General features: G+C 40.1%; 7 protein-coding genes and 1 long non-coding RNA gene across 17 annotated transcripts; 3 read left to right on the top strand and 5 right to left on the bottom strand.

Moving 5' to 3' along the window:
- Nucleotides 1-6,202: 6,202 nt before the first annotated feature.
- Nucleotides 6,203-8,417, bottom strand: avpr2b.1 (arginine vasopressin receptor 2b, tandem duplicate, 1). The gene is made up of 2 exons (XM_058631527.1): nt 7,241-8,417; nt 6,203-6,526 (listed from the first exon to the last, which is right to left on the bottom strand). The coding sequence occupies exons 1-2, from the start codon at nt 8,103-8,105 to the stop codon at nt 6,318-6,320; spliced, it is 1,074 nt and encodes a 357-aa protein (XP_058487510.1). The 5' UTR covers nt 8,106-8,417; the 3' UTR covers nt 6,203-6,317.
- A 205-nt stretch (nt 8,418-8,622) lies between these two features.
- Nucleotides 8,623-15,122, bottom strand: trnt1 (tRNA nucleotidyl transferase, CCA-adding, 1). Of its 2 annotated transcripts, none has more exons than XM_058631526.1 (7): nt 14,738-15,122; nt 13,548-13,741; nt 13,198-13,336; nt 12,934-13,060; nt 12,085-12,278; nt 11,171-11,424; nt 8,623-9,162 (listed from the first exon to the last, which is right to left on the bottom strand). In XM_058631526.1, the coding sequence occupies exons 1-7, from the start codon at nt 14,865-14,867 to the stop codon at nt 8,917-8,919; spliced, it is 1,284 nt and encodes a 427-aa protein (XP_058487509.1). In that variant the 5' UTR covers nt 14,868-15,122; the 3' UTR covers nt 8,623-8,916. The 2 variants fall into 2 exon arrangements, with proteins under 2 accessions (XP_058487509.1, XP_058487507.1); XM_058631524.1 differs by having other exon boundaries at nt 8,623-9,165.
- A 146-nt stretch (nt 15,123-15,268) lies between these two features.
- Nucleotides 15,269-19,033, top strand: arl6ip5a (ADP-ribosylation factor-like 6 interacting protein 5a). The gene is made up of 3 exons (XM_058631528.1): nt 15,269-15,487; nt 17,486-17,703; nt 18,748-19,033. The coding sequence occupies exons 1-3, from the start codon at nt 15,300-15,302 to the stop codon at nt 18,921-18,923; spliced, it is 582 nt and encodes a 193-aa protein (XP_058487511.1). The 5' UTR covers nt 15,269-15,299; the 3' UTR covers nt 18,924-19,033.
- Nucleotides 19,034-24,642: 5,609 nt separating this feature from the next.
- On the bottom strand, nt 24,643-101,683 carry frmd4ba (FERM domain containing 4Ba). 6 transcript variants are annotated; one of them, XM_058631041.1, is made up of 25 exons: nt 101,542-101,683; nt 80,336-80,715; nt 55,479-55,544; nt 54,455-54,549; nt 54,193-54,285; nt 53,830-53,914; nt 52,698-52,754; nt 52,333-52,355; nt 44,910-44,993; nt 43,056-43,121; nt 42,491-42,548; nt 40,984-41,070; nt 35,397-35,473; nt 34,720-34,858; nt 33,171-33,312; nt 32,934-33,067; nt 32,735-32,851; nt 32,206-32,434; nt 32,061-32,117; nt 31,814-31,949; nt 31,100-31,264; nt 30,238-31,007; nt 29,423-29,555; nt 28,877-29,103; nt 24,643-25,723 (listed from the first exon to the last, which is right to left on the bottom strand). In XM_058631041.1, exons 3-25 carry the CDS (start codon nt 55,542-55,544, stop codon nt 25,713-25,715), a joined length of 3,051 nt encoding a protein of 1,016 aa, XP_058487024.1. In that variant the 5' UTR covers nt 80,336-80,715; nt 101,542-101,683; the 3' UTR covers nt 24,643-25,712. The 6 variants fall into 6 exon arrangements, with proteins under 6 accessions (XP_058487024.1, XP_058487023.1, XP_058487019.1 ...); XM_058631040.1 differs by having other exon boundaries at nt 101,496-101,598; XM_058631036.1 differs by lacking the exons at nt 80,336-80,715; nt 101,542-101,683 and adding an exon at nt 59,089-59,371.
- On the top strand, nt 91,919-105,597 carry mitfa (melanocyte inducing transcription factor a). Of its 4 annotated transcripts, none has more exons than XM_058631045.1 (9): nt 91,920-92,083; nt 101,530-101,742; nt 101,839-101,934; nt 102,047-102,152; nt 102,489-102,572; nt 102,848-102,904; nt 103,195-103,270; nt 103,468-103,615; nt 104,472-105,597. In XM_058631045.1, exons 1-9 carry the CDS (start codon nt 92,069-92,071, stop codon nt 104,844-104,846), a joined length of 1,170 nt encoding a protein of 389 aa, XP_058487028.1. In that variant the 5' UTR covers nt 91,920-92,068; the 3' UTR covers nt 104,847-105,597. The 4 variants fall into 4 exon arrangements, with proteins under 4 accessions (XP_058487029.1, XP_058487028.1, XP_058487027.1 ...); XM_058631043.1 differs by lacking the exon at nt 91,920-92,083 and adding an exon at nt 100,571-100,794; XM_058631046.1 differs by lacking the exon at nt 102,489-102,572 and having other exon boundaries at nt 91,919-92,083.
- A 390-nt stretch (nt 105,598-105,987) lies between these two features.
- On the bottom strand, nt 105,988-107,888 carry LOC131461103 (uncharacterized). The gene is made up of 3 exons (XR_009240443.1): nt 107,768-107,888; nt 106,813-106,971; nt 105,988-106,050 (listed from the first exon to the last, which is right to left on the bottom strand). It is a non-coding gene; the product is annotated as an uncharacterized LOC131461103 (long non-coding RNA).
- Nucleotides 107,889-109,242: 1,354 nt separating this feature from the next.
- Nucleotides 109,243-119,141, bottom strand: eevs (2-epi-5-epi-valiolone synthase). The gene is made up of 6 exons (XM_058632102.1): nt 119,002-119,141; nt 117,897-118,221; nt 115,935-116,568; nt 112,702-112,929; nt 112,051-112,303; nt 109,243-110,669 (listed from the first exon to the last, which is right to left on the bottom strand). The coding sequence occupies exons 2-6, from the start codon at nt 118,037-118,039 to the stop codon at nt 110,536-110,538; spliced, it is 1,392 nt and encodes a 463-aa protein (XP_058488085.1). The 5' UTR covers nt 118,040-118,221; nt 119,002-119,141; the 3' UTR covers nt 109,243-110,535.
- Nucleotides 118,948-132,727, top strand: zgc:113054 (uncharacterized protein LOC541322 homolog). Its single transcript, XM_058632101.1, has 11 exons — nt 118,948-119,291; nt 122,235-122,424; nt 122,500-122,591; nt 122,682-122,914; nt 123,056-123,292; nt 123,384-123,458; nt 123,973-124,189; nt 124,826-125,034; nt 126,238-126,310; nt 129,319-129,436; nt 132,157-132,727. The coding sequence occupies exons 1-11, from the start codon at nt 119,276-119,278 to the stop codon at nt 132,350-132,352; spliced, it is 1,656 nt and encodes a 551-aa protein (XP_058488084.1). The 5' UTR covers nt 118,948-119,275; the 3' UTR covers nt 132,353-132,727.
- Nucleotides 132,728-144,179: the final 11,452 nt, after the last annotated feature.

The raw sequence follows: 144,179 nt of genomic DNA on the forward strand, positions 1-144,179 counted from the left end.
AGGCTTCTGCAGAGCGAGGGTTGGGAAACACTGAACTGTTGGGCTTCTTTTTTTTCCCCTTGCCTTACCAGGCAAGACGCCTTATAATATTAGATTAGGCTTGATGTTTGTCACATACATTTGTTAAGAAAAATGCTTTACAAATAAAGTAAATTGTTATTATTATTATTATTATTATTATTATTATTATTATTATTTCTCGGGAGGAAATTTTGTTATGCTTGCATAATAACAATAAAGAATCTTGAATCTTGAATCTATTATCATCATGTTCCACCTTTTTTGGTTGATTTGCGTTTGTATGTTTTATATAATGCCAGCGTGTTTATATTTGTTTTTATGCTGTTTTAATACTCTGTCAGAAGTTTCTATTTTGTACTTTTAAATCTAAATCTTAAATAATTTCTCTGCATTTGACCCATCCTAGAATTAGGAGCAGTGGGCTGCCACATTGAGTATCACCCGGGGAGCAATGGAGGTTGGGTACCTTGCTCAGAGGTACCCCAGCCCTTTTGACCTGATGGGGACTTAAACTGGCAACCCTCCGGTTCCAAGCCAAGTTCCCTTTCCACTTGGCCACGGGCTATCCCTTAACCATGTTGTACATTGTTTTGTTAGGTGCTCTCTATCATTAAAGATCTTTCTTAATATTATTATATTTCTTATGCAACTGTGCCACAGAATTATATTACCCTTCATAACAATATATGGGATTGTGTCACACTGATTAAATCAAAGGTTCTCGATGGGGTTCTGCGAAAAATCTCCAGATTCATCTATTAAATAATACTGCAAAGATTTGTTTTAATAAAAAGCCTCAGATACAGTACAAAGTAAAAAATAAATGTACTTCTACTTTTAAACTCAGATAAAACTGAGGTCATTATACACAGCCTTAAAGACCTTAGAGCCGTGGTTCTCAAATGCAAGCTTCCTCTGGTGGTACTTAAAGGAAAATCAGAAATACTGTTCTCATGTATATACCAGGGTATGAATCTAATTTCTAATTAATTTGCAAATTATGTTATAATATTAATCAGCCTTCTGTGAAAAGTCAGTATAATGGTGGTACTTCAACAGCTTGATATCTTTTCAGGGGGTTACTTAGTATAAAGAGTATGCCTAAGAGAAAAAGGTCTGACTGCATCACTATGGCTTCTAGAGTTACCATGGCTTCCAGTTATTTTTCATCTGGATGTGACATTTGACTCGCTTCATCCACCCGACTCATTTTGTCCTTGTTAGTTGGAGCATTAGTTCCATCTAGATTGGATTGCTGCAACTCACTACTATCAGGATGTTCCAACATCAACAACATCCAACAGAACCCTTTGAATTCTGACAGGAGAGACCATACCTCTCCAGTGTTAGATTCTCCACACTGGCTCCCTGTGATGACCAAACTAGAGGGTAGCTGTAACTCTTAAAAATGGTGTAAGTAGACCCATCATTTTTCAGTATTAATGTTTCTAGCTGAGTATGTGGAAAAAACTTGATATGTTGCATTAACTGCTGATTGTTGCCTCCTGTTGATCATCGCTCTTGATGATTTGATTTCCTGGTTTGAGTTCAGTAATTGTGCCGCATGGCAGTGACGCTCAGTGCTTCTGACTGAACGTCCATTAACAACAACGTCATTGAACACTTCTTCTGGTTCATGGCAGAGCATGAATGTACATGGCACTAAATCAGACGGATGGGTGACATGCTGCTTGTGTTTCCTCAGAGGCTGGAGACAAGGGAAGTAGGCAAAAAAAAAAAACTGTTTCTGAAACAGTTCATTACATTCTGCCAGCTATCAATGAACTACATTGTGGGGAAGAAAAAGTAGGAGTCTGGAAAAGTGTGCTATTGCATTTTACGCAGGAATAAATACAGGCGATACAGTCCACTACCCACATCAGGCATAAACAAATGATATTACTAAATTAGATGATCTACATCATCAGTGTTACAGATTTCTCTTCATCAATTGGTGCCTGCTTTTTTGATTTGTGCATAGAAAACCCTGAATGTAAACATACAGAATTTTGAATGAAATTGCATTTCTTTCTTAAAAAAAAAACACTTATAGATTAGGTCTTGTTCTCTTGCACCTAAAATTGGGCACATTGCATTCAATCTTATTTCCACTGTCAATTGCAGACCCGAAGCATATCTCACTTTTTCATGTTCACATTTAAATATTCATTTTAAGAATACAGGCTCACTTGTTGCATTGTTTAGATTAGAAATTATGTCATGACCCGCCAGGTGCGCTGCACCTCACCCCACCTCCTCCTCCTCCTCCTCCTCCTCTCTGACTGACTGACAGCTGGACATGCTGCTGGTCATTCTATTAGCGTTAAAGGTCAGAGTTGAGTCCCAGAAAGCTGCTCGTCTGTCACTAATGAGGGTCAAGGCACATGAGTGATTGTTAGAAGACTTCTGGTGGATTTGTGAGTACAGCTGAAATCCTCAAGCTGCTTAGCCTCTTTTAGTGATGCATTTCCAGGAGATTTCACAGAAACGTGATATGCATATGCCATGTTTCTCATATATCTCACCTCGAATACTCGTCTAATTATATGCTGCAGCTAATGAGACATCTGTAAATTGCAACGCTGAGACACTGCAATTATATTTGAAAAATGCTCTGTCTGCCTGTTTGTGATGTCATGTCATAGCTTATTCACATTCGACACTCTACTAGAAGAAACTCAAATCAGAGACGTGCATTAAAACAACGTTTGCCAATTTAAGTAAAGTCAGAGAAAGCTACTTTGCAGTTTTAAAACAGAGGCATCCTTGGACAAACATCTCCCACAAAGGGCATGCCAAATATTAAAAAACAACCTTTTTTTATCTAAAAGGGCTGAGGGGAAAAGGTGCTCCAGTCTACATAATAAACAGAACCACTGGAGCAATACCAGAATAAATGAATATGGAAAGAATGACTTTGAACAAATTGAGCAATGGTTCCTTGAACAAACTACTTTGATCTCCATTTCTGGACTATAAAGCTCCGTCCAGATGGACGAAATTCAACTTCACTGTATCATCATTTAAAATTGAGTTTGATTTGTCTTGAATACAGGAACATGGTGTGACCTGAGGCTCCCAAACCATGGCACCAGGCAAAAAGTTAACATCAATTCAATAAAAGCACAATAACACAAGGTTGTTGTTGTTTTTTAAACAACTGCCTCCTGAAGCAGAACAGCAGCTGGACTCTGTGTGGCCTTTTCCAAGAATACAAAGAAACATTTGAACTTGAATAAATTCTCTTTGTTGAAACAATTTCAATCAATAATTGAGGCTTTCACACATATCATCATCATCATCACCACAGGTTTTGTTGTTTTGAGTTTTGTTGTCTGTTAAATTTGACGGTAGACTGTATTCTCAATGAAGCTTGGATTTCACAGTTTTGTCATTCATTAATTGTCTCAAACTTTGAGTTACCGTGTTTGCTGTGGTCCAATTCTTCTTCCTGGTTTGGCCAACAAACATGCCTGTGGGTGGAGCCAGTGGTCCCATTCAATGGACCAAACCAAAAGCTGCATTAGGGGTTTAAGGTTCGGTCCAAATGAAGGTGGGTTATTTTGGAAACATAACTTATGTTTTTGGCTTGTAACATCAACATGTTTGTTTACAAGTAGTGATAGCATTGCTATCTGAACTTTTAACATGATTACACACGTAATATGTGTTAACATAAAAACAATTTATAAATATATAATATAATTTTAGTTTTTGATGTTTGTCTTCCTGTCTTCTGACAAGGCTCTACAGTTTTGGTTATATCGCCCCCTGTTGACTTGGCATGCTTTTAATAGAAGTCGACAGCAGTTTGTTTGTGTTTTCTTGTGGACAATGATGTCTTTGAGAACTTTGTGTATGTCGATAGAATTATTTTTAAAAAACCAGAGGAGAAAAACCTCAAAATCTTATCGTTTACTCTCATTATTGTTTGCCAACCACCATTAAACACCAAAAAGAAGAAGAGGAAGAAGGAGAAGGAAGACTACTATATACTTGAATATAAAATTATAATTTAGTTTGATGTCTGTGGAGAGCAGCATTAAATGTGTCATCATACTGCCGGGCAGAAAAGGAACTTAGCAAGATCAGTTTGTTGAGGTAATGTTATGGATTGTTGTAGAGTTGACCTTGATATGGGCGGAGATTTCTTCTGAAGTTGCTAGATTATGATTCATTTGTAATGTTTTTTTCATTTTTGGGGAAAGAAATTCCAATTTCAAACATCATGCTGTGCTTCTTTGTCCCCTTGACTGCGTGGTCCACTTCTCTTCACACACATTTTTGGAAAGACCAAAAAAACAGTCACAATTAAAGTCACAACCGTTTATTTGGCGAACACATTATCAGAGACCGAGAAATTAATATTTGAAAAATGTATGTAAAAAATGATTGCGACATGTGTGGAGATACATAATAGACAGAGACCCATCGGTTCTGTCTCATAATGGAACATACCAATCCACAAAATCTGTCACTGTCATACATACAGATAAGAAGCATGGCATATCAAAGAATCACATTCAAAAGACATCTGACACATATAAATAATTGCACACACACACAGACCCACACATTATACACTAATACATATATATCAGAGGATGACGACATTTACATTTGTCACTTCAAGATTATTCATTCACATCTGCGTCACATGCAGTGGCAGTAAGAGTAGCATTTTTAAAACAAATGTGTCCCTGGTATGATTGTTCTGAACAATAAGCAGAACTGACTGAGTCTTTGTCATGTTATGCTCAGTATTTGTGCAATATACATATAATGCTTTTTGCTTAAAGTCAAAATGTACAGTAGTAAAATGCAGATTTTTAGGTGTCCCATGTTCACCATCTTAGTGCTAACAATTAATAATGACCACAGTTAAACCTCTTGTGTTTTGGGATGGTGGTTCTCTGTCCTGAGTTCCTTCCATCAGACAGATGCATTTGCCTCACACACGACAGATGATCCATCGATGAAACTTTTTGTTGATGTCCACTCTTATTGTATTATTGTTTATTTTAAGGTTTCTTTGCACGGTAGAAAGTTGTTGGCATTATAGTCCAACCTGAGGGGAGGTAGATGCAGGTGTAGTGGAAGAGTCAGTAACAGCACCTGCTCTTTCTTGCTCTCTCTCTGATTGGTCAGTTTCCTGTTGCTCCCTGACCAGCCTTGCAATCTGTTTGGTCAAAGCCTCCCGTGTGTAAGGCTGCACATTTTGTTGTGAGGCTGTAAACAGAGTCCAGAGGAGGTGCAGAATTGTCCTTCAGATCCCTCCATTTACATTATGCTGAAATGTTATTATGGATTAATAGATTAATTAATCAATAACCCACACAACAACAACAACAACCAATCAAACAAACAAATATAATCCTCTCAGTCGATATGTCAGAGCCCAAAGAAATAACAGGTGGTTCTATATATTTAAATTAATACCAGTCAATACCACAAATGTCAAAGTGATAGTGGGGGATAGAGGAAAAGTCACAGGGTCAACATAGTCCTGGCCCACGGTGATGTACCAGTGGAGCAAAAAAGCATCTGCTAAGCTGCACCACCACTGGAAATAAGGTGAGAACATTGCTTGTATTATTATTGTTGTTATTATTATTATTATTATTATTATTATTATTATTATATGAACCTGGTTTTCATTGAAAGGTATTGCAATTTTTCACTGAATGTTCAAAGCGGTGATTGAAGAAAATGCACATTTGTGTGTGTAAGTGTGTTTCCATATTGGCAGTTTGTTCCCCAAAATAAGCAGAAGTGTGGGTCAAAATGAAAGGATAAGGAGGTGCAGCTTGAGGTAAATAAAGAGTGTCAGTAGCTGCTGGTACTGGCGCACGTTTTGTTGCAGCTTCCCATCGCTTATTGTAGTATTTGCTTCTTGTACCAAGTCGAGGAACTCTGTGGTTTCCCCATCAGTCCACACGTTCCTCCCCTTGTCCGCTGTTTCCTACTGTTTTCCAGCACAGCGAAACGTGGAAGCCAGACTGATGTTGCTGGAGCCCGTTTAAATTGCAACTTTCCATTTAATTATTTTTTTTAAATAGAAAGCACACGGCTGATGGGCTGATGGAAACCCACCCACAGTTACTTCAATAATGATTTCTGTGGCTGGCACTCAACATTGTCTTTCTACATTGACTGGTCTCGTCTTTGAATGAATGTTCTCTCAACTATAAACTGCAGCCACATGCATATGTGGGACCACTCAGATGTTTGTCCTCACACTGATGTCAATAAGACTTTGTCTCACCTACATGCATGTGGAGGCATTGGTGCTTTTTTTATCTGCTGACTGAGAGGCTTTTGAGGCTGATGTAGAGGGAGCTGACCATGGTGGTCTCCTCCTGAATGGAATCCTTCAGCTCAGGCTCACTCATGCACATTAGGGCCACCAGTCTCTTGGGCAGCTTCCCACTGAACAGCAGGTAAATACAGGGGTTGGCACAGCTGTTCAGGCTGGCCAACAGCATCAGGATGGTGAAGGTTGCAGCTGGAAACACAGAGGAGGGAAATTGAGAAATTCATGTGTGCTGTTCTTATTTTTTATTTGCTATCTCTGAAAGGATGTGACATGTTTATATTCATAGGGCTGACATGATGTTTATGAATGTGGTCTTTATAAATCAGGGCAGCCAATGACTCATATATGAAAGCAATTTTTCTTGTTCATTCTTCCTCTATCTGATAAAATGTAATGATTACAACACACACAAGTAATTGTTGATCATTTCCTGATTGTATGCTTTCTTGTTTTTCCATTACCTCATTGTGAGCCCTTTATATTTATTTCAGGATCAGCTCCATAGAGGCTGCCACTGTCAACCACCATGTTTTACAGTAGTCACTAACCATCTTTTGATTTTGGAGTCTAACTGAAAGCTACACAGGCTCTCCATTATACAAACCTGAATATGAAATACATGAAATAGATCATCAAAAGAGATAGATGGATATCATTTGGATGACAAAATGAAGTCTTTTTTTTGCATTTATAAAGTTTTTGGGAACAAAAACTGCCAAAAAAAAATCAGCCAACCTTTGTTCTTGTTTCTGTTAACTATTTTGTCTCGTTACAAATCAAAATACTGAATAACTAAATACTGTTTTAATTGGTAGATATGGAGCTATACATAAAATTACAACTATTAGTACATTTTTAACGTTGTTATTTAATTTGTTTTAAGAAATGTTTCCAGGATCTTACTCTGAGTTGGCGCCTCGAGGTCCCAGACAGACCAGAGCTGCACAGTGAAGAAAGGCGCCCAGCAGATGATGTACGCGAGGACAATGACCACGGTCATCTTCACGGTTTTCGCTCTGGCCTTGGACACTCCTGCCACGCTGCTGGCCCGCGTAGATAGCGGCTTGCTGTGCGCCTCGCCGCCGTTGTGCGTCTTCGTGTGGAAGTTTAGGTGAACGGTGCGGCAGATGCGCACCTGGCACGCGACCACCGTGAGAACGGGCAGCACAAATATCACCAGTGTCGTCCAGGTCACGTAGGCTCTCAGTCCCCACGGCTTGATGAACTGCGCCCAGCAGTCGTACACACCCGGAGCCACCTCGACCCGAGAGAAGATGAAAATCTGTGGGAGGCTGCCGATGAGAGAGACGCACCAGGCGGCGCACACCGGACCGTTCCAGCGCGCCCTGCGCTTTTGGAAAGTCACCATCGGTTTGCAGATGGCTTGGTAGCGATCTATAGTCATCACCACGATCATGTAAGTGGACGCAAACATCCCGACCACCTGCAGGTACTTCACTGCGCGACATAACACATCTGGACCGACGAATCTGTCCGTGATGTCCCATATGAGCTGCGGACAAATCTGGAAGAATGTGACCACCAGGTCTGCGACGCACAGGTGGAAAACGAAGACGCGCATCCTGGAGAGCTGCTTCCTCCGCTTCCACAGCACCGACAAGAGTCCGAAGTTCAGGATCGCCGCAGTGATGAAGATGATGGACAGGAGAACTATTTCCACCTGAGCCAAGTGCTCATCCCGAGGCTCATCCTCGGACAGTGTACCGTCCGCACTGATGTTGCTGATGTTTATGAGTAACAAAGCCATACTTTCACAAAGCAACACAGGTTTTATATCACCATTATTTGTTTCTTATATTTTTTTAAAGAAGCTGCCTGGAACTGGGATGAATCACAACAATCAAGTTGAGAGTCTCCTGGCAGAAGGTGGTGTTGTAATAAGACAGAGTAGAAGGCTTTATGGCGCATCTCTCCAGGAGGGAGGAGCAAACCTCCTCCAGCACTACACTAAACATGTATTTCTCTCAAACACACACACACACACCCCAATAGAGCAATGTGTTTCACATAAAAAAGACACAACACTTTCTTTTTTTCAATTAAAGCATAAATAATACATTTTATCCATAATGTGGTAACTGCAGTTGAACTTAAAAGAAAATCAGCTATCACAACCAAACATTATTTTACCATGAAAATAAATACTTGTTTTAACAGTAACTGAAGAGAGATTTTTTTTTTCCACCTGGTCAAGTCATCACACTCTTATCCTCATTAATCACACCAGTCCAACCTGTGAATAAGTGATGCTGCTACAGTTGGAATTCGCTGAGCATTGTTATGATTTCAGCTCTTTATATGGAGGGACTCACACAGACAGCAGGACTCTGTAATAACACATGGAATGCACTGCTGTTTTTGTCAAAATATGGCAGCTGTGGTGGTGATTGCCTTGTGTGTGTGTGAGCTCATCAAAATGACATGGTGATGTAAGATGTAACACAAGCAACCCTTGAGTGATTTACAATTAAACTGCATTCCCGTCTCACAATATGTGCTAGTGAGCTTAATCAATATCCATGAGCGGTGACAATAACCCAACGCTGCCTGCGTGTTTATCAAGGCTTTACATAACTGAGGAGTTCATCTTTGTCCATCTGGTAGCAACTTTTCTTCCAGATGTCACGGAGATTCTGCAAAGTGACACCTATTTCTTTGCCGGATGTGATGCCCAGCCTCCTCAGGTCATGGCCACTGACAGGGAATCGAGGGATTGACCATGCACGGAGTGCTGCCAGCAGCTTCCCCTCGCCTTGATACTTAAGCAGCTCGCACATTTTACTTTGAGTGTCCAGCTCCCGGGCCTTCTGAAGGGAAGAATATGTTAGAATTAAACCCCCTGAAAACTGGGTTTTAGACTTGAACTGTATTTTATAATAAATATGCATCATGTAATCAACAAAAAAAAATAAATAATCTGGACTTTGTAGGTGTGATTTGACCAGATGTAACTAATGACACATACCCATAGCTGTCATCAGGTTCTGAATCAAAGGCTCCTGCTTTTTGATTGGTCCACAGACATTTCTGACAATCCCCAGTCCATTTTAGACCAGTGAGAAAGGCACATCATATAATAACAACAACAATGTGGAATAGCTCCCAGCTCCAGTAATAAGTGCCTTTGAAACTGCCCTTATTCTTTTTTTGCATGATAATCTCATTTAGTTTTTTTCTAGTTTCTTGACTTGGTGATCAGTATGATCACGACTGTAGGACATTTACATTTAAAGGGATAGTTCAAAAACATAATGTGTTGCATTTCTGTATTAATAAATATCAAAAAATATTTTTTGAGTAGTGTGCTTACAATACCATAAGTGTTTTCCACCACTTGGTAAATCCACAGGAATCTCCATTTCTATTAAAGGTTTCATTTGCCAGGTGTCACCGTCGGTGCATGCAACGTTAAAAAAGGTGTAATACAAAGCAATTTAGAGAAAAACATTGAGGAACGGTCACCTAATCAGATATTGAATTGAGATAAGCTTATGATCCCATGCTGCTCCCACCCTGACGCCATCAAATCATGTCTTTTGTTGTTTTGATTGAGAGAGAATGAGCCCCAGCGACAGAAATTACATACTGTGCATTTAAATTTAAAGCAATGCATGTCCTCACTGAAAACATGGCCACCTGCAAGGAACACAAGGGAAACAGAGTGCAGCTATTTCCCATCACAGCACAGAGGAGATGTTGAGGAGATGTTTAGCTAATGCTGTCTCATTCAGCAAGTTTAAATTTGTTTTTTGTGATGCTGAAATCCATCATTCGGATTTATCCAAGTGATACAAACTTACCAAATGAGATAGCAGCAGACCAGCACATCTATGCAAGCTAAAAAGCATTTATTTCCTTTGTCCTTCAATGCAGTAGAGTGTGAGTAGCTTACAATCTTCACTTTCCATTGAGAAAGGCTGTCTGTTGCTGACATTAAAGGTCAAATGCATGCTTCAGACATCATTGACTCAAGTTGACATTGAAGTAAGTCATCATTGCTATACATCAATGCCTCATACAACCACACTTCAATATACCTGAACTATCCCCTTAATTAGATTCAAATGTAGTATTTCATGAACATATCCTTTTCAAAACGTCCTGTCTTATTTACTTTTACCCAAAAAACTAGTAAACAAGTGAAACAAATTTAAACTTTCAGAACACAATCCCTGTTTAGGGATTCTAAACATTTCCAAGACTGCTTATTACCAACCTGCATTAGTATGGGTGATAATTGCATTCCAATGTGGACAATGAATGCAGGTGGAGCATACAGCTCAACAGAAGCAAGGGGCCAACATAAAGTTGTACCTGGGGGCATTTTCATGGTCTACTAATCTGTTGATTATTTTCTTGATTAATCAGTTAATTGATCTCCAGAGAAATTATGACTGCACTTTCCTAGAAACAAAGGTGAAGCAAACAAGTTCAAAAGTTAAAAAACCCGGATGTAAAGACATTTATCTTAATGAAGAAGCTAGAACCAGTGGTGCCTTTTTTTCCACTTCATCATTTTGCTAAAAATAACAAATCTTATGCTTGAACCTCATCCACCAGCCACTGCATTCGGCTTTAAAATCAGCTAATCACTTCATCATAGGTGATCTCAGCTGACATCCACCCACTGGCTTGTAACACAAAATAATCATAATCAATATCTGCCCGGAACATGACATTTTCATTGCAGATACATTGAATACTGCAAGCCAAAGTGAGTCATAGGCGTCACACAAGGAATCTCTTAGGCCATTTTTCATTAAAAACCACCATGAACACACTGAAATCTGATTGTTTATGGATGACACTTACATCAATGATGAAATCAGTGAAGGGTTTGATGCTGTCAGGCTCATCTTTACTTTTGCAGAGCTCACGTCTGTATTTGACCAGGAACAGAGCCAGACTCTTCTCCTCCTTGGACACCTTCAGCCGGATGTCCATCTCCTCCACCTCCTCTGGGCAGTGGAAGAGCGCAGCCAGAATGGTCATAGGTTTGGGAGAGAGTTCTTTGGCTTTTTGCCACACATGCTTCATCTCCTCAACATTGCCATCTGGTGGCAAACCTGTGAACGTGCAGGGACAAGGAGAGCTAAGCGTTGCAAAAAAAGCAGGACCAAGAAAATATCGATTTACCTGGAATAATGGTCAATAACATGTCTAATGTCTTGCTATCTTGTTCAAACACTATACTCCTATAAAATGAACATTTAAAAGTCATTGGATCATCGGTCTAGTGCCAACTAATACGAGAGATCACAGAGCCACAGGAGTCAAGAGGCATCATCCACTTCATCTCAGGAGAGGCAATTGAATCATCCGAGGGGGATGATTCAATAGCTTCTTAGAAAACTGAACAAAAGTTTTCAGTCATTGACATTTACTGACACTATAGATCAAAATCACTTAGACCTGCACGCACATAATGGCAGTCATTATTTACTACAGTCAATTTTGAAGAGGGGTGGACCCTTGATAAAAGAAGAAACAAGTGAGGTTTCACACGAAACTGGCAAATGAACAGACTTGGACAAATCATTTTTTCACTCAATTAAGAGTTAAAGTCAGGATATCTTGGCCAATGCTAATTTAAATGTATTTTACACTATTTCAAAGTTACTGGTTGAAACAATATTGTCATTGTCCCATAACCCACACTGCTTAACACACAGTGTGATTGTTGCAGATGGTTGTGTTGTGTTGATTCATATTGTTGCTTATCTCACCCATGTACTGTGCCAGTTCCAGCTGGTACATCAGCTCCAGCAGATGAGCGGCGTGATTACCAACCACCATCTTTTTGAGTTCCATCCAAATCCTTTCTCCCGATATCCCTGCCAGCCCACAGCGATTTTCCCTGATGGCAGTAAGTGTCTCTGGTTCATGGTCATCTGGATCCAAAGCCACCCTGCCATAGAACCTGATATGAAATTACAGACCTGAGATTAATCATTGCTAAGGAAGTTGATTTCAGTTTTTATCTTTTAAAGCTTCTATGTTTTGGTCTGCATTAGGGCTGCACAAAAAATCGTTTAAAAAAAACCCCATCTCAGTTCAAAACTATTTGTGATCTAATTTCTAAATGACAACGATTCTTCTGCATTTTATTTCATGAGATATTTTCCTCTCTGAGTTTCCCACCCTAAAGGCTGCCTTCTCTCTCATGAAGCGCTTTTACATCACGTGATTCAGTGGAGGCGGAAGTCTGTCTGCAGATGAGAGTTTACAAAATGGATGTTGATGAAAACCCAGGTGGTAGTGACACGTTTTTTTTTTTACACATTTCCTTGCTAAATGTTGGAGATTAACCCACATTTTCAAGTTTGTTAAGTCTTTTTAACTGATCTACAGTTTGTCGTCAGTGCACGTCAGTCTGTCGACATCACACATTTTCCCTGGTTATGACGTCACAAGTTAAGCTAGTGGAAACACGCCATATGGCACTTAAGCAACTACAACAATAATAATAATAATAATAACAATAAGCCCATTATGCAGGGAAATGTTCAGTGCACTTGGTGGAGATTTACATTCCGAGTGCTTCCTCTGGTTTGAAACAAAATTAAATTGCTCACCTGAAATACCGCAGTATTCTAAGGTAGTCCTCTTGGATTCTTTGCTCTGGGCTGCCAACAAACCGAACTTTATGGTTTTGTAGGTCTTCATATCCTTTGAAATAGTCGTATAATGTGCCATCAAGACCTGTGAGAGCAGAACAGTCATTGACATGGGCGTATTAAACTGTGACAAGTCTACTGAGGATACATCAACATTAATACACATATCACGAGACCACTTATGTACACACTTAATTCATGATTCAGTAAACACACTCTTACCTAAAAACATGGAGTTGATGGTGAGGTCCCTCCGCTCTGCATCTTTCAGCCAATCAGTAGTGAATTCCACCTCCGCATGACGTCCATCTGTCTGAACATCCACTCGCAATGTGGTCACCTCAAAGTTCTCATCGTGTAACTGTTAGGGTAGTATGTGCATGATAAATATCTTCTTCCAGACAGAATCCACTGTGACATTACATTCACCTTACTTGCAAGTTCTAGGGAAAAACACACAATATAGGAACACAACTTGCTGTTTCCATGCGCCAATCTCTACACAATACTCTGGCAACAAGATCTACTTAAATGATCAAACCGATCGATTGTATTTGGTATAAATGTCTGACCCTTGCTGTGATGGTCCCGTGCTTCTCTCCTTTATTATTGATCATCCTTATGCCAGCAGCTTTGAACATGTGCTTCATCTCCTCCGGAGTTGCTGTTGTGGCAAAGTCCACATCTTCCGGACGCTTCCCAGAGAGCAGGTCCCGCACAGCACCTCCAGCAATTCTCAGCTCATGCTTGTGCTTCCCAAACACCTCTACAAAGACATGAGTTAAGTTTAGTAATGTTTCACAGGCAGTGTGACAGAAAGAAGAACAAGAAATTTTACCCCCCTCCAACTTTCAATGGTATAATATATATGACAATACATTGAACACAACAGTCACTTTTTAAAATATTTGTTTTCAGTATTGATTGACACATACAGACACTATCTGACTGTAGATGGAAGCACACCCCAAACACTTCTTCCTCTTGTTAGCTTTGATGGTGTACAGTAATGTTGCTGTACTGCCACCTTCTGGAATTAAACATCCATTACAGTAGGGTATCAAACTCAAATGACCTGGGGGTCACTGAGTATATAGTTTGGTCAGCAGAGACCAATCAACTGGAAATAGAAATCCTATCTTTTTGAAAATGCAACTGTAGGTAGGTAGGGGTGGGCGATATGAGCCTAAAATGATATCATGATATGCCATCTATTTATGATGCAAAAATAATCTGGTATTCAAAAATAACTTGATATTAAGTGGAAGGCCATATGAAATTGAGTGAAGGACCGCAAGTTTGAGACATCTGCATTACAGTCTTCTTCATTAGTACCTCCAAACAAGAAGATACAATCACATTGATAGAATTCATTAAATGTCACTGCAGAGTGGTGTTTGTGTACACATAATTCACAAAATGTGCCGTTTCAAAAAGTCAGTCGGCACCAAGATTCTTACAGTTGTATGAGAAATGAAGAGATGTTGCTGTATGTGCACAACTGAACAAGACAAAATAGGGGGTGAGGAAGAGTTTTTTTTCCTAGCTTCACCTGGAATTTCAACAATTCATATTCACACATACACACATATATATACACACATATATATATACACATATATATACATACATACATATATATATTTTTTTACTTATTACATCATGAGCATTGGTGCTCAATTTCCACTCAAACTCGAAGGAAACTGTGTGACCTTGTATTAAAACACAGGTGGAGGGTTCATGTCTGCACATGTAGTCTCACCTACGAGTCCATTAAGTCCGTCAGTGAAGAGACACTGGAACTCACTGGTCTTCAGCTGCATCGTGTAGAGACTCCTCCAACACAAACGTGTCCCTCTAATCACACGAGGACTCAAAATTCTGCTCCACATCTAAACAAACACTAACTTGATCATAAACCTTCGTTAGCTGGGAGCTAATTAAGGCTGTATGTCCACGTGCACCTGTCACGACGATTAAACATTACCGGCACGTACGCTGCACGTACGTATACGTACCAAATATATACGAGAGAAGTTAATACAACTTTAACATGAGAGTTTCTCAACATAAAAAGCAGTTTATCGCTTCAGAATATCACGTCTGTCGTTGTGCTGCGCTCCAGGAAGAACTTTGACAACATGGGACTGCTGACCAATAGAGTGAGGCCACGTCAGAGTCCCGGGGAGGGCTTTAAAGGCGCATGTAGACGGTATCTTCTCGCGAGAACCTCGCGTAGCTCCTCCTGTGAGATTTCCTGTGCTGTGTTGTGTGTGTGTGTGTGTGCATTATTATTGTTGCTGCTGCTGCTGTCAGATCAACAAATGTGTCAAATGGCTAAAGTGGAGCTGACGCCACTCAGACCGTGGGACGACTTCTTCCCCTGCGCAGAGAGATTCGCGAAACCAGACGTGAAAGACTTAGCGAAATGGAACAACAGAGTCGTCAGCAACCTGTTGTATTATCAGACAAACTATCTGGCTTTAGCCATCGTCGTCTTCCTCATTGTCGGGTAAGTCACATATGGAAAGTTAGGTTTTTTTATTTACACAGCAGCCGTGACGTGTTCATTTGACTGTCCCTGTTTAACTGTAACCTTTTATTTAACCGTCACTTATCCCTGTTAGTGTAACTAGGATGAAGCCAACTTCGGAGGGATTTCTAATTAGACAGGTGAAGACTAGGATGTACCCGTTGATGAGGCAAATGTGAAGAAAGTATGTCCATTCATATGAAATGGTGGAAAAAATATAGGCGATACCGACCAGAAAATGATATTAGAATGTTATAATTATGACTCAGAGTCCCCAAGTGATATGTCAGAACTAATAAAACATTTTTTGCTCCAGCTTCGTCTGCATCATTTATATTTTTGTCAGTGAGGACTGAAGTCAAAAAAACTTGGATGATGATTTGTGAGTTAAAACACACATTGACACGAGTCTTCCAGGATGTGTTTGATGGAAACTGTAGTATCTTGGATCCACGAAGTAAGAGACACTCTCCAGTATCTGGCACCATTTATTCAAGCAAGTTACTCCAGCAGTTACATGATCACTCTAGCCTCTTCAAGCATAAGTCTGTCTAACATATATACGATCACATAAGATACATCACCAGTGGTGGTTTATTGTGGTCATAAGCTAAGCTACTGTTTGTGTGACCTCTCATGTCTTACAAAATGTAGAGAAAGCGAAAAAAGTGCAAACCTCAGCCAATGCAGTTTCCCACACTGCCAATTCACTCCCATCAACATGGGGCAGCGGTAAACAAATCCCTGTATGTCCTTCAGACCTCCCTTAATATCCTTCATACCCAGAAAAGTTCATCAAAATGACTCACAAACAGAACAGAAACTGCTCACACATGTGTTACCGAGCAGCACAGGCCAAACCACAACTTCCTTTCTGCAAAGCAGTAATCGCAGTAGCGGGACATAACAGCATGTCTTTACTATAACACAAATATTCCTTACACCTATGCCAGCTGCTGGAAGGACCAGTTTATTATGTGATAACTCGTAGAGTCTCTACTCTATGAAATAGCTCGGGTTTGGTTGGTTTTGGTTCTTCCTCTGTTGCTATAAATAGTGATGCCCTCTGTCATGGTCTGCTGATCTATGTGATGACATATTGTTGCAATGCTTTGTCCTACTCAGCTGTTGGATTGCAGATAGCAGAGTTATGAGCGCATCAGCTTAATCAGTTGGACCCTGTTTGCTTTGATTAGGTTAAAAAAAAAAAACAAGTGTTAGTTGTTTTGGGGTCAGGATGAGGAAATAACCAAGCAGACCTGTGACTCTTTCAGACACGTGTCTCTTAAAATCATACTGTCTGGGTTTTTTTGTTTTTTTTTATCCAGTTTGGAAACCGCTCACACATGGACATGGATCATTTGCAATGCCAAATATTTAATTCCCAACAAACTGTAACCACCACATAAGTACTGACTCCAGTAAATACTGTAACATGATGTCACAGGGCAGAAATGCCAAATACACTGTTGCCTCTATGTAAGTTGTCCACCAGAGGGCATTGACAAGTACTTTTCTAATGGTTACACTTTTATGGTCCATGTCCAAATATAGTTATTTCCTTGTTTTTAATGTTTTGATGTTTTCTCTACCATTATATTCTTGTGAAGCAATTTGTAGATTTCATTTCTGTGAATTTGTATAACTGTTGTTGCTGTTTTAAGGGAATTTGGACAGTTTGGGGTGTCTTCATAAATATAGAATTTCCTCATTGTTATCTTTAGCTCTGTGATACATCGTTATCCAGGATTGCCACTGTTAGTGAAACCATATACTGTACATTGTGCTTTCAGAACACAGAGGAGAAAACGCTCCACAATCCACCCCACTTCACTTCTCACCTCTGAAGCCTTGTTGTTGCACCGACAGCATCTAAACACTTGGTGGAGCCAGTGACCACACATATGACTGTGCTGGACTTCGTGAACTGACCCGTGTGTGCTCTGTGGTGTGTTCTGTTGCGTTTCCACCCTGCAGGTTCCTGAACCCAGTGGGAATGTTCACCGCCATGGCCGTGGTGTCGTGCGTCTTCTTGGGCTCAGTGTGGGCTGGAGAGAACAGAGCTGTGATCAACAACTTTAAGAGACAGAATCCCACTGCGTTCGTGATCGCCGTCATGGTCGCCAGCTACATGTTAATTTCATTGCTGGGCAGCGTCATGGTGTTCATGACGGCCATCACTTTACCTCTGGCTTGTAAGTTGAAGATAATAATGTTGGCTTTGGGTGTTTGACATTTTTGGTTTCTAAACATGAATGACACAACATTTATATTCACTATACTGTATGGACAAAAGTATTTGGCAAGTATTATATTCAGTATTATATTCAGGTGTTTCAATCAGGCTTTGCACTAGGCCCCTTATCTCCAATGAAGAACAATCTTAACTTCAGCATACCAAGACATTCTGGACAATGCTATGCTTCCAACTTTGTGGCAACAGTTTGAGGAAGAGCCTTTTCTACAGTATTCCAACATGACTGTGCCCCAGTGCACAAAGCAATGACTATAAAGACATGGTTTGACGAGCAGAACAGAGGTTGTGAGCCAGACCTTCTCGTCCAACAGCAGCGCCTGACCTCTTCAATGCTCTACAGAATGAATGCACTCAAATTCCCCAAAGAAACACTTGAAATCTTGAGGAAAGTCTGCAAAGTTGCAAAAGAAGGACCAACTGTATATGTGTTGAATACGTCATTACAGGCCCTGTTGGTGTAATTGGTCCGGTGTCTGAAAACTTTTGTCCATATAGTCTATGCACAGTACATGATGATTAAGATTTAAGGATTACATTTAATGGCTGAAATCATTTAGGCCACCGTTAGATACATATAGATAGAGACAGAAATAAAAGAACTTGGTAAATGAAACCTGGTAAAATGAACCAAAAAATTAAGAAATCTTCAAGTAAGAAAGTAGAACACAATTAACACTGACGTTTGACATTTTGTTAATGAATTGTCGTAGTTATTTTTTATTTTAGCGTACATAATGTATGTACTCTACTTTCCGGTCGTATCCTAACAAAGAGACTGAAAATAAATATGGTGGCCGACGACTTTTGCACAGTGCTGTGCATAAATACATTTCTGAAGTGCCGTCTAGTCATAGTCTTAGTTCTTTTTAAAGTCAGTCAAATATGTTCTTTCATATACTGTGTCTGATTATATCATAGTTTATGGGTTTGTTTTTGCCAAGCGTTTCAAACGTTACCAGTCGCTCTCCCATCTGCCTTTCAGTGATATGTGCACACGCTTCATTTCGCCTCCGCAACATGAAGAATAAACTGGAGAACAAGATAGAGGGCGCAGGACTGAAGAGGTCACCTATGGGCATTTTGCTGGAGGCTCTAGGTCAGCAAGAAGAGAACCTGCATAAGATCCAGAGTTTCCTGGAGGGAAAACTCAAGGAGTAGTCGGACATACACTTACACATGTCCTTCTTTTTGGCCAGAGATCTAGACTTTTTCTTAGAGTGAACACATTTCTGTACCTCTGTCTAAACCTGTTAAAACTTTCTTTCATACACAGTGTGTTTTACTTGTGTGTGCTTTGAAAAGACTGTTATCTTTCCCTCTGGGTTATCAGTCACTCCACCCCAGAACTTGTCAGGGCGCTTTTCTCAAACGTGTCTCGGTGCTGCCTCATGTTTCTGCTATGCATCATGTCAGTGTTTAACACAGCTGCAGACTCCTTCCTTGGTGCAAGAATCTGCCTTCAATCAACCGCAGAAACAACCGGCAGTCTCGAGAGTTTACTCGCAACGTAAAACTGTGAGAGCTATGCTTGTGTAAGGAATTTTCACACTGTGAATGCTGGAGGAACAGTTCACTCCTGATCACACATTTGAATAGAAACCAACCAACCTCATAGATGAAGAAAACTGAGACAAACACGGAGTCAGATCAGTGCCGATAATTAAAATGAAGACTTCAAAGGAGCGTGAGGTCTTAACCCGTGGACATCAGTATTCCTGCTGCACCTCTTGACTGTTTAATCTTGACAATGCCCTCTGGGTGATGGATTGGCTAACTTTGCCTTCCTCTCCACTTTACCCCGCGCTAATCAATGGGCTGCAGTAGATTATAGTGTGGAGAGCTGAGAGCGCTGCACAGTGACAAAGTGGATTCATCTGCAGTCATTCACCTCCAAATCCCAGTTACTCGCTGCGTCAGCTACTTGGGCTGTTTCATATTGGATTTCATTTGAAATTGGCTGCAGATAGTGAGAATCCATCTGGAACATAGTGCTCTGTTATTTGGTTTAAAGGGGCAGCGTGTATGGTGATGTGGACATGTGAAGATAAGAGTGATGGGTATTAAAAAGAGTAATCAATTCAAGTGCTGGAGTTCATATTTAAGGGTTGTGTGGTTGTGTAAAGTAGCGACACATAAGCGCTGACTTTGCTTGGCCTTTAACACCTGAGACACACGCGCATGCCCTTATCAAATACTACACTGTATATAGAAATGGACGCAGCCTTCTGGTTGCAAAACAAACTCCCATTTTGAAGCTTTGAAATTTCACAGATGTCACCTGCCACCACGCCCTTATTGGCTGATACCAGCTGTCAGTCACACTGGTGTTCTTCTCTTATGTGCAGTGCTGTATCGTCTATTTTCCTCTAAATGGGATCATCATTTACAGAACTGGCATCATATTCAGTTAAATAAGACCTGAGACTAGTGTCGATCATCGTCACCTTTTGGGAAAATGTTTACTGGTGTTATAAATAAAGTGACATGTAGGTGCCTTTTCCCCATAGACTTCCTTTGAAACTTAAGCTAAAAATGCTGATTTTCTCAATTGACTTTCGTGTGGGAGAGTGAGTGATGTACAAACTATTTTTGTAAACATTTTTCTCTGTTAAAATGGTGAGAAAATAAAATCATAGACTAAAGCAGGCATAGATTTCTCTAAGCAAATGTCCCAGTGTGTCTCACACTGGTTCAAACTGACTATGACACAACACACACATAAATAAATAATTGAACTTTCCCCCCTTTTGCTTTCAGAATGACTAAAATCCTGTCTTAAGCATTTGACGGAGTGTATTTCCTCTTTCAGGAATGCGTGACATTTTTCGAAACTACCACACTCGTGACCTCTGCACACACAAGTGTAACCGTATTCCGGTGGCTCTCCAGTTTACCTTCGAGTCGAGCTGCAAGGCTTTACCACCCTTGTGCTACAGTAGTGATTTATGTTCACGACTGAGGTGCCTCATCTTCATCCATATTGTGCAACTTGGTGAGTGAACACAAGCACCGGTGGCTACGAACTCAAGTAAAATCATGTCTCCGAGGACACAGAGGAGGCCCTTGTTCTTGCTACTGCAGCTGCTGTAAGGAAACTACACACACACACACGTGTGCTGCCGGCCGCACGCTCAACAGGTGTGTGTCCTCTGTGCTTCCTCCCTCCAGGTGCTGCAGAGACTAAATGTATCCTTCCATGGTGTTAATCCATGAATCAGCGACACTTGCTCTCTCTCTGTATTAAAGTAGTCTTCAGTGAGGCAACATACGTTGCGACATAAACAAATCTGTGTACTGTTTGAGCCCGAGCTGCTAAATAACAACACTGGTCTCCTTGTGCACGCTTTGCAACACGTCCCTACTGTTTAGTTTCCACAAAACAAAGGCGTGGGATGCAGAAAATGTTTGCATCATATAAACTGTTATTTATATGTTACAAATAAATTGTTAATTTCCCCGAGGGAACCTCCCAAAGGGATTTATAAAGTCGTCTGTCTGTCTGTCTAAATTTAAAGCAGTAGTGCGTCAGTTTTTAAGTATAAACAAAGGTCAGTTCCACCCAAACCGTTGAGCTCACACAATGCCGGGTAGGCTAATAAGTTCCACACGACTCTCGATTTCTCAGTATAGCAATGTTTAGGTCTCATGACACTCAATGACATTTCCTAAGCTGCACACAGGAAGTGATTTGTATTACCTTAAAAAAAAAAGAAGAAAAGATGGAGGCAACAGCAATATTGTGCTAGTAAAGCAACACGGCCACAAACGATAAGACTAAAAACACAAAGAAATGAACTCTGGTCGCTCAGCAGTTTGACGGCATAAACACTTCCTGTCCCTGCCCTCCCTCGTGCTTCTGCTGTATTCACACAAATCTTTTTCAGATGAAATACAGAGCAATGTTACATTGTCTCTGTTCACAAAGACCAACAACAGGCTGATTAATAACATCAACTACAACAAAGACGACCAAAAGTTAAGCCCACTGCAGCTTTAAAGCTGTTGTTGGGGCACATCTTGAGAGCTTGTTGCCTTCAGGTTGACCCTTCCAATCTCCACCCATCCTCCTCTGCTTCAAAGGCTTTAGCTTTTGGCTGGCTAAGCTGGTTAGCTCGCCTCATAACTCAGACAGACTGTCACTCAACAGATCCGTCTCCCTGGACCCACGCTGCAGTTGATCATGTGACACGTTAATGATGACCCGCCGCGACCTTTGCAGTCTGCTTCAGTGTCATGTGAGCTTCGACCTCTCCAACTCTCCTCTCTGCCTTCCTCTATGGGAGGTCATCCATATTAGCCGATGAACAAGTGCATGTGACCACTCAGCTAATCCAACTACTCACCCTTCATAACTTGTCAGATCATAATCATTAATTCATAATCCCCGCTCGGCTGAGCTGGGTTCAGTTGTTTACATGTGACACCTTTTGTACCTGCTCAGAGGTTGGGTTTCGTCGGATACTGCAGACTTGATATCTTAAGTCTCGCTTTTCCCTCCGACACTCGACACTTTCGATAATTGTCACTCGGCAAAATGTTTTAAATTCATGCTCCCTCACATCTCCAGCCAGCCAGTGAAAGAAGTGAGAGTGCTCTGTGCATCTGTTGAAACAATCAAGAAAGCAACAAGAGAAGATGTCTTCCAACAGTTTAAGATCAAAATGGAGATGTTGACCAACAATCACATTGTGCGACAAACAATGACAGTGTCTGCGACTCAAGAACATTCTATGGGTACGTGACAAGAGATAAATACAGTATGTTGAGGGCCGCTAGTGTAATGTAAAGACATTTAAGCTTCACACTGGGGGCACAAACACCACAAGTAATTCAGGATGCGGTGTGTTGCCCAAGGACATGCAGGCTATAGAAGCCTGGAATCAAACATTCCAGTTAGAGGACAACATAAACTACACTCACCCCTGACATGGGTCAAATAAAACAATTATTTATATGACTTAGGCTTTAGGCTTTCTTGTTCTACAGTTAGTGCAATGTCCATTAAGGGGATTAAGTGCAAAGAGAAAACAGCTGCACATCGTCAGCCACATCATTAAAGTTGCAGCTGTATTATCCAGAAAAACAACATGATAATCTCTTAAATTCATTGCAATGAGTGACACTTGTCACACTCCTGACATTTATACCCTTTCATATTATACGGGCAAACACTGATTGGTGAAACAATCTGATAAAATCATTATCTGAAAAAAAAACTCCTCTAACAATTAATTTAATGCCAGGTTTCAATCAGCCCTTCCAGACATTGATCAGTGCCAGAACTATGAAGTTTGAAACCCAACACCTCCACATTAGGAGTGTGTTAAACCAGAGGAAAACACATAGGAGCTCATTGTTTATGTAGTGGAGTGTCGGCTGGAACAGCCTCTTCCTGACGTGTGGCTGCAGCTGGTGTGAGGCAGCAGAGGAAACAGAGACAGAGGGCGACAGCTGGATGCAAAAACACTCCAGCCCCCTCTTACTGCCTCTGTTAAAAAACAAGGAGCTGGGAGTATCCGAGACCTCCCTCGAGCTCTCTCAAGGAGCGCAACACAAGAGAGGCACTGCAAGAAAAGAGAGGCTGCTCAACTGTGGCCCTTCTGAAGAGGTGACGAATGGCCAGGATACATGAGCAGAGGCAGAAAATGTGTGGAAGGAAGGGGAGGGAAACGAGACCAAGGGTTCTCGTGTTATCTATAGGAGGGTGGAGGCTCACTACATGTCTACAGCAGACTTGTGTTGCGTGGATGCCTCGAGGGAGGGTTCGGTGCCATAAACACTGGCTTGTCATTCCCAGGGAAGACAGAAAAGGTGGTTTTAGCTCACAGAGGGTGTGACAGCTTTTAAAGACTGGTTTGGTCGGTTTATGGCTTAAAGAGACACACAGAAAAAAAACAAAAAAAAAACAGCCTCGCTGCACAGCAAGCTGTTGAGAAAATAAGAGTGACGGATCTCTGCAGCAGGAGAGCAATTTTGAATAATAGGTCGTTTATTCATAATTAGTTATTGTGACTGATCGCAGCTCTGCATTCAATCTTACGGGCTCAAAATAAGGCGAGCTGGGACGCGGTTATCTCTCCATGCTACAGCCGAGCAGATTCTAAACCATTTATATGAGAATGCAGTTATCCAGGACCACCGTCCTTTTCTTCAGAGTATGAACATGACTGAACTATATGTTGCCGTTTCCGAGTGGGGTTACTGCAAATCCTATTTCATGGATGGAAGAGACATTCACATTTTGAGTTAAATTGTGCATTTTCCTGCACTGAGACGGATGACATTGTTTTCTTCTGACTGAATCCTGAGAGACAATGTGATGTTCTCCTTAATTTTAATAGGTATGCCGTATTAACGCAAACATACGCGTGGTTGTTGCTGCCAGACGTACATGTCTACGGATTTCAGAAACCGCTGATAAACATAAATTAGATTCTCATCCAGGGGTTTCCAGAGCATAGATGGGAATGACCAGATTATTTTGAAATGGTATTTTTGATTACAACACGTTGCGGCAGATGGACTATGGAAGCAGAAGACCACACCCACTCCGTTACTGGGCCTCTGTTTTGTCAGCTGGTCTTCCTGTTGCATTTGAGCCCCCGTTGGAACTGCTGTATACAAATGTGCTGCGTTCCAAGATTTCTGAAGTTTCCAAGTACGAAAAGTCCCGTACAAGACGTCTCATCGGTAATTAAGATTTCTGCTTGAACACAGCCAAAGTAAAGTTCCAAATAGAGGTCTTCTTCTCCCGGACTCCTTCATCTATGTTCATGGTCTGTTTTACGCAGATAACCGCGCCATGTTCTCGTCCGACATGCTGGTGCTCAGTTTTTCGTTTGGCACCTTTAATAAAACACTTTTACCACGCAAAGTGTTCAAATGCTGATTTTTCTTTTTAATTCAAACAAATTCAATTATACAAATGACTAAGAACCAGCTTAACAACAGTTGTTTACTATATATTACATGCTTTTCAAATACATAAAAAAAATGCTCTAAAAAAGGGTGGTGGGTGGGGGGAGAACCAGTGTATTTACAATACCGACATTTACACACAGCTTCATTCTCTTGAGAGAAATTGGGAGCACCAGTCCATGATTTCCAGCATGGATCCAAAATAAAAATAAACAAAACTAAACTTGACTTTCGACTGATCAGACGTGGCAGTATAATTCTTGTCAGTCACTTCGAGTAATACTCAAATGGCGTGACAGTGTAGAATTATTTGGCTCTGTTGTATGTTCCGACAGTGAGGTGGACGAAATACTGCGTCAGTTTGAAGCAATGCTGTTTGATAAAAGTGGATCTGGTGACTGGACAGTGTTTCAGGAAGTAGCCATCTCTCTTTTTTGACTCATTTTTAATGAGCTCAATCCTTCATTTTGACAATGTCTTTTTTTTTTTTTTTTTTATCCTCGTCTGATCCTTCATGGTAACAGTGTTCGTACATGTGTGTAAGTATCAGAAGGGCGAGTCATTCTCCTTGTTCATAACGGCTCAGGATCCTCTAACAGAGACGGTCGTGGTCCTTGGTTAGTGAAGCTGGCATCTCTACAGGGTTTAGTCCAAAGTCCCTTTGGTTATACCAAACAGCCCACAGCAGGTTCTGGTATAGTTTCAGTGCACAAGCACCTTCACCACAAACACTCGAAATCCACCGACGTAGACGTTTTGTTATGAGTCAAACACGTGGATGTGGGTAAGTTTGGCAGCTGCATTTATGATGATAAGCCACGTTAAGTTCCTTCATTCTTTGGATGGATCCCGTTCACAGAGAAAAGGGTAAGTGCAGTCTAAGGCACGATGACAACATGTCAAGGTGAAAGATTCGTACAGCACAATGACACAAGAAAGGCAACTAGACTATAGTCCCTGGTTTTGAGTCTTCGTGCCAGTAAATCTGTTCTTCTGGGTCCATGGGTGTGTGCATTTGGCTGCTGACGTCTATGTAGGATCTGTAAAAAACACAAGATTGAAGGACATTAGACAGTTGACACACTGAATGTAGCTTATGACTGATGAACCATTGGTTTAGAATGAATTCACCCTGGGTTGTAATTTTCCAATCCTGTACTAAGATCAGGAATGTAAAAAAACACATAAATCCAAGTTAGTTGGAGTAAGTGATTCTAATTCTATAACACCTTATATCCCATTCAGTGAACATCTAATGGTATAATAGCTGTCAGTTCTGTGTGTGTGTGTGGGGAAAAAAAAAGGTTTAAAGTTACCCTGGACCGAGTCATATAGAGCACTATTCCAGCCAATCACCAACAGGCAGTGTTTGTGCCTCTGCACAGGACAACAGCAAGAAGAGGAGAGGAGGGAGCAAGAGACGGTAAATCTGGCACATACTAATGGATACTGCCAAAGCGAAGGAGTGATCTCCACTTCAGTCACCACCAGACCGTGTGATGTTTTGAATGGTATTGATTAGCGCCTTCACACCAGAGACCCGCAGTAATGTTAAGGCGAGTGTTGCAGAACAGTGGTGTATATCCTCCACAACATAATTACATTGTCAGGATGGAGAGAAAAGCGGAAAACTAAAACGTTCTTTGACCAGGACAGGGAAGTGTGAACACCAGTGAATCTCTCCCACAGACTGAACAGTGAGGCTGAGATAGAAATCCATCTCTGGACTTCTCTGCTAACCACTGTGCTGTGGTGCAAGAAGGTTTTTGCGAAACGTAACCTGCCTCTCGTCCAGTGTCTGCTGGGACTGGCTCCCGCTCAGTATGTTAACCCTGTTTAGTCAGCCTGGGTCGACTGAAGGTAAAACAAAGGCACTCTGCACTGGTTTTCCTGTTTACGACAGTGCATTGAATGCAACACAAGGTGGATGCTATCCTTCTCAGACCATGATGGTTGAATTATCAGCAGTTACAGTTCAACAAGAGATAATAAAATGCTGACTCGTGAGTCTGAAATTTTATTATACTCATGAGTGCTGGTGATAACTCATAAGGTGTGACTCGTGTGCATCTGTGTGTGTGTGTGTTCATGGGGCTAGTAGTTGCTTCCTTCTGGATGTAACTATAACTCTTATTGCTTGCTGTAATAATGTATAAAGACTGACAACCACCTGTGTGGTACACAAAAGAATAAGACAAACAGCATGCTGAAATCCAGGTAGTAACATTTGTTGGACGGACGATTTAGATCTATTTTATGCTCTGTCAGTTTAAAGAATTGAAGGCAGGAAGGACTGAAAGTAAGAATCAGAATGGTGCTCGCCATGCTAACAACTAGCCATGGGCTAAACCGGAAACAAGCACTTGTATACTGGGAACAGGACAGTCGTCACACTGAATGGCGTACGCCAAACGTGGCTCGTCTTAACTGTGCATGGAAGTGTGAAATAATAAATGATGGACTTATCCACTCAGACCAGTCCACACCATGATTGACAGGCACACAGAGGGAGCCAGTAAAAAGAGTGATGGAGCTGTGAAAACACTTGTTAGTTACCAAGCAGGTGCAGTTGTCTTATTGTGTGTGTGTGTCCAGCACTGTTGAATGACTCGCCCAAGGGCATGCGGCTTACGTTCTAGTTTGTTGAATTCTGCCAATAGTGTGCTGTCAGCTGTAGTAGCAGACTTGTTGGGAGTTGCACAGTCTGCAGCTGGTGTAGCGGCTTTAGATCATCGCAAACGCTCACAACATCCTTTTTAGACGTTAGCTTTGGAGCTGCAATTATAAGAATTTGGCCTTGCTGTATGTCCTGCTGTCTCAACAACGTGGCAAGTTTTTTAATCACATAAACCTAAAAGCACTTGTTTGCTTGTTGGGACTATATCTTGGTGTTCCTTCACCCCTTGCCTTGCTTTTTAGTAATAATTGTAGATAATGATCATTTGTTTATAAAGACAGTTTTTTTTGCTGCCACGCCAGTCACTGTGGACAGGTTGCATCACTTGTGTTAGCTGACGGCACTGAGAATGTGTACTTGTACAATCAGCTGCAGCAGCAAAGATTTTTCTGTCTATTTTCACACTTTAAAAGCAGATGAGTCTCATGGAATATGATGCTTTCCACGTTCATTCTTTCTCTCCCCCTACACTGTAGCTAAGGTGCGGGCAAAAACAGCTGATGGACAACTAGTTTATTTTTTAAATGATATTCTGCTTGTGTTTTAATCTGTCACATTGGATGGGTTTTATTATGTATTAATAATTTAAACTGCACATCCCTGCAATTAGGGAACGCAAGCAGTGAGGGTATGTATTCCGTGAATTTATTTAGGGGTGCAGAACATCTGAAAGGATGTGTTTTGCTTTGCTTTCGTCAAGAATCACTTACTCCACATTTTATGTTCCAAATTCAGTTTCAAACCCAGTGTCAAACATTCTCAGCCAACAAAACAGCGAATGCACACAGAAATTATAAACACACACAGCCTTCCAATATTGCAAAAATGTTCAGGGGTCACATTGTCCCTCTGCCACACAAGTGCTCTCCCGTCACCAAAACACCCAAGACCCCAAAAAATGCAGCAGGAAAAATAAAAAAAAAGGTTCAAATTAGATGGTTTCTGTCAGTCCCTGCAATATTTATGAAAAGACACACCACAACCATCACCGCCATGATAACCATGTGGGGTAGTTTTACATTCTCTTCTCTCACCCATATTTCTCTGCTTTGACTCTGATTATTGGGGAAAGGGTTAATGTTCCTGGTCAGTAGCACAGGCGGCAGCACCACACCTCTCTAAAGGCCTCACAGGGCAGGCCATCCTATTACAGCTCCGCCACTCAAACTCTGGGGAACATCTGCACATGAGAGGGGGCAAAGGTCAGGAGTGAATGGCAGCTCATGGGCAGGGAGCCTCTGTATGCCAAACATCAGAGGAGGAAAAAGAGAGAGAGAGAAACGTGACCACTGGATGGCAATATGTTTGCCGGAAGAGAGAGCAGGGCAGGCATGTTTTTAAAGAAGCCATGCAGTTACTATATCATACAGGACAATGGACAATCAGTAAAACGTTTCAAAAATGCAAAAAAATCACTTCAAAACATTGACAAGCAGATTCTGAGTCACACTGCGGACGAACTGACGGAAGCAAACGCTCAGGCTCTAGCTGTCGCCGTTTACTTACTATGAGCTACCTTTAGCAAAGGACACCTTACTGAGCCTTTGCCCTCTGGAGGATTGTGGCTGTGCAGGGCTGGAGGACACCTGTCTGACCCGACAGGCGGGGGAGGAAGAGGAGGAGGAGGGAAAGGAGGAGGTGGAGGAGGAAACTGAGGAGGAAGAACTAGCAGGAAAAAAGGCACAGCGCCTCCGACCATCAGGGCTGGGCCAGGAAGCCTTTAAAAGCTGTGAGCCGCCATATCTATAAGAAAGCAGGGCCCAGTGTAGAGTTAAGGAGGAGAAGAGAACCATTCTTAAGATCTGAGGAGGAAGTGACTGTTGGCTGCATAGATTAAATACTACTACCGCTTAACCAGGCTGTAACATTAAATAGATACATAACATAGAGGAGACGTTAAAGAAAGGGTAGCACTGGTTAAACATTAGTCCACAGAAGTGTTGTGTCTGCAGGATAACCAATTCAGGTAATTAAAAACTAGTGCTTAGCTCTGGGGATAAGGAGGATCAGGGAGTGGCTTATTGGATAAGACGCTGAGTTGAGGCCAACTTTTTTTTCTCACCTGCTGTGGGTGGGGTGGCTGTATGGGGCTGTACTGTAAGAGTATGTCGGCGGTGCATGCATAGGCATGTCATATTCCATCATACCACCAGTTGTGTGGCCGTGCCAATTGCCAGTGGAGGACACTGAGGATACTAGAAAGAAAAAAATGGTACAATGGTAAAATGGTTAGTAATGGACCAAGCTTAAGGTGAAACTCATATTAATTGGGTTTCCATGAGTGTGCTTACTGTACTTTTTCAATTTGCAGGAGAAAGAACCCCAACAAAAAATTATGTAAACGAAACATGTTAAAACAATCTTGAAATACAGCCTTTTTTTTACATTTTTACACTCAAGAAAGTTAGAAAAGTCTGTGCATTGATAAAAAGTAAATAATGCAATAGAAACCAATTCAGCGAATTAAGAATGCCGGGTAAAAATCATGTGACAGTAATGACACTCCCACTTCCCCATTTCACTGCACTGGAAAAATAGCGGAAACGGCAGTCGAGAGGAGATTGTATGTGGACTGATAAGGAAACCACATGTTCCTCGACTTGTAAAGTGTAAAAAGCATATATTACAACAATAATGAATAGATAAGAAGATGCTTTTTGATCACTTAGTTTTGCATCTTGCTCTGCACTTATTATTTAGGTAACAAAATGTGTTGCCATATTTGCCAACACCAATTGTTTATCCCTGTGTACTAACTCCCAATATTTGCTGAACAGTGGATGTAAAAAAAACTTGTTGTTTAAGTTTCCCTGTTTAAGTTAGGGATACATTTTGATGGAAACCAGGCTAGTGTTATGGAAGGTGCAGGGGTCTGACCTGATGAGTAGATGTTTCTGTTGTTATGGCTGTAGGGTGCAGGCATGGTCTGATATCCCAGGCTCTGCTGGGAGCCTCTGTCGTAGTCGTAGTTGTACGCAGCTTGTTTGTGTGCAGCATTGCGATGGTACCAGCCTTTCAAATGTTCAGCCACCATTGCCTTTTGGATGTTCTTGGTGACATGCTCGCTGCTGCAGGGCACCTGACGGTTCCTGGGTGGCCGCATTGTGGCGTAAGGGTTATGCAACATACCATCTATCTCGTCGTTACCGTAGTGACTGTGCGTGTCTTGGCTGTGGTAATCTGTAGGGGCGGGGGGATAGGAAGGATTGACGTTATAGTGTCCCTCAAGCTCGTTATCATACATGTAGTGTCCATTGGAGTAAGGCTCTGGGTCTGCGTATCTGGGAAAGCCTGTGACATAGTAGGCCGTTGTGGTGGGTCGGGCGCGGGGCTGGTAGGCGTAGGAGCGGGTGTCAGGCTGAGCCAGGTTGGGCATGCTGCCCGTGTTGGCATACAGGTCTTTTCTGTGGCGACCTCGAGCTCTGCGTCTGTGGGTGTGGTTACCAGGAACACTGTATTCCACACTGGACTGGCTTGTGTAGGAGGAGCCGTCGTCGAGGACCTCAGTGCTGTTGCTGCGCCGGGCGGTGGTGAAGGTAAACGTTGGCATGGGAGGTCCGGTCTCTGGCACAAACTGAGACTGAGGCTGAGACTGGGACTCCAGACTCCCACTACGCTGGCGGAAATGTTGTGGAGCATCGTCCGATCTACAAGCAGAAAAACAAGTGGGTTTTCACGCACGCGCTGTCACAATAAAGAAAATACAGATGAAGTACACAGTCCGTCTCTGAGGCCTCACCTGAGGTGGTTGCTGCTGTAGGCATTGCGGGTGAGGAGGGGGGTGGGGGGCATGCTGCGGGCATCACGTGGCTGCCTGGAAGCAGGTTTAAAAGGACTACTGTGGCTTGATAAGGCATCACGGTGGCTGTAGTGGAGAGATTCCTGGACTGGTCCATAATTGTATCTAGAGCACAGATAAGAACTATATTTTCAGGTAATCAAAAACTGATGAGGAAAAAAACAAAACACGTTGCATGTGCTAGAGAGCTGCATTCTAGTAATCACACACATTTGAATGACTGTAATTTCATACTTCATCGGTATTTCTTTTCATGCAACAGTAATCACAGAGACAATTTACGTCCCTACAGCTGAGGGCACCACATTGCTAGTATCGTTTTGTAAACAGTTGTGAAATGGCTGCCATTTCCATGTTTCCAGAGCCACTTTTCCGGTTTCCCCTTTCTTTCCTCTCAACTTGGAGTTGTTGTTGCTCCTTCACAGGCAGCGACACGTTCTTCTACATCTATTTTTAAAGCCAGTGTGTTTGGGCTGATAAGAGGGAGTTAGTTGGAGACGCAGAAGAAAGAGGGAGGAGGTTACTGGCAGGAATGTAGCTCAGGGTCTGATCTACAGGTCTGTACTAGCTCCACACTTAGGGGGCTCTCGTCAGGCACACACTGAAAATCAAAAGAATTAATATGCAATGGTGTTGCCAGTGCCAGCTATATACCTGCTGTCTGAATGTTGGTCATTGGCAGAAGTGCGTCGGTCTTTGTTGTAGTGGATGTCCAGAGTTTCTGCATGGTGCGGTCTTGGAGAATACTGCACTGATGTGGACCGCTGCCTTTGGGAACTAAACTCATCATCTAGGAAATAAAAGCAATAACTTGAGTAAAATGAATCTGTAATACAGAATAACAATATAGATTTGAACTGGAGGGTGTAAACACTGGGCATTATTATGCTTTCACACTGACCATCATCCAGGGTGAGGCTGTCAGATAGAGAGCTGAGGTCTGAAGGGTTGTTATCATCTGAGAACAGGAAACAGGAACAGTTCTTAGCATTTTTAAACTGGTGCTTTGTGATGAATTTGTAGCCATTTGTGATTGTTGTAAGTACCTGCTAAGATCACTGAAGCTCTCTGTGTGGGCTTCTTTCCTTTCTTTATCCTGTAGGCGTTAATCTCCCTCTCAATTTCCTCCAGCTTCCTCTTTGCATCCAGAAAGTTGTTTCTCCTCTTCTTCCTCACTGTCTTGCAGAGGTCATCCTCGCTGGCCAACTTGGTGGCTGCTTCCACAATCTTGTGCTGCAAGGCAAACATGCTCTCCAGATTCCTCAGATGTGGGTCCTATAGACAGACACACGCACATTCCCCATTATATAACACATGCTGTCAGTGGAGATCAAACATATCCATGTTCCAAGTCAGTATTTATTAAAACATCTAAAAACTCACACATTCTCATTCATATCCTCATTCTTAGTCATTACACAACCAGCTACAATTCAGAACAATGGTTTAATTCAAAACATGCACAACAGCCTCATCTGAATGATCTCCAGCTAAACGTCCTTTATAGTAAATCACAAGAGGTAGAAATTTGTCACAATAAAAATTTTTTATTGATTCAACCACAGCTGCACTCACCTCATCATAGGGGAAAAGGTCATCCAGCTTGAAGGCAGTACCAACACGACGGCGAACTTGGGGAGCCTTCTCTCCTGAGTTCAGAGGATACTCTTTAGGTAACCGGCCTGTAAGCTCCTGCAAATGACGACAACAACCGAGTCAGCTGAGAGTTTGGACACATCACATACAAAAATATCAGACTGATTGAGACACTCACTGCTTCTCTCATGCAGATCTTTTTCAGTTCCTTAAGTTTCAGTGTCAGTATGTCCTGAAGGTCTTTTTCTTTCTTTTTTAATTCGGCAATCTTTTCTTTCTTCTGCTCCTCGTTGACTTCTGATTCAGCAGAACCTGAAACAAACACTCAACTGATTAATTGCAAATTATAGCCATAAATCATCATATATCAAGCTGAAGCAAAACAGAAGCCGTTAGCCATTAACTCGCTGCTTACCAGCTGAGATGAGGCTTCCACTGCTGGCCATGATAAGAGGGTCTTTGCTCTCGATGCTGGAGAGTTTACTGATCCGTGGGGCGCAGATCACTGTGAGGTCCATGGCGATGTCTCCTGAACTTCTGGTTGTGGTCATCGTTGACTGCAGGGAATAAAAAAGAATGGTCAGGAGAAGAGAACGGTGAAGAGTGTTGCAGGGAGGATTCATTTCAAGTATTTAATTTTAATGGTAGCGCATTGCGATAATGGCAGACCATTAGCATACTCAGTTCTCCAAGTGCACAGTTCTGTCATCAATCAGCAGGGCTCTATTCCTAGATGAACAATGACACACCATCTGCCTTTGAGGAAGACAGAGGCTGAATAACCTAATTCGACTACAGCCATACATGCTCATCTATCGCCACTGCAAGATCCACAGCACACCCCACTTATACTATGTAATAGCTCTGATGCTCAGCAAATATGCATCATATAACACAAACACATCCAGCACAAGTGTCTTCAGGGCACAGGGACACAATTTAATACTTGCACAAGCACCTGGGCTGTGAATACATAAGCTTTTCTTTTTTATTCTCAATGGCACGGCCATAAACACATGCATGCCTTCTTTTCCATTAAGTCCCACACCAGGAATATTAATAATAACAGATAGTGCTATGGCTATATCATTTTGACTACCATATCATAAAAGAAAGTGGAAACCTTCCCTCAAGGCATTTATAAGCTCTTTGCACTTTCAGTTTTTAACTACCCAATAGGGCTGCACAATGTTAGGAAAACATGCAAGATGTTGGTGTGGGTTATGACAAATAAACAAATCCTTAACTATACAGTGTTATTGTATTTCTGTTTTGGGTGCACTAATATCATAAACTCAGAGAGTAGCCTATGCAGACACATTATTTGAACATCAAATAATGAAACCAAAGAAATTAAACATCTTAATGTGCAGTCCTTTAACCCAATTCCTTCTACCTGTTCCAGTAGGTTACAACAATACTTTTGGCTCTGATATTAAACCCGTGGGCCATATCCATTTGTATTTACACAAGCATTTGGGACATGAATGAGGTAATGTATCACATGAGTAAGAGTCACTATTGCATTAGACTGTGGCACTTGGACAGTATTCTTTCAAACCACATTTCTGTCTATGTTCAAACAATTCATACTCTGCATGTTTTAATTTTCGTCTGCAGGCTACTTATTTTACTGCAACACCGGTTAATGTTTCAGAATAAAATATGTACGCAAAGTTCAACAGTAAACTGCCCTGCTCTTCAGTAAACTGGCAAACTGACAAACTGGAGAACACAATACACGCAGCATGTATCAGCATCTGTCATTTGCTCATCCAGCTTGGCCCTTTTTCCTGTTTCTATTACACACACACACACACACACACTTTAAGTAGGTCACTCAACACAAGGCAAGCTCTTTACACTGTCAAAGGTCACGCATCAGTGTCAGAGGAGCATGAGACAGTTACTCACTCGCTTTTATTTGGCAGGAAGTGTGATCAATGCAGAAAACAGAGACTTACTTTACTTTGCTTTCTGTCCAGGTAGAACTGGTGCTGACTGATGGCCATCACCCAGATGGTTTTAATCAGCGAGTGGCTGGCATACCATGTGTGAATAACCAGCCCAGTCTGTCCAAAAGTTCGCTTAGTCACTGTTCTTCTGTGAAAGATAACGAGATAGACATTCAGCACTTCCATTGATCCTTGCAGCAAATCTTTTTAATGGCCAGGCAGAAAAAAAAACGTTGATGGTACATAAACCAGGTTTTCATTAAGATTAAAAATGCATTCAGCAAAGACTGGAAAATAATTCAAATTAAATCTTTATTCAATTAAGGGTGTGTACAGTGAATGTAATGAAGAGAAGAGATGCAGTGACATCAAGCTTTGAAACAGACTATGTGATTCAATGGCAGCTGTGGAGGCTGGAAGTGCCACATTAAAGCTGTGAGAAGAGCAGAGGTCTGACAACAACCTTAGAATAATAAAGTGGTCCTTGACCAGGAGGAAGCACCCATTTAACAAACAGGTTAGAGCCATTAACATGTTATTCTATATTGACCACAAGTCACAGATACCCTTCACAGCATGTCAGTTGTAGGTTAAAGGCATCAATAGCAAGAGAGAGGGAGTTAAAAAGGGAACACTTCAACAACAGATAAAGATAAGATACATGAAGAGGTTTTGCTTTCTCTGACCTGTGCGGATCGTTCACTTCCACTGCAAATTTCTTTTCACGGAAATACAAATTCTCCAACTGCTTCCACTGAAACAACTGCAGAGATAAACAGACAGTTTGGGAGAAAAAGGGAGGGGTGAGTAAAGACAAATTACACGCCGCTGAGAATGCAAGTCGACACATGACTTAACTGAAATGTTGATTTAGAGTATGTAAGCAGAGAAATCATTTGATATAAAAAGGCTGTAAAATACACATCTGTAGCACTTTATTCACAAGAGCTTAAAGCTTCCCATATGAGAGGGACCAGTCTCATCAAAGACAACACAACAGACCAGCAGGTAGTAAAACAAAAACCACAGAAACCTGTCTTTTAGCAGTTTTTTTCCCCCGTCGACATTAGCAGAAACAGTATAACAGCTGAAGTCATGAATGGGACTCAGCAGGCCAGCCAGTCAGGTGTAAGTTCAGGCGAACACAGAAGCAATTATAATAGTGCTGCAACTGCAGGGAGAGAGATCGTGCCAGGCAGCAGACCAGCTTCTCATTTCTAGTAAAACAGACGCACGGCTTCTCTGTCAGGATGAAACATCTGCTCCACAGATAGTACTCTCATTTAACAGATCTGGAGCCACTTGCTCAAAAACAACCCTGCTCTGCTCTCATTCTGGGAAAAATATACACTGCCAATAGAAAGTTATTATATTTTTTAGCTGATATTAACACAAATTACAGAGAAATTGTACCCTGTGAAAGATATTAAAAGTACATGTCTCCACTTCCTTGTAATACACATGATTTATTCCCAGCAAACAAACTATAGCGCATGAAGTATCTTCCTCTCCAACAGTGTGAGTCACAGACAGATGCCTGTATCTCTATTACAGAAAGCAGGTATGACAATAGACTGGAAAATAAAACATAAAACCTACTGAGGAGAACATAAAATAGGTGGACAGAATAAAAGTTCTTACCCTAAAGGTTTTTTCCACAAATCAAATCCCTGTTGGATTCTCTGGGTTTGTATTGAATCCTTTGACAAAGTTTCCCACAGGACTGAAGCCTACTCGAACAATACACTTTCTTGTCTGTTCTCAGGGAGTCAGATAGGTGTTGCAAGAGTTTCAGCTGAGCTGGCCACGCCTCTATAACCTCCCCCCTTCTGTGACATCACTGACTCATCTCACCGCCTTCAAGGCTTTGACCTGCTGCGACACACTCTCCCTCTTTCTCACACAGCTCCCTTCCTTTTTAGCCAGACCAGATGAGCAGGTTGTACAGAACTATTTGCTCTGCCACCAGTCACTCACAGATGAGCCATTAGATCTATACACACTTGGAATTTTTCACGTAAATCTAGGAAGTCCTCTGCTATTCATGTTTAACAACACAAAACACTGTTGTGTGGGTAAATCTACCAGAAACCCCCCCTGAAGGCAAACATGTCAGGAATCTGTTGCTATGGTCTAATCATTAATAGCAGGGGCCCCTTACCAGGTAGTAAACACTCAATGGACTATTTGTCTGATGTTAGCCACCAAGCGTGATACCACATGGAATTCATTGGAAAATCCTATTTTGCATCAATTTATATGTTGACTGAACACTCCTATGACATACTAAGAAAGTCTAAGTTTTCTAAAATAAAAACAGTCTTTATGGTTGTGGGCATCATGGTGGAGCAGTTTATACTGTATGTTGTTCTAGCAAATACTGTACTTCTTAACAATAACACAGTGCATCTGCAAATGGAACAAAGAGTAAGATTACTCAATGAACAATGGGAACCATCCAAAACCTCAGCCCATTGTGGAGGGAATCCCGCACCATTTCACATCCCCCCGCCGTCATCACTTGGCATCATTTACATTGGGACAAAAGATAACAAGAGCCTAAGCAATAAATGCACTTTCACTGGTACATGCCTCCATTCCTATTAGAGAAACTCCACACCTGTGTAGCAGAATCCAGATGAAACTATGAGATGGAGCTACTGCCAAAATATGTCAAGGATGTGACACACCTCAAACTCTACAATCACAAGACTGCAAGGAGTTCTCTGAAATGGTCCAACCAGTTGTGAGAAAGATACTCTGCACACCTAAAAGCCAGCTGACACCAATACTAAAAGAAAACAGAAGTCCTAATTGTCTTAAAACAGTGCTTTCATGATTTGCGTGAATACATTTATGCTTTCATCCTTAAAGAACAACTCCCTTGTTTTTGCCAAATGTTTCGTTACAAGCACATGGAAGTGTGCCAAATCGGCCTGTGGTTTCAGATGGGATCAGAGCGTTCAGCTCCAGATCGCACCGACAACTCAAGGTCCCCCCAGAGCCAAGTGTTCGCAAGCACTTACAGTACATGGACGAAAATGTGTCAAAGGGTCTGACTCACACGCTCGTACAGAAAAAGATCAGCCACACCCTTCACATTACATGTCACATACCGACAATGACTGACTGGCGATGCTGTGCGTATCCACAACATGACACAGAGATTAAAGTTGTGAAAACCTGACAACAGGAACAAAACAGAAGGAAATCGACACTATTCTGATTCATGATGGGGCAAATTACATTCAAATAGAAGGGACCAGAAAGAGGACACATTCAGTCTTCATTTAATCTTCCTTTGGTTTTTGTTCCAAAAGAAACTTACAAATCCCTACGTCGTTATTCCTACAAGCCTGACATTCCCAATTAACTTGAGATTTATTTTGGTTCCGCTTGCTCATCATAAATGTGGACCAGTATGTGGTCTTACAGTGTCCTGTTACCCACTGGGAAAGAGCCCATGTGACAGAGAAAGAAGAGGAGGGACAGAAAAGTCTTCCAATTTAATTCAGATAAGTGGTGACTTTCCATCTGCTTCAGTCGCACTGTTTGTCCTGGAAACACAGCTTAATGTGCCATGTCCTGATATTAAAGTTTTTCTAATGAACCATTTCTCTTTTCTGAACAGGTTTTGGCTTTTAGCGTGTTTTCTTTTTTTTACCATTATCCTCTTTTGATCTTACATGATCTGTTCCTTCCATCTACAGATCACTTATGTACAGTGTCTATGTACTGTATTATAGCGATGACAGATTATTCATATTACTATACCTGGCACTTAACTCTATCCTGAGAGTGTGTTTTTCAATTTCAGCATATTCAAAATAAAAAAGGACACTGGCTTGCTAACAAAATAATGCTGTAATAGCAATAACTAATCAACAAACTTAAAAAGAAATGATAAATCTTTTTTAAAATAAAACCCAGCCGCTGATGTCACCACTGGTTCGTAACTATTTTGTATTATTTAATTACTTTAATGTAAACCAAAAAAATACAACTTGCCCAACCTTGAAACATGTCTTCACCTTACATTTTTAATGAATTGCGTTGAAAGATTTAGGGCTGCAACATGAGTAATACCTAGACCACACACACCCACACAGAATGAATGAATGCAGCATGCTGAGAGGGGCTGAAGTGAGGGACAGGAGGGATGGGCTGGGTTGAATACAAGAACTGTGACTTAAGACAGGAAACACTGTTGAATATTCACAGGATATAAGTGAGGACTTGATTCAAGACAAAAGAAAAGCAGCCACACACTTCCAATTATAAGCACAAGCAACAAAAAAAGGTCATCTGGAAAGGAAAAGTTTTTTTTCTTCTTTTTACCCACAACAGCAAACTCTTGTGAGATGATGGTCCCTTAAGAGAAGTGAGGTTTTAGTAAACCCTAACACCTTCACTATCTCCTAACTCCAAACATACACCCACCCACCCGGCTGGCTGAGTGCCAGCCTCAGTCCCTGAGGCCCACAACTTCCCACAGTGCACCATAATTATACCTTCCACTGAGAGGGCTGGGCAGAAAAACTGTGGCTGTGCCCATTAATGCATCAGCATCCAGTAAAACAGCACACCCTGCTATGTCAACAGGTTCCTGCTGCACAGTACCAGCTATGATAGGTTCTAATGGGGTAGAAATCCTTAGTTTGGGCCACTGATAGCAGCACTTCGCATAAAGGGCATGATAATCAAGCACACAAGAAATGCAGCACATTTTTGTGAACAGTATTAAATGGAACAGTGTCACGGGTCAATATTAAATGAGGCCATGTTTTCAAATTATGAGGTAAACATAATATGTACAAGTCTCTGTGAGACACATGTTCGGGGATCAGTCTGCCCTGAACGCCGGGTTTAATTGTTTCTGAACCCACTCAAGGCACATTCACAAGGTAATCATTCTCCCAAAACAGTCTACTACAGGGCTATTTTAGGCACTTAATGTACTCCATACAGCATACAAACAATCAGTGGTGCAAAGTTACTACACAGTCAAATGTCCTGACAGCACATGATTTCCACTTCAGTCAGCATTTTGGCACAACGCCCACAACCGTAATTATTAACAGGGGCATAGTGGAAACATTAACACAGATCATAACTGAAACACATCCATCATTGCGTCACAATTTCACATGATGGGCGGAGAATTTACTAAACAAAGATACTGCGCTGTAATATTTGTTGTTGCAGAAGTTCATGTTGTCTACTGTTATACTCCAGAGTCGGGTTCTAATTTGAATGGGTGCATTTTCTGAAATTTTAACATATATATTTTTATTAGTTAAATCCCTTACTTAGTTTAACAGTTTGTTTGCAGGACGAACATGGTGGTAACAAGATGACGTGGTGCACACAGGCTCCCAGAAGCCGGCCAATCAGAGTAAATTTGGCTTCTGCTTATTTCAGACAGAAAGTCAGGTCAGTGGCTGCTAACAGCCAGTTCGAGATAAGTTGGGACTTTTTTTGTCAAGTATACAAAGCTAATCTATAAGTCCCAGAATCACAAACAAACTGCATCACGGGAGAGTGTATTCCAATATTTGGCCTGATGAGAACTATTAAAAAGAATAAGGGTCAGTGTTTTCCCTATTTTTCTCTGTCTGAATAGTTATTTGTGTATTTATGAGCAAGTGATTCCACTGTTGGTCCTGAATGTATTTGCTGATAAATCTTCAGCCTTGACTTCACACAGCTGTTCTCACTGTACTGATACTCCAAAAATATTTTTCCCATCTGTGTTCCTTTTTCCTCCCATGAGAAACAGAGTCTTTACTACTTACTATTTACCATTTGGATGGATCATTAACCAGCTAATACAAAGCACCACGAACCATCTAACAAGAGGCTTGGGGCTGGAAACTGAGATTTGAACTGGTGATTTATAACACAGGGCATCAGACTGAAATGGTGACAAACATGTAATTAGTAAGCTTAGCATTTGCCCTTCTAAAGACACAGTTAGACCATAAATAACATACTTAATTTATGGAAGTATTGTCTAATGAATTACAATGCTTTTTTCAAAACCCACCCACACATTTTGCATTCCTCAATAATAAACACAACTTGAATAATCAAGTAAAAAACTAAGTAATAATAATGACTTTTACTTTTGGTGACCTTAAATCTGTGTCACCAATGAGAAGGGATGCCATGAAAATCAAATAAAAAAAGACAGCAATAGGAAAATAATAACATTCCAATTGGAAATTAAAACAGCTGACCAAATACAAGAGATTTAAAAAGAGCTTAATCTACCTTTCTTGGTTTCAGCTTATCCTGCAAATCGTATTGGCCGATGCCTTTGTAGCTGACTCCAAGCCACCACGGTATTCCTTGTTTGTCCTGCATGAAGGCAAGCACACGCACACACACCATCGTTCATTAGGATTCATTAGGGGAAAATCAGCAAGAAAAAAACAAAGGCCTGAAGGCCTGTTACTGAAGCAATTACCACATCAGACTCACAGCAAAGAAGGGATCAGATGCATTAAATGCCTTAAAACCTCTGCAAGCCTGACTGAGTTATTTTAACATTAACGTTTGATCTTTTCAGACACCTTGAGTTAATAGGCTTGTAGGGAAAGTTAGCAGATGCAAGTAAAAGTAAAGGAAGCTGGAGGAGTTGCTTAGATCATGCAAAACCAAACATAATGTATTCTGCAATGACTGAAAGGGAGTCCTGTCTTAATCGTTTATCCCACCCAGGCAGAAAAGATTGGTGTTAATTTTTAGCTGCTTTAGCTAAAGGAAAAAGAAAAGAAATGAGGACAGCATATTGACAGAGGGTTGTTCTGAGGGCAACATCCACATAACTCCCCTTTCTTTTATAAAAGGATAAATTCTGCTCCAGATACACTGGACATCTACACTACCCTGGCATTTTCAAGCCTCCAAAAGGGAGAAGCTTGTTTAAAAAGGGCTGTATTTCAGTCTGGACTGGCAGAAACAGAGATATTTCAAAAAATCAATGATGCAGTTTCCCACTTTGGCTTCCTGATAAGTTTTTATCAGTTGCTCCATTACCTAGGGCTGGGCATCACTACTGATTTCCATGTTATTTTTGCTTGGTTATGAAAAACAAATCCTTTCTAACCTACATCATTACATGTTATGTTAAAATGTACCATAAAGTAGTTACATTTTATTTAATATAATGACACAGAACAACTGTACAGTGCAGTCATGAGTGATAACTCAAACACTGCCATCAAGTTCAAAATACCCAGCCTAGAAGCACAACAGTGCAATGCCAATGCCATAAGTGATGTCATCTTGTTTTGCTATAACAATAGGGAAAACAAACTTATTTGTGCTCCTTAGGTGTGTGCAAGTATTTCAAGATCTTACAAGATTTGTGCATTTGTGTACAGAAACTCATATATATATATATATATATATATATCTATATATATATATATATATATATATATATATATATATATATATATATATATATGTATATATCATTTCAACCCTACCATTAAAACTTCCTCACAGATGTTTTTTTTTTTTTTTTATAAAGCAAACAAACTGCAAACAAGACAATCAGCTTCTTGTTGACATTCACAAGCCAACTGTATGTGAATGATCCCGTGATATACAGTATGCTTAGTATGGATGCAAATGTCTGGTCAAACCGAGCTGAATTCTCATCTAAACACAGACAGTTTTTGGTTTAAAATGCCCCTTTTTAAATGAAAATGTAGTACCATGGATGCAGTAGAAGCTTAAGCTACTGTTTTACTCAGGGCATCACTGTTACCTTCACTGGGTAATAATGGACTCCATATGTTGGCAAAGACTCCACCAGGGCCAGATACCTTCAAAAGAAGAGGAACAGATTAAAAGAAAGTCAACCTTACTTACATTTTATCACTGTCAACCGGTGGCTGTTGTATGACAGACAAAATGGCTTTTAAGCTACCACCAATGAGAAGCCACAATCATTTGCAGTGACAAGTTCATCGATTTGTTTCAGGGCCGTGACAGAGGGAGGGAAAGTCCATTGATCAGTACAAGGGCACAAATCATAGCAGTGTGAATGACCCTGGGTTGCACTGAGTTACACTCCCAGGAAAAATACAGTGGAGGACCGAGATCCTCCCAAGGCTGGCCGGCTGCCTCCACTAAGCACACCTCCTCTAATTAATAACACATTCTGGCACAGTGACAGCAGTCACCTCTTGTGACAGCAGCCTCCACAGTGCATGCACATGAGGTTTAAGACAGAGGCATAATGTAGAAAACTAACTGTAGAATCCAAGATTGGAAAAAATAAAACATGATGAAAAATATAAGAATACTGTAATAATGTTTCCAGAACTTACTGCACAATGGCTTGTCCTCTGGTCAGCCCCTTCAATTTCTTGTAGTGTTCAATCACTTTGTCCTCACTGCAAATAGAAAGATAGAGCATTTAATGAAGAATCCACCAAGTATTACACATTCCAGCCACAGAGGGATCGTTGTGAGAGGGCCCATTCTTTTATACTCATTGTGTGTGCTCATGCAGAAAATGCAGCCTGCCCCACTGGCCTGTTGATGGCTCTCATCCTCATCCCATGCAAATACAGTACATCCCATCTACCTACCACTGTGACCATCCATTCTCATTACTTTGCTAAAACTGCAGACTTACTGAGACCAAACGGACAGAAAGACGGACATGCACATGTAGTCTTGCATGAAACATAGGGCTATCGTTTTTGATGTGGATATTAAACTCTATGCAGTCACCTCAGAGGCTGCAGCAATTTCAGATTATGATTAGAGTAATAAAGAAGGGGCAAGCAGAGGAGCGATAACCAGCAGTGTGGAGCAGCAGGATTAGGGCTGCAAAGATGAATCTATTATGACTATTTTGATAATCGATTGATTATTTTGAGGGTTTTTTTTAATAATTAAAACAAGTTCTCAAAGACATCCTTAACACTGAATAATTAGACATTAGACATTTGAGAAACAAATTTGTCAAACCAAACAATTTATAAAAAAAAATCGATAACCATCAGTTGAAGCCCTACTTAGGATGATATGAAACTTTCATGAGACAATTGTCCCAACCAGAATAATTATGCTTGACAATATTATTGTTAATAATAAAACAATACAATATATACATTTATTGTTTCAGAAATGGGTCTGCACTGCCTTGATTTCATTCATCAAGGTATCTGTGATGACTTTTAAAGGCTGATGTGTTGATAATCATATTTACTTCATACTATAAATAAATAAAACATATATACATATATTTGATTAAGACATACATGTGATCAACTAAATCACTCACACTTTCAGATATACACATAAATATCCCAAAAACAGAGATATTAATTATTAACCATTTTGTCAAGCCTCATCATAGCCTTAAGATTTTAGAGGACATTGCTTAGGCAACAAAGAAATGTTGCAAAAAACGTATAATGAACATAACAAAAGCACAAAACAACTTCCAGTGCTTTGGAGAACAGCTTTGATGGTTACATTTTGTCAAAGTGTAGCTGCTTCTGCTCATAGGCATGAGACAATATGAATTTCACAAATCCTGATCAAAATGATCTTGATTCAATATATACAGTAATTGTGATAAATGAAAAATTTAAATGAATATCTTTAAATGCCAGACAACACAATGACATCTCTTTGGACTCTTAAAGATTTATTTATTGTAGTAAGTCATGACCAGTTAGACAGCATTTTACAAGTCAATCCGGGAAATATAAAAGACCCCCGCCCCCCCACTTACAATTATACCAATAATGGAAATTCACCGATTATCAACGTATTGTGAGTGCCTTTTATTGCAATGTGAGTGCTTTTTATCCTAGTGTGGAGTTAGGGGAGACAGACAGCAGTCCTTCATTCAGTCATAGTCTGGCAGCACCTCCCTCTGCTCTTTAAGGCCTAATGGGCAAACGTAATTAACACAACCCAGGAATTAATTAGTGACCTCTTTAGAGGCAAACCCAGTCTGCTAAGTACCAGGCAAGTCTAAATGCACCAAAGACTCCCAAACACCTTTTATCGAGTAGAAACACTGTCTTCCACTAGGTGTTACTAACCATTGAGGTAATGTGACAGCTGAATTGTAAGCAAATTTATGGAGAAACCCCACCAGCATTAACTGAAAAGTATTTGTGAGACTGTTTACTTTCCCCACAGAACTTCAGATATCTTACCAGTAATTGAGAGATGGGTGCTCCCTTAAAACTCTGGTTGGTAGAACTGGCAGCTCCTTCAGGTCAGACCTGGCAGTCTCCGCACTACACAAAAGCAAACACAAAACAAATAAAACGATACATTAACCATTCACATCCATTACAAGAGACATTTTGATTTGGTTGCTTTACACATTACACTAAAAGAGCTGTACGTTATGTGTGAACGCCACTGATACAAGTCTCCCACCACCACACATAATAAAAATTGTCTAATGCTAGATTTCCAACATGGTATAGTTTAGTGGGTGGGGTGTGGGCTGTGCCTGATGGCCGTGTAGCACAACGTCATACCAATGTAACAAAAACAAACTGTGCCATAGAACATGACACAACGGACAACAATGGAGGACAGGGTCTCTTTTTTCATCAAGCTTCGTATGTGAATTGACTGCGGGCGTATGACTTCATATTTGATATTTACACCAATCGCAAGGGAGTGACGTGTTCCTGTTGCCCAATCAGCTGGCTGTCATGGGTGGAGCCGCTCTAACCGTACTGTAACCTTTCACTCTGGTATCCCAAGGAAAGAGTACCAAAAAAAATACATTATCTACTGTACTGAACCGTTCCACTTGGTGGAAACATGTTTTTTTTTTTCTCTCTCTTTCTCTATCACATTGACTAATCTGTCATAGTGTGACTGGCTATCAGCCAGAAATCAAGCCATGTTCCCATGAATCTCTAAACTTTTGATGACACCAGTGGGCATTAAATCAGTAGTTTCTGTTTTCACAGCGCGGATTCCCGTGATAGGCAAGTCATTATCAGAAAGGCAGGCTGCCCAAAAACTACCCTCTCTATACCCGTCATTGAGATGGACAAGGAAGTGCAGTTTCTCATGCTGAGAAACTGAATGTCCAAAGAAAATGAAACTGCTCATTTAACAGACTTTTATCCTGCCAGCTTCCTAATTTAATGTCTGTTGAAAGTCTGATTGAGCCCAGTCTGTAAATAAAGCCAGTGACTTTACAGCGAGTAGGTCCATTGAGGACGTTTCTATCGATTCACCTGCAAAAGCCTCGAAGGCACGACACTTCAAGTAAACTAAACAGAGTATTTCCAGTGGTTGAGATGCGAACACGTCTCAAATGGATTCTCTCAAATGGGTTTCTTTCAACACATTATTAGGCCACACTTTAAACAACACACCAATCAAATGGAAGTGCAAGGTCATGGTTGCCTGGTTTGTTGAGGGGAGAAAAAGGAAAACTGGTTTTAGCCACTGAACAAAAGGCTCAATTAATAAAATCCAAAGTTTGTAAATCATTCACTCTCCCTCACTGAAGTCTGCAAAGACAATTTGCATATTTAGCTTGCAAGGACACAGGAGCTGTAGGTCTATTGCTGCCTTGTTTTGTAGATTGTGTCACTTAGGTCAATTAGAAAGAATTTAAACACTGAAGTCATAAAATAACACATTTGAAGTTACTGATGGAGGCCACAATGGATCAGCAACTCCTGTGTGATGTGATTTTGTTTTTGGACTTTGGTGCAGGGTGTGAGCACGTTAAGTGACACAAACACCAGTTTCCAGACTGAAATGTTATTTAGCAGCAAGATAAAACTGCAAACACATTCTCAAGAAATGGGTGTAGATTTTATTTGGCAAGCCTTTTGTTAAAATCTTTGTGTGGCAGCCAATAAGAGAGTGAGTGAAAGCTGTCTTTGGTTCCTGGGGTGCGCATCAGCGACACCCTTGTGGTAGTCAGCCCCTCATAAAACCAAACTTTAAAAAACCTGAACAGTTGTTTATCTAGACATCCTATGTCCACCAAACAACATTGAATAAACTATTTTTTTAACTACTTGTTTCGGGGGAGACACTTTAATAAAAATGGCCTGCATGATTAACACCAAAGGAATCCTAACCAAGTGAAACTGAATCCTATGATAGTAATAGTGGTTAAGACTCCCATGTATTCAATACCAGCAAGTGTATCAAAAGAAAAGTCAAGGTAAATGTTTACTCAAGAAAATCTAGTCTAAAAATATGTAGCGAACGGCTCTCCATGTGTTTTAGTTTTCACAGTGTGGTTTGAATTTTTATCTGAAGTCATGGTAGCAATGAATAATATTTGCAAACCTTTAGAAAAGGTTTCTTATCTACAGATTTAAGAGTAGTACTGTTTGCCAAGACCAAACTTGAACTTTATTTATGTCTTGCCAAAATTCATTTATAAAAGCAGATGCAATGCCTTTGAGTAAAAGGTCTTGGCAAAAATCTTGTTAAAAATATCAAATTCATTTCATGCAGGTTCTCAACAGCATTGTAGATATCAGTTTTCCCTTTGTTCTGTAGGCAAACTAAAGTTTGGCGATTCAGCTTCATAGCACAGCCAGTGATCACACCCTGACAGATGCCGAACATACAGTTCTATTAAGCACAGGCTTCAAAAGTTAAAATAAAGCAACAGAGCAACTGACCACGTTATCTGAACGGACAAATTGTGGTGTTTGTCACTGTCAAGGTCCCTGATAGTGAACTATGAGTCAGTGCGGCATCGTGTAGGAGGGAGCTCTGAGTCTACACATTGTGCTGGACAAAAAGGGCTCAGGGTTGGCGGGTCGGTCCACTGGAGACTTGAACAAAAGCTATTCACAAACACTTGGCAGCCCCTGCCTGTGTTGAAAAGTACTGTACAAGCCTCTGGGATATTGAAAACAATCAGTGGCCTCTCAGACAAACCTAAGATGTGTAGGTCAGAAATCATTTGTTTTAGAACATCCTCAACTAGAGTACTACCTAAGTCTTTTGCAATATAAACTATAACAACACCTTCAACTATTGTACCAGCTAAGTAACTATATATGTGAGCTATTAGAGCAACTTTGACTCATGTACCAGCAAAGTACTCATCGTTACAGATATATAACATTTTAGCAAGACTAATGCCACACACACTGTCACATGTCACAAAAGGGGTTCCTAAAAAAGAACTTTTTTATGCTTTTTTTTTTTTTTTTTAAATCTCTGACCTACTCAATTTGGCACCAGTGACCTACTCTTTGTACAACTACTACTGTAACCCACCATTTGAGAAAAATACTGTAACTATTAGAACACCTTCAACTAGTGCACCATCAAGAGACATTTGACCTTATGTTTTTTTTTTTTTTCTTTTATGAACCTCAATCGAAATCTAACGGAATTTAACTCCTGCTACCATGGTAGGACAAATCCATAATGATCCAGTTAAGTGAAACAGCTTACTAAACAAAAACAAAGGTGAGCCACTGCAAGGGCACAGGCACTTGAATCGCTCTCCCCCATAGCTCCCTCTCTGAGCTTGACTGGGTTTTGCTGCCACGGCACCTCGCTGTGTGTTTGATGGCATACATTTTATGAGGAGCTGGGGCCCAGTGCAGTCGGGGTGATCTACACTGCAGCCGTGCTGCCCTGTCAGCAATCTGGAATTCATTACTGTGTCTGTTATCTCCCAGCAGCCTGCAGCATGGGGCAAATCCTACACCCAGTACAACCCAGCCCACTGCAGCCTACTCAGTGTGGGAGAGATAATACTCATGTGTCAGCTATTCCACAGGGCTGAGACGTGGTGACTGCGGAGGGAGCAAAATGAAAGAGCCTGTTGCTGTGAATGAACCACTAACTAGAGGCTACACCTGCAAATAGAACCAAGGTCTAAAACTGTTTGGGTGTAATATTGGTTTCATGTGGATACAATTAGAACACAAATGACATTGTGTTGATCAAACTTAATTTAAAATTACTAGCTGTTAAAACATGGTAGCCCAGACAAAAGTCTAAAACTCACTGGTGATAAGTGAACAGGAATAAAATCTCACCGTAGCTACAGTTAAAATTGTATTTTAAAACAGGGATTTCCTATTTTATTTGGCAATAAAGAGTGCATCAGTATGGTAGGAAAAAGATGAAACGATTATCAAGCAAAGGAATTCAGTGACAGTACAAGAACAATGTAAAATCTGATGGTGCATTATTTCCATAAACAGTAGGGGGTTGGCTCACACACCACAACATCATGACTGCAGTGACGCCAAGTTGTCTACCATTGGACAGTGGGTCTGGCTCATCCCTCTTAAGGAGGACGAGGTCTCTCAAACTCCTCAACAGCTAATCTCACTGCTGCAGGGCCCTTTGCTGATTAAGTGTAGAGGAGACACACTTGTATTACATGCTATAGGGGATTTACCAGGCTGGTTCCATCAAAGGAGCAGAAAAAAGCACATCATTCATGAAAATAAATACTAGTGAGGATGAAATGGGGGAAGCACCAGTTCAACAATAGTGTTTGATACTAGACCCAGTCGTGCAATGAACCTTACGTTTGAGGACAGAATTTTTTGACCATTTTCTACACATTCAAAGAGAAAACATGTAATGTAATGAAACGTAATGTAATACAAATATGCTTTAAAATGTTGTCAACAGACATGAAAGGAATGGCCCAAGAGTATCACAACTTAATGAAAACCATTAATGAAGTGAGAGGAGAAAAACTGCATCTGTGCAAGTAAGAAAAATATTTAAACACACTCCCATTCTTCTTGATTACACCAGATTTTTTGGCAGGTTGTCTTTTATTGTGCTTTCAGAGTCAAAACAAAGCAGGCCCATCCCCACACCCACATAAACCTAAAGTTCAAACTGCACACCATACTTCATGATTAAGTAGCTCACAGTCTAAACACTAAGCTACATAAGTCTATACTAAAGCTGAAATACATAATTAACATTCATCATGTCAATCACAGTCCTTAATAGCAGGACAGTTAATAAGCACAATGTAGCTCAAACCTATCTTTATTTTGCAAGAGAACAAAGGTAGAGGCTGACAAGAAGTCACAGAGCATTTTCAGCATTGCATATATCCCCATTCAAATGACACACACACACACACACACACAATTCCTTACAAAGCACAAAGCTTTGTGTTCACATAAAAGCTAGAGGGGGCTGTCAGAGGCAAAGCTTAGGGACAACACACAGGTTGTTCTGCTTCGACCTGCTCAGCCACTCATTCAAAGTGTAATATTTACCAATGGCAACCAATGACCTTCACTCCTGAGTTGGGCCAAAAAAAAAACATACCTTATCAGCAGCTCAAGCCTCTGAAAGCAAAGCCCACTATGAAAACACAGTCTTCTCTACTCTACTGAACAGATTATGGAGGCTTGGTTTGGTACAGAATCTGCAACAAGTGTCATGGAGCAGAACGTACGGTGTGTGCTGGCTGTTTTTGTCAAGCAATGTGACATTTATGAAAACCTGATGCAATCCCAACACATTTTCAAGTGTGGTTGTACGAGATACTGATAAATAACATGGAAGCACAATATCATCTGTCAGCACTGGTCAGTATTGACATTAAAATGTATTATCAGACATTGGCATACACAGTGGGCTGGATAGGCTGTTGCCTTCTTGACTTCTATGCTTGCCCCCACTCTAACTTTTTTTCATTTCAGTCACTTTGCATCTACCTGCAGGTCTACATCATTGTGAGACAAAAGAACAAGTGTTCTGATTTTAAACTGCAACCTTTGGACCAAGCGTATGGCAGCAATGTCACGAGAGATTCATAAAGGAAATTATTAACCAAGGGAAGTACAAGGTGAAATAAAATTCATGAGTTTAGTATTAACTGACTGTACACAACTATTATTTACACACTGTGCACTGACCCAAGAGCTTCACAAATCACGTTTGCTTCTTTGGCAGAGACAGCAAATTTATCGGGTGTGCATTCACTGCAAATTGTAGTTAATTAGGGATGCCAAGATCCCCCAATATGAATAATGACTAAAACAATAGGCTGCTACTTCCTTGACTTATTATTTTGAAAAATGAAAAAACGGTATATCTACATATGTTGCAAAATGAACATGCAGCAGTACATCCCTATAGTTCATTGTAAACGCTAATTCATTTTTATGTCCACTGCTAAAATACCAATAACAACTAGTGCAAACGTTGCCAACCACAGGGGGCCTCAAAGTTCCAAAGGGGATAAAAAAAAAAAATAATACTTATTACATAAAAAATACAGATGACTTAGCATTTCATTCATTAATTAAGGAAAACAACTAAATGTATTGATTGCATTAAAAGGTCCAGTGTGTAACAATTATACCCCATTCCCCCCGGTCAAAAAAAAACATGGTTTTCATCAGTTGGAATGTGGTCATAAGTCCGGCATACTTCCATCTATTCTCATTCTCGTATTGATTTTTCCTTGATAACACAGAATGTGTAGCCCGCTCCATTATCACCGGCCACCTACTTAGACATCACCACCATAGCAGTGGTAGAGAGGGACATTAAACTGACGATGCTCCATGATGCAGAAATTGTAAGCAATTCATCTTTTACTGACCTACTCGTCGGCCCAGTAACTGAAGTGCCAGTGCTGATCACATGACTTTGTTTACAACTTATAGTTTATTTGAGATTTGCCTTTGTAATGGGAACAGAACCAGCTGAAAAATTAAACAATGTTGTTGCCTTGCAGGAATAAGCCCTGGGTTCACAACCTGGATGGAACAAGAGCTTTTCTGAATTGTATGGGTTTTCTCCTAATACTCCTGAACAGTCCTGTACAAAATAAATTGTCCTTCATTGCCCAAAGGTGTGAATGTAAAGGTTAGTAGTGGTTCATCTCTGTGTGACCTGGCAACCTGTAGTGTGTACCCCGCCTTTCCCTCTGTGTCAACTGGGATTGGTTCAAGTGACTCACAATATGTCTCATGTGGCAGAAATGAATAAATTGACAAACATGCATTAAGGACAGTTTCTGCCAATAAAGCCTCCTAAATGGTGGTGTAGTTTGGCACTTTTGCCTTTGCAAGGGCCTTTCTGCATTGAGTTGGGGGGGTTTTCTCGGGGTTCTCAACTTTCCTTCCACAGTCCAAAAACATGCAGTCTTGGGGATAAGCCAAATTGGACACTCTAAATTGACCATAGGTGTGAATGTGAGAGTGGATAGGTGTTTGTCTGTGTATGTGGCCCTGTGATGGACTGCTGACCTGTCCAGGGTGTACCCCACCTTTTGCCCTATGTCAGCTGAGATTGGCAGGAAAATAAAGTGATAGACTCTTAAATGTTACACACTAGACCTTAAAAAGCTTTTTAATCTAAAATAATATATACAGCTCAGACTTCCTGCAGATACTATGGGTTTCAGTGCACACAGATTCTTTTTTTTATGCCAAAAAAAATATTTAAAACACATGTATATTGTATAGCAATTGTATTAGGCTATTTCCCTCTTGTTTTTTAATATGAAGTGGGAATGTGGTTGTCAAAATATCCACACAAATATATGAAAGGGGTTGGATCATGTGATAACCTTGATGTGACATAGACATCTCTTTTCACGTTAAAATACTGATCATTTCTTACCTGCTGTAGCTTCCTTTGGCCTCCTAGAAAACAGAGAGCAAGGCAGTTAGTCAGAGCATTATTCAAAAATGAATTGACAAGCCTGCTAATATGTTAGCTGCCAGCTTAATTGCACTTAGCGCCACACATTCAAACGTCACCACATGTTAAATGTCTTCACGTTAACCTTTGCATGGAAGCACAGGTTCACAGCAGAAAGCAGCGTGGCTGTAAAGGAGTGAGTTTATTTCACAATAGCTCAGTCCACAGCGCCCTGACGACACAACTGTTTTCAAATGATGCGTGTTCCCGGACTGCCTTTACTCTCATTGGAAATGAGTGACAAAATTATCGCCCGCAAAGCCTGCGACAAAACTCTTTCTTACCTGCAATGCGAATGCGGCTAACTTGAAAACATTTTCGCTCTCGACTTCGATGGTCTCCTGTGGCAAAAAAGAGTCAAATTAGCCGTTTTTGTAGAGGAAAACACTCACACACAAAGTGCAGTCTGTCCGAAACACTTGACTTGAGAGCAAATCTTCCCGTCCCGTACCTCGATCCCACCGTTACCGACTGAACCAACGCGGCGGAGACAACATTGTGTTAAAACGGTCTGTTAAGTAAACCGAACAAAGTTTATCAGAACCCGAGTTATCACTGCGTTTTCGACAAACGAAAAACTACAAGCGGCAGCACATAAAGTTCCCGATTTAAATCACAGCCCCTGTCGCTAAAGTGGTACGGTCTGAAAGCAGGTTCAACAGCCTCCGTCTCCCATGGTGACCAGTGTACTCTCCCCGCGAAAGAAAAAAAAGCACTGCAACGTTTGATCACTTGCTGCATTCACGTGCGACTCGGACACTTCCATGTTCACGTTTACTAACTTAATTTTCTACTAGTTTTACCACATCATTTAAAAAACAACGTAGATGTATGTTCATTGATATATAAGAGATATACGGTAGTCTATAAGCATTTTAAATGCTTATAGACAGCAGCAAGTTATTCCTAACACTTTTTGAAAATACAACACATAACAATGTTCAGTTATAATTAACTAAATCATAAACCCTAGATCGGTGAGTGCATTTCTTGCTTTAAGTGACTGCAGTGATTGTTGAGTCGGGTCTCTGCTTTGTGTAAATCACACGTTTGAATGAGACGCACAAAGTTGAGAAGTTAAAGTGCAGAATTCCTAACAGCACTTGAAAGTAGCAAATAATAACAGTTTGAACGTGTACCATGTGGTCTCAAGGAGTTTTTAAAGACAGTATTAATATTGTGGGTAGCAGCCTATAAGTACATAAATGATGTGTATGCAGTATTACTTGATGTAAAGAAGGCAGGAATTTATGATATATGCTAAAATACAAATCTGTTTCTCAGATGTTAGCTGATTAATAGTCAGATTAGGCATAATCACCTGATAAGGCAATCATTGATTTAGGATGTGCCGGATTTGGTTATTAGATGCAACAAAAATAAATATCTAGGAAATACATATCCAAAAACACTTACATTAAACACCAGTGACTTTGCATTCAGGAAGAAGAGCTCCACTGTTGTATTCTCTTTCAGGTAGGTGATCTTCTCGATATAAAACCTGTGAAGAGCATCAGCACAGTCCACAATGACAGGGCATTTTGCCTGTGTTTCTGCAAATATCTGCAGACTTCATCATGTGTGCAATTTTACTGTACACTGTCAGTCACACAGGAGGACTTAAACTGTGTTCCATCACCGCCACCTGCTGGCCATTACAAGCCATTGAGCTCACAAAACCACATTAATATGTCTCAGTCTTACATGAAAAACACTGAGAAAGAACACACACACATTAATATTACATGTTGGGAAAGCTTATTTAATGAGAGCACTCACCTCACGAGAAATTTGATCTCCAAAGGCACAGAGGTCTTGGAGAAGTCATGATCAAGGACTTTACGATCCAGCTGGAGCCACTTATTCTGGCCACTGGCAAGGAATAAACAAATAAATCATCAGCGGTGAATACAGCTTTGTCACTTTTTTTCCTCTTCTCTCATCTTCTAAGGCCTCTATTACCTTCTGTAAATGAATGAATCACAAGAAACATTTTTAAATTGTGTGTGTCAACGTTAAAAATATCAGCAAACCCACTTACGTGTCATCTATGAAGCACAATCCAAAATACTCTTTCTCCTTCAGGTTAAAATGTGAGGCCACCAAGTCTAACAGCTCACGAGACAACAACTTGGGCTGGAGAGTCGAGAGCAAAGGAGACAAGTTTAGTAAGAATTAGTAACATCTGATAGTGAGACTGTAAATTGCGACAAACGGAGGACTCCTCCGCTCACTCCTGACTTTCTCGACAACTTCAGGGAACTATGGAGACCTTAGCATACCAGAAATTATGTTATTCTTCCTCGTTTGTGTAGTAAGACACAAACGAGGACGTTGGACTTAATGCTGATATATCGGGAGTGTTCAGGCTTTTTCTCTGCGCCCAACTGCAAAGGTCATTTAGTCTCTTCTGTAGTCAGAGTAACATAATATTTTTCCTATTCATGTCGCAGCAGACGTAGATATACAGTACATTTTCTTCATTGAGCAAAATAAATAAACATAAAAAAAAACAATAGTTGAGGTAGCAGCCTATTTAGTCTACTGTTGTAGTCGTGTTGTGGTTATATCCGCAGATATTGGTGTGGTTGTCGATTTCTGATAATACATTTCAAAGCCAATAGATGCCGATATCGATATCATGCCGACAATATTGTGAAACCAAATCGTTTTGATTTTCAAGGGACAATACACTTACGCAAATATCAATATTGGTAGTATTATCAATTTCTGCCAATAAAAGTCCACATTGAACCATTGAATGATAAAGATTTATAAATAATAAAATGCTGCCGTGAAACATTCCATGAACCGTAAGGATCTGGAAAAACGTTGTTACATTACATTACATGTCATTAAGCAGACGCGTTTATCCAAAGCAACTTACAAAAGTACCCAAATTTAAACATTTGGGTACAAACAAGAGCTAGAAGTAACATAAACCCTCCTGACGCACTGGACCTTTAAAACACAATGGAAAATTAAAGCAGGAAATCAAGGTAACTCTAATATACTGTGTCTGCTTCACAGAGTAAAGAACAAATGAATGAAAACGGACAAACTACCTGCACCAGCAACTCCAGATCCCTGCCGTCGAGAAGGCGAACCTGGCAAAGACGGCCTTCAGTCATCTAAAGGGGGTAAAAAAAAAAAAAAAAAGACCACATGAGACACGACAGGCTCAGTCTCCACCTCTACCTGTGCCTCTCCACACACAGATGTCCTTTCAGTGTTGTAGCCCCGGGGATAAAATGGCTGCCTCTTTTTTGTGAGTGCAATGGTGACTCACCTCAATGTCATATTTGTCTTTGTGCTAAATGAAAAACAAGGTATGAACTGCCACCAGGCATGTGTCCACCTCAGGGATCAAAGTCATTACAAGAACATCATCCTTAATTTCAAGATAGTTCGGCCATAAATCACATTTTTATGAGTGCAACATTGCACTGCTTGACTTTCACCCACGTCTTTCCTCTGCATCAACACGACTCTGATCAAAATCCCTGCAATGTTATCATCCCACGTTTTCCTCTCCCGCACACTCGCCACACTAAAGGACAATGATGTGCTGCTGCATACTGTAATTGAATTTCCATCCCTTTGTTTCAGCTGAATAGTTTGAAGAATCAGCCTGTTGCAGTCAGCAGAACAGCCTTCCATACACAGAAACACTATTGTGTGGTGATGAACAATATTGGCGTCATGTTGCAGTGTGTTGAGCTGTCGCTGACATCCAGACCTATATTATGATCATTTAAACATGTGTAAGAAGTGGTACAAATTCAAATGACACTACTCTGTTCATTAAAGACACTGTGTGAATTTTATATTCTTGATTGTGCTGCCCACTAGTGGTAGAAATAAGACATTGTGGCAGACAGTAGCCAGACAGACAGACAGACAGACAGACAGACAGACGACTTTATTAATCCCTTTGGGAGGTTCCCTCGGGGAAATTAACATCTCCAGCATCCACACACAGCACTGTTAAAAATAGAGAGTAGAATAAAATAAGATAAGAATAAAAATAAAAATAAAAATAAAAATAAAAATGAAAGTGACCCATGCTATATATATGTATGTATACCTACATACACACAACACCTATATATATATACATACATACATACATACACATCTACATGTATACACATACATACATACATATACACATACACACATATATACATATATGTATATACATACATATACACACATAGGTACACACACACACCTACAGTTTTATTGCACATGTCTATGGTTTTATTGCACAGTGGTTCCAAACATTTGCAAAAATTAACAAACTTAAATTGACCTTGAATAAAAGTATTTCCCTAGCTGTTTTTAAATCTCTGCCTTTAGTAGATGTTTTATATCTTTCCCTGTATGCTTTCAAACAAGACTGTAAAGCACGATACTCTTATTTATACGTTTTTGACAGTATCTTATCTTTTAAAATATTGTTTGTATGTTGTATTGTTTGTATATGTATGTATGTATAAAAGGGGCCATACAAATAGTTGTATTTTTGTTTTTAAACTATTATTATCTGCAGGGAATCTGGGTAAAATGAAGTGGAATTTTTGAAAACAACTTAGAACAGAATATAGTCTGTGGTTATCATAAGGATTAAGATGGTTTTCCCCTTATATTTTAGGAAAATCTGTCTCTATATTATTATTATTTACTTTCATTTAACCATGATACACATGGATAGGATAGGATATACTTTGTTTTGGCTTTTTATTTAGAGATTTGAGTCTGCAAGAGCCCTTTTTCTCATGAAAATTAAAAAAAAAAAAAAAAAAAAAAAAACATTTATATACTTGTTTTTTTTTATGTAACCCATAAGTTTATTTTTGCCTCACAAAAACAAATTAAATGAATACTCTGTTTTACATTTCTACGTCTTAAAATCAAACTGGGGCTGACAGTGCTGTTTTAGTTTTCTGAAAACAATAACTTCCTGTGTTTTGTCAGAAAAACCTGACAAATGCTGAAACCAATGTTTGTTTGTTTTTTAATGTAATGAAAGTCTGCCTGTAAGTGACCAGGAGACAAATAAATCAGTTTCCTTATTCCACCGTTCATTTTTCATTACAGAAACAACAATACAGCATTATGTGATTCCTGTGTGATTACAGAAACACAAGGCAGAGCCTCACTGTCAAGTGTTTGTGTTTGTTGATTCTGCTTTGCTGCCCAGGAATTTGTCCCAGGCACCTTTTATTTTCTTCTTCTTTTTACTTCAATGAAAAACATGTGGCATCCAAATGCCTGGCCACTGTGCTGGAAAGTGGCGGCCACGTTTGACGTCCAGCTTTGACCACAGGAGGGGAAAGACGCTCTCCGCCGTGGTGTAAAACTAGAGTCTACGAGGACATATTGTCCTCGGCAAACCACAACAGAGCTGTCATTTCACTTTTACGCTGTAAAAGCTACTTTTACATGTTGCTGTTCTTCAACGCCCTGAACCTCAGTGAGATTTATAGTTCCGTGGGCAGAGCTTACTACCAAAAAAGGGTTTCATTTGCAGTCATGCAGACTTGGTAATGTGTTAATTTTTTTGCTCTAAAACTCTGGATTTCAACACTGCACAACGCTCCTTCTACTGTATGTCCATGTACAATGTGAGCTGCAGAAGAGGAGGAGCTTTTTAAATCTCTCCACATCTCCAGATTCTTCTGATCAAGAAGAAGCAAAAGGTTTCACTGGCCGGAATAGAAATTCAAAAGAGCCACCCTCAATCAATGAAAACAACACCTCCACGTAAATTGCTTCAATAGGAGTTGCCTGAATTGATATGCAGTAATTCCCATGGATTATTCAGAGATTATTAACCACACTAACCATTTCAGCAAAACTGCTTTAGGAGCCTTTCAACACTTTCAACGCTGCATTGTTGTGAACCAATGACGTCGACACATAAAGAAACAAACCTTTAGTCAACAGTGGGATTTCAAGCTATTAAGGTTTTATATTCACCTTCAGAATCTTTGCATGTGACATCCCTCATCTCCCTCCTCTTTTCTCCTTACGTCAAACCATGTCCAAATATATAGATAGATAGATAACATATAGAATTGTGCTGTGAAACATAAAGGCTACCCAGAAAAACAAAACTCTAAGACTGATGGAGACCTTCAAAAAGTGGTTCTGAGACCAAGACGGTGATTCTGAGAGACTATCTTTTTTCTCTGGTACTTAAGAATAAGCACATGCATAACAAATGTCACATGCCACAAAAAAAAGAAATCTCAGAGAGCATGTACGGAGGATGTGTTAACCACACAAACAGTGCTCAGGTGTCCAGGTGTTCCAGCAACGATGCATTTCAAAGGCGACTTTGAACATTCTCCTGAGATCAAACAGTTGGTCACGCTGCTTTCTAATGACTGCCATATGTGCAGGGAGACAGAGAACCTTGTTAAAAAACACAGGCTCTGTGACTCACCAAGAGGCAGCATGTGCCTCCTCACAGTCCCACAAATAAACACAAGCAAACACTAATGAGCCAAATCACACAAATGACTGACCCGCTTCAATTGGCGGAAAGTTCAAGCGAGATCATAAGTAGTGTAAGTGATGTAAAACCAACCAAAGAAATACATCTGGCAATCAGTAATTAATCACATTCAGTCGTTTATGTCCCCACCGCTGGACAACGTGCCATACCTGGTAGCATTTCCCAATCTTGAACCAGGCTTCCAGGAAGCGTCTACCGGGCATCAGCCCTCCGTTGTACCACCTCCTCAGGGTCTGATGCGCCAGGCCCCAGACAAGCTGGCTGCCCGACGCCATCAGGTCCTCCATTCCTCGCATGATGCTCACAGCCATGAGTGCCTTTTCTACTTGTACCGTTTCAGGACCAGGACAAGAGATGGAGATGATCTGCAGAACACTTTGTTTTGCCTCAGAACTAGAAGCTGAAAGGAGCATCTGCACTCCAACACACTCACACACAAACACACACACAAACACACACAAGGTCTACTATGTCCTCCCAGCTGATGTAATGTCAGTGAGAGTCGGCGCTCTGGAGAGGCTGGAGCAGAGTAGCGTGCCTCAGGCTGAGTCCTGGGCCCAGGTCCAAAACACTGCCTCAGAGTGTAGGGGAGGGCGGAACAGAACAGAACCACGAGGACGCTGCTGCACAGGCTTAAGCTCTCCTCCACATATAAACACACTTGTAAACACAGTCCACAGAAATAAACTCTGACTGGCCTCTCAACCTCTAAAGTCATAGATACTTGGCTCTGTAACTCTTAAGATTTGCATCGACTGATTATTATTTAATGAATCGGCCCAATACCACTTTTTCTTGTCCAATACTGATGTCACACCCTAAATCGATACCGATATCAGTCCAATACAATGGTTTTTAAAACCTTTAAACCAGCCATTCCCAAACTAAAGAGTGCCGGGGGACAACTTTGAAATCTGGGAATTCTCTTGAGGTCCACAGCCGTACCTTAAATCACAACCCTGATCAACACACAAGACTAGAATCAATAATTTAGTTTTATTTAATGACCCTTCACAGCCCACGTACAGTACCACCACAACCCACTAGGGGTGTACTTTGAGAATGACTGCTTTAAACTATGAAGCTGATAACAACACATTTATGATGATGCATTCACCACCAAACCAACAGCTTGTTTTATAGTTTGTAAAAAAAATTAATGTGAAACTAAGGGTTTGAGATTCATTCATTCATTCATTCATTCATTCATTCATTCATTATCTACTGCTTTATCCTACACATGAGGGTTGCAGGGGCCCCCAGAACAAATTTAGTTTCATATAGTAAATATTTAGTCAATACATCATTATTATACACATAAGTACAATGTAAGATACATAAAGCAGATTGGAGGGACCGTAAGTGTTGTTTGATGAATGTTTATGGTAGAGCAATTTTGTAAATCAATTGTTGTGTACTGTACTATTTTATAAAGGTAAAACTATATGGGCATCATATATCTGACTGTCCTGAGAGAGAGTCCCAGACTGGTCGATCGCTAAGTGAAATGTTGTTTTCCATCATTTCATTTTGTGCCACTACTGCAAATGACTTCATGTTTTATTAGAATTACTGTCAAATGTCAACATGTATTTCAGTTTCTTTGTCTGTGAAAGGGTGTGGGAATGTTCTGACACTTTTGTCTGGGATGTGGGAGCAATTTCCTGAGGAGACCAGACATCTCCACCCATTCTGTTCTGCAGGAACTCAGAATCGGCGAGGATTGTGCAACTGACGGGGTAAAAGTAAAAGGAAAAACTGCAAGGGAAACCCTTTTTGGAAAGGCTTTGGTGCAAAAATGTGGACATAAACGCAACTAAGACCTTTGTGCAGCTGCATTTAATAAGCACACACACACACAGACAGACAGACAGACATACAGAGCGCACACCTGACACAGATAAACAGGAATAAACAGAAGCAGAGCAGGAGAACACATGAGATGACACAGATGTCAACAGCTCCGTCCTCCCATTCAGCTGGAAACTATATCTGACTCCTTGTTTATGTGACTCCAGTTTCCAAGAATGCTTAAGTGTTCTCAGTCAACACTTAGCACTGTTTCATTGAACATGATCAGCTTGATTATCTCAGAGGAGGAGTGCTGTGACACAAGTCTGCAGTGATAACCCAGAGGAAAGATCTGGGATAAAGGTATGAGAAGCAGTTACAGTGAGTAGTTAGTAGTTCCCAAAAACAAACAAACAAGAGCAGGTTCACACAATGAGTGCTGGTGCTGTTCTGTGACTCATCTGCTGAGTAGGAGAGCGTGGCAAACAGTGATCACTGATCCCAGTTCTCAGTCACCCTTTATTACACACACACACACACATATCATAATCCAAAATCATCCAGCGCATCAGTCATCCATGTAATTGCACACATGCAAAGTGCAAATCTGCTCCAAGACACACACATGTTGGAAATAAACAAAACAATTACTGCAGTGAATTGGCAACACTGAGTGAGCACTGGCAGAGGCAGGCAGGCGTGACAAAGGGCTTTTATAGTAAATTAGATTATGGGCAATTCTCAGCGACTCACTGCGTGTTCATTTGTATCTTCATTCTGGCACAAACAGATTCATCAACCGTACTTTTAAAGCTCAACATTCTGTGGGCGAGTAATACGTTCAGCAACAGCCTGGTTCAGTGTTTTATAAGTTAATAAAGCAAGTACTGAATAAAACTTAAAGAAATTCTAATCTTCTTCTTAAATATATTGTACTGTATATGTTCTGTAATGATGAACATAATTTCAGGGCGACCGTTTCCATTGATCTCATATAGGGCTGAACGATTTAGAATAAATATCTAATTGTGATTATTTTGACGGGAATTGCAATTGCGATATGATTCAAGATATACTTTTTATATCATTATTCTCAATGTCATTTCAAAAAACATATTTACAAGGATGACTGTGTGATATTTGTGCAGATCTGTGAGGAACAAAGATGTTCTCTTCAGTTTGTAGAATAAGATGTGTGTAGATCAAGACAATAAATAATCTATAATGATATGTTGACACACATTCTGTCTGTTCTGTCAACAAATATTGCGCCTCCTAAGATTTGTAAATTGTAGTAGGTTGTAATGCGATTTCGATAACATTTTGATGAATTGTTCAGCCATAGGGCCACACGGTTGTGTAGTGGTTAGCAACCCGGTTGGAACAAGGAGCTTGGAGTTTGCATGTTCTCCCTGTGTGTTTGTGGGTTTTCTCCAGCTTCCTCCCAAAGTCCAAAAACATGCAATATGAGGATTAGGTAAATTGGACACTTGTGACTCGTGACCATAGATGTGTGAGTATGTATGTGGCCCTGTGATGGACTGACCATGGTGTATCCCGCCTTTCGCCCTATGTCACCTGACCCTCATGTGAAGGATAAAGCGGTAGAAGATGGATGGATGTTTATCCATAATCCCGTCCATTTAAAGGTTCAGAGCCTTTCCCAAAGTGCATCAAGGAACAAACGTGTTGTTCACAAATCACAAAAATGTCATCATCAACAAGCACAAGGTTCCAATCATTACAGACATTTATATAGTATTATTTATTTAGTTTGTAAAACGTGAGGTCGTAGCCATGTCAGAAAGTGAGTCATGTTTGTTTGCGTAGCAATGTTGCTTGTGATGCTGTCATGCAAGGATGTACATACAGTATGTGTGTGGAGGTTGACCGTAACCAGCTAACCATGATAAAATGTGTACGGGCGTATCAGGTCACAGCTGCCTGGAATGTCAGCGGGCAAGTCAGCCAAACATATGGTGGACACAAGCTGCCGCTGCTGCTGCTGCTGCTGCTGCTGATCACATCCATGAACGCCACATGTGGAAAGAGCAGTGTTCCCGTCGACATACTGCAGTGTTTATATGCTTTCACATATTTCTGAGGTTCACAAATGCCAACTTTTCACTAACTTCAGAGGACAAGTGGCAGAAGAGTAGACCTTTACAGTGCAAACAATATAGATACAAAATAGATTATAAAGAATTAAAGCCATGAGATAAATTGAAGGACTTCATATAGTCAATGCATTCATTTCTACTCAGTGGTCATAGTAGAAGAAGTTGTAGTTAATTTTCAGTGTAAGAGCATGCAGCCACAGACATGAAAACACACGTATGTGAAATGCCTGCAGGCATCCATAATCCCAGCTGATTTGCACGCTCTACACTGAGGTTACGGTGGGGGTGAAGATGTTGGAAGAGGTGACAGTCTACATTCATCCCAGGGGAAAGTGTCAACTGTCTACACTCATTTGGAGATGACGAGCGGCACATCTGTGTCAGTTGTTTAACTTGAGTTCACTGACGATTCTCAATGATATTACACATTATAACGTACAGTATGTATAGCATTAAGCCTGTAGAGCATAACGTTTAAACACAAACAAAAGTCTGTTGCATTCAAACCATCTTCAAAATGAGTTCACACAGGCTCCACACGACTCTCTCTCTCTGTTTCTCAGTATTGTAGTTGTGTTTATATCTTGGTCGTTCCTGCGCTGCACACAGGAAGTTATTTTGTTTTGTTTCAAGACAGACATGTGTCTGCACTGCACTTATATATTTATAATATAATTATTTAAGTTACCGTCATACTCCAAAACCTGTTCACAGCCTTAATCATCGCAAGTTTGAATGTAACAAACATTTGCTTATATTTCAAGGTTACACAGTACAGTTATCAATTAAATATAGTTTATTAATGAATATATAATATACTAATATGATTACATAATTATATAAAAGAGACAGGTGTTGTTCAGTTAAAGTTTACATACATTTTATTTAAAAGAAAATGTATGTCATTTATGATTATTGAACTATTTTATTTTATCAGAAAGGAAAAAAGAAAACCAGTACAAAACATTGCTGAAAAATCTGCATCATAAATGGGTTGTCAGCCACACTGATGTCTCAAGATCAGCATTAGCCACAGGAAACACCTATATACCTTCAATAATCAACCCATTGATTTCTCTCTAGTATTAATCAAAATAACAACTTTAAACCTCATGTTCTCAACTGCTTGAGCCACACAAGTTGGGTTTTCCTTTTCAGAGTATGAAATATTGTGTTTTTGGGTGAAAGTGCTCCCCTGAAATAACATATTTTCAGCTAACAATGTCAACACAACTCCCAACTCTCCTCCATCTCCAGCCTGGCACCATGGCGACAAACACCATGACCTCATACCTCACGCTCCGTCACCCTCTCTGATGTCACTCCGTTATTCTACATGAGTCATGTGCTGCACACAAGAGGGACAATATAAAACAACAGCTTGAAAAGAGGCTCACTCTTTTCAAGCTGTTGTTTTACATTGTCCCTCAGGCTAAGGACAATCAGTTACTGTGTGGACATGCAGCAGAGGATTTCATTTTCACGGTGCAGTGCCTCTTTGATGCCAGCAGAGGGGGAAATCAAGCAGCACCAAAAACCTCTGGGATCAAAAAGGAAATGCATTCATTGCTGGAAATTGTCTGGTAAATGATGGTGTCTGGAGGGTTTTCCTACTACTTTTATGCAAGCATTATGCCCTTTCCTTCTAATAAAAGGACCTCATTCCGTATGTGATGCAATGACTGGAAGTTTAATAAGAGTACAGACAGGTAGGCTATTACAATTTAGCCCCCTGGTCTGTTCAGCCCCAGAAGTTCAGTGCTAATAGGCCTGGATCTGTTGAGAATACAAGGCAAGGTGTGACAGGGGCAGCAGTGCAGTCCAGATCATCACAGTTCCCCGTCCCTGGGCTCATTTCAACACGAGATGGCAATTACTGTGTACAGTCGGTGGCAGATTAATTGTCTAAAAGGGGGAAGGAAGGCCCGCTGAGTGAACGTGACAGAGCCCGAGCGGAGCAGGCAAACAGCTGTCCACCACACGGGCCTACAGATGACGAGCTCTGCCACATACTGAGTCTGCAGCTGACACACTGAATAGAAGATATTCAGTGCAGTGTGCCAGACACACAGCATAACACACGCAGCCAAGAGGGATGGTTAAGTGCCCGATCGTCATCTGTGCTTAGAAACGGGGCAGGTGGACACATGTGTCAGACACTGTGACACTTGATAAGAGGAAGATTTGTAGTCATACATCATACATGACTAGATCAAGTTCATAAAACATGAAAGAGGGCCATCTCTAGTCATGCATAGTTTATGCCCCGCCTTATTAATGGGCATTTGAGTCCAAGAATCCACATGCAATACAAGTACTGTGTGTTTATATGCTGGGCAACAATTCAATAACAACATAAATTGTGATATCATATTTCTCCAGTAACATTTGTCCACTGTTTATCATATATCAATATGTTTATGTATTGTACAAATACATTTTGAGGCATAAGACATTTAAAAAGTCTTGTGAAATATTTCTGTTGAACAAGTGTTTGTTGTTTTCAATCCATGACAAAGTTCGGAACTACAACTACATGCTGACTTCATTCACAAGCAATAATTAGTCTTTAATTAGCTGAATTGTTGATGTCAACTGATTTGATAAATGCTTATAATAACCTTCTAAAGTGATAACTGTATGTCCTGAAAATTAAACGTAGGCCTACATAGAATTTGAATCCAATTTACATCCACATGAATTAACAAGGTAGGTTTATAAAAATAAATCACACTATCAGACACTACGGTCAAGGATGAAGGATTGTGTTCAGAGCAACCTGAAGCAGAAATACACTAACACTGATCAAGTTTAATATTTGTTTATTTATCATATCAGTCATATCAGACCTGCAGCAATGTTATCCCATATTACATGTGTTACTAATATCACACATGTATCGTCTGTTGTCTGCGTGTTGTTTACTTGACATAAAACCCACTTGTCTTTCATTCCCAGCTGTAACAACAAAGGGAACGGCGATTTCAAAAATACAGTCTGACTCTGCCCTCAGGGCGTCACATCTGAGTAAGTGAGAGGCTGCCATAATCCATTGTGACTGAAATTGTCACGGCATCTGTTTAAGAAACCACAAGACATGTTAATTACAGCCAATTAACACCATGTGATAAGGCTCCATTTGGCAAATGAATGGAGAGACAGAAAAGCTTTTTTTGTGTGTGTTTAGGTGGAACAGTCAAGCGGCTTTGTGTTGCCTGGCAGGGGGTAAAGAAAGACAAGAAGGCAGGGAAAGAGGCGACGGCCTGGGGCTTCATGCTGCCACATCGGCTTGTCGCTTGTGTCTGGGGATTTAGGGCCAGCTTCTCTTGCTGTATGGGGCAGCGCTAGGGGCCATGCTTGAGGTCACAGGGCATGACGAACCACGTGTGTGTGTATAACCCAGATGCTACGAAGAGGAGGTCAGACTGGGGTAAGCGTGTGGGAGGCAGAGGCCGCAGTGTCAGCCAGCAGCCTCACACTGTCTGTTGCTATAAAACATCGCCCTGGGGGACTGCGGGTGTCCAGATTTACTCTTTACTAGTTTTCTTAGTATTTAGTGCCTGTGATGTGGGTTTTCCATATCATAGTCAAGCTATAAGAAACATGAATGGTTTCTGTCTCTTCAGGCCTACAAATGAAACAAAGACGAGGCAGAGAAGAGGGGGAGGGGAGGTGACACCACAAGTCAGGGGCTGTAATAAGCTTTAAGGCAAAAGGAGGGGGAGCAATTATTTAGAAAAATATAGAGAATCATCTTATATGGTTTGTTTCAGACATGTATGAAACTGTGCATCATTCATAAACCTATGTAATTATTTGTAGAATGTATGATACATGTGGTAACACTTCACATTATGATATAGTAACATCAAGGCAATAGTATGGGAGTAATTTTGTCATAAGTAGCTGATATTATGCTTATACCAGATTATTTCTAATGCAATTTTGAATTTGGGAATAATTACAATACTATTTGTGTGCTAATAAGGAGATCTTATTATAGTGACGGCATGTTATTTCCAAAATAAAATCCAAGTCAACGCATGGTAATGACAATTAGTTCAGGCTTCCATCACATTAATATGAAAACCATATTATAAAGTAGAACTACATCATATCTTGTGTCCAACCCTCATTAAAATAACATTAATTTTAAATAATAAACTTATCTAATAAAAAATGACTACCATACTATTACTATGTAAAGTGTGACTGCATTGTGATTTTTAAAATGATTTGTATAAATTACCTTTGATGCAACACTGCACATATACTGGAGACGAGACCGTCTTTGCACCATAGAATTACAAGCCAAGAAGGAAAAGTATAACTGAGTAGAGCTATAGAACTATATGTGTTCATTTTGTATCTATAATTGGAAATAATGTTCAGTGTGGAGATCAAGGAAAGACCACAGTTCATATTAAACGCCTTAATATCAAAGTTTAAAGGTCCAGTGTGTACCATTTTGAGGTGTATAATTGCTTTAAAGTGAAATGTAGTAGTTTTCACAGTTTAAGAGGAAGCTCATTATATGTACACTTGGCAAACGACTCGCTATATGTTGACTTCCAGACAAACATTTTGTGTTTTGAAGCAGAAGCGTATTACCTGATATACCATCAAAGAAGAAGGGAATGGCAGAGAGGAGAGACGTGTGAAAGAGTGTTTACATCCTGGTACACATTCCTGATGTGCTTTGGAAAGGGAAGAGGTAAGAGGTGAACAGAGGAATTCTCTTTTTGTTGCAATCTGCCTTTAAGAGTGACGCATGAAAAAATACAACCTCAACGTTTAGATAAACAAAACTAATCCTTGTTAAACTACCATCATGACTTCCTATTCCCTGATTGGCTTAAAAACCATAACGTTGGAACATAATTTAAGTGGTTCTCCACTTTTCTTTTTATTTCTGACTATGTTACCAGTTTGCTCTTGGTATCTGAAATCTGGCATTTAACATATTGGCCTGGGATAATCTGATACCATAATTTAACACGTGAAGCTTGCAAAGGTCATCTGTCCCCTCAGTTACACATTTATAAATCCAATAAACACACACACAAACTGCTTATACATGGTTTCCAGCAGCTGAGATCCGCATTAAGATGATGGTTTGTCGCAAACAATCCACTTTACTAACTGCATAATCAGATCAGTAACATGGTCAGATAAGGGCAGACACCACGTGGGGAATATCAGCTGATCCAGATGTACTCAATGCTGAAAACTGCTACTCTTAGCTCACGTGCAGCACACAGACGCTCACACAGCCAAAACAACGCGAGTGGTCTTGGAGGAACATTTCAACAGTCTATCAAAGCACAGAATATATCTAATACCGTCTGATCTCCAAGTGATTTCAAGAGATGCTGTGGTTTGAAAAGAGTGAGGTCACCCATAAGAATCTGAAGTCCCATTTTGAAGGCTTGAGATTTGACCAGCACCTTGTTGAAGTTTCACAACTGGAAGATCACAGACATCACTTGCAACAAGGATCCTATTTAAAGGTACCCTCTGTCATCTGTCTACACATGTGTTATGGTTTATCATCTATTTTACTTCAAATAGAAAGATCCATCCATCCTCTACTGCTTTATCCACCACATGACATAGGGTGAAAGGTGGGGTACACCCTGGACAGGTCGCCAATCCATCACAGGGACACATAGAGACAAAGAAACATCCACTCTCCAACCATCAAGTGTCCAATTTGCCTAATTCCTAAAACTGCATGCAAATTCAATACAGAAAGGCATAGAGTTTGTTCCACCCTGGTTGTGAACCCAGGTCTTCAGTGCTGATCACTAAACCAACCATGTGGCCCACTTCAGGAAAGTGTTTACTGAAATTATAAATGAAGATGACTTCCATTCAAATGGACTTCCTTTTGCAACCAACTGAACTACTTTGTCCACATTTAATACAAGATTTATGGTGTTTACTGAGACTCAAAAGGAGATTTATATGAAGGCAGAGCTTGTAGAACAAAGAGCTTCAAAGCTGAGCATCAGTGCCTGGCTGACTGCAGCAATGTCTAATTCAACACTTTTAATACACATCGAATATTCACAAACAGCTGCTATACTGCAGATGTCTCACTGCTTTTCAATATTTTATTGGTCTGAAAGGACACGGCATGTTTTTAACTGGGCTAATTTTCTAAGAAAGTGCCTCAGAGACAGAAAAAAAAAAATCTCAAAGGATAATGCAGGAAAAGATGAGGCGGCAAGAGAGAGAAATACAACTTGAGAAATATTGAAACATAAAGCTGCACAGTCAGTGTTTTCACATCAAGAATGAAGGTAGAAAGTTAAGGCTTGTAAAAGTGGACAAAAAAGTACGGGACAAGAAAAAATATTGTCACGCATTGCAATAAAAGCTCTCACAATGAGTTGATTGTGGTTAATATTCTATCTGGATAATCCTGAAAGAATATCTGAAAGCTGTGGAGTCAGCCAAACATACAGGCCTCACGATTTATTTGAAGTGCCACGAGGGGGCGCCTGCAGCTTTCCAGTCAGTTCAGGAACCCAGAAAGTTTTTCTAATATTACAACATTTTGGGGAAATAGAAGAGAGTTTACACATTTTCTTGATCTTATAGATATGAACGAATTAAAAAGTATGAAGTCCTTTAGAGATGTTTCACAATTATATTTATAATTAGGATAATTGAGACAGGAAATTTCCATATGGTTCCATGACTGCCCAAAAGACAATCATCATGTAATCCTGCAGTTCCCATCAGTGCTGTATTTTACCTCATTGCTTTTGTTTTAAGGCTGACAACTTCAATGTTCACCACATGGCCAGGCCCACAAAGGCAGAGAGCCATTGTTTTAAAACAAAATTAGAGACTTTGAAAGGGGACAATAAAGTTTCCAGAAAAAATTACCATTCAAATGTATTTAAGGTTGATGGAGAACAAAAAGAAATGAAAGGAAAGTGGATACTAGACTTGGAGACATGACTCTAAATGTCTCCTGAATTTACGGGCGACAGTTTGCTTGCTTTTTCACCACATCTGTAATAACACATCACAGACTGACATATTACAGTATGTCATTGTAATGTTCACACTTTGTTCTACTGTTCCCAAATGGTAAATATCTGCTTTGTGAATACCATTTCCCCTGATATCAGCAGTTCACATTTTATGAATGTACAGAGAAAACAACAGCTACGGTTATTTACCGAAAGGGAAATTGTTCAATTAATTTTCTGCCAAACGTGGTCTAATTACAGCCTCTGATAACAGTGGCAGTAATCAGAGACGTCTGTCGGGAACACTTTACCACATGTACTGTAAAAGCCATATCTGGGTGGAATGAGTATTACCAGGGGAGGCTTGTAATTTCATTTCCAGCCAGCCACACAGACCATTAGTCATTTGGACACTTATACGTTACAAGGGTTCCACGACAATCAACAGATGTGCCACATTATGTCAAGCACGGTGAAAAAGGCTGAGCCTCCTCAGCGGATTTCATGTCTGTCTGACGTCAATGCAAATTTATACAGCAACCAAAATAAACAGTTCCAATTTCTGTGTTTGACAATTCCTGTCAACTGTAATTATAATGTGACTTCATAATGATAATCGACTGCAGGTTATTTTCAATATGAATTAATACTTTTTGATTGATTGACCAGTTGCCCAATTCCGTGATTACAAAATCCCATGACTCTGGGTAAAGTCTTAAAATTATTAGTTTTGTCTGTGCAGCCGATTAAATTCTCAATTAAGTCTTTAATTAACTAACTAATCCTGCCCTGTAGGGATGAACAATTTGGAGAAAATCCAATTGTGATTTTTCTCTAATTGTGACATATTTCAGTTCTGATTTGATCTGCAATAGCATTTTTTTTTAACCCAAGCTTCAGTTCAATATTGCTATTTAATGTTATCAACAGGAAATGTTATCAAGAGAGTTGAAAGATATGAATTGTTTCCTATTCCTAAAAGACACATTTCAGCCCGAGTAAGATAAACGCAGCCTGGTCTGAAAGATACTGTACATAAATATATTTGTACACATGATACTGCCAACAGCTACTGCCTTCCCCTGAGGATACAGTATTAGATTTCCTCCCAGTGTGCTTGACACCTGTTACATCTGTGGCCTGCAAACTATCTTCATATCAGCTTTCCACGAGGCTTCAGTGTCACCATGCACTGTCCTGACATCATTCACTTATAACCAGGGACGGAGCAAATGTTGCTAATGGACAACATGACACACTGTTGCCTTCCACAGAGCAGGCTCTTGGTAAATATGACAGAATTGGCGATATGAGCTGGGTGTGCTGCGGCAGTAGTGTACAGTAAAATAAAGGAGAGGACATACAACCGCTCATTAGAGACAAGGCATGTCATAGAATCGGAAGTAGCGACACAATGGGGCAGCGAAAGGTCATCTATACTTCAAACAGTGGGTAACTTGATCACCACAAAATGATATTACAAGAAAATCAGCAAGAGACACATCCACAACAACTATTTCTGTTGACAAACAAGTGTATAACAGTTCATCTATGACTGCAGGCAGCATCTGTTATCACACAGGAGCAGTCATGTGTGAGTTCATGCGTGTAAGTGACAAGAGTTACGGGATTCCTTGAAAGTATCTTGTAGCTGTTGCTCTAAGCTCATTCCTGGAAAGTAAACCCACCCAGTTTGTGTACTCGATAAACCTTCACAGCTTTTTTTTTTTTTTGGCCTCCACTAAAACATGTTTGCCATTGTATCTCGACATGAGACAGTCATTTCCAAAATTGTCACTCAAACCAGGGTCCATAAACAAAATATGGAATACGTTTTATTGTATTATTTTGTGACTTATGCTTTTGAAATCTTTCATTCAGATTTTTCAAAGTGACACAGAGTTACTAAACAAGGCAGCAGTAGCTCTTGGTTTGGCTGGTTTGGCTGTCAGCATGTGTGCAGAAAGGCACATTTTCTATATTATATATTTTTTAATATACTCCAAGACAAAGTGTCTCGAGTACCACGCAGTGGCAACAGCAATGTTCAAATTTCTACAATATTTAGAAAAGCTTCCACTGGGCCTGTTCAACTGTTCACTTCTGTATAATGTCATTATATCAGTAAATGGAATTTCTTTCAATCACACAACACTTTATACCCATGTTTCTCAAACTGGGGTACATGAGCTCCCTCTGGTTGTGCTTGGTGGGAAAATCAGAAATACTGTTCTACTATATATACCAGGGTATGTGATCGGAGTGAAGCTGAGGAATTTTGAAAAGAATGCGTAGAAAATTAAACCAATAACAAAATAAAAATAATAATAATAAATGAAATAATAATAATTAAAATTACCTTATCTGTCGCTCCATCTTGATCTAATTTAGCTATAACATAAGCCTGTCGTTGACTTTGCTCGGCCTTTTACACCACTGTATTTTAACATTGGGAATAATGGTGAGAGCTCAGTGTTTTCTCAGGTGGTGCTTTATACCCTTATGACCACACCCTGGTTCTTTGTCAGCCGCTAACACACAGTCTCATCCACTGCCCTCTCTCCCTGTCACAGAGCTTAGCCTGGCCTGTCTGAGTGGACCAGCAGGGTGCCCTGTTTCGGTCCACGGGGCAGGTGATAATGACCTCCCTCACCTCGTCCCTCCTCCTCCTCCTCATTTCAAGCTGGCAGTGGTGAAGGTGACTGCAGCTGGATGATTTCTTTCTTTTTAAAGTGCAGGGGATACATGTTGGAGGGTGTGTGTGTGTCAGTATCGGTCTAGGCGGGGGTGTTGGTTACAAGTGTTAACCCAGTAATAGTTGAGGCTGACATAACACCCCTATTAATGATGAATGCTGAGCTGTGAGCACCTATACATCCCCCGTCTCCATTGTCTTCCACATTGCACTGCGACAGCTCCATAAGTAGAAATCCACACACAATAGAAGCCAAACAAAATCGGGAGTCTCGGTTTGAAAAAAGACAAACCTCGCACAGCAACAGGAAATTACTTTGAGGGGGAGGTAGAGAAATTCAGAGCATCACATATGCACGGTAGTCTCTAGTGTCTCTTTTTACCAAGCATCCACCCCCTCCAGCACTAAACAGGCCAAACACTCACATGGGGGTTTTAAGCATTGAGCTGTATTGATCACTGAAGATTCAAGGCTGTAGGGTACATCTGCTCTAGAAGCACAGTTGTTGTTGTTTTTTTCCAACTTAACATCATGTAACTCTCTGTTTGCGCCTGAGAGGGTAATAATAGCAGCACAGGCCCCGTTTCCATCCACCTCCCCCTTCTTTACACTACATACACTCTAAGTGAGTCTCATTGTGGTCATTACCTTTTAGGCTTTCAAACATCACCACCTCGCCACCTCACAGCTGGGCACTTCTGTGTGTGTGTGTGTGTGTACTAGGCTGTGAGGAAAAAAAAATGATTCAAACGTATCTTTGTGAGAACACTGTGGCTTGTCCTTAGGGTAAGGGGCTATAGAGACTGCATTATGTGTATGAGTGTCCTCACTAAGAATGCTGTACAAGAATAAATATGTGTGCGATAGAGAGTGACAGGCAGAGAGAGTTCATGTGAACTGGGGGCATGCATATTTAGGAAAAATGGAGAGTGATCACAAGAGATGGATGGATGGATGGATGGATGCACACAAGTAGCATGATTATAAGGAGGAGTCCACCCCCCCGCCCTCACTCTCTCCAAAACCTCCCAGGAAAGCCAACAGCAGCAGCACAGACAGACAGAAAGGTGATGGGAGGCTTTGCTTTATTGTTATTTTCGGTTTTGTTCAGCCTGACAGCAATTACATGCCAGACACATGTGTAGGAGGAGGAGGAGGAGGAGGAGGAGGCAAAAACAAACAGGAAAGGGATATTCTGCTCTGGAGTATAACACTACATAGGGTTCAATGACCCCTCTACTGTGGCAGGAAGAAGGAAGCCCTAGTTACATCTCACCTCCCCACATATGTAGTATGTGAGCTGGATGAACTGAGAAAACTAGATCAGTGCTTCTCAAATAATGCTCTGTGCTACACTGAAGGTTCCAGATTCATCCAACCGTTTCATTTTCTAATCTGAAACTCCTCAGAAGGGGGACACCAGACTATTTTTATCTTGTAGGGCTAAGAAAAACAATTATAACCTGGGTTATCAGTAGGATAGACATTCACAAGTATTTCAAGGTAACTGAGGCCCTGACAGTGACACAATTTTACTCTGAGGCAACTAAAAACTGATGTTTAATACACCAAATCAATGCATTGCTTGGTGTATACAAATATCAGAACGATTCCTTAAGCTGAGAGTGATCTTAAGATGTTTTGCTTCATCTAAACCAGCTGTTAAAAAATACAAAGGGATTCCATTTAATTTTAAGTTAGTCACTGACACAAAACTCACATTTCTGCTGTTGCTAAAAACAGCTGCATCGTCTGTCCAGCGTCCCTTGCTCTGACACCCAGAGAAGACTCAGACTCAAATCACTGTTTAAGAACTTCTAATTTATGTGCTAAATAATCACAGACGGAACATCAGTCAAGCAGCAGCCACAGACAGGAAGATGACTCAGAAAAAAAAACAGATTAACACTTCTTCAGGACAGTGAAAAAGAACAATTCTCCACCACAGCTCCAGGTGTCTTCCCCAACAAAATAAATAAAAGTATGAAGTACCAATAAGTATTGCCATCAATAAGCAGCAAGCAGGCTCGTGATAACTTGTGCTTCTGTACATACACGCAGTCATTCTGTGAAGGTGTCTTCAACACATTACTGTTTTGCTGACCATGTTCTCTCCATTTCAGCATCATGCATGTCATAAACTACCGAAGCAAAACACAACTGGTACATAATAACATCTCAAAAGATACTGGAGAGTGAAGCAATGTGCAAATTATAACAGTGGTTACATTTACTTTCTCATTAAAACAGTTGTCTCCATAATGGGAAGATAATGATGTATCGCCCATCGACCGTTTTACCTCATTTATATAACTACTTTAAATAATTCATAAGGGGTTGAGCTTGAATGCTGCATTTTGAGGGGGATTAGTCCACAGACTGGCATGTGTCTGTCCTTACACAAAAGGGGACTCTGTTTAAATCAGAGGTCTTCAACAGGGGGTCAATGGATGTATACTGCGGGCAGGGGTCGCAACGGTTTTTACATATTAGATATTAGTTTAATATAAAAACAATGTTATACAAGCATACAATATAAATAGTGCCATATATGGGGTGGGCGGGGAATTACAGAGTTGAGAGCAACTCTCCAGGCCTGATGTTTGTGTTTACTGTTTTACTCTAAGGGGAAATAAACATGGAATATTACACATAACCACATGAAGGAGCCAAATGCCTCTGAAATCAAAGAAAATCTTTGCGCTTGCTATTTCTTGTGAGCAAGAACCATCATTTTTGAATACACAGAAAATAAAATTGGATGTTTCACAATGTCTATGTGGTCTTAATTGCGAAATTGAGGTCTAGACTCTTTGTTTTAGGTTTTTCCTTTTTTTGTCAGGATGTCCTGTCTGAAAAGCAGACATGAAACAAGGAAAAGAAGCTGTCTGTTCACGAGTCTGTTCACTGCTGAGCTGGTCTGCTGCCAACCAGGAACAGATTCCTGTTGACACAACTTTCAGTGTGAAGCGTGTTTTCTGTAATTATGTTCCAGAAGTCACTAGATGCAGGACATTTGTGATGAAAAGTTTATTTTATTTTTATATAGGCCTCATCTTTTTTGCTTTAAATAGCCCACAGGCTCTTTACGCTGTCCACTCTACCTAAGGGACCTAAATTGATTTCTGCTGTAAAGCCTATAGATTACTGCTGACCCACAAACACATTAATGAGAAAACACTTTAGTGTCTGTCTCTCAATTAGGCCTCCAGCTGAAAAGCCTGTTTACACATGAACATCCATGCTTCTTCTTATTTTTGTTTACAGTTGTTAACAACAGTTAAGCACTTGCTATTCAATATCATCTGTCCACCAAACAGTTATATGACAGCTTGGTTGCTAATAGGCTTCTACAATATGCAGCTTTTGCAGGACGTGTGGTTACTGTGCAGAAAATCAGACACTTCTACGAATAAAATATATGCTTAAGTCTACAATATCCATCCATTCAGCCATTATCTACCACTCTATCCTCCACCAGAGGGTGCTGTGCCAATCCCAACTGACATGTCACACACTGGACAGTTCACCAGTCCATCACAGGGCGACATATTGGGACAAACAACCATTCACTCTCACCTATGGTCAATTTAGAGTGACCAAATTACCTAATGCCCACGCATGCAGACTCGCATGCAGAAAGGCCCTTGTTCCAACCCCGGTCTTCTTGCTGCAAAGGCAAGAGTGCTAACCACTACACCAACCGTGTTTTTTCTGACCGGAAACTGAAGTTTATTTCACTTTGGAAACAAACTTCCACACCTACAGTAAGTCCATCAAGAACATGTGTGGCGCATAGCAGCTGTTGATACACTACAGCCTCCATCAGGCCCCCTTTACACCCAGCATTAGAATGCATAGTCTGTGATCAGATAGCACTTCTTCACATGCGTTTACACATGCTTCTACAGCATCATGTCCTGTGTATCGCCATATCAACAAAAACAACGTTGCCGCCACAACCTTGAGGTAGCCAAAATCACATCACTCCAATACTTTATTCTCTCCGCTGGCTACCTGTACGTTTCAGAGAGTTTGTTTTTAAAGCCCTTAATGGCGTCGCCCCGACCTATTTAAAAAATGTAAGTGTTCGCAAGCACAGCAGAGATTTGCGGTCGTCCAACTAGCTTTTGTGTGACGTGCCCAAGTCTAGATATAAACAGTGACCGCCCCCAGATTCTGGAACAAGCTCCACCCCCCTGAGATTTGCGTTATCACTGACCTGGGCCTGACCTTAAAACGTATATAATCAGAATGTCTTTTAATACCCAGTAGTGTGGAAACAGTTTTTATTCTTTTTTTATTCTTTGAGTACACTTTTTAGTCTTGTGTGTTTTTAATTGGTATTTTCATGCTTCAATTTATGTTTCATAAATGTGTTTTTAATGCTGTGTGTCTGTAATGCTTTTATTTTGCAAAGCACTTTGGTCACCTGTGGGCTGTAAAAATAAAGTACATGACGTGACGTTGTGCTACTGTGTGGACTCCTTTTTGCTTTTTGAAGAAGGGGAAGAAGTTGACTTCAACAAGCGGAAAACCGACAACTGGAAACTGCGTATTCACTCACACTGCTTTCACATTAGCCGTGCTCGGAGCCACCGACGTATTTCCGCTCACACAGTTGTGGGTGGGGCGGAGACACTTCTGTTCAATCTGGTCACAATGCATCGCTGACCGTCTATTTACAAGTGGTCAGGCTCTATCCGATTTTTATCCGAATGCAGAAAACACATTTTAATGCCAGGTGTAAAGGGGGCCTTCAGAAAGATCTGCTTTTTTCAATTGCATTTGATGCAGGGGAGTGAGTAATGTGCAAACTTCAGATTTACATTACATTTTTATTTATATTAAATGATTATCATTATAATTAGTGGATAAAATTAGTTTTTCCTTGTTTCTCTGTGTTTATCTTATCATTTCTTCCGACTCTACCTCGACTAAGACGATAACGACGACGGAAAAAAAAAAACAACTATATATCGCACTTATGACTAGCACTTCATAGTTTGATTTACTTGAAGCTCTTACTTACTTCTAGCTCTTATTTGTACCCAAAGGTTTAAATGCACTTATTGTAAGTCGCTTTGGATAAAAGCGTCTGCTAAATGACATGTAATGTAATGTAATGTTATCTCATGCAACCTGCACTATCACTTTAACTGTGCAGCTATAGGTTTAATTTTTTTTTTATAAAATATATATGTTACCTCATGCTGTTGCCAAAAAAACAAATTCATTTCACTTTCAAATATTCCCATTTACATTCCCAGACACCACATGTCAGACTTTAACCAAGAGATTGATCATTCTGCACAGAGGTAATCTGTTGTCAGAACCAGTCTGGCAGGAACTTGCTTTCTGGCAGAAGTGTTGAATTATATGAACCTGCATGACAACAGTATCACATAGCCCAACTGACAAATGCTCTCATTCAAACGCACACACTGAACATTATAATGAAGGCGTGTGGGAAAAAGAGGAAAAATGCTGAGGAGCAACTTTCGACAACAACACAGGGCTTTGGGTGAGCAATGGCGGTGGGAACGCTTCATCGGATGAGGTCACACTCACCAAGCGGACTGGATGTGGTGATGCATCACACATGGATACGATTGGTAATGGCCACTGACTTGTGAAGAACAGGGGTGTTGGAAAAATTCTGTGACGGTTAACTGACGGCTTTACTGAATCAGAAGTGCTGACCCCATTAAAATCACCTGAACGCCCGAGACTACAGTCAACACAAAGCAGTCGTGCCTTCGCATTTTGCGTGTGTGTGAAAAAGAGGAACACAGCACATGTTTCTCTCATGAGGCACTCAATCAGGAGAGTTGCTCATCCACACTAACACTGTGCCGCCTTTGTTTTGTGTCACTCATTGTTACGTCACTGGTTTCCACCATGAACAATCCTGGAAAAAGCACTTTACATATTTATTTACGGTGTATTTTGGAGCTCTGAACTCATTCTCCCTCTTTATGTCATGTGTGTGACATGAGATCCACACAGGATATCACATGCCTGCTTCCCCATTGTTTGTTTAGTCCAGGAAACAGGATATTCACACAGAGGGCAGCCGACCACAGCGTCACAGAGAAAGACAAGTGTTTTTCTCTTTAACTTTTAATATGACAGAACAGAAGCTGCAGCTATTGTTATTCACCCATTTTAGTTGAAGGTGCATTTATTTAAAGGTAGATTATTATCACTGAACTGGTCACTATTTCAATATATTTTTTATTTTATATTGATATTTTCAGGCAGACTGTCTGCACTGATAATTGCCAGTGATCAAACCAACAGAGCTACAGACATATGCTTAAACAGCTTACACACTTACAAGCTTCTGAGAAATGAATGGTACCAGTTTCACGCTGTGAGAGTTCACACTGCACTTGAAAGTTTTTCACAAGTATGGAAACAGCCGGAGCAGACATTATTTCCGACATGTAGCATCACCACATCTTCAACTTTCTGATATGCTTTCCCTCATTCTACTCTGTAGAATACTCACATGTCACAATATAAGCATGGAAAATAAACAAGATATTTAACACTGGAGTCTATAACCATGCTGAAATTATGTATCCAGATTCACCGGTCAGGAAACGTAAGGGAAACTTAACTTGCAATGATCTAACCCCTAACTTTGTCAAATAGAGGCAGATTTTTTCCCACTAAGATAATTTGCTTTCTCCTCTTCCTCACATATACTTCACACACTGGTATAGTGAAATTAGATTAAGATGGAGTGAGAGATGAGTTTCTTTTGTTATTTGTTTAATTTTCTATGCGTGCCGGTCAAAATTGCTTAGCTCCACGATCACATACCCTGGTCTATACAGTAGAACAGTGTTTCTGATTTTCCTCCAAGTATCACCAGAGGAAGCTCACGTACCACTTGTCTTAAAATACAGTAAGGCTTTAAATTTGAGTCCAATGAGCGTTACACCAGTAACACGTATCTTCCACACTCACTTTAAAACTCTGCTGTATCTCAGGTAAAATGTTCCCGACTGTGTCGGCATCCTAGCGCACAACAACTATCCACCACTGTTGCACTGTTGGATTGCATGACATCAGCTGCCAGGACTCTATTGATTTGCATGGGCTGTTTTGGAAATGACCCATGTTTGTGTCACTGCTTTCAAACAGGGAAAATGGAAGTGCATTAAATCAGTCTCCTAACAATCAGCCTGTCAAGTCACTGCAGTAAAACACTGGTGATGTGAGTCACATCAATGGAACATATTGGATACTTCAGTCTGATAATCTAGTCCCAACAAAGATGTGGTTTGAATGGGATTTTGATGTTGTATTTGTGATACAGTTATACAAACTAATCAGGCCAAACATCGTATTTCTTTCTGTCAGTCTGAACAGGGGTCGAGCTGACACTACCAACAACTCCAGTACACCACTGTGACCAGCAGGACACCCTGTTGACATGTCAACAGCCAGCTGACATGCCAGTCAGCAGAAGTCAGGTACAAACACAGGCGAATTATTCATTTACACTGAAACAAATGAACACAAAATAAGCGCAGGAGACGCTGTTTGTTTCTGTGCGACGCTCGTGCGTAAACGTGCGCATTCAAAGCTCACGCAGTGGATCAAATACGGGTCTAAAAGTGCCAAGTGGGCGAGTTACTGAAAATATTATGAGACAACAAACCGAACCATGTGGCTGCCACAAAGGCTGAATAACAGGTGATCACATAAGCTGTTATTGCTCCACCGTTTAAATATGATGAGGAAACGCGCTAATGAGCTCATCTCAGGAAACCAAACAAACGATTCTCACCTTGTCTCCTTTTGTTTCCGCGGGGCTGCCGGCCGGCTCTCAGCCGTCACTCACATAGATAAATCCTGCTGTTCGCTCCACACTGGACACGCGAGTCTCTCTGTGTGAGTGGGAGCTTTTTTGTTTGGGATGAATGGGGAGTTACTTGTGCGTCGTTGTCCAGCGCGTTTTGAAAAGTCAAAGCAAAGGAGGGAAGCTGCCGCCGGTGGCTGCCTGCTCGGCTTTGGTGACCAATTGTCTCCCACACTGCACGCAGCAGCCAGTCCCGTCTCGTCCCACTCACTCCCCGCCTCCTCTCTGCCCACCTTCCTCTCACACATTTGGGATGAGACGCGGGGATGTCCCTCTGCTGCTGTTGGCCACTGTAGTAGCGCTCCCTGCTGCACAGAGACCAAATAAAAACAAAATGAAACAGTGTGTGGGATGGGATGGATGAAGCACATGCACGTTTTCACTCTTTGTGTCACAGATCACAAGTTGTGTATCATATGTTAAAGGTCCAGTGTGTAACATTCAGGAGGATTTATGGACATAAAATCTAATATATTAACCCCATGTTGCTTAACAGTAAAACGTGCTTGATCCTAGAAAGAACCTTTTTTTTTTACATGCGTTAACATTTGGTGAGGGCCTTTCTTTAAGGAGGCTGCCATCTTGCCTTGTGTATCTGTCCATACATGTTCTGCCGCTTTTTCCTCCACATCTCAGTTGACATAAGGTGATAAGCGAGGTACACCCTGGACAGGTCGCCAGTCCATCACAGGGCCACGTATAGAGACAAACAACCATCCACACACACACACGGTCAATTTAGAGTGCCCAATTTACCTAATCCCCATCCGCATGTTTTTGGACACACACACACACACACACACACACACACGGGGAGAACATGCAAACTCAATGCAGAAAGGCACCTTTTCACATTATTGCATATGATCTAAGGCAAGAGTGCTAACCACTACACCACCCATGTGGCCCCTTGAGTATCTATTGATGACAATATCATGTATACAGATTTTTTTTTAATTTACCAAACTCTTAACACATTCCAAAATCAATGTTCCAACCGTTATAACAGCATTGAAGCATTTATATGTCATTTAGGGGTTTTGAATCGTATCAGACAGACAACAAACATTTTATCATTATATATACATGAGTGGTAGATGCAATAAGCCTTTGCATGTATGTGCTACATGTATCGTATTGGCAGCAAAAAGGGATAACATCAGTTTAAAAAGGAGGTTTTATGGCACGAGTGAACCATACAACCTTATTGTGCATCACTCAAAGCTTCATTAGGTTCATTTTTCTTTTTACAATATACTGTAAATTAACAAGGAATCGCATGAGTGAAAGCCAAACTCTCAGAAATGTATTAATTAAACATTTTCCATGCAGCAGCTTTAAAAAACTTAGTTAAAAAAAAAACCCAGATACATTTTCTCTGTGGTTTTGGGAGCAGGGAAATAAGCAATTTACAAACTTTACTCTCACTTTCGTGAGATGGAAAGTGGCTCACATGTCATGGCGTTTAGTGGGTGTAGATTTTATTAGGTGAGCCTTTTGTTAAGTGGCTATAAATCAGTTTTCTCCTTGTGTCCACACTGGCAGCCTGCATGTTTTCACAATCATTTGTGAGAGTGAGCATTTGTGCCCCAAGCTGGTTCACAGCACGGGAAGCAAGTCACACTAATTGCTCCGATCAGTGATATAAAGCCAGCTATTTAACTGAAACACAGCAACACAAAGTCTAAATATTGGACTGAATTCACAGATCGACCTTACAAACAGGACCGAAAAATGAAAGCTTACGATGCTCTGTGTCTACTGAATGTACAGTGTAGATGTACAGTATATAAAGGTGTTTGGTAACGTACTGTCTTATATCAAATTATTTAGATGATGTGTGTTTACAATTCTCCAGTAATTGCTTTGTTTTTCATTAATTAATCTGCTTTAATCTTTAATGATGCTAAGCCCTCTTTATCCCCATTTCCTTCTTCTTTCTGTGTTTCTTTCTGCACAAACATCAAAGAAAATCTCTTGTATCTAACAACCTACTTGGTCATTACAACAATAAGAATAAGAATAAGAATAAGAATAAATTATAATAATGACAGATTGCATTTGTAAAGGTAAAAAGATTCTTAATCGTCCAGGTCATCGTAATCTTCAGGAGTTAGTTGTAGGCACTAGCTTTACAGGTGAAACATCTTTAACTTTACAAGTAAGACCAGTTGCCAATAAATAACTAACTAACTAACAAACTTGAAAGAAAACTGTTGGGTTTGGGGTTATTGAGAGAAAGCTCAACAGATCCAGATTGTTCTTTAAATCTATTATATACCAACTTGACAAAGTCTGACAGACCTCCTGTGGGTATATGGTCATATTCTCTCATCAGTGTCCACACAGTGTCCTGGAAATATCGCTGTAAATCCATCAGTCTGAGTCTGATTAAATCAGAAACTAAAGAAGTCAGACTTTTGGAGATGGCGAGGTGAACAGGGTGAGGAGAACATAACATGTTTTAGATTTTCCTGTGACTACAGTGTGAAGGGGAAGGAAAGGAGTGCCATGCTGTTGTGGCTCCGTGACAGGCTGAACAATAGAAAAATGGCCCACTAATCCAGAATTACGGCAGGGGTGAGGAAATGGGAGGGACAAAACTGTCCAGTTTATTGTAAACCGCTACCTCGTTGTGTCAGGGCAGCTACGAGGGGATGCTCCCTTGGCTGCATCCACACACACACGAGAGGGAATGGAAAAAAAAAGACACAAAAGATGAGTCCTAATGTCTACTCCAGGCACAGGCCGGCTGTGTTACGGGGGCATAAATGCTTCCCTTCAAAGACTAAATGAGTCACTTCAGGGAGAGAACACCCCCACCATCCCCCTCCCCATTTGTGAGGATTTCTGCGAGCCCGTGATTAGGCTCACCCCAGTGCCATGTGTGCACCAAATACCCCCCCTTCCTTACCACGCCACACCACCTCCTCCTCCTCCTCCTCTTCCAAATCTCTGCTTGGCCTCAGCTCCCAACTAGCTATTGTTCTCATGACACTTCATATAGGCTTTACTGTCATTAGAACAAAAACAAAACCAAAAAAACAGCACTGCATTTCATGGTTAGATTTAGGCTTAAAACATGACCAGTAACCTCTGGGCTTTGGTTTATATCATGCAAACAGACAAAGAAAAACAGGACATTAAAATAAGCCAAATTAAAATCACTGATAACATCAAAGTGAAATGCTCATTTAATCAAATTTAAGTTTTTTTTAATCTAAGTTAAACAAGGAGAAGGGAACAGAGGGTGGACACATTGTGAGTTTGGGCCCCTTTGTTTGTGCAAAGGGAGGAAACTATGAATTTTAAGGACAAGGGGATTATGTTGCTCTTGTGGAACAGATGTTAACACGGAGAGGTCTGTCCTCCTGAGAGCAGCCCCTCACTGACACACTGTCCCTCCGTTGTCAATGTGCATCCTCTCATGTGAGTCTTTATAGTTGCATATTGCCTCCACTCCCCCCCCATGACTAAGAGACTAAGACCAAGATTAACTGAGCCCCATGCCATCAGCCTTGACCTTGATGGACTGCTAATGTCATCCACTTTTGTGTTTTGACAGACATTAGCTTTCGCCAGTGTCCATGCTTCCTTTTAAAGTGACCTCTGTGAATTCATGATTAGCCGAGACAAACAAAGCAGGGACGTCAATAAGGAATATTCACAATAAGTGAGCACCAACCCCCCTGCGTCCCATCTCATCCTCTCATTGCAGCCCAAAGCAGGTCAGCTGTTGTGTGACCAGCCTCCATTCTTCTCCATAGTTTGGTCATTTCAGTGTGTCTTTTGAATTTTTCCAGGTCAGAATGAATGGATTCAGACGTTCAGTCCGCTGTGTCTTCCCCTTCCTCGCCATCACCCTGAAAAACTGCTATAACACACACAAGTCATGTGCAGTGTACATGATGATAATTAACTATAAGGGTGGGTAATATGACCACAAAAGTTATATTAATACATATTTTAAATCGGTCAAAGTTGATGACTATTGTGATGTATTTGAGATACTTGAAGATTGAGTCTTGTTCCTCAGCGAACACAGAAGGAACCAGGTAAATGTGCTTTTAAACCTTCTTTTTTAAAAACTTTATGAACTGAAAATGAATGCACCGGAGCTCACTACCTGCACCAAGAACCAAAAGACTCACTCAATCTGTCTGATTAGGCATGTATAAACATGGCTTTCCAGCATGAACGCACGCAAAACCAGATTTTAGACCCTTGACCATAAATACATTTGACACTTGATCTCACCATTAGACAGGCTTTCATGACTGGAAACTGACATTTGCATTTTACAAAGCAACAAAAGCTGTAGTTTCCAGTCAGAAAAGGATTCCCTAAAGCAAAATAAAGATGTGAACATAGTCTTAAGATATAATCCTCCATGTCTCACTTGTTTTTATATCTTAGTGAGGACACATCATTGACAAAATGCATCTCCTTAACCTTAACCATCACAACTAAGTGCAAAACCTTAACTCCTTACCCTAACCCTAACCTAAACCCAATTTTAACCCTAACCATAAAACCAAAGCCCTTTAAAGTTGTGGGGCCCTGACAAAATGTCCCCACAAGGTCAAATGTCCTAACAAATATTGGAAATTGCTGAATTTCTAGTTCATGCTTGTTACATAGAGTCAATAAAATAAAAGTGTGGTTCATTCTATGATGACATACTGATTAATGTCAAGAATCATGAAAACTTAAAACCAAATGAAAGCTCTTCTCAAGTTGTGACGCTCTGTTCATTCGAGTGATTTGGCTTTTTCTACCTCTTTGGCTCCCTCTAGTGGAGATGTTTAGTTACAGCAATACCCATGTGGAGAAAAAAAGGAAAACAATAGGGAACTAGTAGTAGAAGAAATCATGGTGTTGAAGCACTAAAAGTTAAATTTTTGTAGATTTTGACATATTTCGTAAAAAAAATCTTTGAAATAATTACTTATTTCACATATTTCACATTTGGGCTGCAAATACTAACATTGCAAAGTCCGATCAACCTCATCACACTAAACATGTTGCTTCTTGCTGATGGTAGTAGTGGCCGACCCAATCCAGTATGATTTTGAGTGAGGTGATGGAGCCTTTGTGCACAAGGAACAAAACTACAAGTCTAAAGATGTGAGGTGTGTCTACAAAATCACAACAATTAAATCTGAGCAAATATACATTTCATAATGTCCACAGTAATCGGACGATGTCTTAATGTTTTTGTGACTTCACACGCTCACATTACACTGGCACCAATACATTTCTGCATGTTTGGCAACTGTTGTACAGTCTACAATAATTGAGGCATACACAGCATGTCACTAGTGGAATCATGTGACTAGCCTGTAAAAAACGACAGGAACATGCACTAACATCTATTGTATTGTTTCATGCACATTCTCAAGAACTGCAGAACATTTTAAAACAATAGATTACTATGATTAAAATATACAATTGTCGTATAAATTGTACAAATTGTCGTATAAATTGCCCACAAAATGAAGTTTATCCTAAATACTTGTGCACATAGAAAAAAAAAGGAAATGAAAGTTACTTCACATACCAAGACACTATAGTTTCTATAGGGAGCAAGGCAGTTTGCTGTTAACCCTTAGTGCTCACACGCACCCATGGTAATTTGCAGTGGGAATCATACACAACTCCTTACATGGACATCCTTGAGGGGTGTGTTTATAGGTCACATATTCAGGTATTTTTTCATCTTCTTATGTGTTTTTTATATCGCATTTTTAGTAGTGTTATAAGGTAGCAATAATTGTGCAGAAATAGATTGACAAAATAGATTGTTTTTCTTTCTTTCTTTTTGTTCATAAAAACGAGCCAAGTGAACTTTGAACTGTGACGTGTTTCCAAATTTCACAAATTCAATCTGATTTTAAACATTTTGAGTAATTTTTTTTCAGGTGTGTTTATATAATTGGGGAAAATGATTTTTTGCCTATAGGTTGTGCGGAAAAAGGATATAAGACACCCTATATTGCACATCCCTATAGCCTCTGTATACACTGTATGTTTAAACATAGTAATAGAAAAAAGCAGCCGAATACTCTGTGTTCTAAGGGTTAATTATGAATTATGAAGACGATGCACAGCTGAAATAGTGTGCAGGCCGTTCATCTGGAGACACAGGTTTTTCACCACATTTACTCAGAAAATGATTCAATGAAAAAGCAACATCATTCTTTTTCATGTGAACTTTCACTCCTCAGCTTTTACAGCAGTTGAACTAATGCTGCTCAAAAATGTCATCTGTCAGTGTCAGTCCCCTGTGTGCAATACATAAATTACAACAAATCTATCTTTAGGTGTGAGCAGGTACCATTACGTTTCTAGACCACACACTGAGGTGAAGGGATTATTATCCGCAGTTTTCTGCAATAAATCCTGTAAAGAACTCATTATCCATGGGGAAAGAACACAAGATGTTGCTGTGAATTGCCCTTTTGTGTGTAGACGTAACAAGTCACATCCTCGCACGTCAACCAGAAAATTAAGTTTTTCTGCCTCAGCCTGTCTTGCAGAGGAGAGACACGGGGGGAGTGTCCTCCACTGAATCCTACAAGTACTAAAACATATCTGACATGCCACATTTCCTCACTCCACACAGTCTGTGGCGGGCGTTATTGCTCTTTGGTGGTGATTTTTGCTGGTAATTAAAAATCAGGAAGACTGTCTCGTAACATTTACTAATCAGAACTATAAGAATGAAAATCTCATTCAGGAGGTTTCACAGCCTCAGAAAACTATAGACCATGCTGACCCACTGTCAAAAATAGGTCAAAGTTTCATCTCACGCAACTGGAGGAAGATGATGAAATGGACTAGAAAAGAAAACCGACAATTTTAGAGCAAGGTTTCAGCATGGAAATGGCTGAATCACAACTCCTGCTTCCTGTTTTAGTGGCAGAAAAAAAAAAACCTTCAGCAGAAAAAAACCGAATCCAATGCTGCATCACATTATATTAAAAGTTATATTTCATATTAATCTGTCTACATCCACACTCGCCCTTGCAACGGATTTATCTTTGCTTTGTAAGGAAAATACAGAAAATATATACAGAAAACATACAAATACAAATATAGATATATATACTGTATATATATATATATATATATATATATATATATATATATATATATATATATATCAGAAGGCCCTTTAAAATAGAAGATACAAAGATCTTGGGGAGAAAACAAACTCCCCATGAAGACTTTTTTTAAAATTTAACATTCATACGAACAAGGACCAGCTCTCGACGTGAGACGGGACAAAGCCGTCCTTTGAAAATGAGGTGAACAAGGATATTGACCCCCTGGGATAAATGTCACAGTTTGTTCTAGGCTTCAAAACCACTGTGACAAAAAGCTGTGTGTATACACATGGCAGACACAAAAGCACCATCCATTCATTACACTGTATTCGATTGTGCTTTAGTTCACTTCTGTTGTTTTGATGTTTTTTTTTTACCCATCTTTGTTTGTCTGTACGTGAACTCAAAAGGACAAATGTGAATGGAATTATCTGGGGGATGTAGATTGTGCAGCCCAATAAAGAAATTATGAGTTGTGTTTTAAATCACTTGTGGGCAAATTGGGCTCTGACTATTTTGCTTGCTAACACTTTTCCTTTAGTAGTGGATATTGTATAACTTTGAAAAAGACACATCCATTACACTCACCAGCTGCAATGGAGACCATGCTTTAAATAACTGTCCACCCTCCTTCCTTAAAACATTATATCCAATTTAGCCACAAATGTCATGACATCTGGAATTTGTCACTGTGAGACACACTTGTGTCACACCAGGAAGTTCTGACATCATAGAGCACTTTTAAAAGGACCTAATTCCTCAAAGTGCGGCAATAGTTCATGAATCCTTGAACCACTGACAAGCATGAAAATAAAGAGGTGAGAACTATTTTATCCTCGAAAAAATGTTATATTTTAGGTGTTTATACTTATTTAGGTCACTATAAAAGGTCAAATATGTTGTTTCCTGCTTTCTCATGTGCCTGTTTTTCATGCTTGAATGGTGAGTGCTTCATGCATTAGTTGAATATTTCCACATCCTAACGATTGGCAACACATCAGCCGTGTGTCTGAGCTGTGCGTACACATTAATCCTCTTCATTTTCAAATGCAAGCTGTGGAAAATGGCTCTCTGTGGATTTCACAGGCTCCACATCTGATTATTTTACAAACAGAAACAAAGAATTTAGTCAGTCCTATTCCAAAAGGCATCGACAAAATTACTATTATGGTGTCACTGCTGTTTGGTCAGGAAATGTGGTCCACATGTGTCATGTGTAAATTCAGCATCAGTTCAGCTTATTTGGATGATATGTTGTATATTTTAAAATTGACAATGAAATACATATTTTCCAGAGGTGGAAAGTAATGAATTACATTTACTCGCATTACTTTAATTGAGTAGGTTTTTTTTTCAAATTTGTAATTTTACTTATGTGTGCTTTTTTTTTTTTGGAAGTACTGTACTTCACTACATTTTAAATCACATCTGTTACTGAGTACACAAATGTTGGCCTGAATATAAAAATTTTTTTAAAAAAAGGAGAAATTCACACACCGGAGACTTTGGCGGTGAATGATGAGGACAGGTGAATTGGCATTAAGAGACCCTTCGACCGATACATTATATGTTTACATATTGTCTTTTGTCAGCACTTAATCAGTTAAGTAATTTGTAAAGGTTTGCCTTTAATTAAAAACAATTCATGTGAGATTTGTGTTCCCTTTTTTTGCACGACACCCCTAAAGTTGTTAAAAAAGTAACTTTTACTCTGAGTAAATTTTAAACAAGCAACTTTTCTAATTTACTTTTACTTGTACTTAAGTAAATATGATCAAAATAGTTGCACTTTTACTTGAGTAGAATATTTCAGTACACTTTCCACCTCTGATATTTTCTAATGCTGATTTAGGGAACAACCTAATCAGAGTATATACAGTACACGACCACATATAATACTATATGATACTTCTTGTCCATGAGTCATCAAAGATGAAAGATGAATCAATGAAATAAGTTTTGACATATTGCACAATTTCCACATTACACAGATATTTGTTTTTATTGATATTCATATTTTTCTTGCACTTCCAGTCTTTATTTTCGTATTTTCTTATTTGTTGTTGCTCTTGTCTTTTGTTGTACTTTAAATCAAGTACCTGGGATCATCAATCCCTTTTCCATTAATCATCTCACAACACCTCAAACATTAATCTTGTTCCATCTACAACGTTAATACGCGGCTTATATACAGTACTGTTGCTGTTTTCCTTCTCCTCTCGTTCAATTCCACAGCTGGTGGCAGTAATGGAGAAAAAAAGTGGCAAACATATACATAAAACAAAGCAGGGTTTTGTAAAAAATTCTTTAAAAATTGCAAATATTTAATGTGACAGGCCACAATAGCAATAAGAGTTTTTATTTATTCTGAAATAAAGTTAAGTGTCGTCGACTCCACAGCTCATTCATACATTCCTAGTTCTGTGACAACTGTTTCTTGACTACAAGCTGCTGTTGGCGTTACAGATCAGTAGCAGTGCAATAAAAAATTGTTCAAGATTAAATGTAGAAGAATAAACATGAAAATGTCACGGATTATTGTTAAAAAAGTTCTTCAACCAGTGTTTGTGGGTTATTAAAGAAAAACCAAAAAAAAAAAAAAAACACTACTAAGTGTGATGCAATAGCTCATATTATATATTTTTAAATGCATTTTGCACAACTATTGCAAATCAATTGTATTTTTAATCTGTAACAAAAATGAAAAATGCAAAACGAAAGTGCTTTTTCTCTCCTCTTTTTCCTGTAGGTGGTGCTAGCAGTTATTTTTACACAGCACAAATTATGAGAGGAAATCAGGCTAATATTGACCAAATGCAATAGTTAATAAATAAATGGAACACAAAATTATATTGTGCTTATTTCCATGACCAAGAAGGTTAAAGTTTTTGTTGGTGCTATAACCCAAAAAGTTAAGGACAGATTTTGATGATTTCATGGGGATTTAGTTTATGGCTTACAGAAGAAACTATTAGAATTTGGTGGTGAAACTAAGCAGCATTGGAGGAAGTTTGAGTTCTCTGAATGCTTTCTTTAGTTCCTTTTTGTATCTAAAAGAAACATCACGGAAATGTTATCTCTTTAGAAAAAGAAAAGTACAAAACTTTTGCGTACTTTGCCTTGGATTTTCATTGGTTAATTGTCACCAGTCAGATGAGCCGCCATGACAATATTTTAAATGTTAAGTAACAAAGGGCAGATTTATGTGAACAGTCCTAGTATTCTTATAATTAAAACAAACCCCAAATGATCTTCGAGTTTCTCTGGACCTGAAGCACTGCAGCTGGTGATATTACTGTGGTCTGAGGCTGGATTTGACATGCCGGCCTAATTAGTGCGATTATCACACAGCTGCACAAGATGAGAGGATTTCAAGTGGTTTCTTTATCAAAAGATTCATTTTCCAGAGGAATGTCTCATCCCGACAGCGAGTGCATGGCCAGAGCCATTTTGGTTTGGGATGTGCAGACACTGTCCACTCCAATGTGCTGCAGCTTTGAAAAGTTGAAATCAAATCGGACAGACAGCCGCTCCCGACCTGCAGAAACTCTGCATGCAGTGGCATGCTAGTGGAAACGCGACTTAACCGTGCGAAGGCAAGGTGAGGCGAGTAGAGCCTGTGGAAACATGCCATTAGCCTTTTCAGTCATGCTCCTGATATTTGCATCCATCTTGCTTTACTAGCACTATGTAGTTGTTGTGAACTGTGTGAAGCTGATGAGCTTAATCAGCACTGTGTGAACTCCTCTTGCAATGGCTTGAATGTGACAGACATTTTGATTTAAAAGTTATGCCAGGATCAAACTACACGATATATTTGTCTTTCATGATGGTCACCATGTCAGATTATCAATCATGGTGGCACAGATTATTTCATTGTCTTGTTCAGGGGGCTGGCAACACTACAAGTACGACCTAGGTATTAAAAAAAATATAACAGGCTGGGCTTCTCGTGGAGGTGTCACGGAGCGTCCCAGATGCCAAATCTCTGTTCTTTGGTTCATTGTTCCTGATGTTCATAATCGGAAATGTGTCAGTCACGACCAAATTGTTTGAAAATCGGCCGAAATTTGCAGCATAAGTTATGCACTACATCTTGAAGCACCCCTCTTTTACATTGCATAATCTCCCTCACACATATATGTACCCTCATTCAAAGAACAATAACATATTCTCAGTAAAAGAATCCCTGGCTTCTCTCTGTCTCAATCATCATATTGTATTCCAAGTCTGGATGGTGAGAAATGCCACTGTGCGTGTTATTTAGCCTCCTCTTCCTTCTCTTTGCCCTCTTTGGTGGGCTGGGGTCTTCAGTGATCCTGTGGGTCTGCCCGGCCTCCAAAACAAGCACTCCAAGAGTTACCCCCCTCTGCTGGTCGTGACGTCACAAGTCCAGCTCAGAGAGCCGCTGGTGTTTGCCCATCGGCAGGGTCGAGAGCGCAAGGAAGACCGAGAAGGGAGAACCAGGGACTTTATACAACCCAGCACCCAACACTCCTACACCATCCATGTAACACCTTCCTTCATCTGGCCTACTGAGAGCCAGTCGCCCATGGAAGTTCTCAAGGTAAGTCTACCAAGAGTCTGATGCTTTTCACATCACAACAGGTGGACCAGTGTTCCAGTGTCTTTGATTCTATGTACTGGAAAGTGGAAATCTATGTAAATTTATAACAATTTCTGTGTAACATTATGGACTTTGGCAATTGTTACAACTGTGTCAGCTCCTAAGAGAAAGACACTTTTCTTAGTGTTAGTTTTCTGGGTTAAATCCATAGAGGGGATTATCTCTGGACAGAATTCCTGTTGCCAGACATTGGGCATTCAGCTCATTTAATCCTATTTGCTCCACTACACTGACATATTTTCATTCATTTGATTCGCAGTGTGACCAAATATATCTAAGGAAATGCAAAGATGAGAAATAATTTGTCACTGAGTGGATAATTATATTGTGTCTTGAGGCTCTTTAAGAAACAGGTGTTGGGGGATGAGGAATTTCAAATGGCAGTAAAAGTAAATTCTGCGGTGTTGATTCCCTGTCCCTATCTAAATGTCTGCCTAGATATCACAGAAATGCATCTGATATCATTAACTCGAATACGTTCTGCAAGATGACTGTAACGTTTGATGATGCAGACAAACTTTGAAGGTCATGAATGACATCACTTGTTGACTTGTGAGAAATGTATTTTTGCCTTTGACGCAGCTGTGAAATTATAGCAGAGTAGCATAATCCTTTAGCACGATCTGACACGACAACTGTATTCCGCTACAGTGTGGCTTGGCACGTGGCTTTCTGCTGTCTCATTTATTTTTAATTTTTTTTGCAAAAACAGAACTTGTATTGTTTCGTCTTTAAACCTTATTGTTAAAAATGCCATGAGAAAGTTATGGGGAATGTGAAAATAATGCAATTTTTCTCTCTGTACGTTAAAGCATGCTTACACTAATAATGAACCAGGGAACCTACATGGAGGAACCTATTAGAGACCACCCAGAACTGTGTATGGTTCAGATGATGTTTTCTAAAAAGGAGAAGGGAACGAGTGATTAGCCAAGTAACCCTTGACCTCTGTCAGAATCACATGATCAGAGATCAAGGCAAACAAAGGCAAAGCTCAGTTCATTAGCAGCTCATAATTTTAATCAAACGTGAGCTCATTTAAGTTAAAAAACAGAATCCAAACACCTTGAGACAGTCTAAATATTTAAGTCTGAGATTGTGAGCCCTCCCTCTCTCTCTCTGGCAGCTCTCCAAAACTTACTTGCTCTGGGGGGGAGGGAAACTGAGAGGAAAGTAAAAATTGTCGGAGTCAGTTTGCTGTAGGCTACAACCTAAATGCCATTTTAGGCCAAATGTAAATTTGACCAAGTTTGCAACAAATGCACATGCTATATGATGATCCACAATTCAATTTAACCATACATCTGAACACAAGAGGGTGTCCCAAAGAAGAGAATACATAAAAATAAACTGACTCTATCAGAGAGAGGAACAGAGTCAGGACTCATCTGACATAGACAAATCCATTTCTCATTTGCTCCCCCTGTGGGGATGTTTAGTCCTGCTGATTGGAGGTCGGAACACCCTGTACTTTTCCCCCCCCTTTTTTCTAACACTGCAGACTAACAATGAATAATGTTTATATTGTGTCCAGCACTGTTTTTCCGTTAAGTTAAGCGTTACTACGTGTCCCGCATTTCCACTAAAAATGTGAAGGAAACGACAATAAAGATCATATGAAACACGTGCCCTTAAAGAGATAGGACAGGCTTTTTTTGAAGGTTTTATAAGGTACTGAGATGTAGTCTTCTCACAGTAAACACGGCTGCCAGCAATGACACAAGATCGTACTACCCCTGCTTAAGACTAACACTTTTTGTAAACTGCTCTATCATGCATGTACCGCTCAGGCGTTGCTGATTCACTTCTGCCTCAACCAGTAAGTTCAAATGTTCAAAATCAACATCCTCCCCATTATTATACGTATCTCAGTCTCTGCCAGTATAAATGAATAATCAATTCAGGAAATGGGATAAATGGATTTCCTGTTTCATCTGGCAGGGAAAGAAACCAGCAATCTGCTTCAACATCTTACTATAAGGAAAAGTCTTGTGCTGCCTTCTTCTGCTTAATGGGAATAACAACAAATTATAGCTCCCTCATTGTGATTGCACGTTTGTCAATCTTCAAGAAGCTCTTGAAAACCCAACTCTTCCAAGAGCATCTCCGGATCCACCTCGGCACTCTCACCCTCTATCAGTCCACTGTACCTATCTAGTGGAGTTCTTTCCAAGACTACCTCTATGTAGCGTATTCCTCTCTTGTAAGTCGCTTTGGATGAAAATGTCTGCTAAATGCTTAAATGTAAATGTAGTTGATGCTTTCAGAATGTTTGTCCAACAGATGTGGAAGGAAACTGCATGAAAGGTGTGCTCACATGTGGGTAAAAGAGAGAGTATAGTTGTGTTTGTGTGTACATGTTTTAAGGATGATGAAGTGACCAGTAGAGTGTCCTTTACCACACAAACTGGACGCATAAAAAAGAAAAACTGGAAAAGGACTATGAAAAAATCAATTCTGTATATGGATTTTTATTTGTATGAAAATGCCTTTTCCAAAAAGAATATTCTTAACATAATTGTAGAGTTAAGTAGGTGTAGATGTTAGTTAAGTAAGGCTAAGTAAGCCTCTTGTAAAGTGGCTGAGCTCTGTTTCTCCTTGTGTGAGAGTGAGTATGAACAAGTTTTCCCAGCACAGAGCGAGCCGGGAACAACACCAACATCATACATCAGGGACGCGTCAGGAAAAGAGAGATATAGAGAGATAGAGATGAAAAAAAAACAACTGCACTCAAAGTGAAATATCAATGGAAATGAATAGGAAAACATGCCCATTGATTCATTCACAAAATAAGAGATTGCGTGAGAACGAGTGACAAAGTTCACAAAAGAGACGTCACAAAGAGGCACTACTATACTTAAAACAAAGTTGTTGTCTGACCCGGTGAACTTAATAGTTCAAGGGAAAAAAAATCCCCAAGCAGCGAGTATCCTGCCCCCAAACCCAAATGTGTCAAATGACTTGTTTCTGGTGTCCCACTTATTCCTCCGGTGGAGTAGTATGAGAGCTGTTCCATTGTTCTTAATTTTGTTATCACTTTAAAGCAGCCATCCTTGATGTTTTTTGAAGATTCTTGTACTTGAACTGGTATTTCTCCTATTAAAACGAATGAATGGTTCACTTTGAGGTCTAATTGTAAGATATCATTAATTTCAGGATGCTTACGGCACAGAACACGACCAGCAGATATAAATATAACCAGCAAGCTTCTCTGACTGACGGTTAAAATTTGGCTTGTTGTGTAGATGTTAAAAAATATTTCATCTAAAAGTGGAAGGATGTTGTTGTTTTACGACTGAAGTTTTCTGCTCTGTGACTTGTTTGGACGTGTTTGTTTATTAGAATTTGTCAGGTTTGTTATGGAACGACAACTGTCATAAAGTGTGACGAGAGCTTGGCACTGGATGGGAAAAACAAAACATTTGTGTCTGGTGTGTCCATACATTTCTTGTTTGGGTAACACAGGTTTAATTTAACATGGGTTTAAACAATCCTGGTTATAACTGCTTTATTTTACTGCGAGAGACACTTAAAAAAAAGACACTGGTCCTGCACTGGTCCAGCCACCACTGTAATTCTAAAGCCTGATTTTCTAAAACCTTACATGTTACACACAGAAGTCTAGGATAAAATAAAACCACTCCATGTCAGTTTTCTGTTTCATGACCTTTGAGGCGATCACAATGGATTAGTGACAGTAATATTTGCAGCAGGCCAATTTACAGCATCACATCCCAAAAACCCTGTGAACCAAATGACGTTACTTATCGAATCGTTAAAAATCAATAGAGCCTCTATTATTCAGTCTCCTCTGTGTCAGCATTAGAAAAATTGCTTGTTGTGACAAACCATGGATAATTAACACCTTTTAAAGCCCATGACTCATTGGTTTTCTCCTTCCACTTGTTATATTTCCTTGTCAGACATGAACACATGTATTCATTCATGTCACTTGATGGACATGCACTGAAAATATTGTTACTGTATTTTTACTGTACTGCATATAACATAATATCATTTTTTTTTTCCGTAGAGTTGATAGAAGTTTGAATAAATGGAATAAAAGTAGAAACAATTTAAAAAAGAAACGGTTTATCCCAGAGTTAATAATGGGATAACAGATGGTGAAATTATTCGAAGGGCCTGAAAAACTTTGACTTTTAAAAACGTCCACGTGCAGATGTTAGTGGTTTGTCTTGACCTTTTCCTCAATCTCCAGGCACATTGAGCCGAACAAAGCTAAATGTTTGTGCTCTTTCGACTTCGCAAAAAGACTCTGAGGTCTCAGACTGAGCTGAGGCTGAGCAAAGAGAGCCTTTTGTTTATAACACTCAGAATATACCTAGAGCTCTGTTCTCGTTTTTTTTGAAAAGGCATTTGATTCTTCGAGATAACATTTCAAAGTGTAGGACACGTCGGCACCATTTTCAAGCTCTACAGCAAGAATTTTCCAGTACTTCCTTTTCCTATCTGTCAAATGTGTGTATTTATCTTTTCTGTGACTTTATCAGTAAAGTACTTTGTGTTTCCTTGCTGCTCATAAAGAATTTATAATAAGGCTCTGTTTATGTAGCTGCTAAATTAAGCTTTATTGTTTTTCACCAAAGCAAGTGTATCTTCCTAATCCCACACTCTGGACAGATGTTAAGTTCTTGCTAATGTTACCCTGTAGCCACAGGGTAAAGTGCAAAGAAAACATCTCTTTGTCCTATAAAGCTCCTCCTCTTGACGCAGCGGACTGTCTCTACAGTATCCATCTTCGCTGAGAATTGTTACTTATGGGGCATTAGGCAAGAGAGCAAAATCTACATCCCTTGAGGCGATGGAGGAAACCAGCACATGTATAAGATACTTGTACTTGAACTGGTATTTCTCCAATAAAACAAATGAATGGTTCATTTTGAGGAATAATTGTAAGATATCCTTAATTTCAGGATTCTTACAGCACAGAACACGACCAGCAGATATAAATATAACCAGCAAGCTTCTCTGACTGACGGCTTGTTGTGTAGATGTTAAAAAATGTTTCATCTAAAACTTTCTCCAGAAGTGGAAGGATGTTGTTGTTTTACGACTGTTTTACGACTGCACTGTGACTTGTTTGGACATGTGTGACGTATTAGAATTTGTCGGGTTTATAGAACGACGACTGTCGTAAAGTGTGACCAGTGGACGAGAGCTTGGTAATGGATGGGAAGAACAAAACATTAAATTAGTTAGGTTGAGACAGCTCAAGGAGGAAAAATCGATTGCCCGAGTAACCCATGATCATCCCAGAGCTTCTGAACGGGTAAATGCAGCGCAGACAATAGACTTGTAGAAGTCTGTGAAATTCTGTAAAAGTGATTTGTTTTACATTAACAGTTAGCGTGACTTTGCAAACGTGTGACACTACAGTGTTTAAAATGTAACATTCATTGGTGAAGTTGCTTGTTGCGGCCTAACATCCACTAGCATAGTACCTGGTACCAGGTACTATTTTTAGTTCACTGCTTAGCGGAGGTTCCAAGAGCGTGCTGAGTAGGTACTATGTGACGATGGGTCAGACTGCCGGCCACTGATTGGTCAGAGTCACAGGAAGCGACGTCCGACACAGCGTAATGTTTTTAGTTAACAAGCGCACTCTGCATTACTGTAGTTACGCAACCGTTTGTGATATCGGAAAAGTTGCCATGTGGTCTGACGGGCAACTTCTCAGCTTTTCTTGTCACTATCAGAATAACGACAAAATAAAGCAAAACGACAGACCACTAAGTTACATCAGCGTCAGTATCAGTTCTTGCCTCTGCTGTCCATGCAGCAGGACAGTGAGGAAGGTCTGCGTTGTCATTTCTCACACAGATTGTCTGTGCCTGTGTTTCTCAGTACACCGCTGTTCAGATCTCAGATCGCCCAGCAATATTTCCATGCAGCACTCGCGTGATTTGATCTCAAGTTTCGTTCAGGCAGACAGGAAAATAATAATTTTTTTTTGTGACTACCTTGACATTTTTCGACCACTTCCTCAGAAGGGTCATTGTGCTAGTAAAGCCAGACGACTGCAAACTGAGAAATAAGTGAAGCCCCTGTGCTGCCGCTGCATACACACAAACGCTCCCTCAGTCAGGTCTGGTAGTTTGTCTTGACAAAGCCTGTTTTCAGTTACATAGTTTCTGTTTATGGAGAACAAACAGAGCCAGAATAATGACAACAAAATTCACCAAACGTCATGTACAGCTCCTCAATGTCAGTTTGAATGCAACAGTGCAATGGTGTTAGGGTTAGTGTGGACTGTTGTATGCTGGTGTCTGGATGATGTTCGGCCACTCCCTGTTTTATTTTTATTCTCATCTCACTCCGCCCCTCATGTGTCCTCCCATCCTCTTGATGAATGGATCAGTTTCTTTTCTTGGGTCAAGGAGCTTGACTGACTACTGTTATTGGTCCTCGGGGCAGAAGTTTAAAACATGCACCCATGTGCTCCCCTTGAGAGGGTCATAAATGTGTCTCACAAAGAGTCCATGAATAAAGTGAGAACTCAGCTTACTGTGGAGATAAATGAAACACACCCCTTGTTTAGTTCCTCCTCAACCCAAAGGTTTGGCTGAAGGACAAGGCCACACTGATGAGAGGAGACAAAGAAAACACTCTAGTATGAGTTTGCAGAGAATGCTTTCTCTGTTTTGTCATATAATGTTCTTTCAAGCCAAAGGCACTTCCCTTCTGTTTGTATTCACCTCTCCGGTCTTTTTCCCCCCCAATGAAGCCAGCTAAAGGCATGATACTCCGAGTCCTGGCAGCGTTACACGAGATGCGACGACAAGCTTGCATTAATTAGCTGGACAAATGATGCACTTCATCGCACATGAGCAGCCCTGATATGCGCAGTAATTTCTTGGATAAATGTTAAATTCTGGGAATGGCTCACTCTTCAAAACAATCAGTTAAGGCACATGAAATCAGCCTTCAGTGCAGTGCATCAGCTCCTGTGTTCTCTGCCTAGGAAAGCCACACGGACAGCGACAAAAGTTGCAACACCATGAATAATTGATGCTTCACTTTCATAAGAGCGGGACATTCTTCGCACGGTCAGTTGAGTGCATCCATATTTGGCAGCACTGTGGCAAATGACATTTTTTAAATGAATTATTGTTGTGCACTACTATGGATTATAGAGAAGAAGAAGACATGCCGACTCAATGCTGATGTCTGGTTTCCCCTTTTGTCTTCACGTGCTGTTTCCAGATGTCATATTTTAGTGTGGGATATAAGGAAGGACGCATTTCAGATGATACTATTGATACAAACATGTCCATGCTAAGGTATTACACTTATGGTAGCCTATGCCAAGCTATAACCTGGATAATACTTTGGAAATAACAATATTACTGTAATATTATTATCTCCTTGTTCCGACATTATTAGCATCATCAAGCTGGGAATTCCAGTAGTAATAAGATGGTTACTGTAAAGTACAATCCTTTTAATAGATTTATAATTTCTTATTTAAGAGAAAACTACAATTTGGCCACATTAACAAATCATTTGCAATATACTGTAACATTATAGACAGTGTTGTCTGGGAAAAATACAATTAAAGGACTGTGGTTTGGGGAAATACAGTTTTCAGATAATGTTTTTATTTTGCATTCTAAATTGATGTTTTGGTAAATCACTTTGGTAAAGACAAAACTGGTTCAGTTATTTGATTTATTCATTTGTTTTGTTTTCTTTGTATGGTTTCATCCCTAAGATTTCTCAACTCACTTTAATTACACCAAGTGTGTCTTTGGGTCTGTCTGGAAAGCTAAAAGTCTACATTTCTATCCAACTTTCTTTTGCCTCTTCACATTTTTCTTTAAGGCCGCTTGAAGTGAATTGTTTGGATGTTACTTAACTGACTGATAAAAATGAAGCCCATGAAAGGCTTTGGTTCATATCTGTTGGTCTACTTTTATCATGATTGATATCCATTTCTTTCTAGTACACAGGGAGCTGACGTGGGTCGAACAGAACCCTTTCTAAACTGTCTAAGTTTTTTTTTGAGCCTTTAAGACAATGCTATCAGCCAAAGCCACTCACCTTATTTCCCTTTAAAAATGTGAGTGCATAACAATTGACAGTTACATATTATTTACCTTTAGATCTTCCCAAAAAAATGGCTGGGCTTGTTAACACACCATACATTTGGCTTTTAATATGGTGAGATGTTTGCACAACTGTGGATTCACTTGTGTACATGGCACTCAGAACAAATGATGTTTTATACTAGATGAGCAGAACTAAAGATTAAACGTTAGTTGGCCTCAAGCAAGCTTCAATTCGTGGACTAATGGTGGACCAGTAGAAAGAGTCCTTTGTGGAGTGGAGGCAGTGACGTCAAATGGACACTATAAAGACATAAATTCATACTTTAGCTGGAACAACACAACAGTGGGAGGATGAGTCTTGGTGTCTTCCTTCATTTCTTAACTTGCATATCTAATGAGCCTTAAGCCACGGATAAATTACGCAGGACTAGAGACAGCTCTCGGAGTTGCACAAACTAGTTTGCCATTTGTACTGTAAGCTGACAAGATAAAAGGGATTATACACTGTAGTTAAACTGTTTTTTTTTTATCAATTACGACTCAAATAACATGATGGAGATGCTTGAATACAGCCACTACCAGGTGAGATGGGTTGAATTTTTTTTTCATTCCATTTACCATTTTGCACATTTCCTTTCCATCTAGTGTTTAGAACGTCATGTATCTACACTTTATACTGTGTCATTGTGTTTGCCAGATCGTAATTTACAAACACTGAGCAGAGTTGACTGTCCGCGCTGCATGAGAAGCTTACAGATACTTTAGATCATGTGACACGACTGAGATACTCTTCAGTGTGGAGCATTTCCGTCTCGTCACAGTGTCTTTTGTGAAGTTTTGGGCGCCCGTACATGAATAAAATTGGCCATTATCAGGAGAGACGATGCTAACATGTACATTGAACAATCCTTTACTTCCCTCTGTGTTTTCAATTGTTTGAACACACTTTACAAACAAGGAACTGTTCAGATGCTTTTCCACGACTTAGCACAGTAATGCACATCAAGTCTGCAGTGGAATTTGACCTATTTGCTTGTTTTGTGAGAAAGTTGAGTTTGAATTTGACAAACATTTGAAACATCTGAGCCATTTGATTCTAATGGTGTGACATATTCAAGGCTGTATGTTTAATTAATGTTTACTTTGTGTGTCAACTATTAAAATGTATCATTAGACTTTTTTTAACAAGCCTCTAGAAGCAAAATAAACAAAAAATATATTCAGTATTGTATCATGGTCTAGGGTAGACAGAGGAAGTAGAAGTAGAAGTTTGAAATTCTTACATTGTATTCAGTTGTTTAGGTCTTCCTTACATAGGTGCCGTCTCACCTGGATAATCCCTCCAAGTACCACATCCAGCAGCCTCAGAGGCAGCAGGTGAGGCAGTTTCTGTCCACGACCCTGGGTGGTAAAGCCGGCAGTCAGTGTCCCAGCCAGCCGTCCGAGTACGGCATGCCGCCTGGACCCGGGAGCAGCGCCCCCAACAGTCCCATGGCTCTGCTCACACTCAGCTCCAACTGTGAAAAAGAAGTAGGCATACTTTTAACTTATCTTTTCGCTCCATAAGTCTCCGTTAAACTGTGACCAGAAAATATGCGGTTTATTAAGTGTGATTTCCTTTCACAGATGGATGATGTCATTGATGATATCATTAGCTTAGAGTCCAGTTATAATGAAGATGTGCTTGGACTGATGGACCCAGGACTCCAAATTAACAACCCGGTAATTTTTCAAGTATACTTTTCTCTTTTAAAGGAGACACACTGTAAACATAATTACAAACTGAAGTAAGACACATACATTCATTTAAATGATTTTGTTTGATTCTCTGTAGCTCCCCGTATCTGGAAACCTTGATGTGTACGGCAATCAAGGACTTCCACACCTGGGCCTGGCCATCAGCAACTCCTGTCCACCAAGCATTAAAAGGGAATACACAGGTAAACCACTGAGAAAACATGTTCACACTACACTGGGGTTGGCAATAATTTCTCTCATTCTCTATAGATTCTTGTTAATGCACTGTTAATGTTAATGCACTGAATAACTGCCTCCTGTTCCTAAGCCCTGCTTTGTCTAGGAGTCAGCTCAAAGCTGACTTTATAAAAGGCCTGTTAATTCATTATTAATTTATACTGTCAGTTATTGTGTTATATTATAATTAATTAAATAGAAAAACAAGTTCATTCACACTTTAGGCCACTGTCAATATTGTGTGCAGTTTGGAAATGCACAAGATACGATCAAGTCAATTATTTGCCAAATAATTACTTTAGCTCCTGGCATGAAGCAAGTACTGGACAAGTCTGGATCCTGTGGTCACTATGAAAACTATCAAAGGCAAGAGGGTTTTCCAGTAGGTAAGCAAAGCAAAATGAACAAAGCAAAAAAAGAAAAAGATGGTGTTGTGTATAAAAGCTGTTTTCAATCCATTCTGCAGAAACTGTATGTAAAGTATTTTTGTATGACTAAATTGCACACAATAAGAAAAAGCTAATTGACACTTTTTATTTGACACTGCAATCCTTAGTCCATAATGATTTCTTGTTTGTCACTATGTGGCATAAAGAACACATTTTAAGTGTTCGAAAGTACAGAATTACAGGATGCAGTACCATTTGTCTTTGCTTCACAGAGGCTGAAGTTCGCGCTCTCGCTAAAGAGAGACAAAAGAAGGACAATCACAATTTAAGTAAGTTCACAAAATCCTTGCTCCGTCTCTCACTCATTAACAAGCACTATATGTATAGCAAAGGGGGAGATGGCTTAAGTATAAAACGTCAAAACATTAACACCAGAGAGACATTTTTTGTGGAGTTATGTGTTGCTTATCTCAGTTTGATTGTATTTTCATTTTGAAATATGAAATTTAAAACAAGTTCTATATGGAAAATATTGATTTATTCCGATTTATTGTGACCTCATTAAGATCACATCATTTCTGTCTCACTGATGCTATCCATTTCACTTGACCGACTGTAGTTGAACGAAGAAGGAGATTCAACATCAACGACCGCATCAAAGAACTGGGAACTTTGATCCCTAAGTCAAATGACCCGTAAGCATTTTTTTTAATTGTGTCCATGCAACAGTTTCTAAGTCTGTCTATTCACTGTGTGTGGGGGGTTTTAAACATGCTCATCTTAATGGCTTGTTTGCTCAGAGGAACTGTAAAGAATCCTGTGCTGTTCTGGTCATCTGGTCAGCTGGTCAGCTGACTCTGACTGTAGATCTTTTGTCTTCTGCATACCCCAGAGACATGCGCTGGAATAAGGGCACCATTCTCAAAGCCTCAGTGGACTATATCAGGAGGCTGCAGCGAGAGCAGCAGCGAGCGAAGGAGCTTGAGTGCAGGCAAAGGAAGCTGGAGCACGCAAACCGCCATCTGATGCTTCGTATACAGGTGTGTCATCCTAAGATAGCGAGAGACCAGTATCTTACAGGAAGATTCAAGCAATGTCCATCAGTTCATCCAACTTTGTCCGCTTTGTCCTCCATATGAGAGTCACAGGGCTGACATATGGACAGGTCACCATGCCGTCACAGGGCCACATAGAGACAAAAAACTATCCACTCTCACACCTATGGTCAATTTAGAGTGTCTAATTTACCTAATCCCCAAATCTGCATGTTTTTGGACTGTGGGAGGAAACCAGAGAACCCAGGGAAAACCAACACTCACACGGACAGAACATTCAAACTTAACTTGACAATATCAAATGGCTGGCTAATGTGACACCCAGCCAAACACATTTAGTTTTGAAGGGGTCATTCATGTCAATTAAAGCCATTTTCATTCACTTTGTTTTTGTGACAAATGATTTATGTCAGCATAACAGGACAAAATGTGAACAAAAAAAACTTTGTTTTTTGCGGACTCACATACAGTCCCTCAATTTCAATTTCAGGATAGATGCGTGTCCAAACTTCAAACGTCAAAACTAGAATTAGACAGACAAACCAGGGCAAATCCCCCAAGCATAAGTAGGGTCCAGAAGTCCCAGGGTCCACCATGAACCCAGAGTGCCTCCTGGAGCCTAGTCCCACCAAACACCCAAGAGCCCAAGCCCCCCCTCTTGGTGTTGTTGTGTTGTTTGAACTAAAGGCAGGGCAATTCTAATGTACAATGAAATCTTGGCCCAGATATCCACTTCAAGAAAACAAATAAGCGTATCCGAAACATTAAACTGTTTTAGTCCTGATCAAGTATTTACAAATGATCCAGCATTTGGTGCAATTTTAATTATTTATTATTCCAGGAATTGGAAATCCAAGCCCGGGCCCATGGTCTCACAGTGGTGTCATCCCCATCTGTCTGCACATCAGAGTTATTGGCACGAGCCATTAAACAGGAGCCCATCCTGGACGACTGCCCATCAGAGCTCTACACTAACAGTTCATCCTCTGACATGTCCCCTCCGACCACACTAGACCTCAACAACGGCACAATCACCTTCGACCAGATTCCTGCAGACGCAGTGGACCCCGGGCCCTATGGGAACTCCAGGAACTGTAAAATAAAGGAGTTGGTAAGGGACAACACCTTGTCCTCCATGTCTCCAGACAGTTCCAACAACATCAGCAGCCGTCACAGTTCCAGCTCCAGTATGGAGGAGAAGGAGCACAGCTGTTAGCATTTTCCCAGTGCTGTGAAACACACTGACTCTCACCCAGTCTGTAGCATCCCATTAATGAGGCTCCGGAATTAAATTATCCACATGACTAAGTGGATTGAGGAACCTGAAGCTAATTTAATTTTGACTCTATATTATATATACTTTCTTAAAGTGCGTGAAAAGGAATAAAAATGACCTTCTTATGAACCACACTGATAAATATGATCAGTGTGATTACAGTGTTTGTACAGAATATTAAATAAATAAAAAATAAAGAGAAGCAACATTTTTAACATTTTGGTCGCAGTTTAACAACATACGGTATGTACGGTATGTCCTCTCTCTTCCTCTTTCTCGGCTCTACTTGTTTGTTTTTTTTGTTCTGTTTTTTTCATTAGGGATAATACTTGTTACTTTTTTTAGTACCTGGCGAGCTGAGCTGATAGTAAAATGTGAAGTAGACAGACTGTCGGCCACTGGTGGTCAGAGTTTGGTCACTGGAAGAGCCATTAGCACGACATCCGATACAGGAATCAAACCGAACAATGCTGAAATGTAGATCAGTTATAAAACGAAAAAGTTGAGAAAACGTAAAATATCAAGGCAACATGATGCAAGAGATTTTTGAGTTTTCTCAACTTTTGCCAGCTGTTGTTGACTTAACTAAGGTTTTTAAGTTTTGCCAAGAGTTCTGCCAACTCAGATCTTTTTGTTCACCTTATGAGGATAATACTGTGAGACCAATAAAGAACTTCTTGCTTGAACACAATGTACTTCTACCTTCACCAAACTGATTTTATGTTGAATTAATGAAAATTTTTTCCCATGAATGTCATGTATTTCTACCTTCTTTAAACACAAATATTCTTGTTGAATAAACATACATTTTACCTTTATAAATCAAGCTAAATTTATGCTGCTTTAATTTTATTTTAAAACGGCTCAATAGATGGATAATTAATAATACAGACTGAATGTTATCTGAAATGTTTTATTCAGTTTACCAGTGAACACAGGAAAACCATCATACATACAACATGTGTAAAAAACAACATGCATACTGTATAGTCTAATAACATTTGGGGTGAATCTTCCTGAGTATTTGAAACCAATAGGCTCACTGAACATGTAAATTATGATTATTTTCCCCATGTTTGGAATGTAGCACAGTGAGGATGGCAACAGACACACCTTGCACCACTGGTGCCAAAATGTTGGTGTCCTGAGGAAGAAGAACAGATACATTATTAAGAGATTAGAAAAACTAAGACAAACTAGAAAGAGCATTTTCTAAAAAAAAATATGTGAGTACTAAAAAGGTTAAAGTATAACTTGTAAGCAGAGAGATGACTGGCTTCATAAGGGCTAAAAGAAGATGTTAAAAAGGCAGAAGAAAATGGGCAGCTATAAACTGAAATCTGACAGCCAATGAAAACTGATAAAGCAATTTTAACATAGCTAAGAATGGATTTAGTAGTTTAAGGAGGGTAATTTACACAAATTGTAAACAAGTTGGTGTAAACAATGTATGAAAAATATTAACAAATCGGAGATATATGTAATGTTAAAGAGTGAGAAAGGGAAATGCATTAGCCAATGTCATGATATGGGAGAGGCTGAAAATGCTGAAATCTTCTATTTGTAAACAAACTCAAATGTAATGAATATAAAGACGTGGTAGAAGATGCTTCAAATTTCCCCTCAAATGTATGAAATCACTGAGGTGCTGATCAGCGACAGGTGACATGGCAGAGAGCAAAATAACACTGTCTTTTATTTTTCTGGATATGTAACAAACTCAGGTAGACCAACAACGCAGAGTTCAGGGCTGCCATTTCTTGTGACATCCACGACATCCATACAAGCGATAAAAGTGGAAAACATGAGTATTTCAATTAGTATAGTACTGTAATTTTGTAATTCCTAATAAGAGAGTATATTCATGCTCTACTAAAACTACCAGGCAAAGGAGCACTTCACTGACCTGGTAATCATGTTGATCAAGGAGCTCCTCCATCTCCTGACCAAAAGCTTCTTTCTTAGACCTGTAGATTTTCAGCAGTCCAGGCCCAAATTTGCCAAGGGATGCATTGAAAGTCCAGAGGAGGTCCTTGCTCGTGATCCGATTAAATTCTTCAGATATCTTAACAAGAAAACCAGAAAAATATTATCAAACCATAATGTCAGAATTTCTCTGTACAGAATTTTATGTTCTTGTTATTATTATTATTTATTTATTTCTACTGACAGAGCATGAAACACAACTTTAATTTGTATGTGACATTTGTACAGTACTTTATGGACACAAGACAGTGTCATGCCAGTAGCCAAACTGTCAAATATGACACTATGTTACGACCAAGTAACACTGCAGCGCCGAGGGTTTAGCAAGCTCGTCTCCGGTCTGTCTCTGCTCCGGCGTCAGGCGTAAATAGGCAGCAGGTCTATTTTTGCCGGATGCCGGTGACAAAGCATCAAATCACGTAAATTAGAGCACGCACAGAGCATCCGGTAAATTTCAAAATAATAAAGTACACTTACGATCGTAAATCATAACTTTGTCAATATTAGTTTCACCCGGTGGCACAATAAACAATGATCAATCAGTCAGGGACCTGAAGCTCAAATAAAGTCGTGGATGAAAAAATCTTTACACTCTGATCTAAATGACGCACCGTGACGACACTTCTACTGACCGGAAAAGGCGCAATGGTCCGCCATGTTTACAGGACTCGCGAAGAAGAGGTTAAGAGCAGACCGCGTTCGGCTCGCGTTCACATAATAAACGAACACCATCGTTGTTTACCGCCTGGTTTACCCAGTTTTGCAGCAGATAAAAAAAGACACAAACAGAAAAAGTTACCAACAGCAAACAATGACATACAGTAAAAAAAAAAAAGTAATTCAGCATGATGAAAGTAAAAACACACTTGGCTTACCTGCTAGAGCGAAAGTTTTGTCAGCTCCCGCGGTTTTTGCTCCACAAAAAGTCGGACAGGCGCACACTTTCAGCACAGAGCCGTTAAAACCGGTTCAAACTGGTTCAGGCTTGCTGCGCATGCGCACGCGCACATGCGCCATCGACCGAGTTGGCCCAACTTAACTCAAACATCTGCTCAAAGATTTACAAATTCTTGTTGAGCTGATTAAAAAATAGTAGTTAAGTCAACAATGTGTGAAATTTGCTGGCCAGACAAGAGTTTATAGATTGCTCATTGCAAAGCCATATTTTCGAGTCAATTTAATTTATAAATTGTAATGAGATCAACAATCGCTAGTTATCGTTTTTACAGTGTGCTAGGACATTTCTAAAATCTCAATATTTAACAGAGGAGTCTGGTGTATTTAGCGACAGCCCTGCGATCGTGAGCCGAATCACAACCCGTTTTGCCGCATTTTAGCTCAGCGACTGTGTCAGACGGAGTCTGTGCTCCGGTCATGAAGGAAGTACTGAACAATCTTTTTAATTCTAATGATTCAGTACACCGAAAATAACTGCTTTGCTTGTCACTCGTTTGTGTCGCATATAACAGTGTTACAGCAATTTTGTGTACTATAGTCATGAAAAACAACATGCCTGATACTGAACTGAGTAGAGCTAGAACTGGACCATTTCTCTACCAGCGATATCTAACTACCAAAGGCAGGACAGTCTATGCAGTTGAGTGCAATTACTTCATTTGCTTTACATGCACTTTAATATTTACTTTTCACTCATGTTGGTTTCTCGAATGTACACTGGATTTATGCAGTCATATTATAATCTTGATTTTTATTATCAATCACTTGACAAACAGGTTGGCGGTCTTCTATTAGAGATCAATCAACCTGATGATCGTACACTTTTAAATGTATAGCGTCTTTTTTTTTAAACTTTTGATATTTGTCAGGTATATGGTGTACATAGCTCTCAATGGCATTTGAGAAAACATGCATTGCTGTAAAAATACTGCTGTAAAGTACAGGAAAAAAATCCATGCTGTCTTCAAATGTGCCAAAAGGTTCACTTTTTGTAAAAAAAAAAAGTTTTGATGTCTGATGATTCAATTGTTAAAAATACATGTAGTTAAATATGAGATGATAATGTAGTAGTGATTAATAGTTGTTTCTATACATATTTAAATATCATATATATCATTTTGTTACATGTACCCTGTGTATACTTCAGAAGCAACAAATCAAGCATTGGCCCAATGAAAAAGTAGCATTGCTGTTACAATTTTTTAATAATTGTTTTTTCATTTAGAAAGGTTCACAAACATGCCAAACATTTCTTAACCCTAACATAACAACTTATTTTTTTTGGTAAATAAAAACTTCTATTGATAATGTGTGAGAGTATTCTTCAACTGGAAACAAAGAAAGAAAGAACCTGTTTTATCATATAATTAAAATAAAAGATGTAAAGAACTGCTGACATTATACTTTGTTTATGGTTAATGTAAAAACAAAATAAACAAAATTACAGTTGATATGCTAGTAAGTGCTCACGACAGCCTTTCCCCAAGCCGTCACCTGATTTGTATATGATTTTATGATTATCTTGTAAAACACAGCTCCGCTAAATTTGATGTTTAGATTGTGAAATAAAGCAGAATTATATGACAGTGTCAAGGACCACCTGTCTTTTCAGGCAAAATGGGAAAGAAATAGCATAAAATAAAGAAATAAAAGTTACACAGGGGAAGTAAACAAAACACCAAGTCAAAACATTTATAATGATGGTCAAAACATTTGGGGAACTTGAAAGAGGGTGGCTGGGAAAATGGCAGGAAACAGAAACATAACCTGGCAAAATGTGCTATGAAAAGCACATGTTGGGCTGAAAAATAATAAAGGGGCAGCTGTAAGTAATAAAACACAGATGATTTTACAGACCAATGAAAAAAAATCAGGAATTACATCTGACTGAAAGAAGAGAAATGCAGGGATAAAAAGGAAAAGACAAAAAAACAAAACTCTAGGTTTATATCAATAGCTTGTTTCCATTAAAATGAATTTCAAATATTAACAGAATTGTGTTCTTCGCTCAACACTTAATGAGTTGTACATTTTTAATGTAACCACACACACCAACAAGCGACTCTACATTATGACATCCCAACTGATACAGTCAGCTGGTGTATGTTTGCATCCAGGAACACATTTTCAGGACAAAGACATCTCAGATATAGCTAGCAAACCAAAGGCAGTTGTGTAGGAGGAGAAAGGAGTAAAAATGTAAACCACTATTTCAGCTTTTTATGGCTCGTGCACACCATTAAGCCAAATATTTTAGACACAAAATGGAAAAAATATGGGCATAAAACCCACCCACCAACAGCTGTTTAAAAAAAACCACAACAAAGAAACAAAACTCAAGTTAGATTTTACATTGAATAGATGTTACATATAAAATACATGTTCACAAAATGTGGCTTACATAAAGTATACTGGCTACAATGTGATGTAGCAAAATTATTAAGTTTAAGTGATTCCAACAATGTTACTGGTGACAATGTATTTTTGGTATTGGTTTTAAAGTTACAAAAAAGATGACATATTTTTTTTAAAAATTGTAATTTTGAATGATAATACAATTGTTTCATAAAGCATACTGACATATCTCACCGTCATAACAAGAGAGCACTTACCAATCTGCAGCTTTTGTTATACATACAGCAAATGATAATCAAACTTACTTAAAGAAAATCTCTTCCAACTAGCTTTATTTCCCAATTGAAGGAAGTGATGCAGCGTTGGGTGGTGTGGGCAGATCCACCTTCACACTTGAGCTCAGCTCATAGTGCCATTTTTCATAAGCTCTGTGCAGGATCTCATAAGGTGTGTTATTAAAAATCTCTGCAATAAGAAGAAAAAAAAACATATCAAACTTCAACAAAAAGTACATACTGTATATTATCTGACATGAAAATGAAGAAACCTTGTTCACATAAAGAATCAAAGAATATCTCCAGGGGCTGGCCAGGAAAGATGACCTCTGTTCAGACCAGGTATTAAAATTTGTCTTGATGAGTGATCTGATCATGATCTGATTACATGCAGACAAACATCCTCTGTGTTTTGAATGCGTTATAAACGATAGGAATAGGACAATACCTTTTTTGTGTCCGTTACCGATATCACAAACTCGATATTAGTCGTACACCGTCATTTTAGACCATTTATGAACGAGTCAATTCAAAGATATCATTTTTCAAATGTGTAACAAATATTGTTCTCCAAAGAAAGAAACATTTTTATAATACAGTATGTGCATAGTAAAGCATGTGATTTGTAGGACTTTTGGATTGTATCAGATTTTATATTTTTATCGGTCCGATATCCGATGTGATACGATACCGATTCCCATTGCTTAAAATAAATGGCCACATTATTTTGCATGTGTGAACACAATCTGTCCTCAAGACGCATTAGAGCCCGTCTTTCTCAACTTGCGTCCTGATGTACTGACATTTCAAACTTCTCAGGGCGCACCGATGATTTCCACACTTCTTTGGGAACGCCACGGACAAAACACAGCTTTCTCATGCTTCCAACACACTGAAGTTACATTGACACTAATGTGTTTTTGATTTGGTGTTGGAATGGCAACGACACGAAAGCTACGACTACATTAAATTATTTAACAATTATTAATACAAGATTTGTTTTTGTAGACTTGTATCATCTTACAGTTAGAACATGGATGTTACTGCCAGGTGTGAATGGATCAAGGTAATGGTACAATGTGTACTGATGAAAATGTAAAATCCGATACGATCCAAAAGTCCTATATATCGCATGCTTCACTATGCACAGACTGTAAAAAATCAGCAGAAGTATTTTCAGCTGAGTCATGTTTGGGCTGTTTATTTTCTTCTTTTTGTGAGAACAATATTTGTTATACAGTTGGAGAATTGCAGTCTTTGAAATGACTTCATAGCTTCATAGTTAATAAATGCTCTAAAATGGCTTTATTGGACTAAAATTGGTATCGGTAGATACTCGAGTTTGTGATATTGGTATTGTATCAGACAAAAAAGGTTGTCCCATCCCTAATAATAATGCTCAGCTGTACCTCCCTCACACCAGATCCTGGACAGTTAGGGGTGGGGATTAGGTTTGGGATTATAAGAGGCTGCAAGGTACAGTTTCAGGCTTTCTGAAGACAGCATCAATGATACTGTATTGTTTTTGTTTGTTTCTTTGTTCAGGAAAGGTTTTCTCCTGTCATTCTTACCTGCTTGCCCAAGACCAACAGGTAGTGGCATTCTGATCAGACCGCCAGAGTGTTTCACTCTGTCTTGCAAAGACTTCTCTATCAGCTCCATGGTACACGATTCGTGCCACACAGGGAGTTCCAGACCCAGCATGCAGCTGATGATCCTTTGTTTCTCCTCTTCTGTCAATAGGCCACTCTCTTGAGACACGTAAACCATGTAAGACATATCAATGTTCACCGCCTCACCATGCAGCAGAGATGGCAGAACTGTCTGTGAGGAAGAGAAAACGTGTCACAATGTTAGGGGATTAGGGATGAGCAGATAAAAAATAGCTGTATCTGTGTCTCTCCAATACTTGTCAAAATAACAAGATCAGATATCGGAAAAAGGCCATCTATATCCAAAAATCCTCAAATATGACATCAATTCTTCACTAAGCACAGGTGACATGCTGCAACGAGATCAGATCATGTGACCAGTATATGAGTGAGTGCTACAGTTGATAATAAAGGTTGTTGCATCAGTTACAAGTTTTTATTGCTCATGAGGATGTAGAGATTTGTCGTTACAGTCACAAGCGTTTTATCAGATGTAGATGCACCACAGCATGCATCAACAAAGGAAACAGGTGTTGAGGTACAGTGTTGTCTGTCTAATGGATCACTTACCATCTCTAACGCCGGACTGACAAGGTGGCCGAAGTCCACAAGTCGATTTAGATCATCCTCCCAAAGGTTTGGGGCGAGCTCCTCGAGCATTGTCACGATGGCTACATGAGTGGCGGGCGATGTAGCCGTGACACAGCTGGAGTTATCAGGCTGCAATTTAGTGTCCAACAGCATAGGGCCGTGTTTCTCCAGAACCTCAAAGAGGCATTTGTGCTTCATCAAAGCCATCTGCAAAAAGAGAAAAATGAAAAAGAAAATGGTGTGTCACTTGTGTGATCTGAGTGATAATGTCACAACTTAAATCTAAAGTTTTAAGATCATCGTTATTGTCAGAATTTTACGCTATTGTACATTCACAAAGGTGAAAATGCATGTTTATTATTTATTACCTTTATCTTAACTGTCTCTGCTGCTGTGACACTGTAAATGTCCCCATTGTGGGACTAATAAAGGAAGCAGGTCACAGTAAATGTTAAGTTGTAATGTTAACTACTGCGCATGTGTGAAGATAGAAGATGTACTGCGCATGTGTAGAGTGTGTGTTTATGGCGGCACCCGTGGTTATTCATGTGAAATGCGATTGTTAAGTAAAGTCTCATATGAACAACAGTAGTTGTGGTTATTCATCCAACACTAAATATGTGACATTTTTAGTGTTGGATTAACTCCATGAACATCAAAGCAGCCTTTTTGCAAGGTAAAGAGTTGACCCGGAATGTGTATATCCGCCCACCTCAAGAAGCACAGTGCGAAGGTACTGTATGGAAGTTGAAAAAGTGTGTTTACAGTCTAAGCGATGCTTCTTTGTACTGGTACAATAGAGTGAAAGACACTATGCAGCAGTTGGGAGCCACTGTTTCAAAGCTCGATCCAGCAGTATTCTACTGGCTGGATGATTCCTGCAAGGTGATGGGGGTCCTTGGCTCTCATGTTGATGACTTTATCTGGGGTGGTTCAGACACGTTCTCCACAACTGTCATCCCCCAATTGAAAGCGGCTTTTCAAGTTGGACGTGAAGAACACAACAGCTTCAGCTACATTGAAATGCAGGTACAACTAGATCAGCAATTCCGTGCCGAAATTTCGAGCGTGCCTGCAGTTCTTGCGGCATGTGTCGTCGGGTGCAGGACTTTTGCTGGTAAAGGATTAAAGGATTGAACCTTTAAAAGATAAAGTACATCAAGATGAAAACACCAAGTTTTAAAGGAGAGAGGGAGAGAGAGATTCACAGGCCCCTCTGTTTCCCATTCATGTGTATGTGGAAGTTATATTGCATTTTCTTGCGATTTTTGTCGCCATGGTTACTTAAAACGCTTAGAATAGTCATAGCACACAAGTCCCGCTCAAGCCACACGTTTTGATATAACATGTGTGGGGGTTTTCTCAAAACTGTGGGAGGAGTTACACGCCAAAGTTTTGGATGGAAGAATACAGAGAGACTTACAAGCCCCTCCCTAAGTCCCCTCTTCTCCTTACACGCGCGCGCACACACACGCACACACACACCTGTCCCTATCTCTCCTGAACCTCTGAGAACAGAGAAAACAGCAAGTTTTAAAGTTGTCATATTTCAGGAATGGTTGATGATAGAGATAAGGAGGCTTTCGGCAGCTCCCATCTCAAAATTTGTGACAAACGGGCATGTATTGACAGAGAAATCACAGTTTTAAAATCTGCCTCGGGTTGATTTTGTAGATGGAAGTGGAGTGTACTGCGCATGTGTAGAGTGTGTGTTTATGGCGGCACCCGTGGTTATTCATGTGAAATGCGATTGCCCACCTCAAGAAGCACAGTGCGAAGGTACTGTATGGAAGTTGAAAAAGTGTGTTTACGGCCTAAGCGATGCTTCTTTGTACTGGTACAATAGAGTGAAAGACACTATGCAGCAGTTGGGAGCCACTGTTTCAAAGCTCGATCCAGCAGTATTCTACTGGCTGGATGATTCCTGCAAGGTGATGGGGGTCCTTAGGCTCTCATGTTGATGACTTTATCTGGGGTGGTTCAGACACGTTCTCCACAACTGTCATCCCCCAATTGAAAGCGGCTTTTCAAGTTGGACGTGAAGAACACAACAGCTTCAGCTACATTGGAATGCAGGTTCATTCCCTGAAGGATGAAATACGTAATAAGTACAACAAGGTACATACATAAAAAGTCTTCAACCCATCCTTGTGGACCCCAGCAGAGCAACACAGCGTGAGGCTCCTTTAACAGATATCGAAAGTGACATGCTAAAATCAAAGATTGGACAAATATTGTGGGTAGCAAGACAGAGCAGACCTGACGCAATGTGTGACATATCCATGTTGGCATCAAACACAAAGCATGCCACTGTTCAGTCTACAAACTAGTCCGAAAATTGAAATCAGAAGAGGTGACCTTGAGGTTTCAGTACTTGGGGGAAAACAGTTCACTCAAACTAGTGGTATTCAGTGAATCCTCAATGGGAAACCTCACAGACGCACGCAGGGTGGACATTTTATTATTCTTATGGGAGAGGATGGAAAATTCTCACCTATATGCTGGCAGTCAAAACGAATCAGGAGAGTTGTACAGAGTACAGTAGCAGGAGAGACTTTTGCACTTGCAGATGGGATTGACAGTGCAGTTTTTCTTGCTACACTCCACTCAGAGCTTACGACTGGTGATTGCACACACTGTAATTTGCCCATTGTGTGTGTAACGGACAATCATTCTCTTCACGATGCTGTCAAGTCTACAAAATCTGTGACGGAGAAGAGACTCCGCCTCGAAATCAGCAATATTAAGGAGCTCATGCACACTGGAACCATACGGCAGCTTATGTGGTCACCAACCAAGGATCAGCTTGCCAACTGCTTGACAAAGACTGGGACATCTGCACTTCAGCCCTCAGTGAAGGTGTATGGCATCTCAAAGGCTAAATGGACTTGTCAAGTGACTGTACAAACTTAACCTGTTTACCTGTTATTGGTTAGCATGATACTAACTAACATTGATGTTAGATTTCTTGTTAAAAATTAAATGTTCTAATTTTTTAACAATGTTCTTTAAAGAAAAAGGGGAGATTGTTAAATTGTAATGTTAACTACTACCTGAAAATAACTGTACCTGTAATCTAATGTCTGACCTCATATTTACATTGTGTAATTGTGTTTGTATGATGACAATAAAGATCATTCCTTTCCTAAAGTGGAAAACTCTGGTATTAGCTGATGATCGTGTGAGTAGTGGACTCATCAGTATAGACCAACCTTTAACATTTCTGCCAGCCCGTTGGAGATGTGTCGCCGAGGAATGGTTCGTATGAAGGACAGGTCGAGGAAGGCAGCAGCAGGTGGGATGTAGGCGCCCAGCTTGTTCTTGCAGTTTGCAAAGTTAACCCCCGTTTTTGCTCCCACGCTGACATCAATGTAAGAGAGCAGAGTGGTTGGGACCCTGATGTAAGGAGTACGTCTCCTGTAGAGTGAGGCAGCCAGGCCCACGATGTCCAGGCACACGCCTCCACCCATGGCAATGATGGGCTCTCTGCGCCGGTCAAGGGAGAAGTTATTGACCTCTTCAATGATCTTCAAGGCCATTTCAATGGATTTGTTCTCCTCAGTGGTGGGCAGAGCCAGAATCTTGTATATGACATTGTTGGCCTCTAAGTACGCAATCAGCTTAGAACCGTAGATTCTGTAGACTTCCTGGTCAACGACTATAAAGCGTTTGAGTGGCTTGCTCAACTCTCTAATGTGCTCCACCTGCTGCTGCTCAGTCATGTGACCCAGCAGGAGTGTGTCATTGTGTGCATCCAGCAAGTTGTGAGTCTCTATGATCTTGTAGGTGAAGACAATGGGACTGACCACTGTCCAAGTGGTGCCTGTCTCTGTGGTGCTCTCATAGCTGCAATACAAAACAAATTGACACATCAATGAAAGATATTTTCATATACTTCCGGGATATTATAACTGCATCGCGACAGTAAGACGGTGAAGCACTCTAAGCGTCTGTTTTAAAGAATGCAGTAAAGATAAATGCAAACCTACAATGACTACATTCACAACACATTTACTCTCAAAGCAAACCTGCACTATTAACTATTAAAATGCATTATTAAATATTAAATTCAAAGTGTAATATAGAAGCTTTGCGTTCACTTGTAATTGCCCATTGTGGCAGAATATTTTTTAAATGTATTATTATTATTATTTTTAATTCATTTTATGTGCATGCTTTTGTTATTATGCAATGATTAATTTTGCATCTTAAATACAAGTTGTTACAAATGGGTACTTATTGGCAAGTAGCAAAATCTATGTATTTGTTTTCATTTTGAAAAAAGTGGAATTGGTGCATCCACAATTGAACATTTGGATTCAAAATTTGGACATTTGACATGAGAGAATTAGTGCTACAAGGAAACATGGATATAATACAACTTTGAACAACTAAAATAAGCAATAGTTCCGTGAAAATCATGATCAGTTTGGAATGAAAAGTGTAGAAAACATACTGACAATATATTTGTCAAACTATTGAAAATATAATATAATATAATATGAACTGACAATGACCTGTCCACATAGTTTCTCTATTAAGCCTTGTCTTAAAGTAAAGGTTTCTGTCTATCCTTGATGAGAGATTATAGTATATCATGAGTGCTTGTAGAACACTTTGTTTTGGCTAAGAGCTTGTTTTCATACGGGAACACAAGGGCAAAACCTCTAGTCTAGATCTATAAGTGACGACTGTTGTAAGTGCAAAGCATATTGGGGTCAAGGTAGATTCCACAGCATGAGACATGCTAGACTCAGCCTTACTGCTATTTTGCCTTTTAAAATCTCACCATGGAACAACAAATAGTGAAAGAAAACATGCTCGGAATAATAAATTTAAATAAGTAACTTTAAAACCAAACAGAATAGATTGTAAAAAAGTAACAGAGTTGGCATAACTTAAACTTAATAATGTTGCTACATCACTAACGTTGTATCCAGGATACTTTGAAATAATTGTCTATGCAAATAGCCAAGATATAAATCAGCCTGACATTGGACTCTATCATGCATGTGTTAGTAAAATATATATGGAAAGTTTATAAGCGACAGAAGAAAGTAAACATTGGTTATATTATATAATATCATACATTTCTTCTTCCTCTTATATGTATCATCCATTCCTGACAGAAATGAGTGTGAATAATAATAACAAAAAAACGATGTTGAACTTACAGTTTTGCATCAGAGACACAGTCGACTGTGTCCGTATTGTCCTGCTTTCCCATTCTGCGATGCCAGGTGTTTTTGACCCGCACTAAGCTGAACTCGGTTTTCTTTTCTTTGGGATTGCTTTTCTCCAGAGGCACTTTTCCCATTCTTGCTGTGATGATTGTAGGTTACAGGCGTGAACAGAGCAGCTCACGGTGAGGTTTAAGGTAAAATAGAGGATATATAAGAGGATGCCACCGAGTTAAGGGAGGGGCTCTCGACTTAAGTAAGAGTTAAGTAACAGTTCCAGTGACGTGCCTTCAGGGGAGGCAGAGCCTCACCTCTCAATCTTGAAAAGAAAAAGAGAAGTTGATTATAAAATATAATGCATTTTAATATGTGTCACCTGGTATGTATTACAAATCCCTTTCCCATACGAATCCAGTAATAAAAAAGTTTTATCATTTATAAATTTTCCCGTTCAAACACAGAGAGGAGATGCGTCGCGAGGCAGCACCTTGCTGTGCCGCTCGGTGAATAGTGTTATCCTATGGTAACACCTCACAAATAATGTGTCGCTATCCCTCTGTATATCCAAAAATAAATCACTCTAACGATGTGCTCTGACTTTCCAAAATCCGGATTATGTATGACATATAATTCTCGAACGTGTTTAGACTCGCAGATTAGTTATAAAACAGCAGTTCAAAAAGTCACTCGACTGACTCAAGGCAGGGGGGCGCTCTGGAAAAGATTCCCAAATCTGGATTGTCAATCAAAGCTAGAGGTAATAACCAAAAGAAGAGCAACGCCGGAGCTGAAAGGTTTGCTTCAGGTCCATTGCTGCCTCTCTTCATATACATGTTTGATTATACACGTACTACACACAGTCTGTCCAATATATTGACCTATTTAGTCTTTCTCATCGGCCGTAAATGCGCAGTGAAAACGCACAGGGTGAGGAAGAACATACCGTGCCGCACTGATAGTGGGCACGTGCTGAGCCCCATAGTATGGACGTTATAAGAACTGGATGGAGCACCACCCCTTGGGCTCCGTTCATTCCTATGGAGCGGTTCCCCCAGCGCATGTGCCACACATCCAAGCTCTCCACCCGACGCATACCTACCTTGTAAAATGGGCGGAGCGAGAACACGTCCGGGACGGGTTTGAGAACCGTACTCGCTGTTCACCATCCATGCCGTTCACGGACTTGAGAATTGGAACAGAACCTGGACTTTGGCTGATAACGTTTTCACAAGTACGGACAAGTACGCACAAGTGTAGACATTGAGTAACAGCAACGGACTTTCTACCGTGACATAGAGCGTTTGTATTAAATAACTCTACCTGCACGTTGTCACGTGTTTGCTCCGTGGCTCACAGCTGTAAAGTTACACAACATGCCAGCAGAGAAAGGTAAGACTGATGCTTTGTGTTTGCAATTCATCGGTTTTTAAATGTTGTTGTGGCTGTTTATTTGCATTTATACTACACACGCCACAGCATTGTAGAGGTTTTAACACGAGCAAAGCAACCGAGAAGAGTACAATTAAATGGAAAGGTCCACTATTCAACTAAACTACTAATAACACATTTTACATAATCGTATTCGTTTTTGTTAACTTTCATGGAGCTCAGGATACAATGGTGTTGCCGGTTTTTTTTTATGCAGGAATAAACACTACATCTATGCAATCTTGTAAAACATTCCATAAATGAGTATAAAAGTGTATGAAATTAAAAATATAGATTAAAAATACCTGACATTGTGAACTAACAGAAAAAAAGACGAACTTATAGGGTAGATATAACTGAAACATAACAAGTTGTGAAGTAGAGTTGAAGATGTTTACAGCAGATTTGTCATCTATCAGACTCAACTAAAAAATGTAACTGATTATTTATGTTCTTAATTGTTGTGTTTGTTATTTAAGAAAAATAAAGTGAGTCCCAGCTTATCAGTCACATGGGATAACATTTGGCTTTATGACTGCGTGTCAGACAAAGAAGGCATGTTGAAGATGTCACATTCAGACTTTGGGCATGTGCAGCTGCCATTTTTATAGACTAAACATAGAATAACAAAGTCAACTTGTTGGTGTTCTGAATGCTTTCTATTAATTATTATATGAGAGCAGTGTATAGGCCTCATGGTTTGACCCACAGCCAATTCTATTTTACATTTTCGCTTGAAAAGGGGCCACACAGTTGGTCCAGTGGTTAGCACTATAAGACATTTGTTATAAGGACCTTTCTGCATGGAGTTTGCATGTTCTCCCTGTGTGTGCGTGGGTTTTCTATGAGGTTAAATTTGTTCCAATAATATTTGTATATGTGCAGAGGGTGATCCACAAGTATTTCTTGATTTGAATGCGTGGTTTTTTAGATCCACAAAAAAAAAATCCAATTTGTAACTCGTATATTGATTTTTACAAATATAGATTTGTATTTGTAAATAATATTACATTTGTAAAACTGAAAATTGCATTTGTGAATTGTTCTTATAATACATCCACGCAATGGAGTGCATTGTCACTTTCGCTAGATTGTACTTGTAAAACACTGCCACCTGCTGATGAAGGGAGGCATTATGGAGACAAACATAACGTCTCAAAAATCTGTAACTGTGGAAAGAGAGGAATGCGTGTGCTGGCGATCCACAAATGCAGAATCACAATTCACAAATGCAATTTTCAGTTTTACAAATGTCATAGTATTTACAAATACACACCTATATTTGTAAAAATCAATATAGAAGTTACTAATGTGATTTTTTTATTTGTGGATCTCAAAACACGCATTCAAATCAAGAAATACGTGTACAAATATTATTGGAACAAATTTAACACCATAGTTTTCCGGTTTCCTCCCACAGTCCAACATCATGCAATATGGGGATTAGGTAAATTGGACACTAAATTGAGTGGAGGTGCGAGTGTGAAAGTGGATGGTTGTTTGTCTCTATGTGGTCCTGCGATGGACAGGCGATCTGTCCAGGGTTTACCCCCTGACTGTCGTACTATGTCAGCTTAAAATTGCACAGCACCCCGCGATAGAAAAATGGATGGATGGATGGAGTTTCCCCTGAAAACTTCCTAAATTAATGCAGACAGATGGTGTCTCTATAGCCTCTTTCACACTTAAAAAAAATGGCCATGATCACTTTTCCTGTTGCCAGTAATTGGTAAGTGGTGTTTTTATTTTCCAACTTTGCTTCACATGTGCATGCAAATCACAAATGCCCCTAGAAACAAAAAAATATGCCCTCATTCCAAGTCAACAGCAGGTGACAGGTCCTTACAGACTCAGGTCAGATATCCGTGCTCTATTTAACAAGTGTTTGTCATTTTCTTGTTTATGAAGAAGTTTGAAACTGCAGTTTCCTCAACTTTCACTCAGGATCAAAGATTCGTCCTTAATTACTGACCGATTTGATCAGTATTAATTGCAATAACCTTCTTCTACCCATACAAAACTTCACATTCCTCTCAGGAACATTATAGCACCTAATCTCTGCACATGTGTGCAAGACTTGAATGGACACCAGAACCAAACAATAAATCATCCTCACCTAAGTCACACTAGGAGAAGACTATCATGTGTGTTATCTCCTCTGACTGGGGACATCATATCTGTATGACCTTGTTGATATGACACCTGCTGCTGGAGAATGGGCTCGTCTGCCCCTATCAGACAGTACACATGAATAGATTCAGGGAATAAAGAAAGAAATGTGACTGAAAAGTCAATCCAGCTCCTGCATTCTCTGCATTTAGCAGCACCGGAAAAAAGGAAACGAGGTATGTGTGGACTGCTGAGGGAACCACAATATTTGTTGACTGATCACACACTTTTTGATCTTGCTTGACACTCTAGAACATCATTAAGTTGTGCCCTTTTATCCATTTGTACCACCTTCTGCTCGAACAAATTCCCAGTATTTCCCAGCAGCAGTGGATGGAAAACACACATAAATGTGAATTTTACTTTTGCAACACGTTTTGATTGAAACGTTCAAAGATTTAACAACAAAATTAACCACTGTTTCAACATCTAAATCTGTCTCATATGTCACAAACACGTATCCTGTTGCACTTTCAAAGTAAAAGCACTCCACATCTATTCAAAAGGCTTTTCTTGTGAAATATTTGCAGGACCAACAGATGTGCAGCTTTGCACTTAAGAGTTATTGCATTTATTAAATTATTTATTTAATAATTTTTTTTCAAAAACTCGCCATATGCACAGAAAAGTGGCGCCGCCATCACACACTGCATGCACATGCATAACCTGATCTTACACTGGTTAATCCTTGCTTGCTGTGTCCCAATGGAAAATGACTTATTGCATTTCCCCTAGTTCCTGACACTCCAATGGAGGTCCTTGTGGATCTGCTTACAAAAGCCAACAAGTTAGCTGCAGCAAGTGGAAATGTCCCAGAAGAGTTGAAGGGTCATTTGCAGAAGGCCCTGGACGTAGCCAGCGGCATGGACGACTATCTGGAGAAGATGACCACACAGGAAAGTGAACCTCTGGCAGAGATTTACAAGTATGTCCTAGCTTTAATACACAATCTTTCAGATTTCAGTAGTAGTGTTTCTAATGTCATTATTTTTATTTGTAGAAAAACTATTTCTCATGACTGGGATGAGGTGTACAAAGAGGGCAAAACTATGTACCGTCTTCCCAAAGAATGCATCACTGGACATGTTGAAGGTTGGACATTAACATGTGCACTGCTCGGTGCTTTTATAGTTACTGATTTAGCACATCGCAATGACATTTAGTGTTTGGTTTTTTTGGCAGGCCAGACCCTTAAGATGCTGGTTCACATGAGTCAAGCAAAGGCAGTTCTAGAAATTGGGATGTTCACTGGCTACGGTGCCCTGTCCATGGCTGAAGGTCTCCCCGAGGACGGTCACTTAGTAGCTTGTGAGTTAGAGCCATACCTCAAAGAGTTTGCCCAGCCTATTTTTGACAAGTCGCCACATGGCAGGAAGATTACGGTCAAGACTGGATCTGCCATGGACATCATAAAGGTGATAACACAAACTGATCACATTTATGCTGCAATTTCCCCTTTTTTTTTTTTTTACCATTTTCAATCATAGCTTCTGTGTCCATTAAGTGAAACTGTGGGACACATTGCAGGCTTTCTAACGACCATCTGTTCCCTTCAGGAACTGGCAGCTGCAGGTGAGCAGTTTGACTTGGTCTTCATCGATGCTGACAAGAGTAATTACATCAACTACTACAACTTTATCCTGGACAACAACCTGCTGCGATTAAGAGGCGTCATGTGCGTGGATAACTCGCTCTTCAAAGCAAAGGTTTATCTTAAAGACACCAAGGACAACAATGGACTGGCGCTTAGAGAATTCAACCAGTTTGTAACAGATGATCCACGTGTTGAACAGGTTAAGTTTCAAGCCTTTACATGCTACTGTTTTTTTTTTTTTTTACAGATAATATTACGAGATTTGTATTAACAGTGTTTGTCTTTAAAAGGTCATTATCCCTCTCAGAGATGGCATCAGTGTGATCCGCCGTGTTTCTGTGACCCCCAAGTGCTCAAAGTCACAGGTACAGACCCATATGTAGTACTACAGTGGCAGAAAACAGTATTTTTATCCAAACACAGAATGACTCCAGTACACCAGGTAAAGGCAGGGTGAAAAATGATTAATACAAAACCACAACATCTGGAACGCAAAACGACAGCTGACAGTGAACCACAACAGACGAAATGGGGAAGGAGACTGTGGGCAAGGGTGATTGAACACAGGTGAAACACATCAGGGCAAATAAAACAGGAAGTTGACAAATACAAAGAGCAACACAAAAAACACCTTCAGTGCAAAAGAGAAAATCCCAAATCCTTGTAAATATAATAAAAAGTATAAGTCACTAGAGTCTTCTTTAGTTAAGATTCATTGAAGTGAGGATGTATCAAGTATTGACACAAACAAAAGGCTCACCGTATAAAATATTTACGTCAGTTTGAGTCTTCTATGTGTTAGGAATAAGTTTTTCTTTTGTGTTAGTCAATGCACTCACAGATTCACTCTTACTGCTTACCTTTGTTTCTGTTCCTTAGAGTAAAATAAACGAGGACAAGGTTTTCTGTGGGATCAATGGACGATCCATTCTCGATCGGATGCGCCTTGATGGACAGGTGGCGTATGTGACCGGTGCTGGTCAGGGGATAGGCCGAGCGTTCGCCCATGCTCTGGGAGAGGCTGGTGCGAAGGTGGCTGTAGTTGACCTGGACAAAGAAAAAGCGGAGGTCGTGGCTGAAGAGCTCCTTCTTAAAGGTACGGCACGTTAACACAACACAGGTGCATGAGCCACATCCTCATTTTCACATGTTCAGTTTACTTTCTCACTTTTGTGTTATCTAATGTCGCATTATTGACACATTATTCAATAATAAATTCACTATGATTAATTGTTGACAGTAAAACTATCGCACTTTCTTCTAATAGTCCAAAATTCAAAGCTGTTCAGTAGGACACCAGCTTTGCCAGCAGATGGCAGTATAGTAAAGCATATGATCTTTTTCCTGCTCTTTAAAACTTTTTCATGGTGTAATTTTGTATCTGCTTTCCTTCCTTTTACTGTACAATTAAAATAAGATAAGAAACATAAGAAAAATAGTATTTTTTAGTTATTATTTTTTGTGTTTTAATTAAAATTTCACTAGCAAATATTCCCAGAATAGAAGTGGTTCATGTGCATTTCAAAGGCTGTGATTAAAAACATCAAATGTTTTTTTTTGAGCAGGCATCATTGCCATTTCAATCACAGCTGACATCAGCAAATAGTATTTTTTAGTTATTATTTTTTGTGTTTTAATTAAAATTTCACTAGCAAATATTCCCAGAATAGAAGTGGTTCATGTGCATTTCAAAGGCTGTGATTAAAAACATCAAATGTTTTTTTTTGAGCAGGCATCATTGCCATTTCAATCACAGCTGACATCAGCAAGTCGGACGATATCCAGAGGATGATTGACAACATTGTCTCCAAGTGGGGAGCGATCCACATCGCATGTAACAACGCCGGCATCAACATGAACTCAGCCAGTGAAGACACAAGTCTGGAGGAGTGGGACCAAACCTTTAACGTCAACCTGCGGGGAACATTCATGTGCTGTCAGGTGTGTATCAGTGAATGTGTGTTTATTATTCACTTTATTGCAGTAGCATGTCTGACATTTAGTGGCTGAAAACAAGCTGCACCAATAATTATATAAATTATATTAAATTTAGTTGCAATTAAATTCATTGATCTTAAGAATAAAATCACAAGAATATTACCCATTTGCTGTTACAATGAAATACTGTGCAGCAAGATTACTATTCTCTGGACCTGTATGTTTTTGGATTATCAGACATATAATTATTAAAAAAAAAAAAAAAATGGTTGTAATATACTTTAGTTCTTAAGCTAAAAAAAAAAAACACTGCTAAAAAACAAGACGTTCATTTGATTTGAAGGTTGCACATAATCCCTCTGCATATTTGTGTTTTAACAGCAGTATATAGTTTATACTGTTTATATAGTTTATATAGCAGTTTAGCAGGTGTATATACAGTATATATATATATATATATTTTTTTTTAAAGATGCAAGTATTTCAAGTTTTTACACACATCCATATTCTCTTTGATGAGGTTTCTCTTAAGTTTCATGAACAACAACAGTTACAACAATATCTTCATCCCATCAAGGAACCTTTTTATCTGAGCATTTTTTTTTTTTATTTAAAACAACAAATTAATTGTTGACTGAAGAGTGGTGACACTGCAGACACATATCTGACACAGAAATGAGTGAAAGGCACAGAACCACAATGTTATTTATAAAATAATCTTTGGTGTGCTTGATATTCTTTATTAAAAATTCTCACAGAAAATCGAAAGAAACTAAATTGATTCTGGGTATTCCTTTCATATATCACTGTTGAAACTTGAGGCTAACCTCATTACTGAGGGTCCAACCAGCGTCAGCTGCTCTGTGGTTACTATGGTTAGTCAGTAATTCAATAACAGTATATCTTGAAATACTTCTCCTCAATATCAGAATAACTAGGGTTCAATGCGTATTGATATAATTTCACACTCTGCAAACACTCTTAGTGACAACGCCTAATTGCCATGAATATTTTTGCCTTAGATTTGTTTCTGTGGTTAACAAGTTTTTTCTGTCCATAAAGAAAATTAAAACCACAATAAAGGTTTTTTTTTCTGATCTCGCTCCAATTGTTAGATCCATACTATCTCCTCTATTCGCAGTGAGTCAAAAAATATGTGTTCACCGTGTCCCTCTTTTTTCCCCTGAATTTCTTTTTTGTTTTTAGGCAGCAGGTCGAGTGATGTTGAAGCAAGGATATGGCAAGATTATCAACACAGCCTCCATGGCCAGTCTAATAGGTGAGTGATGATTCTATTCCCCTGTGCTCTCTCTGGAGCCCCTCTATGTCTGCTTTTATTCTCTCCATTTGGTGTGGAGAGTTAGGATGAGAGGAGGAAGAGTGTTGAATACGGTGCACTGCGATGTGCGGGAGTGTACGTTACGTTACACTGAATAAATAATCTTTATTTTTCTTATCCCCAGACAGGAAGTTGTCATATCTGACTTTATGTCATTACAATTACAGTAAAGTAAATAAAAAAGAGAGAACAGAATCAGCTTTAAAGCTGTAGTGCGTGACCTTAAAATATAAATAAATGTTTGTTAGATTTGCGACGGGGTGATTTGTTTTGTCAAGACAGATGAAGGCAATAGCAGTATTGCACGAGTAAAGAAAGACGGCTGCAAGACGGAGTACGACTGAAACCCCAAAAAGTTTCAAAAGTGAATTCTAGTCCTCACAATCCCGGTCGAATAAATGCTTTGTCCCCGCCCACCCCCGTGCTGCTGCTGTATAAACACAAACCCTCCTTCACTCAGGTCCAGTGATATTGCCTGTCAGAGCCTGTTATCCGATACAAATAATGTTTCCTTTCATAAGGAACAGAGGCCGAATAATAGCAACAACTAAAAAATCACTTAAATATATGAACTGCAGATTGCAATTTACGTGAATTTGGGATTTTCAGTTCTGTGCTGTATTTATTTTTTGAAAAGCTGAATATATTTTTCTATTTATCGCCGGAGATGAAGTTGTCAAATCTGACTTCACAACATTACAGCTGCAAAAACAAAGTTTGGAGTACCTCCTACTGTTTTCATTTTTCTGATGAAACTCGAGGTGAACCTGCAAAATGAAAAAAAACAAAACAAAAAAAGGATTCGGCAGCCTTTCTATTTTTAAACTTGTACCCCAGTTAAACTGTTGTGTTGAGATGCGGCAAACACCCCATGCATACAATAAACATCGTAGCAAATACATTGTGTTGTAATTGCGTCTCACTGTGGCAGTTTTGCATCATAATAAACATCCCCTCTCTGTGGAGCAGTCTGGAGGATGTGGAAGGCAACCTGAGGTCCAACGTGGGAAGGGAGGGTTCCTGTGCAACGGCAAAAACCTCTGTCATGTGCCAGCAGCCTCGTTTGAACAGCGGAAGACGCGTTTGGAGTTTTAGTGCGAGCCGAGTAAAAGCCTTGTAATTCAGAGCACCACGGTATTATTCCTCCTCCAACAGGTTTCTCCAGAGGAACAGCATCACTTCATCAGCAGTATAGTCAAATCGCCAGTGCCATATGGGCCCCACTCCCGACTGCAGGGGCAATCTGTAAAACAGGAGCATGCTGGTAAATAGAGGCCAGCATAAAAAAATGATCAATTACTCACATTACGTACAGTCCTTCAGGAATTTACTTTATTGGTCTGGACATCTGTTGTAATATTGTCATAATGTGTAATCAGATGGGACCTGTTCTAGCCAAGTGGAAGCCCAAAAAGCAGCAGTAAACGCCCAATTAAAATGCACAATGACAGCTTTTTGTCCATCTGCTGAATACAATACACACACACACACACACACACACACACACACACACAAACACATAAACATAGCCATCACCCACCTTTTTCCCCCAAATGATGTCCAGCAGCTCAGTGACACCTGGGCAGGAAATAACTTGATGCGGTTTTGTTTTGTTTTGTTTTGTTTTTGCACGATGACCATATACTGAGGGATTTTGTGACACATGCTCAGTGCACACGTACCTGCACATCCCAGCTGCATGGTCAGGAATGTTACTGCCATTATAAGAAAGGAGTGGCATCATTTGATCTCCTTATCTGCTCGGTAGAATTTAAAAATTTAAAGGCAGCGTCTGATAAAGAGCATATTTTCCTCCTCTTGAAATGGGCACTAAGTAGCAGGGTTGAATGTTAAAGAGGGCTTTGTAGAATGCCCTCCTTCTACCTCCTCTCCCTTCTCTGGGGATTACTGCTCTTTAAGACGGCAAAAAACATCAATGCAGGTTTATTTAAAGGATGAAGGCATTTTCTGAATGGTATTTTGGGCCTGTATCATCAGGTCTTGACTGAGGATTAGTGCTGTTAGGCATTTTGAGCTGTGTTTCCTGTCCTGATAAGCCGGATTTCACCTTCAATCTGCGTGTAAGCCCTGGGCTCTGCTCCTCCTCGCCTGCTCCTCTGAGGTCCTAGCCTTCCCTTATCCAGCGCAACCTCACCTTCCACTGCTATCTTGACACACTCTGCACAATCTAAACACACTCTCGGTTATGTGGCCTCTTTCCTGTTGTCTATGTCTTATTTCTTATTTCCCCATCACTTTCCATCTTCCTCTCCCTATGTCCTGTACATTTTTCCTTCAGCAATGTGAATAGGATGCTCCAGCCATTTCTCCCCTGGACTGGTCTCTGCCTCTCTGCAGCTGGCCAGTATTTATCATCCCAGTCTCACACTGAAGCCATTTGGCAGTCAGATCAGCAGGTGATGAGGTTAACTACTAAAGTTGTATGTAACTTGGAGCCTTCCTCGCGATGATTAATCAACCGGTAGAAAATGAGCCCGTGTCCCGGGCATCCCATGCAGTGTGCAGCATCTGTGATGGTCAAGGCAAACAAATGGCTCCCTGCCTTTGTTGCTGAGGACAGAGCATAACTGGACATTATAAGCAATTAATTTTACATGGCTTCATCTGCAGAGTCCCCCCCCCCACCCACCCACCCACCCCCACCCCCCAGCAGCTAATGGAAGAGCTTTTATGGAGTGTCCACAAGAAACTGCATGAGCTGCAGTATTACATGTACAGGTTGTTAGACCCCCTTTTAAAAAAGGCTCTATTGTTATTCTCTTTTATCAGGAGTACAATATGAAATGATGGGGATATTTTAATTTACTACCTGAGAATTTCTGAGAGTTTGAGTACATCCCTCTGTAAAAATATTATCCTTTTGAATTACTGCTCGCTCACTCGCTCTTTGGTTTTTTGATAATGATTTTCTTTCCTCCACCCTGCAGTCCCTCATCCTCAGAAGCAGCTTTCCTACAACACATCCAAGGCTGGAGTGGTCAAACTGACTCAGACTCTGGGCACGGAGTGGATGGACCGAGGAGTGCGTGTCAACTGCATCTCACCGTAAGTGTTGTCTATCCTTAGCCAGTATGTTTTATGTTATATCATTGTATGTATTAGTTTATTTTGAGTGTAACAGCGTATGGTAATGGACATCAGTCGAAAATACAAGACGAAAATCGATTATTACTCGATTATCAAGGATAACGTGTTTTTTTTAAATAATTAAAACAAGCGTTCATATTTTTCAGCTTCCTAAATGTGAATATTTTCTGGTTTCTTTGCTCCATATAACAGAGAAATCACTAAAACTGAATAATAATATTGGTTTGTGGACAAAACAAGACATCTTAGGACTTTGTTGAATTGAGAAAATAATGAAACGATTAATCGATCATAAAAATAATTGTTTGCTGCAGCCCTATAGTGGCATTTCAGGCCCCCCCCAGTGCAGTATTTGTGTTTAAAACGGCCCTGTCTACCTGTGAGTGTGGTGACGGATTGAGCTGCAAGAAGAAGTGGTCATTAGTGTGTTTGCTTTCATATGAAGAGCCCCATTTGAGAACGAGGCGCTAATTTAAGTCCTCAAACAACGCATCAGTGCTTAATTAGATGACGTCTTGAGGGATGAATCAACCAAACACTTGCTCTAATTGTTCTATTCAATTAGGGAATCAAATTTTCAGCCTCACTCACAAGTGTCGCCGCAACAATGGTGCCTTGTTTGTAACTATTTGTCTGTGAAGCTGAGCACAAGGAAGAAAAAAAGGGGAGAACACAGGAAGGGCTCCGTGTGTTAAGAGGAGCATCCCTTATCCCCTGCCATTCCTGAGAAAATCCATATGGTGGCACCGATGGAGCTAGGCCCCGTGCCACAACAAAGCTTTTGTGAGCGCGCAGTGGCACACGCACATGCACGCACAGGGCCTAGCTTTATTTATCAGCGGCTTGTTTGCTAATTTTAATTTGCAAAGAAGCAATTCTCTCTCCCTCTCTCTCCCTCCCTCCCTCCTCGCTAACAGGGCGTCTCAGTGGGCTGGTGATTTCTTTGAAGTGACAGTGGGTAAATATGCATAAAAAAGGGACACAATTAGTGCTCGCGAGGTTGACTGGAGCCTGATTCCATTGGCAACTTTAGCCGCAGTGGTGATAAGCTGCATTATCTAGAAAATTGGCTGAGGGAAAACAGTACCTCTGATTGCCAGGAAAGGTTCCAGATAACAGGGCAGCTGAAGAGAAATATAATTGAGGTGGAATATGTTAACCAAGGTGTCACACGCTCCTTGGAAGTGCTAATTTAGCCAAATGTTGGAATTCTATACCACGGCGCCGGGAAACATTGAACAATGATTCAGGCCTGGTGGCTTTTAGTCACCGTCACGTCGATTGTGTAGAAAGTCAGAAGTCGTCTCATATTAGGTGCAAGCAAGCGTGTTGACATATTTATTCCTATGTTAGCGGTGTGATATTTCACTGGAGGAGGTGGAGGTGGAGGGAGCAGCTGCATTTGTTGTGACACAGAGCAATTAGACGACACCAAACTAAAAGCAGCGCAAATTTTATTCATATGCATTCTGTCTGGGCACTGTCCCAGCATCATATTAGTTAAACATACTTCATTTAGAAAATGTGTAGGAATAACATATAAGTAGTTAAATTGTGGAATAATTAGAAGGGTTTATTGGCAGATATTGAATATACTACCCATAAGTATGTTTGTATAGGTGCATAATTGCTTTAAAACTGTAGTGCATATCTTTTAAATATAAACAAATGTCTTTTCCATTCAAATCATTTCCAAATGAGTCACCCAGTGCTGAATAAGCCTATTAGCTCCACACAACTCTCCCTGTATAATGTATATTTTGAACATTATATTAGTAAATTTAGACAGGTTGTATGTGGGTATATATATGACTGAAAACACAAGGAAGTGCCTACAAGAAAAAAAAAAAAAAACAGAAGTGAATTTTACTGCTCAAAAAGTCGTTGAGCAGTTTGACAGGATAATCACTTCTGGACCCCACCCGCCTCTGCACCGCTGGTGTACACACAAACAAACACTCCCTCAGTCAGGTCTGATAGTATTGCTTGACAGAGTTTTCAGATAATGGACAGAGCTTACAAATATATTACGTCATTGGTGGGAGAATGCAGCTACAAAATAAAGCCACTTACGTCATCTTGCGCTGCCGTGTCTCTACAGCAGCGTGAACGGCCAAACCAGCCACAGCGTGTTTTTTGTGTTTAGAGGCAGAGGTGAACTACACAAATGAAAAAGAATGACATCCTTTCTGCTTTGCAAAGGTCACTGTAGTTCCCTGATGTGCTTGGGCACCCTCTGTTTCTGTCTCATAATAAAAAGAGTGGGGTCTTTAGATGGCCCAGCTGGTTTACGTAGTCTTAGAGTAAGTCTTTTACATGGACATCCACCGGCCCCAAATGGCAGCAGCCTGAATGGACAAACCAGCTAACCCTAATGTGCTTGGTAAAGGGATTGTAAGCGGCAGAATTGTTTCACCACTTGATTCTAATTCTTACACACCGGCTCTATAAGTAAAAAGCTATGAGCAAATTACATCACACGCTCCTTTATACCCAAGATTTACTCAAGAGTGCTGCCACCAGTCCCACAGTAAATATCAGCAATGCCATCCCTGCCCTTTCTTCACAGGATAATTGGGTTATTTTTGTCACCAAAGTGGTGGCTCTGAAACAACGCTGTCACTCCTGGCTCCCTGCTGTGATGCCTTCTGATTTCATTTCTCTGCTTCTCTTTTCAGGGGGATTGTTGACACCCCTCTCATCCACTCAGAGAGTCTGAGGCCCCTGGTGCAGCGCTGGCTGTCAGATATCCCTGCTGGTAGACTGGCTCAAGTGACAGACCTGCAAGCTGCAGTGGTTTACTTGGCATCTGATGCCTCCGACTACATGACAGGGCATAACTTAGTCATAGAGGGTGGGCAAAGTCTGTGGTAGAGTGGGGAGAAGGAGAAGGGATGGAAACTTTGTTCCTCTTCACTCTCCTGGGACGCGTTTCAGAAATAGGTGGCGTTCACGTTATCTTCCCTTGACACATTCACAGCATTTTGATTCCAGTCTCACTAATTCACATTGACAAAATAACTAAAAAGTTTTTGGAGTGGAAGCTTACTGTGCAAATGAGGAAGAACAACATTCTTTCTGGTAGGTGAAGGCCACTGTAGTTACCCAACACGCTTGGGAAAGGGAAGAGTATTCTAGTTTGTTACTGTTTGTTTCTTATACACTTCACCTTTAAAAGCCACTGGAATAAATGAATATTTCTCTATTATAATAAAGCTGGAATGCTGGAAAAGTGTGGTTTGCTTTGTACATTATGTATACAAAAAACAGTTGTAAGTCATTTAAAAGTTGAACAACAATTGTGCATGGAAGACGAGAAGCAAAAGATAGCTTATGAGGACAATGCATCCCGCCAGAAAACATCAATAGTCAACTAAATACTGTCATTATTCAAAGTAACAACAGTAAACAGTTAACAGTCTGAAAAATGTCACCACCAGCTTTGTTTTCATTTCAGGTCAAATTCTGTGATTATTGGCTTGAAATGATATGACTGAAAGTTGGTCTTCTATCAAGCTGACAATGAGTTTAAGCCATACAACATGTGTATGTTATGCTCAAGCATGTCGTTAAGAAACCTGGAGGAATAAACCTTTTTCACAGCACATATTTCTCACGGAAAATAGTCAGACAAACACAGGTTTTTATCAATAACATTAATTAGAGTTCCACTCCAGTGTAAGGGTAAATCACAATAAATACTTAGTATTTAATAGACACTTTATCCTGTAGAAGCAGTGTTTTTCTGTATGTTATTTCAACTTGTGCGTGTGTTTGAGAAATTGAGAAAGTGTGTTTTTTTTAATGACGTAATGTGTTGAGATGTAGGCAGATCGACACAAAGAGATACTGCAGGCACACAGGTTTGGTAAATATTCATACTAAAAATTTAAGTTTGTTTTTTCTAGTTCCACCTATTAAGGACCTTTATTCAAGTAACACTTGGGGCAAAATCCTAATAAAAAACATTTCTTAAAGAATCTAGAAATAAGGATACAAGGGATATAAGAACAGCAGCTGTCTGAGAGTTTTATTCTTATTGCAAAAGCATCAAGGCTGTCTGTGCAGTATAAGTTCAGGAGAAAAGAGTCCGTTTGGTTTTTATCACCCCCCCCAAACTATGGGCAACAGTGGGTTAGACAGAGTGTGGGAATCTGCTTATACCAGGCACCGAGCAGGACAATTGAACCTTGGAAGGAAATGTTTTGGCACATGTTGGTATGTTACAAGGAGACGGTCTTGCGATTAGTTCATACATATCCGTTTATACTGCCACTTCTCAACACTTCTACAGCAATTTGTTTTATTTGTATTAAAAGTGTCGACCCACCGTTCAATACAAATGCAGTTCCTAGTGCTTTGCAGGGTATTAGAAGCCAAGCTTTAAATGCATCACACAGAAAGTGCCTAATGCAGCATGATTGGTGGAGTGATGACCATCAGTTTACATTCACATCAGAGCACGACACCACTGAGCTGTATTATGCACTGTCTGCACTTTGACTCTCCATTCCCTCTGGACTCTTGTTCACCATATGCACGATTACCGCATCCCTGCCTGCCTCTCCTGCAGCTCGTTCTTGCCAAATGGTCCCCACAAGTGGTGCTTGGTGAGTGCCATCTTAATTGCTCTATTAACTGTTTGTGCGCTGAGAAACAATACTTAAAGGAGAGGTTAGCCGAGGACATGACCCCGGCCACTGCAATTATGTGGAAAGTAGAGGCCAATTAGTGCTCACTGCAATGTGACACTGTTGGTGTTTGTGTGAGCAACTTCAATTTCTCACCGTTAGTGACCGCTCTCCGAATTTACATAATTGGGGGATCGGTCATTAATGGGGATGGCGCGTGAGAGGATCCCATTAAGATATGGAGTGAGATCTGATCATCTGCTCTGCTCTCTCCTATTTATCTCCTGCTGTATAGTCACATGAGTTATTATTGGGATTGTTATCCTCATATTTTATGGCAAAACATCAAAACTTGTGCATGAAAAGGTTTTGCACAATTGTTCAGGAGAAAGAAACTTTTTTACTCTCTCTCTCTTGTAGGTCGTTTCCTAATCTTGCCACTGAGGGGCAGTATAAAGACAGGCAGCCACAGCGCCAACACGGACACAAAGTTGCAAGAGGTTATCACATTATTTGCCATCATCGAAAGGAAATAACACTGAACTCATGCCTTAAGTGTATGCAAGGAGATTGTGATAAAATAAGAACACCTCCTCAATTCTCCTGAATAAATACTAGTATATTTTCAATTAAGCGTGGCTCGATAGTGGACGGTTACATTTCAAATGCATTAAAAATATAATTGTATCCATTATTTCTGTCACAAGATGATTGGAATAGTTCTCAGAGTTCAGGGAGAATGAAGTACAAATGAGAAAGATATACTATTACGTGATATTACACAAACATCTACAGACTAAACCTTTCCTCAAGACAAAACTCCGTGGTTTTCCTACATAGTGACATAGATCAGCCACGTCACAGCCCATTTTAAAAATCTTACGTGGACCACCAAAACCTTAAATCCCAGCTTTGATCACTATACAAGACAATAGGATTACCATGTATGTTATTTACGTCAGATATACCCTATGTATTCTATACATACTTATGATTATTTGAAGCTTGTATGAGATCTCATTTAGACTTACAAAAATACACTGTACCCTGTAAATCAAACTACAAATTAAAAACTCTTTATGAATCACTGTAACGGATGAATTAGGATGGCATTGGGACATTTGACAGCTATTGCTTAGGTGATAAACCATTTTAATCTCGTGTTTCCAGCTGTTGACCGTCGTCATTCAGTTGCAGTCGGTGTGTGTAAACTGTTGTTTTGCCATCATGTTTTGCACCACTTTAAACTCTGTCGAAAACCTCTTGGAGAGGTCAGAGGTCGTGTTTTCCTTTACAATTACGGCACAAAGAGGCAAATCTATAATTTCAGCCGAGAAAAAAAAAAAGTGATATCCCCTCGAACACCGTGGCCTTGCTTCATGAGGTGTAAGTGATCTTGAATCCATTATTTATGACCTCCCCTTTTGCTGCCATTATTACAGTGAAGAGTGGGAGCCTGTAGTACAGAGCGCTGTTGTACTGAACAGTCCTCTGACAGAGAAATGCACTCGCGTCTTCACACTTCAAATCATGCCTGATTAATGGTTCACTCAGTCACGGCATGCAACAATTTTACAGCAACCGCCGATCAGAGGGAGACCATGGGTCGATACTGGGCAACACAACGATGAGGCGGCGACGTGTGTTGCTGAGCAGGCTGTGTCCCGGTGACAGGGAGACCCTGGGGTTTATGGATGACATATTAACATTTGACAGTATCAATACACTTGTATTGATGGATTACAGTGTCCTGTTACGTACCCACTCAGTGAGGTGTTTGAGGATGAAATGTTACACCTTATAAATTGAGTTGTGCCTCCCGATGCTATCATCAGAGGTTGGACTGCGCAACCGCTAAAGGAAAATGTCAACAATGGATCTCCTGGTGAGGTCGAGTAGTGCTGTGTGAACTTCAAACGCAGGGAACCTTAGATGATTGAATTTGACTAATTATCTGATGGAGAACCTGATCTTCACTGAAGCCAAAACACTTATGGACACACATATATGTTACATTATTTTTGAAGTTCGTAGTGAAGCTTAGTTATAACAAGATTTAAATCAACTGGAAAAGAAAACAAACAAGACAAGTATCGTCCCACTAGTATGTACAAAACTATATTTCAGAGGTCCTAACCAAAGGAAAAATGATAAAAAAAAATGTAGTATGCTGTATCAAAGCACTAAGTTTCCATGTTCCACATGCTGCATGCAGGATTGATACCATTTTCATTTCTGCATGACGTTTGTGCTAGATTCACAGTTTTTAGTATTATTTGTTTACATTTTCAACAAGCACGCCATTTGGTACTGAACATCGGAGTATCATCTACTTTTACACCACTATCATATGCAAAGCTAGCCATCTGCTGCTGCTGCTTCATATAGTGCATTATTTTGTGCATATTGACTGGATATTGTGTAAATATACAAAATTATTGTAGTCAAAGTTAATGTCAACTTTGCTGATTTCCTCAAACAAAATCGTACTTGCACCAAATATCAAAGCACGTTTTATTCTGATGAAGAGCTGTTTCGCTAAGTTCGATGCGCCCCTTGTGTGATTCTGTGTTTGTGTTGCATGTGACTCGATGAAGGGCCCGGATCATTGTCTACCACTGTTTGATATCTCATGTGTTATTCATTGAAAAGCTGTTTTGCTGTTTGCGCTCCTCATGCTGCCTGCTGACTTTACATGGTGTCACTTAAACGGGCTGCTGCATGTACTCAGAGGGGTTGCTAATAAATAAAAAGTGGAAGGCCTCTTGTCAAGCTGCATTAGGATATTGTATTCTGTTTGTGAGATGACTTACACAATCAGGCTTTTTAAGAACAAAATAAACCCTCACATACTTGTGTTCCCTTTTAACTTCCTGGCATTAAAACAGAGGATTTTTCCACAATCAAATCGAAAAAATATCACAGTCACATGCCAGCATACCTGATGTGTTTATCTTTCATTATTTGCCATAACTGAAATAACACAGACGAGTTCCTGCTGCCTTATTACTCACAGCGCTGGACTGATAAGCAGCAGCACTGCTTTTTTGTTCTCCTTTGCATGACTGTTTGATAGTCATGCAAAAGACATTAACATGATCATGATTGTTTTTGTCAAAGATGTCTCGTATGACACCTCAAGAGGTATGTTAAAAAAAAAAAAGAAATTCAAATGTCCACGTCCTGTATCCACATTGTAAATGTATCAGGCTTTTATTCAACATTAATACCAAGCTAGGGAAACATTTGCACTCCGAGTTCTCTAATTACAATGCAGCTAATGTATTATTTCCTCCCCATGTGGGATTACTTTCATCTTTCCCATTAAGATGCACATTTTGTTTGGATACTCAAATTACAAACCCCATATTAAATCTGACTGTGCAAAAGGCATTGATCATAGCCCCCGATAGCTGCACTCCAACTTTGATTTAATTTGCACATCCATTAATATCTATGAGACGTCCGATTGTCGTCTTGGGCATATTGATGGTATTGTAAGCCCTGCCTTCATATAATGTTCCCCAGCGGCAATGAGGAAATGTTACAGAGAATTAGGCCGAGAAGCAGGCTCAGTGGAACTGGCACTGCAGTCAGAAATTCATTACCCTAATAAATAGAGGGGGAAATAGTGAAAATCTTAAGAGAAATGTCTCTTTTGCTCTACTATCTCACACCACGAGAAAGGCTCTCTTTGGTGTGAGAGTGGGTGACCGTAACATGGGTGCTTTTTAATACTGCCGTCTGTGCACACAGGGGTCAGACCAAGTCTTTAAAATGTGTCCAATGTTCAATAGTGATCCAGTCACTTACTGCCTGTCCATCCTGAGGTTTTATGTGTGATCTATTTAGATATTCAGCATGAGGCTGCATCTCCAATGCAGCTCCATTAAAATCATTTTAAAGCTTCAAAGTAGAATTAAGGGTTACATTATTAAAAGAAAATACAGTACAACTCCAGTGGTAGATTCAGTCGAAGCTACAGTGGATGAGTGTCAAGCCACGCTGATTTCTTATGTTGATTAATGAAGTGCCAACAAGTATATGTACTGTTTCCCTTCCTTAGTGGAAACCTTGACGTGCTGTTTTCTATGGGGAAAACACGAGTGGAGCCAAGAGACATGAGTTATGCTGTAATTAATGCAATCATGAAGATGAAAATAGCTGTTGTTGCAACCAGAAAACGACAATGAAGAGCGTGTGAACCAAGGAGGAGGAAGATTCATTGTTAGGTGACTGCGTTCAGAGACTATGCGGTCCTCCCGAGGCCCTCTCCCCCCCTGTGGCTCCACAGTGTACCTTTCAGTGAGCAGCATCTCTGAAACAAATATGTTTTACTGCATCCCTCATTTCCTGTATTTCATGCCAGACAAGTGCAAGCTTTTTCAGTGGATGGCACAATTTTCCCTTTTTGTTTTTCAAAAAAGGGGGAGGGCTTCGCTTCTCTTACGATTCTGCCAGAGTGATTCATTTGCAGGTCATTAAAAAACTCGTCTTTTGAAAGCGTTAGGCTGCTCAGGTGGCGAAGCCTGTACAGGGGAGACATGTCGTAAATAAAGGCAGCTACATTTCAAATGCCATAAATAGGGGACACCTAAGGACCTTGCATGATTGCAGACATCTAATCATTTAATTTATGCGTGTCTAAAGGAGCCCTCATTAACATTCAAGTAGCACTCATCTGTCTAGCAGGATCATTCCAAAGGCTGCATCGCTCTCGGATGGAACGCATCTATTTGGGCAACACAGCATGGCTACGCACTCAGCGAGCACCTTCCCGCTTTCTCCCTCAATGTCATGAGAGACACAGCATGTAACTCTCATAACTTACAGTGTGTGATTTGTGATCCAGTGATTGTGTTGCTGTTAATGTGGAGAAGCTTTGACAAAGTTAAAGTCATATTCTCTAGGTCACAATTCAGTGCAGGGGCCCAACAGTTGCAACTGTGCAGCAGCAAATCATGCTTCCCTGATGCGAGAGCAGCCTGGACAAAAGGTGCAGAATGATGATCATCAGCCGCCTTTTGATGAAGCCAACCGAGGACTGCGATATTTATTTTTGAATACCGTCTCAAGTCTTTGTTAGCCCCGCGATGCTGTAACACATCTCGCTGTCTGCACAGCAGATTTGTGCATGGCAGAAATTCAATAATAATTGGCACGGATTGCTTCAGACATGTGCTGGTAGCTGACAGCGGCTTTGTTCTATGTTAAGATTTCATGTTTAACACATCAAAGAGTTGGGATACTCCGCTAAGCATTGATAGCAAGTTATGCTTTGCTGTTAAAGGTCCAGTAGGCAACATTGTTCAATGCAGTGTATCATTCAGTGTATAAATGCTTTGAAATAGAACAAATCAGTTGATTTTTGTAGCTTTAGAATGTATTTTAAGAAAGGGTCTTGCTTTATGGAGGCCACCATCTTGCACCACCATGTTTATTACAGCCCATACAAACAAACCAGCTATAGCATGCATAAGAGCAGAGTTCGTTTCCTTGGATAGTCTGCTTCATTTGGGCAGGTGTGAAAGCTCATCCAAACTCTGGTGCAGACCAAACAGACAAACTCTGGTCCACCTGAAAAGTAGGTCTTGGTTCCCTTGCAAGTGATCACTGGTGCGATTCTCACCAGGAAGTGACCCAAGGAGAGGAAGTGGGGATCGCTCGCTGCATCGCCTGCTGCTCATACTGAGCAGCTTCTTGTGAAAAAACAATTACGTTTGAGCACCAAAGTAAAAACAGACACCTCAAGACTGCATACATTGGGTGTTGCTCCATTGTTTGTTTTTGTCATGAGCAATCCGGCTGAAGGGGATGGATTTCCATTTTCAGTGCTGGCCAATCGATGAGCCGAGTGTTCTTCTTCCTCATGCTTTTTTTCTTTCTTTATGGTCAGCAGGTTTAGTCTGTGCGATGTTGTCCAGGAGGTTTGGTCCACTTACAAAACTACAGGTGTGAAGTTTTTCAACATTTTGTTTTTTCCCCACCCAATCGAACCCAGTCACGGGCACTATCCTGAAGAATGACATGCTTTTTGGTATGTGAAGGCCCCTGTAGTTTCCTATATGCTGGGGAAATAAGGAGTGAGATGAGGAGGAAGAGGAGGTCACTAATTCTTACACACCGGACCTTTAAAGGGGAAAGTTTACAGTATCTCACAGCGGTGTGGAATAAGGCTAGGTGGCATTCAGTGCATCTTTTTCCCTCTTCCCTGCCAAATAAATGAATTAACACTGAGACAGATTTCAGAGCAAACACAGTAAACAATAAAGAGGAAGACCATGAAATAAAGACTGGTAGGAAATTACTGCAGCAGGGAAGCATGTTTAAATACTGCTACAACCTTGCATGAATAGTCTGTGAGCATGGATAACGGTTGTGATCATGACATGCTCTAGGGCTTAAGCTCTAGGGCTTAAACTGTGCAATCGTCGGTACAGCGAGAATGACTTTGTGGTTGCATGATTTACACCAGTGACTTTTGGCTTCACCCCTCCCACAAATAGCAGTGATCCAATCACAGCATAATAAAATGATCTTGACACAACAGGCCAGTCAAACTTTAGCTATGACCATATGACAAAGAGACATATGGGGCCATTCAGAGCCAAAGTCATTTCCAGTGGTAACGACTCATTTACAGTCCTATCAACATTTTTAACGAAGCCTTGGAACAGAGCCTCAACAATATGTCCCATGGCTCTTTATAATGTTTAAATAAGGATCATAATTAAGAAAAAATTATGTATTCAATATTTCTGTTCTGTTAGACTTCAAATATGGAGTATGTAGTTTTACTGAAAGCTATGTCAACTATTTGATAAAACAAGACATTTGTATTTATGACCCTTATTTATTCAGTCCCCAAATCCATGTACAAGCATCTGCATCGTAACAGCACAATGTCAGAGTCCAGCGTGTTACATACAGTGTAAAAGTGGATACTTGTATAGCTGAAGCAATATAAAAAAGTTCATCAAAAAAACACTTATTCTCAAAAATAGTGCCAGTTGGAGTTGGATGCTTCTTTCACAGGAGCAACGTACAGTAAATTTACAGTTACTCCCTAACAGAAGAACAAAAGTTAATTAAAAGATCACTTATTCTGCGAGGGTGGGTTTGCTTTTAAAGAAGCAACATACTGTACATAGCTTTAGAGTAACAAAGAATGTAACATATCAGGAATGGTGTCAGTATATACTCGGTTTTCTTAATGTCATGTAAACACGTTCATCCAATTAAAATTGAGCTTGTCTTAGTCGGACTAACATACCTGGATAATGAGATTTATAGTCCGATTACTCTTATATGTATACGCTTAGTCGCACTGGAGTCGATGAATGAATGAAGTAGAAGGAGACGACGTATAAACTTCAGTAATGTTGCCGGAAAAGAACAAACAACATGAGCGAAATGTTGGCAAGAGCGAAAGCTACGGGGAAGACCCACTACGGGGAAGAGTGATGCACAGCCAGGTAGGAAACATACAGAACCACAGCACAATCCATCTCAGCGTCCATCTTGCTGGTTTGTATTTCTGTGACGTAAAGGTCAACAGGAAACTGATTCAATACGCATTAGCTTATAGAGAGATACAGCGCCACCTACGGAGGCGGAGTCACACACCGCATGTAAACTCGGACTCGACAGCTTGTCCGATTGCATGTCTTAGTCGGACTATGGCCTTAGCTCGATTAAACTGCATGTAAACGTACTGAATGACATCTTAACCAACAGACAGAAAGGACATGACAGTTTTCCAGCTCCAAATCCAGATCACAACTGTCCTGCTACTTTAACTTACATTACACCAAAAACAAAGCCTGGTAGATTATGCACATGACTTTGGACACGTGATTTAACATGACCAGACACATTGCTGCTCACTAAGAAGTGAACTATTCAGTTGAAACGAGCTATATTGGAATATAAAACAAACTGACAAAAAGTGTGTGACAAAAAGGAGAGACTGAACTCAAGTAACTTTTCTTTCAATTTCTTTGGACCTGGAGGAAAATGTAAGCATTGTAGTGTAATGTGTTAAGTCCCATCATCAGCCCAGAAGACCTGTAACACCTCTATTTAATAAGGTAAGGCAAGGCAAGGTAGGGGCCTGTTAATGACTCAGAGTTAAACACCACATTTTAACTAAGTGAGAGAGGCATGTTTGTCTCTATAGGCAGTATCCAGCAGCATTTTGATGTCTCTAACAAGAACACAATAAATTGTTCCTCATTATTCAGTAATTAACTCCAATGCGCTGGGTCCCCATCCCCCTGTGCCACGCTCTAAATCACCACCCTCCTCCCCTCTTCTCCTCCTGCTACACAGCTCTTTAATTTCCTCTATGCTGTGGGGGGTGGGGGCAAGAAAGGGTGGAAGGGGTGGGGGCACACACAGCTTGATGCACTCCATCATTCCCTTGCCACCTTCCTGTCACCCCTTCACCCCATTTCTCGCCACACCCTCCTCCTGCTCCCTCCTTCCTTTCTTTCTTCCTATCCCCATGCCAACCTCTCACCAGTGTTTACTCTCTCCCTGCAGGACGCCGCCTGGTTAAGGCAGGAAGAGGTCACCTGAGCTAGGACGCCAGGCTTCGGTCACGTTCGGCACCGTGAAATGGCGAGCATGTTGTACTATCATGGCATAAAAACTTGCCCCCTGGGTCTGTTCGCTGTCTTTTTCACTGGGCTTTCCTCTTCCTCCTGTGCTCTTAATTGTTCAAATGAGGTCATTAATTGGAGACTGAGTCAAATCACCTGTCATTTCAGCTGGGAATCATCCACTGATTGAAAGGTATCATAAAAACCTGCCCAGGGCCTGGTTTTTACAGTGCCTGCTGGGAGCTCCCTTTGTGCCACGACAATCTCCGCCCATGGGCGCGTAGCTCACTTTACTTTCTATGGTGGAGATTAGGCGGGTAGTCCTGGGTGACACACATCCACACACTTGGCCCAAATATAGATTCAAGAGAGTCAGTAGTGTCAGAAACAATTCCTGGAGGATGTTACGGGGAGTGTTCATTTTCCACTGTACTATTAATGCCCCTGACCTAATTGAGGATGATGCTCAAACGCACCACTTCATTGTACACGACTGAGGTCAGGTTCGTTTGAAGGGGTAATTGTGAAATTGGCATGTAAACTAGGATAATAGAACAAATGACAAAGAAATTAGGACAGATGACAGATTTCTTGATAGATTTGTAATAAATTTAGACATGTCCTGCTGTAGTGTGATAGTACTGGATGAAAAGAAATTAACAACGATCTGTCTCTATATTGCCATCTAATTTTGCAGATTGGTGGGACTGAATGTTGTTTTCTGGGGACTGGACTTGTGTTGATGAAAGGTTACAGTTGCACACACAGCATCAACTCCAGTTAACAAGCAACCAGCACATTTGTGTGAGAGGAAACTACTTTCCTTACCAGCAGATGGTGGCAGAAGGGAAACCAGGATTGCTATCTAGTGGTTGGTGGCAGATATTTTTCAGTGTGTGTGTGTGTTTATCTTGGTCAGTCATCACACAAAATGGACAGACTTGATGTTGTTGTTTATTTATGGAATTTATGGAAGATGGTCGCTACATTTGAGCTCTTTGTTGTTTGCCGTATTGGTTTCGAGTCAGTTGAATGCTTTGTCATTATGTCTCTTTTTTCCTTTTCAGATTGGCTGAAGTCAACTGTGTCTTGCCCATGTGAGGGTCATCAACTGCCTGATGGCCCAACATCAGGACGGCTGGTCCCAGTCTTTAGACATTGTCCTATTTTGCTCTAAAAAAGCTTTGTGTCCTGGGTGTAACGGCGTAAGAGGCTTATGAGAAACACATGCATCAAATATCTGAAGTGACGTCAGCTTAAATGCACCCTTTCTTCACCTTGTGACAGCTACACTGCACACTGAGGTACTGAAAGCAGTACTGTCAGACACTTAGAAATGCACAATTTACGCAAGGAAAATCCCACCGAATGTGGGAAAAATACAGAAACAGCATTAGGAAAAACAGGTCTAAATTATTCGCAAGGCACAATGCTATACATAAAGCTTTGGGACCCATATTTTCCACA

This window comes from Solea solea, chromosome 6 (assembly GCF_958295425.1).
Source record: "Solea solea chromosome 6, fSolSol10.1, whole genome shotgun sequence".
Lineage (NCBI taxonomy): Eukaryota > Metazoa > Chordata > Actinopteri > Pleuronectiformes > Soleidae > Solea > Solea solea.

Coding starts and splice junctions, on each gene's coding strand:
- zgc:113054 (XM_058632101.1), top strand. Junction 125,035..126,237: donor GAACATTCATGTGCTGTCAG/GTGTGTATCAGT, acceptor TTTTGTTTTTAG/GCAGCAGGTCGAGTGATGTT. Junction 126,311..129,318: donor CTCCATGGCCAGTCTAATAG/GTGAGTGATGAT, acceptor TCCACCCTGCAG/TCCCTCATCCTCAGAAGCAG.
- trnt1 (XM_058631524.1), bottom strand. CDS start 14,867: ATGTGGAGCAGAATTTTGAGTCCTCGTGTGATTAGAGGGACACGTTTG. Junction 13,337..13,547: donor ACGGGACCATCACAGCAAGG/GTCAGACATTTA, acceptor CTACCCTAACAG/TTACACGATGAGAACTTTGA. Junction 9,166..11,170: donor TCACTGATTTCATCATTGAT/GTAAGTGTCATC, acceptor TCTTCCCTTCAG/AAGGCCCGGGAGCTGGACAC.
- eevs (XM_058632102.1), bottom strand. CDS start 118,039: ATGGGAAAAGTGCCTCTGGAGAAAAGCAATCCCAAAGAAAAGAAAACC. Junction 112,930..115,934: donor GGCTGGCAGAAATGTTAAAG/GTTGGTCTATAC, acceptor CTCTTTTTGCAG/ATGGCTTTGATGAAGCACAA. Junction 110,670..112,050: donor TGTTGGTCTTGGGCAAGCAG/GTAAGAATGACA, acceptor TTCTTATTGCAG/AGATTTTTAATAACACACCT.
- mitfa (XM_058631043.1), top strand. CDS start 100,762: ATGATGGAGATGCTTGAATACAGCCACTACCAG. Junction 101,935..102,046: donor GACTCCAAATTAACAACCCG/GTAATTTTTCAA, acceptor GATTCTCTGTAG/CTCCCCGTATCTGGAAACCT. Junction 102,573..102,847: donor GCAAGAGGGTTTTCCAGTAG/GTAAGCAAAGCA, acceptor TTTGCTTCACAG/AGGCTGAAGTTCGCGCTCTC.
- arl6ip5a (XM_058631528.1), top strand. CDS start 15,300: ATGTGTCAAATGGCTAAAGTGGAGCTGACGCCACTCAGACCGTGGGAC. Junction 15,488..17,485: donor GTCGTCTTCCTCATTGTCGG/GTAAGTCACATA, acceptor TCCACCCTGCAG/GTTCCTGAACCCAGTGGGAA. Junction 17,704..18,747: donor CATCACTTTACCTCTGGCTT/GTAAGTTGAAGA, acceptor TCTGCCTTTCAG/TGATATGTGCACACGCTTCA.
- avpr2b.1 (XM_058631527.1), bottom strand. CDS start 8,105: ATGGCTTTGTTACTCATAAACATCAGCAACATCAGTGCGGACGGTACA. Junction 6,527..7,240: donor CCTCGAGGCGCCAACTCAGA/GTAAGATCCTGG, acceptor CTGTGTTTCCAG/CTGCAACCTTCACCATCCTG.
- frmd4ba (XM_058631036.1), bottom strand. CDS start 59,352: ATGCTCCTTTCAGCTTCTAGTTCTGAGGCAAAACAAAGTGTTCTGCAG. Junction 52,755..53,829: donor CAAAGTCACTGGTGTTTAAT/GTAAGTGTTTTT, acceptor TTTTTGCCACAG/GAGACCATCGAAGTCGAGAG. Junction 31,265..31,813: donor GACCAACATTCAGACAGCAG/GTATATAGCTGG, acceptor TCTGTGCTCTAG/ATACAATTATGGACCAGTCC.